Source organism: Melopsittacus undulatus, chromosome 10 (genome assembly GCF_012275295.1).
Source record: "Melopsittacus undulatus isolate bMelUnd1 chromosome 10, bMelUnd1.mat.Z, whole genome shotgun sequence".
NCBI classification, from domain to species: domain Eukaryota; kingdom Metazoa; phylum Chordata; class Aves; order Psittaciformes; family Psittaculidae; genus Melopsittacus; species Melopsittacus undulatus.
Window position 1 is genome coordinate 19,861,497 of NC_047536.1, and position 143,699 is coordinate 20,005,195.

Below are 143,699 nucleotides of genomic sequence, written 5' to 3' on the forward strand. Positions count from 1 at the left end.
GGTGTCCTGTCTCTCCTTCCTCCCGGACTCCCCTCCTCCACCTGGCTGGAAAAAAACCTTGAACAAAAAACACCCTCAAAACATGCTCAAACCATGACAATGTGTTAGTGGTAAAGGTTCATTTTAATTCCGGATGTATAACCTGAAAAATAAACTGATTGCTGCTTCCTAAGATTGCTAATGCTCTGGCTTTATGTTCATTTGGCAAAACCGCAGTCAGATGGGTCCTGCTTGGGGGAAGATTCAGTGACATCAATGTATACTCTTTTTTTTTTTGTTCTTAATATTGGCTTTTTTTCCTATTTTATCTTCAGCATGAGGGGAAACAACCTTTATGAAGAGCCATAAAGCTGATTTTATTCTGACTTCTGCAATATATACATTACTCGTTGTGAGAAACTATAGACTAGGGTATTGTTTATTTATGTTAAGTCCAATTTAAAGAACAGCCAACAGACATTGATAAGATTGTGAAAAACTAAAGAATAAGGTATTGTTTATTAAGATATATGTTAGGTATATATATGTTAAGCCCAATATAAAGGTTAGACAACAAAAGATATGAAATTGCTTATGCACACAGTTAACGGACACAGTTTTTGCAAGATAAGATAACCGCAATCGCTTACACCAATTAAACCACAATCGCTTACACCAATTAAACCAGAAACCGTTTATGCAAACATAAGATGACCACAAGGTGTTACAGAAACTGGCTTGCAAGATGTTCCAGGAACTGGCAGAAATAAGACAAACCACTCCATATAAGGACATAAATGAAGGGTCAACTACGGAACAAAGGAGGAAGACTTCTTACTTCGGCCTCACCGAACACCGGGAGGCAGAAGTCGACCCCCTAGCAACAACTGAAGCATGCGCAGAGTACCTCAACTACGTCATGAACACGGAAGTAAAAGATGTATAAGGGAGGGCTTTTTGAACTGCTCAGCACGGCAGTTGGTGGAGCGCAGACTCCCCTGCCGTCCAGCGCTGTCTTTGCTCATATTCTACTTGCTATAATTAATAAAATTCTAATTGGATTATGATCCGTTGTGGTCTCAATTTATAACAAGATCACCGCCAGATGCCCAGGAAATCGCTTATGCAAACAGCCACCTAACACCCTTGTGCAAGATAAGATAACCAGAGGCCCAGGAACCGACAGAAAAAAGAAGTAAAGATGTATAAAAAGGGGCTGTTTGAACTGCTCAGCACGGCAGTTGGTGGAGCGCAGACTCCCCTGTCGTCCAGCGCTGTTTTTGCTCATATTCTACTTGCTATAATTAATAAAATTTTAATTGGATTATGATCCGTTGTGGTCTCAATTTATAACAATTTCTGGTGCCGTGACTCGGATAAGGAACGGTGGGCTTTGGTCCTCGGGGGAGGCGCCCCGCGACATTTCGCGGCCCCGCGACCAACAGCCTACCTCAACCTTACCGACGAACCTAAATTCTAGAATAGTGAGCAAAGGAAAAACCGGTAAAATCCCATAAAAATTCTGTGCATGGGAGTCCGGACGAAGACGCAGGATGCGTAAGTATATTGCGAAATTCGCAGAGCGAAATTGTTCGCGAGTTTACCGTTCGGGCGGGATTGGGTTTCCTGGAATATAACGAATGAGAGTTTCGATATACTGAACCAAGCAAGTGTGGACCCTTAAGTACTGCGTTTTCCATCTCCCGCGAGGGACTGGGCCAGGAACAAGGGGGAGCGAGTGAGTGTATATTTGTGGATATTCCAGAAGATGGGGGGCGAAGGGAAGCAAGCCTTCGACTCACATGAATACCCCTCTGGCATATATCTTAGATAATTGGAGAGATTTCCCTGGAACCCTAGGGAAAGATAAGCAAAAAATGATAGAATATTGTACTAAGATATGGGGAGGGAAGACGGGTCCCAGTAGAGGTCCCAGTCCCGGGGGCCCAGGCAGAGGTCCCCGGAGTAAGACAATGGGTCAGAATAAGAGTCGTAATTATAACCCAGGAAAGGATCCAAGGAGAGATCCTAAGAATAAAGCAGGGAGCAACCTACCAGATATACCACCGGACAGTCCCCTGGGGTTAATGATAAAGTACTGGGACATTCAGCCGTCCCAGGAAGGAAAAAAAAAAAAAAAAGTAAGGAAAAAATGGTCCATTACTGTATGGAAGTATGGGGAAAAGAAAAAAATTCGACCCGATATTTGGGTCCGCAAGACACAGTGGGTGTCTTGTAGAACAGGTTTTGAGGATTTCAAAGGTATGTGCTGCATGAACGTAATCTGACCATTCTGAATCCATCCATACTAAGCTGGGAAAACTGCAGGAGAATATGCAAAAGCTTAAAATTGTTGGAAGTGGATTGGATGAGGAGTTACTGGATGGTTCAGAGATATACTTAACCAAGGCCTTCTCCAGGTAACATGGATAGGTCTGTCAAATAATAGAGTAAAAGAATTTACTCACTTTATAGAAAAAGGGGGAACTTATACATGGGTAACCAATGTACAGGGGGGTAATACAGAGAAATTGTACAAGGGAGTTAAAGGAATTCCTTTGCTTAAACAAAAGTATTGTCTGTCCTAAGTACCTGCCATTGCCACCTTGCCAAGGCATTGATTACTGCTGGAGGGGAAGAAGCAGATGCTAATTCTTCTGACAAAAGCAGATGAAAGGTTCTGCTGATAAGCCGGGGAGAGGCAGACTGGGCGATCAAGCCTTAAGACCATGACAAAAACACAGGTGTTTGGTCCTATTAATAAGCGGCAGGAGAAGCAGACTGGGCGCCGACTAACCCTAAATCCATGTCTGGAGATTAAAAGGTGTAAAGGTTAAGAAGAGGGAGACTCATTTACTTCATCCTGAAACCCTTGCCCATGATCAGAAGGGGCACTGCGCAAGTGCAAAGGACCTTCTGGCTCATTATAATACGAAGCGGGGATAGATAATACATATGTATAGGCGGATCGGGTGAGCCCGGGTTTTCGCTGTATCCCAAGTTTTGGGAGCCAGGACGGACCTGCTAGGGGGGGCAGGTGAAGGGTAAGCGAACCCACCAGGTTTCTGCTGTATCTCAAATTCTGAGAACCGTGAGGAGAGTAAGCGGAACCATAGTCTGAGTGGGGGATCCCATGTGTAACTTTGTGTTTCTGTGTGACTGAGACGTAGCATAGCTACGAAGCGAGTGTGGAGTCCCAATCCGCGGTTCCGTGTCTCCGCGAGGAGAGCGGCCGGAGACGGACGAAGCGTCTATATTTTTTTTTTGGACCTGTGTGTCCTGTCTGTGAGCGGGGGGCCTGGCTGCCCTCCCGCTGTCCTTTCCGTGTAACCCTGTGTGTGTCCTGTCTGTGAGCGGGGGGCCTGGCTGCCCTCCCGCTGTCCTTTCTGTGTAACCCTGTGTGTGTCCTGTCTGTGAGCAGCTTAGAAAAGGGCGGAGGGGGAGTGTCCGGCTGCCCCTCTCGCTGCTTTTTTTTTTTTTTCTGTCCTGTGTATCCTCTTGTGTGTGTACAGCCATTAAATTATAGATACCCAATCGGTAATTCTCTGAGAACAGAAATAAAATGATTATTTTGTGGAAAAAGCCACAAAAGTTCTGGAGGATCTCTGGGAGGTTAAAAAGAAAAACTGGGAAAGGGTTTGTAAAACAAAAAAAAGTATCAAATTTTGAAGAGGCATGATTGTAAAGGAAATTTTGCTGTAACCGAAACTATGATCTAACTACAGGGGAGCTGATCTTCAGAACCCAGAGATATTATTGTACTGACCCCCTTAAGAATATCATACAACTTGTGTGTAGGTGCTCTCATTTTCATAAGTGCATTTGCAGAGCACTGGGAAAGAGAAGCTATAGAGATCTGTAAAAGATTGGCTGAAATGGGAGCCGGTCAAGACAAGGAAATTCTGAAAAAAAGCCCATTGGGTTACATTTTGGCACATTGGAAAGAACTGATGATACACGGGTAACCAATGTACAGGGGGGGTAATACAGAAAAATTGTACAAGGGAGTTAAAGGAATTCCTTTGCTTAAACAAAAGTGTTGTCTGTCTTAAGTACCTGCCATTGCCATCTTGCCAAGGCAGTGATTACTGCTGGAGGGGAAGAAACAGATGCTAATTCTACTGACAAAAGCAGATGAAAGGTCCTGCTGATAGGCGGCAGGAGAGGCAGACTGGGTGACCAAGCCTTAAGACCATGACAAAAACACAGATGTTTGTTCCTACTGATAAGCGGCAGGAGAAGCAGACTGGGCGCCAACTAACCCTAAGTCCATGTCGGAAGATTAAAAGGTGTAAAGGTTAAGAAGAGGAAGACTCATTTACTTCATCTTGAAGACCCCTGCCCACAGGAGGAAGACTCATTTACTTCATCCTGAGACCCCTGCCCATGACCAGAAGGGGCACTGCGCAAGTGCAAAGGACCTTATGGCTCATTATAATACGAAGCGGGGGTAGATAATACATATGTATAGGCGGATTGAGCAACCTCATGTCTATGTATACCTTAAAAGAATAAATGTAAAGGGACAACAACCCTGAGGCGTGCATGCTTTGCAGGAGCTATCCCCATGCACCTCAGCGCTGAATAAAAGCATACCTACTTTACAACTTTAACTAGTTGTGGAGTCTATCCGCGCATCAATTTGGCGAGCCAGGCAGGAGGCCTCTGTCCGGCTGCAGGATCGGCCAAGGGGTGGACATCCTCGGCGCCACAGGCTGTTTGCCTGGAGGACCTCCACTTCTCGTCTGCTCACTGCGGGGACAGACAACAACCTGTGCCGGCTGCGGAGAAACGGTATGTTTGGGGTTTTGGTGATTTGGGTTTTGGTAATTTAGGTTTTGGTAATTTAGGTGGCCTGTAAGGCGTACGCGTGGCCCGGGGCGCGCAGAGACGTCTGGCGCACAGCGAAGTTCCCCTTGGTTGGTATGGCTTGCAAGCGGGGGGCTCGCCGACCGATAGAGCGGCTGCTAGCGATCCTGGGAGCGGATCGGGTGAGCCCGGGTTTTCGCTGTATCCCAAGTTTTGGGAGCCAGGACGGACCTGCTAGGGGGGCAGGTGAAGGGTAAGCGAACCCACCAGGTTTCTGCTGTATCTCAAATTCTGAGAACCGTGAGGAGGGTAAGCGGAACCATAGTGTGAGTGGGGGATCCCATGTGTAACTTTGTGTTTCTGTGTGACTGAGACGTAGCATAGCTACGAAGCGAGTGTGGAGTCCCAATCCGCGGTTCCGTGTCTCCGCGAGGAGAGCGGCCGGAGACGGACGAAGTGTCTATGTTTTGTGGTCCTGTCTCTGTCCTGTGTATAAGATTAAAAGAAAAAAAAAAAGAAGGAAAAAACACAAACTGGAAAAAAAAATTGTAAAAATGTCAAAAAAAAAAAAATAAATGTAAGAGGCATGATTGCAAAGGAAATTTTGCTGTAACTGAAACTATGATCTAACAACAGGGGAGCTGATCTGCAGAACTCAGAGATATTGTACTGATCCCCTTAATATCGTAAAACTTATGTGTAGGTGCTCTCATATTTTCATAAGTGCATTTGCAGAGCACTGAGAAAGAAGCTATAGAGATCTGTAAAATATTGGCTGAAATGGGAGCCGGTCAAAACAAGGAAATTCTGAAGAAAAGCCCATTGGGTTACATTTTGGCACATTGGAAAGAACTGAGAGGGTCTTCTGGGGCCTCTGTAAACAAGAAAACGTTGGTAAAATATTGTAACCAATGCTGACCTTCATATACTTTGGAAGATCAAGGAAAATGGCCCAAAAATGGAACTTTGAATTATGATACATTGTTATAATTAATGTTGTTTTGAGGTGACAAGGAAAATGGAATGTATGCAGATGTGACAGTGCAAAATTAATATACCTCTTCCTGATCCCTTAATTTTTGCTTTGGAAAAGAACAGGAAAAACTAAAAGCTAAAGGAATGTTGTTCAGATTGTGATACTGGGGAAAGATGTTTAAAGTTAAGGAGGGAGCTCGAGCAGCTCCTGTGTTTGAGTATGGGATGGGTGCCGGGATTGACAAACAAGTGGAAACAGACATGTTGATAAATGCGGACTGGGAGTAAAGGAGGAAACATGGAAAGTGGATAAAAAGAAAGCGGTTGCTTTGAAACTGGTGGAGAAGGAATGTTGAGCAGACGTGGGGGAGTAGGCTCTTCTGTGGAACCAGATTGGTGTGTGTGCTATGGGGAGTCTGGACCCTGGAAGTGAGACTGCCTGGAGGGGAGTGCCATGGGGCGGCTGCAGTGAATGAATTAGAACTAAAATGGCATAAAAGCTGAAAAAGAAGAGAGTTTTCCCCTCGTTGGGAGGGACCATTTCTTGTTCTTTTAACTACAGAAACGGCGATAAGAACTGCTGAAAAAGGTGGACACATGCGTCATGGATAAAAGGATCCATAAAAGAATGGAAAGTTGTGACTGAACCCGGAGACACCAAGCTGACCCTCAAGAGGACTTGGATAAGTAACTGAGAGAATTCATATTGACTCCTGTAAATTTGATATGGGAAATGCAGATATAGTTGAAATTATTTTAAGAGCCAAGTGTCCCAGTTGTTTGAAGTATATTATTACTGGTAGGGGAGACCACGAATAGTTTTTGAGAAATCAATTACAGTTCTTTTTGCATTCGGTGTGAAATTACCACCTCGTTGGAATAGTTGTTGTGGGGTATACCTTTAACCTACCAGAGAGGGCAAGACCGGAGGGAGTCGGTGCTGCAGCTGAAAAGGTCTGCCAAGGGCTGCAACCCCTGGGGCTGTGACCGCTGAGCACTATGATCCTGACTGGACCTCTTTTGGTGTCGGTTCTGATAGGAACCATATGGGAAAATGCCGTGGCTTTTAAAAACATTCACAACAACTGTAGTTGAATGCATTACCACAACTAGAAGAAGGAGGATAACCTCTAAAACCTTGGTCTATCACACTGTTTATTGAATGCAAAGGAACAAAGACAGGCAGTTGCATATATAATCAAACTCAGTGAGGACAAATTCAGAAGGAAGATTAATTGGAATAAGTTACAATGAAGTTATAACCAATTCGAGTACCTCACTGTCAATAATTTTTGATGCATGTGATATTATAGATGATAATTTAGATACTAATTGTGGAAGTTTAGAGTGGAGGTGGTACTATAGTAGCCAACCAAAATATATTTGCCCAGGTGGATACATCTCTGTGGAAGAAAAGGATGGTCTTGTGTATGCTGGAATACTGCAGGCTGGAGATATGACTATCAATGTAAGACTCTATGAGGTTTAATAGCAGGAATAGCTGTACAACCCGTGCCTGCAAGCCAGTAAATTTAACTGAAATTTAACTGAAAAATTGGAAACAGAAAAAAGTAACTAAAATTGGACTTAAAATATATGGAACTGGAGAAGACCCAAATGTGATTATTAGTATTAAGATCAAAGAAAAATATAAAGAGTCAATACAACATCATGTATTATCATGAAATGGAAACTGGAGTCCAATATGAAATTCCCACAGTTGCTAAAAAATCTCTTTGTAAATCTTGCTGAAAATATAGCTAAAGCATTGAATGTAACTAAATGCTGTGTTTGTGGGGGAAATAACCGGGGAGAGAGATGGCCCTGGGAGGCAATGGAGAGTAATATAAGTGACCCTGCAGTCTGGAAAATCTAAAAGGGAACAAATGGACCAGGCCAACAATGGCAGATTGACTTTACAGAACTGCCAAGGAAGGGGGGTATAGGCATTTGTTACTAAATTGAATAATAATCAAATGATTTGCTGTCTTGGATTTAAAGGACTCTTTCTTTGCTTAATATTGGCCAAAGAAAACCAGAATTTATTGGCTTTTGAATAAGGAAAATCCTGGCACTGTAAGGAAAACTCAACTAATTTGGACAGTATTACCTGAAGGGTTTAAAACCAGTCCGACGAGTTTTGAAATCAGTTAACACTGGAACTAGAAACATGGAATCCACCCAATCAGAGGGACTCTTACAATATGTGAATGACCTATTAATTGCTACAGGAACAAAGGAAGAATATGTCTCGTTAATGGTGGGATTGTTGAATTTTCTGGGACTGAATGATTATCAGGTATCCAGACAAAAGGCCAAACTAATTCAAACCTGAGTTTCCTACCTAGGGTATGAAACAACAGGAGAACAGAGAAGTTGGAACTGCTAGAAAAGAAGCCATTTATCAAACGCCACGACCATCAACCATCAAGGAGTTCTGTACGTTCCTGGGAATGACTGCATGATGCAGACATGGATGGTGTTCTGAAACCTGGAACATGCTGAACAAGAGCCCTGGAACTGTCTAAAGACAAAAGGATAAATATTTGGACTGATTCTAAATATGCATTTGTGGTCCATGGACATGGTGATGGCTGAAAAGAATGAAAACTTAAAAAAAATATATATATAAATACTCTGATCAGGAAACTGGAAATTATTTGGCCAATATTGAAGCCAAACAAGAAGCTGAATCCCTGATGGCAAACTAACAATTGAGAAATCTAAACCTAGATATTCAAAGGAGGATAGAAAATTGATTGAAGATCTCAAAGGACAGGAAAAAAGGGGGTTGGGTTCAGATACATGATGGGTGAATTTTAATTCCGTGTAATCAATTCTGGAAGATACTTCAGGAGGGCAAATAAATTTTCCTGAGTTACCGAGAACAGGTTACCAATATTTGTTGGTGTTAACCGATACTTTTTCAGGGTGGTCAGAAGCATTCCCTTGTAGAATAAATAATGTAAGACAAGTAATTGGAACATCGTTGTATGATATACCTTGTTTTGGAGTACCAGAGGCAATTTCTTCCGACCGAGGCTCGCACTTTAGAGCAAAATAGTTACAAGAAACTAGCAAAAATTAGAAGCTGATTGGCAACTACATGTACCATACAGGCCCCAGGTCAGTGGGCAAGTAGAAAAGATGATTCATCTGATCAAAACATCAGACTGGTAAAATATGTCAGGAAATAAATTAATATTGGTACCAAGCCTTACCACTGGCTCTATTTAGGCTTTGAACTAAACCTCGGTCGAAAGAAAAGGCTAGACCATGTAAAATTTTATATGGAAGACCATATGGGGTCCAACAGGGAGTGCCTCTCCAAGTGGGAGAAGAAAACCATGTGGCTGGAACTCGAAGCAGAGGACTGGAGAGTCCAGTACATAATATACAACCTGGAGATTATGTATACATAAAATCTTTCAGACCACAGAGGAAGAAGATCTCGAACCAAGGTAGAAGGGGCCGTTCCAAGTATTACTCACAACTTTAACTACTATCAAAATTAGAGAACAAAGCGTCTGGATTCAAAAAGGCTCCAAAAGCTCCCTGGAAAATCACATCGAGCGGTAATAACAGACAAATTTGTGAAAGATAGAGTGATCCATGAGTGTTAACACAATGTTGCAATTGTATTCAGAATATAAATCCAGGTATCACTACCTGAATGAGATAAGGGCAGTACAAGTGCTGCACATACTACATGAAGCTTGGCCTAATTAGGTGTATACTCGACTGCTAGTGTCCGTTTAGTGTACACCCACAAGAGGCAATGGGCATCCTGTGGTTTACAGTCACAGGGGACAGTGAGCATCTTGTGGTTTGGGTCCGCAAGACATAGTGGATGTCTTGTACAAAAGGTTTTACGCATGAGAGGCAGCGGGCGTCCTGTGGTTTACAGACACAGGAGGCAGTGGGCATCTTGTGGTTAGGGTCCTGCAAGACACTGTGGGTGTCTTGTACAAAAAGGTTTTAGGTATAAAACAAGAGGCAGCGGGCGTCCTATGGTTTACAATCACAGGAGGCAGTGGGCATCTTGTGGTTAGGGTCCTACAAGACACAGTGGGTGTCTTGTAGAAAAAGTTTTGGGTTTTAGGCAGCAGGCATCTGGTGGTTTGAGTCCTGCAAGATACAGTGGGTGTCTTGTAGAAAAGGTTTTGAGGATTTCAAAGGTATGTGCTGCATGAACGTAATCTGACCATTCTGAATCAATCCATGCTAAGCTGGGAAAACTGCAGGAAAATATGCAAAAGCTTAAAATTGTTGGAAGTGGATTGGATGAGGAGTTACTGGATGGTTCAGAGATATACTTAACCAAGGCCTTCTCCAGGTATAATTTTAACATGGATAGGTCTGTCATAAATAATAGAGTAAAAGAATTTACTCACTTTATAGAAAAAGGGGGGACTGATACACGGGTAACCAATGTACAGGGGGGGTAATACAGAAAAATTGTACAAGGGAGTTAAAGGAATTCCTTTGCTTAAACAAAAGTGTTGTCTGTCTTAAGTACCTGCCATTGCCATCTTGCCAAGGCAGTGATTACTGCTGGAGGGGAAGAAACAGATGCTAATTCTACTGACAAAAGCAGATGAAAGGTCCTGCTGATAGGCGGCAGGAGAGGCAGACTGGGTGACCAAGCCTTAAGACCATGACAAAAACACAGATGTTTGTTCCTACTGATAAGCGGCAGGAGAAGCAGACTGGGCGCCAACTAACCCTAAGTCCATGTCTGAAGATTAAAAGGTGTAAAGGTTAAGAAGAGGAAGACTCATTTACTTCATCTTGAAGACCCCTGCCCACAGGAGGAAGACTCATTTACTTCATCCTGAGACCCCTGCCCATGACCAGAAGGGGCACTGCGCAAGTGCAAAGGACCTTATGGCTCATTATAATACGAAGCGGGGGTAGATAATACATATGTATAGGCGGATTGAGCAACCTCATGTCTATGTATACCTTAAAAGAATAAATGTAAAGGGACAACAACCCTGAGGCGTGCATGCTTTGCAGGAGCTATCCCCATGCACCTCAGCGCTGAATAAAAGCATACCTACTTTACAACTTTAACTAGTTGTGGAGTCTATCCGCGCATCAATTTGGCGAGCCAGGCAGGAGGCCTCTGTCCGGCTGCAGGATCGGCCAAGGGGTGGACATCCTCGGCGCCACAGGCTGTTTGCCTGGAGGACCTCCACTTCTCGTCTGCTCACTGCGGGGACAGACAACAACCTGTGCCGGCTGCGGAGAAACGGTATGTTTGGGGTTTTGGTGATTTGGGTTTTGGTAATTTAGGTTTTGGTAATTTAGGTGGCCTGTAAGGCGTACGCGTGGCCCGGGGCGCGCAGAGACGTCTGGCGCACAGCGAAGTTCCCCTTGGTTGGTATGGCTTGCAAGCGGGGGGCTCGCCGACCGATAGAGCGGCTGCTAGCGATCCTGGGAGCGGATCGGGTGAGCCCGGGTTTTCGCTGTATCCCAAGTTTTGGGAGCCAGGACGGACCTGCTAGGGGGGCAGGTGAAGGGTAAGCGAACCCACCAGGTTTCTGCTGTATCTCAAATTCTGAGAACCGTGAGGAGGGTAAGCGGAACCATAGTGTGAGTGGGGGATCCCATGTGTAACTTTGTGTTTCTGTGTGACTGAGACGTAGCATAGCTACGAAGCGAGTGTGGAGTCCCAATCCGCGGTTCCGTGTCTCCGCGAGGAGAGCGGCCGGAGACGGACGAAGTGTCTATGTTTTGTGGTCCTGTCTCTGTCCTGTGTATAAGATTAAAAGAAAAAAAAAAAGAAGGAAAAAACACAAACTGGAAAAAAAAATTGTAAAAATGTCAAAAAAAAAAAATAAATGTAAGAGGCATGATTGCAAAGGAAATTTTGCTGTAACTGAAACTATGATCTAACAACAGGGGAGCTGATCTGCAGAACTCAGAGATATTGTACTGATCCCCTTAATATCGTAAAACTTATGTGTAGGTGCTCTCATATTTTCATAAGTGCATTTGCAGAGCACTGAGAAAGAAGCTATAGAGATCTGTAAAATATTGGCTGAAATGGGAGCCGGTCAAAACAAGGAAATTCTGAAGAAAAGCCCATTGGGTTACATTTTGGCACATTGGAAAGAACTGAGAGGGTCTTCTGGGGCCTCTGTAAACAAGAAAACGTTGGTAAAATATTGTAACCAATGCTGACCTTCATATACTTTGGAAGATCAAGGAAAATGGCCCAAAAATGGAACTTTGAATTATGATACATTGTTATAATTAATGTTGTTTTGAGGTGACAAGGAAAATGGAATGTATGCAGATGTGACAGTGCAAAATTAATATACCTCTTCCTGATCCCTTAATTTTTGCTTTGGAAAAGAACAGGAAAAACTAAAAGCTAAAGGAATGTTGTTCAGATTGTGATACTGGGGAAAGATGTTTAAAGTTAAGGAGGGAGCTCGAGCAGCTCCTGTGTTTGAGTATGGGATGGGTGCCGGGATTGACAAACAAGTGGAAACAGACATGTTGATAAATGCGGACTGGGAGTAAAGGAGGAAACATGGAAAGTGGATAAAAAGAAAGCGGTTGCTTTGAAACTGGTGGAGAAGGAATGTTGAGCAGACGTGGGGGAGTAGGCTCTTCTGTGGAACCAGATTGGTGTGTGTGCTATGGGGAGTCTGGACCCTGGAAGTGAGACTGCCTGGAGGGGAGTGCCATGGGGCGGCTGCAGTGAATGAATTAGAACTAAAATGGCATAAAAGCTGAAAAAGAAGAGAGTTTTCCCCTCGTTGGGAGGGACCATTTCTTGTTCTTTTAACTACAGAAACGGCGATAAGAACTGCTGAAAAAGGTGGACACATGCGTCATGGATAAAAGGATCCATAAAAGAATGGAAAGTTGTGACTGAACCCGGAGACACCAAGCTGACCCTCAAGAGGACTTGGATAAGTAACTGAGAGAATTCATATTGACTCCTGTAAATTTGATATGGGAAATGCAGATATAGTTGAAATTATTTTAAGAGCCAAGTGTCCCAGTTGTTTGAAGTATATTATTACTGGTAGGGGAGACCACGAATAGTTTTTGAGAAATCAATTACAGTTCTTTTTGCATTCGGTGTGAAATTACCACCTCGTTGGAATAGTTGTTGTGGGGTATACCTTTAACCTACCAGAGAGGGCAAGACCGGAGGGAGTCGGTGCTGCAGCTGAAAAGGTCTGCCAAGGGCTGCAACCCCTGGGGCTGTGACCGCTGAGCACTATGATCCTGACTGGACCTCTTTTGGTGTCGGTTCTGATAGGAACCATATGGGAAAATGCCGTGGCTTTTAAAAACATTCACAACAACTGTAGTTGAATGCATTACCACAACTAGAAGAAGGAGGATAACCTCTAAAACCTTGGTCTATCACACTGTTTATTGAATGCAAAGGAACAAAGACAGGCAGTTGCATATATAATCAAACTCAGTGAGGACAAATTCAGAAGGAAGATTAATTGGAATAAGTTACAATGAAGTTATAACCAATTCGAGTACCTCACTGTCAATAATTTTTGATGCATGTGATATTATAGATGATAATTTAGATACTAATTGTGGAAGTTTAGAGTGGAGGTGGTACTATAGTAGCCAACCAAAATATATTTGCCCAGGTGGATACATCTCTGTGGAAGAAAAGGATGGTCTTGTGTATGCTGGAATACTGCAGGCTGGAGATATGACTATCAATGTAAGACTCTATGAGGTTTAATAGCAGGAATAGCTGTACAACCCGTGCCTGCAAGCCAGTAAATTTAACTGAAATTTAACTGAAAAATTGGAAACAGAAAAAAGTAACTAAAATTGGACTTAAAATATATGGAACTGGAGAAGACCCAAATGTGATTATTAGTATTAAGATCAAAGAAAAATATAAAGAGTCAATACAACATCATGTATTATCATGAAATGGAAACTGGAGTCCAATATGAAATTCCCACAGTTGCTAAAAAATCTCTTTGTAAATCTTGCTGAAAATATAGCTAAAGCATTGAATGTAACTAAATGCTGTGTTTGTGGGGGAAATAACCGGGGAGAGAGATGGCCCTGGGAGGCAATGGAGAGTAATATAAGTGACCCTGCAGTCTGGAAAATCTAAAAGGGAACAAATGGACCAGGCCAACAATGGCAGATTGACTTTACAGAACTGCCAAGGAAGGGGGGTATAGGCATTTGTTACTAAATTGAATAATAATCAAATGATTTGCTGTCTTGGATTTAAAGGACTCTTTCTTTGCTTAATATTGGCCAAAGAAAACCAGAATTTATTGGCTTTTGAATAAGGAAAATCCTGGCACTGTAAGGAAAACTCAACTAATTTGGACAGTATTACCTGAAGGGTTTAAAACCAGTCCGACGAGTTTTGAAATCAGTTAACACTGGAACTAGAAACATGGAATCCACCCAATCAGAGGGACTCTTACAATATGTGAATGACCTATTAATTGCTACAGGAACAAAGGAAGAATATGTCTCGTTAATGGTGGGATTGTTGAATTTTCTGGGACTGAATGATTATCAGGTATCCAGACAAAAGGCCAAACTAATTCAAACCTGAGTTTCCTACCTAGGGTATGAAACAACAGGAGAACAGAGAAGTTGGAACTGCTAGAAAAGAAGCCATTTATCAAACGCCACGACCATCAACCATCAAGGAGTTCTGTACGTTCCTGGGAATGACTGCATGATGCAGACATGGATGGTGTTCTGAAACCTGGAACATGCTGAACAAGAGCCCTGGAACTGTCTAAAGACAAAAGGATAAATATTTGGACTGATTCTAAATATGCATTTGTGGTCCATGGACATGGTGATGGCTGAAAAGAATGAAAACTTAAAAAAAATATATATATAAATACTCTGATCAGGAAACTGGAAATTATTTGGCCAATATTGAAGCCAAACAAGAAGCTGAATCCCTGATGGCAAACTAACAATTGAGAAATCTAAACCTAGATATTCAAAGGAGGATAGAAAATTGATTGAAGATCTCAAAGGACAGGAAAAAAGGGGGTTGGGTTCAGATACATGATGGGTGAATTTTAATTCCGTGTAATCAATTCTGGAAGATACTTCAGGAGGGCAAATAAATTTTCCTGAGTTACCGAGAACAGGTTACCAATATTTGTTGGTGTTAACCGATACTTTTTCAGGGTGGTCAGAAGCATTCCCTTGTAGAATAAATAATGTAAGACAAGTAATTGGAACATCGTTGTATGATATACCTTGTTTTGGAGTACCAGAGGCAATTTCTTCCGACCGAGGCTCGCACTTTAGAGCAAAATAGTTACAAGAAACTAGCAAAAATTAGAAGCTGATTGGCAACTACATGTACCATACAGGCCCCAGGTCAGTGGGCAAGTAGAAAAGATGATTCATCTGATCAAAACATCAGACTGGTAAAATATGTCAGGAAATAAATTAATATTGGTACCAAGCCTTACCACTGGCTCTATTTAGGCTTTGAACTAAACCTCGGTCGAAAGAAAAGGCTAGACCATGTAAAATTTTATATGGAAGACCATATGGGGTCCAACAGGGAGTGCCTCTCCAAGTGGGAGAAGAAAACCATGTGGCTGGAACTCGAAGCAGAGGACTGGAGAGTCCAGTACATAATATACAACCTGGAGATTATGTATACATAAAATCTTTCAGACCACAGAGGAAGAAGATCTCGAACCAAGGTAGAAGGGGCCGTTCCAAGTATTACTCACAACTTTAACTACTATCAAAATTAGAGAACAAAGCGTCTGGATTCAAAAAGGCTCCAAAAGCTCCCTGGAAAATCACATCGAGCGGTAATAACAGACAAATTTGTGAAAGATAGAGTGATCCATGAGTGTTAACACAATGTTGCAATTGTATTCAGAATATAAATCCAGGTATCACTACCTGAATGAGATAAGGGCAGTACAAGTGCTGCACATACTACATGAAGCTTGGCCTAATTAGGTGTATACTCGACTGCTAGTGTCCGTTTAGTGTACACCCACAAGAGGCAATGGGCATCCTGTGGTTTACAGTCACAGGGGACAGTGAGCATCTTGTGGTTTGGGTCCGCAAGACATAGTGGATGTCTTGTACAAAAGGTTTTACGCATGAGAGGCAGCGGGCGTCCTGTGGTTTACAGACACAGGAGGCAGTGGGCATCTTGTGGTTAGGGTCCTGCAAGACACTGTGGGTGTCTTGTACAAAAAGGTTTTAGGTATAAAACAAGAGGCAGCGGGCGTCCTATGGTTTACAATCACAGGAGGCAGTGGGCATCTTGTGGTTAGGGTCCTACAAGACACAGTGGGTGTCTTGTAGAAAAAGTTTTGGGTTTTAGGCAGCAGGCATCTGGTGGTTTGAGTCCTGCAAGATACAGTGGGTGTCTTGTAGAAAAGGTTTTGAGGATTTCAAAGGTATGTGCTGCATGAACGTAATCTGACCATTCTGAATCAATCCATGCTAAGCTGGGAAAACTGCAGGAAAATATGCAAAAGCTTAAAATTGTTGGAAGTGGATTGGATGAGGAGTTACTGGATGGTTCAGAGATATACTTAACCAAGGCCTTCTCCAGGTATAATTTTAACATGGATAGGTCTGTCATAAATAATAGAGTAAAAGAATTTACTCACTTTATAGAAAAAGGGGGGACTGATACACGGGTAACCAATGTACAGGGGGGGTAATACAGAAAAATTGTACAAGGGAGTTAAAGGAATTCCTTTGCTTAAACAAAAGTGTTGTCTGTCTTAAGTACCTGCCATTGCCATCTTGCCAAGGCAGTGATTACTGCTGGAGGGGAAGAAACAGATGCTAATTCTACTGACAAAAGCAGATGAAAGGTCCTGCTGATAGGCGGCAGGAGAGGCAGACTGGGTGACCAAGCCTTAAGACCATGACAAAAACACAGATGTTTGTTCCTACTGATAAGCGGCAGGAGAAGCAGACTGGGCGCCAACTAACCCTAAGTCCATGTCTGAAGATTAAAAGGTGTAAAGGTTAAGAAGAGGAAGACTCATTTACTTCATCTTGAAGACCCCTGCCCACAGGAGGAAGACTCATTTACTTCATCCTGAGACCCCTGCCCATGACCAGAAGGGGCACTGCGCAAGTGCAAAGGACCTTATGGCTCATTATAATACGAAGCGGGGGTAGATAATACATATGTATAGGCGGATTGAGCAACCTCATGTCTATGTATACCTTAAAAGAATAAATGTAAAGGGACAACAACCCTGAGGCGTGCATGCTTTGCAGGAGCTATCCCCATGCACCTCAGCGCTGAATAAAAGCATACCTACTTTACAACTTTAACTAGTTGTGGAGTCTATCCGCGCATCACTGAGAGGGTCTTTTGGGGCCTCTGTAAACAAGAAAACGTTGGTAAAATATTGTAACCAATGCTGACCTTCATATACTTTGGAAGATCAAGGAAAAATGACCTAAAATGGAACTTTGAATTATTATACATTGTTATAATTAATGTTGTTTTTGAGGTGACAAGGAAAATGGAATGAAGTAATGTATGCAGATATGACATAGTGCAAAATTAATATACCTCTTCCTGATCCCTTAATTTTGGCTTTGGAAAAGGACAGGAAAAACTAAAAAGCTAAAGAGATGTTGTTCAGATTGTGATTGGGGAAAGATGTTAAGAAGTTAAGATGTTAAAAGGAGGGAGCTCGAGCAGCTCCTGTGTTTGAGCATGGGATGGGTGCCGGGATAGGCAAACAAATGGAAACAGACATGTTGATAGATGGGACTGAAGAGTTGTTGGATAAATGTGGACTGGGAGTAAAGGAGGAAACATGGAAAGTGGATAAAAAGAAAGCGGTTGCTTTAAAACTGGTGGAGAAGGAATGTTGAGCAGAGGTGGGGGAGTAGGCTCTTCTGTGGAACCAGATTGGTGTGTGTGCTATGGGGAGTCTGGACCCTGGAAGTGAGACTGCCCTGGAGGGGAGTGCCATGGGGCGGCTGCAGTGAATGAATTAGAACTAGAATGACATAAAAGCTGAAAAGAAGAGAGTTTATCCCCTCGTTGGGAGGGACCATTTCTTGTTCTTTTAACTACAGAAACGGCGATAAGAGCTGCTGAAAAAAGGTGGACACACGCGTCTCGAGTAAAAGGACCCATAAAAGAATGGAAAGTTGTGACTGAACCCAGAGACGCCAAGCTGACCCTCTAGAGGACTTGGATAAGTAACTGAGAGAATTCATATTGACTCCTGTAAATCTGATATGGGAAATGAAGATATAGTTGAAATTATTTTAAGAAACCATAGGATAAGGGCCAGTATTAGTCCATGTCCTCCTATATGCAACCACTGCAATTTGTATATTAGAGCCAAGTGTTCCAATTGTTTGAAGCATATTATTACTCATAGGAGAGACCATGAACAATTTTTGAGAAATCAATTACAGTTCTTTTTGCATTCAGTGTGAAATTACCACTTCGTTGGAACAGTTGTTGTGGGTCAATACTACTGCCATAGTAGCCGACGGGGAATATACCTTTAACCTACCAGAGAGGGCAAGACCGGAGGGAATCGGTGCTGCAGCTGAAAAGGTCTGCCGAGGGCTGCAACCCCTGGGGCTGTGACCGCTGAGCACTATAATCCTGACCGGACCTCTTTTGGTGTCGGTTCTGATAGGAACCATATGGGAAAGTGCCGTGGCTTCTAAAAACATTCACAACAACTGTAGTTGAATTTATTACCACAACTAGATGAGGGAGAATAACCTCTAAAACCTTGGTATATCACACTGTTTATGAATGCAAAGGAACAAAGATAGGCAGTTGCATATATAATCAAACCCAGTATGAATTGTGTCAGGAAAAACAAGCAAAACTGTGTGTTATGATCCAAAGGAACTTCCAACCTTGTACTGGGTAGAAATGAGAACAAATTCAGAAGAAGGGAGATTAATTGGAATAAGTGAAGTTATAACCAATTTGAGTATGCATGTGATATTATAGGTGAGGATTTAGATACTAATTGTGGAAGTTCAGAGTGGAGGCGGTACTACAGTAGCCAACCAAAATATATTTGCCCAGGTGGATACCAATGTCACATAAATCCTGATGATGTTCCTAGTCAAACGGCTAGGTATCAGTTATCACACCTGTGGAAGAAAAGGATGGTCTTGTGTATGCTGGAATATTGCAGGCTGGGGATATGACTATCAATGTAAGACTCTATGAGGTTTAATAGCAGGAATAGCTGTACAACCCTTGGCTGCAAGCCAGTAAATTTAACTGAATTTTAACTGAAAAATTGGAAACAGAAAAAAAAAAAAAGTAACTAAAATTGGACTTAAAATATATGGAACTGGAGAAGACCCAAATGTGATTATTAGTATTAAGATCAAAGAAAATAGAGAGTCAACACAATTTCATTTATTATTCAATTCCTTCTATAATGAAATGGAAACTGGAGTCCAATATGAAATTCTCACAGTTGCTAAAAATCTCTTTGTAAATCTTGCTGAAAATATAGCTAAAGCATTGAATGTAACTAACTGCTATATTTGTGGGGGAACTAACCAGGGAAAGAGATGGGCCTAGGAGGCAATGGAGAGTAATATAAGCGACCCTACAATCTGGAAAAATCGAAAAGGAAACAAAAGGAGACAACAATGGATCTTGCAAACGGGTATAATCTGAAAAAGTTGTTGGCAAAATTTAGAAAATGGTGTAAAACCAATAGGAAATTTACTTTGTGAAGGGGGTTATATGTGGAAGAGAGTAAGGAAAGACTGGGAAAAATGGGGAAATCCCATAGAAATAAATCAACAATTCAGTAACTGGACTAATGGAACTAACATACCAAACAGTTGGCCTACTCCAAATGGATATTATTGAATCTGTGGTAAAATAACCTTTGCATTTTTACCCCAAAATTGGACAGGTTCATGTATATTAAGAACGGTCAGACCTAGTTTCTTCTTATTAAGGAGAAAACGATATAAAAGAGAGTTACAAAATGGAAAGACAATGAATAATCTCTTATTGGCAACTTGGGCTGAAGATGCATCCTGGGGATACAGGACTCCTATATGTATGTTGAATAGAATTATAAGGTCACAAGCTGTGGTAGAAATAGTAGTAAATAAAACAGAAAATGCATTAGGATTAATTGCAAAGCAAAATACTAAAATGAAAACTGCAATATATCAGAATCGTGTGGTTTTAGATGACCTGTTGGCTCAAGAAGGAGTGGTCTGTGGAAAATTTAATCTTAGTGATTGCTGTTTAGGATTAGATCTATTGTTCTTAAAAGAAGGAGGGTTATGTGTAGCTCTCAATGAAGAATGTTGTTCTTTTGCTGACCATACGGGAGTAGTCCAGGACACCATGTCTGAACTCCAGAAAAGGTTAGATCAACGTAAGAAAGATCGTGAGGCGGGCAGGTCATGGTATGAAAACTGATTTAATGTTTCACCTTGGCTAACCACTTTGTTGTCCACTTTAACAGGACCGCTTATTATGTTGATTTTGGGACTTATATTTGGGCCTTGTATATTATGCTATGTTTTACACTTTATTAGAGAACGGTTTGACATAGCTAAACTGCTCATTTTAACCATGGAAGCTGAAACAAAATATGAAAAGGTATCTACCAGTGAAAATGAGAGCTGTAATGAAGAAGAGGATTGTGACTGTATTAATCATGAATGTATTTGTAAGAAAACATCTTGTGAGTGTTGGGAACCATGTAATCAATGTTTAAATACGAAGTAGTATAAAAATAAACAATAATAGGATAAAAAGAAAAGGGGGGATTGTGAGAAACTATAGACTAGGGTATTGTTTATTTATGTTAAGTCCAATTTAAAGAACAGCCAACAGACACTGATAAGATCACCGCCAGATGCCCAGGAAATCGCTTATGCAAACAGCCACCTAACACCCTTGTGCAAGATAAGATAACCAGAGGCCCAGGAACCGACAGAAAAAAGAAGTAAAGATGTATAAAAAGGGGCTGTTTGAACTGCTCAGCACGGCAGTTGGTGGAGCGCAGACTCCCCTGTCGTCCAGCGCTGTTTTTGCTCATATTCTACTTGCTATAATTAATAAAATTTTAATTGGATTATGATCCGTTGTGGTCTCAATTTATAACACTCGTCCCTTAAAGTTGTGAAGTGTCTAATGGAGCTGCTGCAGGTTCTTACCTTCAACTGTTTCCTTTGTCCATAGTTCAAACCTTCCGAAATAGCCAGAACTAATTTAGCTCTTCAGTTTGATCATTGCCTCAGGCTTTTGTGTAGGTATACACACACTTTTGTGTGTGTATATATATGTGTGTGTGTGCTTATGTATGTGTGTGTGTATATATACACGCACACATTCTCAGAAGAGCATAATTTTAAAACCAGGACTGGGAAGTAGCAATTTAGCACTTTGTTGTAGCTGTACTCATGTTAGAGACAGTTCTGATGTAAATGTTTTCAGTATTTGGAGCCAAAAGCTGTATCTATTGGACCTATGTGACTACTGATGGGAAGGTGTTGCTGAAGTGTTGGGTTTTGTGCCCCTGAGCAGAGCTGAGATGGTATCTCAGCTGTATCCTTATTGTATCTTACTGTACCTTGCTGTTCCATACCTGCGGGACTCGTCTTTTGGAATGACTTCAAGGAACTTTGTCTCTTGTGCAGCTTGTTACACAGAGTTAACAGTTTCAGTTGTAGCACTGTAAAATGAGTTTCCAGCTCTGGCTCAGTCTAGGAGCATGAGCCATCTTGTTTCTATTTAAGAGACCTGTACAAAATGTAGAGGTGAGACAATCACTGAAGGCACATGACAAAGCCCCTGCTTAAAAGCAAACTGACATGCACTACAAAATGTTATGGGTTATGTTTGGCAATGTTGTACAAATGTGAGAGGGGAAAAAAACAACCCCAAACCCACCTTTTATCTGTCCTACCTGAAATATCCTTGGTTTCCTGCAATGCTTATACTTTCTCCACTACTAACTTGGGTTAAGGAGCTGCACTGTTGCTCTAGTTTTTCAATGTATTATGTTTTCAGTATTAAATGCATCCTAGGTTAAGTTGCTTTGCGGAGACACAATGTGGCTCTGCCAGCAGCAGGGTTTGCATGTGTCTGCACTTGCTGGATTACTGGTCTGAGCAGTGTGGAGGTTCTTTAAGACCTCTGACCTGTGTTCTCCACTGGCCCTGCATGTGAGTGACCAACCAGCCTCTTCAGACAGGTCAAACCAGAGTCTGGGTGGTGTATTTTCCTATTTATCCACATATGTATCCAGTAGATGGCACATTTAAGCTGTTGTCTTTAATATTCCCATAAACAGCAAAGAATAGGAGAATAAAGAAAAATATCCAAAACACAGAAAAGCTGCAACTCCAGTGTACAGAGCAATGCTTTTTTCTACTCACTTAAGTGTTCCCACCTCTGAAATCATACAGATACCTATGTAGGATAGAGAGGTTTAGCTACTTTTATTGCTTGAATTTCAAAGCAGCCACTCCTGTGAGGAAGGAGGCAGATGTACAGGGAGGTGCAGGCTGGGGAAGAAAGGGTCTGTCTATGCTCAAAGAGGTAAAGAAACAGGTCACACGAGCTGGAACACGGTGAGTGAAGAAAGTAGCAGGAAGGGGGCTGAGATACACTGTAAAATCATTTTCGAGTGCCTGTGCTCAGCAGTGCTTCTATGTATGTAAAACCAACTTGCAGGTTATGTATCTTTATTACATTGTGCAGCTGTTACGGTGCTCTCACAAGAACAAGCAGCAGTTTAAAATAAACTCATTTTGCCGTGGGGGTTTTCACCTGATCGTTGCAGAGCTTTGTTTTCTGTTTGGTGTGTTGGACCCAGGTGTCTCTTAAGCACGTCCGTCTGCTTGGAGCTCTCCTGCCACCCTGGGCTTGCAGAGCAAGCTGTGCGGGGCACCTGCCCGGGGCGGGGCCTTGGCCCTCCTTAACCTCGGGACCAGGTCTTAGATCACCGGGGCAGGAGCGCCAGGGCTGTACTTACCCTCCCCGCTTAATGCGAAGTCCGTGTGTCTGCGGATGCTTCTCCCTGGGCGGCTGATCCCAGCCGCCGGGCGGAGCGGAGCCTGCTCCACCGCCCGCCGCTGCCGCGGGGTCGGGCGGGGAGCGGAGAAGAGCCAAGGAGCTTGGGCCCGCCCGCGGAGCCGCTATAAAGTGGCGGCCGGGGCCGAGCTGAGCCGGTCCGCGCCCCGCGCGATGGCGAACCCGTCGCAGTGGCTGGAGGAGGGCGCCGGGCGCTGGCCGCCGCGGCCGCCCGGGCCGTACAGCGAGGCGCAGCGGCTGGCGCTGGAGGAGCTGGTGGCGGGCGGCCCCGAGGCGCTGCGCGCCTTCCTGCGGCGGGAGCAGCTGCCGCCGTTCCTCTCGGAGCCCGAGGTGCAGGCGATCGCGCGGGGCGCGCTGCCGCCCGCCGCGGCCCCGGAGCCGGCGGCCGAGCCCTTCGCCGGCGCCTCTCTCGACGCCTCGTCGCTCACCTACTTCCCCGAGCGCTCGGACCTGGAGCCGCCGGCGCTGGAGCTGGGCTGGCCGGGCTTCGCCAGCGGCGCCTTCCGCGGGCTCACGCGGGTCGAGGCGCACTTCCAGCCCGGCTGCGGGGACAGCATCTACGGCTGCAAGGAAGCGGTGCGGCGCCAGATCCGCTCCGCGCGGCAGGTCAGTGCGGCCGCGGCCCTGCTCCAGCGGGGCTGCGACCCGAGACGGGGATCGGCGACGGCATCGACTGGCGTCCCCTTCGGGTGGCGCTCAGCGAGGCGGAGCGGCTTTAAAACCCCCGTCGGGCAAAGAACGCTTGGTTGGAGCAGCTCTGCTCTGGAGCCAGGCTGAGAGAGCTGGGCTGGGGCAGCCTGGACAAGAGAAGGCTCCTGAAGGGGAGACCTCAGAGCAGCTCCAGTGCCTAAAGGAGCTGCAGGAAACCTGGAGAGGGGCTTGGGACAAGGGCCTGTGGGGACAGGCCAAGGGAAATGGTTTTAACCTGCCAGAATAGGGGAGACTGAGATGAGCTCTTAGGCAGAAGCTCTTCTCTGTGAGGGTGCTGAGGCACTGGCACAGGGTGCCCAGAGAAACTGTGGCTGCCCTATCCCTGGCAGTGTCCAAGGCTAGGTTGGACACAGGGGCTTGGAGCAAGCTGCTCTAGTGGAAGGTGTTCCTGCGCCGTGGCAGGGGTTGGAACTGGACGAGCTTTAAGGTCCCTTAAACCCAAACCATTCCAGGATTCTATGATTCTTTTCAAGGTTTTCTCCCACACTGATGAAAATACAGGCATTATAAAGGTCATTCAAGGAGTTGGCACCTGTGAGTGGCTCCTTTAATCAGTTGTTGCTTCCACATCCTGCACTGGGTACAGGGAAACCTTTGTGTTCGGTTTATGTGTTTTGTTGTTGGTTTAGGTTTTTCTTATACTGTTTCTTTTCACACTTGAAAAATTTGATAGGCTCTGGCGAACGTACACTTTGAAAATCAGCTCATCATTTTCTTCTGGCAGTGCTTTCAAGGAAAAGACATCTGTTCCCATGGAAAGAACTCTCTTGCCAAGGAATCAGAGACCAAATTTGCCTCGCACAGAAGTGGACCCCTGGTTTTGCCATAAGTCGGGGTTAGGAAGAAACTTGTAGCAATGGTGCACTTATTTTGTTACTGTTCCAGTTCTTCTGATATATTCCAGCACCCCAAACATATCCACGTTGAACTCGGTGCTCCTGTTACACCCAAGTTACTGATGCAAATGAAGAAGACTGGCAGCAAAATGTCTTTCTTTTCCTCATGTGAAATACATGTTTATGAGCTCACTTAAGGTTTTGGAGAGGTGTCAAGTCTCTCTCTCTGCCTGTGTAAGTCTTGGCAGTGCTCTGGGGTTGGGGGGAAAGGAGCAAACAGTTTTCTGTAATTTTTCCTGGAAGGTGAAATTATGTAGTAGAGAATGGAATGCTTTAGAATGACTTTAATTAAAACCCATGAGCAACTGACTAGATGCAGGAGCTCTGATTGCTGCTAATTAGTGATGAACTCTGATTTTTAAAAACAGAAAGGGTGTCTTTCCACAATAGGCTTTCAGTGTAGATTATCCGTAAGTATGGTACCAAAAAAGATACAGATCCTAACAAAAGAAGCTTCAATGTCCACTGTTGAAATTACAGGATAATCTTCAGGTCCTTTCAAACCCAAACCATTCTATGATTCTACAATAAATCAGTCGAATGATAGCAAAATTGAGGCAAAGAATCTTTAACAACAATTTCTGCCCATAAGCTCAATTTATTTTTTCCGATTTGTACAGGGACAGGATCATAGTGAAGGGCAATGTATATTGTATCTCCTGTACCTCATTGTACTGTACTCGGTAATCACCTTCACTAAAACATCCTTCTCTTTGCAGAAATTTATTCTAATCAATTTTTTTCCTTTCTCTTTCTATTACAACTGCAAATGTTCCAGCAGTCCTGTGAACAACAAATGGATATATCGTCTGTCCCATGTTTCATAACCACCAATTAAAAAAAAAGGGTGAAGAAAGAGATAGGGGGATATTTAATTTGAAGGTCAAATTTCTCCTGTGCCATCTGCCTTGGGTTGCTGTGGAATCAGCCTAATGATTTCTTCTGGAACTTGTTGCAGATGATTGCCCTGGTGATGGATTCCTTCACAGACACCGATATCTTCAAAGATCTCTTGGAAGCTTGTAGCCAGCGGCAAGTTAAAGCCTATATCCTTCTAGATCAGTCTTCATTTTCCCACTTTCTAAAAATGTGCAAGGATCTGGGAGTTGACCTTGAACAGGAAAAGGTGAGCCTTTTATTCATAGGGACAGACTTGATCCTCTTATGGCTGTGATCTTTGAGCTATCAGAAGAAGAAACTGTTGTATCTGCTGCCACAATTTAAATGGGGTTTATGTAGCTATAGTTCTTGATGATTTAAGCATAAAAAGGAAATCAATAGAGAAACTGAAATCTTTGTAAGTGGATGTTACAGGTGCTTGCTGATCACAAATACTAATTGAATATTACAGGCAATGCAGAGGGAATGTCCACTTCCTAAATCATGAGTGGAGTTGTTCAGACTCGCTGAGACTTTGTAGGCTGGTGGAGAAGCAGGTTCTTGGGGCTCTATGGAACTTGTGTCCCTCTGAGGTTAAGTGACAGGAATTTTTACAGTCAGATTTTGCACAATCAGCTTATGGGTTTGCCCCTTAATGCCACCTCTTTGCCTACTAAAGACAAAATTACCATTTGGTTCATAAAGGGTGGATCTTGTGCTGTTGTGAGCAGCTTTTGCTAGTTCTTCAGTGATCATTGTTGTGTGTTTCTCCTTTAAACACAATCGTTTACCTTTGAAATCCACATGACACTGTATCTTTAACAGTTGATGAGAATTCGAAATATCACAGGGAATACATACTACATGAGGTCGGGTGCCAAAATTGTTGGAAAAGTCCGTGAGAAGTTCATGTTAATTGATGGCATTAGAGTGACAACAGGCTCCTACAGGCAAGTGCCAATTTCTTTATGTTGCTTAGCATGATTTCTTTACATGGAAAGCAGAATGAGCCATGTTGCAAAACTGCTTTCCTCATCAGAGTAAATGTGTAATGTTTGTCCTAAAAAGTGCACAGTGCCTATCATTTGGATTATAGGAATGATTTAACTTAATATGATGAAAGAGAATTTTCAATTAATACTGCCATTTATTTTGAATTAACTCAAAATTTTCTCATCCTTCCTTTGCTAGTTTCACGTGGACAGATGGGAAGCTGAACAGCAGTAACATTTTGATCCTGTCAGGTCCTGCAGTTGCACACTTTGACCTGGAATTTCGGATTCTTTATGCACAGTCAAAGCCCATCAACCTCAAAGAGTTATCCAGCTGCAGAAAGAATAAGGTGTTGGACCAGGTGGTCAGTATAACAGTGGCTTCCAGAGACTTGACCAGGGAAAACTTCCTGAGAATGGAGTTTTTGTATCTTAGAGCATTTGTAGGAAATCTCAAAAGGAAACGAAGCTGGCTGCATGCCTCGAGGGAGGCCGTCTACGTGTCAAATAATGCAATGCATGCCTCTCCTCCACTGACTAAGAGGAATGGTTCCCTAGTTATGAGGCCACACTGGATCATAGAGAGATGAATTGCACATTCACTCAGAGCGAGAAGCAGAACTTCAAGAACCACATCCACTTGTCTATGTCTAGTGCTGTCTTGCAGAATGTCCGTGAGAGCAGCTAGGAAACAAACCTTGAACTGAGAGAATACTGGCATTGTGGGTTCATTCAAAGACCACTATAATGCAGATCAACACATGCAGTTAGGTTATTGTCTTCAGCTCAGATGTGTTTTTAGGAAAAAAAAACCAAAACCCCTCTTAGCACTTGGAAAGCCATTATTGACTTTTAGTATCTGTCTTCTGTCAGATTTTCATGTTTCAACCATTCTCACATGTATTCAGCTGATGGGTTACCAGTGGCTTAGCTTGGTAACACATCTTTTTTAAAACTAATTTAGGTGTAGGAAATACGTTCCTTAAAAGTCTCCCCAAGATAAATAGCAGGACTGCTGCATGGTTCTAAAATCAGTCCTGTGTGGCACGAGCTCCCTATGAATGTTTTAATGGCACAGAACTGAAGTAGAGTGACTATAGCCTAGAAACTGGTAGATCAGTACCATGCTACTGGTCCTCAAATGTTGCATTATCTTTATGTGAAGCTGTGCTGCCTGACGGGATGAGGTAACACATCAGCAAACAAGGGTTTTGATTGAATTTCAAATGTCCTTTTCTTAATTATAAGAATGCGTGGCTTGCTGGACATCATGCAATAATTATCTACCTAAATAGACACATATTTTTAGAAAAAAAAACCCTGAACCATTTCTTAACACCTGGAAAGCCATTATTGACTTCTAGTCAATACCTAGTCTATCTCAATAGATATTTAGAAAAATTTAGATAAAAATCAATGAATATCTAAAATATTTATTAGTTGAGTAGATCTGAAATTTATGAAGCTGCTGCTACTTCTCAGAAGCCTTACTTCAACCAGACATGCAATAATGTAAAAATCAGCAATAGAACCATTTATTCTCAAGGTTTCATGCAAGTTTGATTGTTTTTTTTTAATCTGTCAGTTTGTAGAGAAAACCAAAAATCCCAAGTGAATAGGCTATCTGTATCCTCCCAGGCAGCTGTGTGTGGAGGCACTGAAGTCCCAGCAGCCTGCTAGCACAGAAACTTGTCAGTCCAACTAATGAGTGGCAGCTGTAGCAAAAGCAAAGGCACCCCATTCCTCAGGTTGCTCTTGAGGCTCTTGCTACTGCAAAAAACTCGGGTATATGCTTGCATAAATGTTGTGTGTGTTCTGAGCTTCAAAGGGAAGGTTAAAATTTAGCTGGGACATTTCATAGGCATCTCTGCTAAATCTCACCAGAATAACGTTAAACTGGACACATGGAGCTCACAGAAATGGTTTTTTGGACACTGCAATGATGTAATAGTTAGGGTATGACTAATCTGCACCCCTTTTCTTCTGCACTTAATGCTCGTGGAAATGTAATAGTTCTGACTCTCCTAATTTGTAAATGTTCAATAGTTTATAGTTCAGTAGTCTTAACTTTCATCCAGATGTAAAGAAGTTTGACATATATGTATTTTTATTCTTAAACGTGTTTTTCACAAACCAAACCCATACAATGTTGTACTCTATGCAGAATATTGTTTGTGCAATCCTATTTTCACAATAATTATCTGTATATGTTTTCTCAACTGTAAGTTTTTATCGTTCATCTCATCATTTAACAGGTAACTCCATGTGCCATTAGTAGGACTTTTTGTCAATAGTTGCTTAATATCTTGATGATACGAAATAGTGTGATAAGTTGTGTTTATTTCTGATAGAGTGGACTTAATTTAGCTATATATTTCAATGTGGTTTTCAGAATTTTAAGAATGTCTTTAATTCTAACTGAATAACCTCTTTCTCAAGTGATACCTAGACTTGACTTAAAAAGTGGCTGTGGAGGTACAGCGTTGGGAAGTGTGGTTTTGTGTTAATCCACAACGGCACTGCTACCGTGTCCAGTCATTCATGAAGAAGGCGAGTGATTAATAAGTATATAAAATGTGTTTATTTTCCATAAGCTTTAATTTTGACAGCATTACTAAACTTACTGGAAGCTGTTTGTTTCTTTTTTTTTTTTTTTTACTCCAGCCTATACTTAATTAACTAAAAATCTACATTAAATTTGATTCACCAGCCACTGTCATGGGCTGTAATGAGCCTGGGGTAGAGCACCACTGGATCTATTAATATGACTGTAATTGTATTCTTTCTAGTCCTTCAGCTTCCTGGTGTAACGTGCTACAGCTGTGGTGCACGTAGTGTGGAGGCATCCTTCATGTGGAGCAGGGAGGTGATTAGTTTTTCTTGATCAGCGAAACAAGGACTTTTTGGAGGCAGTCTTTCAGTTCTGTTAAATCCTAGCTTCTCCCCCAGGTTATACATTGCAGTCACATCTGGAGGGCTTGGCTCGAACTTGCCCTGGGCCTGCAGTGTTTTTTTTACTGTTTGCCTCTGGGCTTGAAGGGAAGGGGTGGTCCTCAGCAACATCCCTTCTGTGTGTGGAACTACCAGCATGGCGCTTACACATGGTGCTACAAACCTGGAGCCCTTCTTGCCGTTAAAACAGGGAAATGCCCAAAGCATTTCATGGTTTCCCCATCACATGCAGGGTTGGCAGCTGACAGGGCCTTTTGCCCATCTGCAGAGAGCTGGGGCAGTGCTCCACTCCCTGCCTGCACCTGCGGGGCTCCCACTGTAGCTGGCTTTCATATCCTTGCCTGCATCAGCAGGAGATGAGCTGTAGGTCATGGGGGTGATCCTACCCCTCTGCTCTGGTGAGACCCCACTTGCAGCACTGTGTGCAGTTCTGGTGTCCCCAGAGTAAGGACATAGAGCTGTTGGAGCAAGTCCAGTGGAGGCCACGAGGATGATCAGGGGCTAAGAACACACGGGCTGTTGAGCATGGTGAAGAGAAGCTGTGTGGAGACCTCAGAGCAGCTTCCAGTGTCTGAAGGGGGCTACAAGGATGTTGGAGAGCAACTCTTCATCAGGGACCAGAGTGGCAGGATAAGGGGTGATGGGTTCAAACTGAAACAGGGGAAGTTTAGGTTAGATATAAGGAAGAAGTTCTTCCCTGTGAGGGTGCTGAGGCGCTGGCACAGGGTGCCCAGAGAAGCTGTGGCTGCCCCATCCCTGGCAGTGTTCAAGGCCAGGTTGGACACAGGGGCTCGGAGCAAGCTGCTCTAGTGGAAGGTGTCCCTGCCTGGGGCACGGGTTGGCATTGGAGGAGCTTTAAGGACCCTTCCAACACAAACCAGGCTGGGGTTCTGTGATTTGCCTCAGCAAAAACAATTGGCTCCTGAGGCCCCGGGGCCGCCTCGGGCCGCGGACAAGCCCCCGCGGGTAGACCGCACCATGGCAACGCACGGCGCGTCACGTAAGCACCGCACAGCCGCTTCCGGTTGCTCTCTTGCCGCAAGATGGCGGCCCCCGTGGGACTCATGAAGTTTTGGAAGCCGGGTGAGGGTCTGTGGTGGGGCTGTGCGGGCGGGTTCTCCCCCCGGCCCGATTCGAGGTCGCAACGAGAGCGGCAGCGCTTCCCCCGGCGGCTTCTGAGGGTCGCACGGCGTTTAGGCCCCGAGGGCAGCGGAGAAACGTGCTGCCTCTCCGCCGCCGGGGCTGCAGAGCGACGGGGCCTGTGTGGCTCCAGCCGGGCGTTCCCCTTCCCCGGGGGGTCGCGAGATGCAGCCCCACTTCAGCCCGGTGGGGTGGTTGATTCGGTGGTGTCTCTCCCCTTTGGGGGTTCGGGGAAGCGCACAGGGGAACCCCAGGAATTTCAAGGAAGGAGCGAGGTCCTGCGAGTTGTCACAGGCAGGGAGAGCCCCTCAGCAGGAAGGAACTCACGGAGCCCTGTGGGCTGTGAGCTGAGCGCGGGCCATTAGTGATCCCTGACAGCAGAGAAGGTGACCTGCATCCCGGGCTGGGTGAGGAAAAGCATTGCTGTTGGCTTGAGAGAGGTGATCTGTGAGCTCCCCAGCACCACGACATGGACTTGCTGAAGGAGGTCCACAAAGTGAAGGGACATGAGTATGGGTGAGAGATTGGAGCATGTGATGTGATGGGAGGTGCTGAGAGAGCTGGGACTGTGCAGCTTGTAGGGGTCTCAGGAGGATCTTTTTGATGTATGTAAGTACCTCATAGGGGAGTGTAAAGAAAATGGAGCCAAACTCTTCTTGGTAGTGCCTGGTAGAGGCAATGGGCACAAGCTGAAATGTGATTAAGTCAGCTTAAACACAGGAAAACCCTTTTCTGCTCTGCAGATGGTCAGGCTGTGGAACAAGCAGTCAGGCAGGTTGTGGGGTCTCCATCCAACTGACTGAGGACCTGAGCAGCCCCTGTAAGTGACTCTGTAGTAAGCAGAGTGTTGGTCTAGAAGGTCTCCAGAGGTCCCTGCCAGACTCTGGCTTGGTGATCGTTCCCCTGTGGTCTGGGCAGTTTGGTACCTTCCCATTTGCTTACCCCAAGGGGAGCTTGGTGAGTGTGAATTTGGCAGTTTTAAAACATTGCCCACTGTGTTGTGGTATGCTGTGACTTGCAAAGCTATTTCATAGTCAAGGTTAGTTTAGCAGAGAGCTTCTTTATCATTTGAATATTATAGTAATATGTTGAAGATACAACATGTGTATGTGTGGCAATATGATGGCAATAGTGTATTAAAAAATCCCATAGAAAATGCTGTGAAAGAAAATTGGTACATGATGAGCAGCAATGTCATTAATTCTGCTGATTTGTCAAGATTCAGATATCCAAGTCCCTGATTCTGAACTTCTCCATCTGTAAGCTACTAGGGAGTAAATTAACTATCCTAGTGGAAACCAGGATGCCTGGGGAGTGCATAGTTCCTGGAATCATTGCTAATCACTCTTCTAATTCAATCAGTTTTCTATAAAACTTGAATAAGGACTAACTGATTTTAAGCTGTGGGAGAAATAGGAAAAGCCCAAACAAGCAAATCCTGAAAAACACGGTAATCTTTTCTTTGCCGTCACACTTTCCCAGTTGCATCTGTAGCTAGAGATGTGATACATTCTGTTATTGAGAAGAGGTTTTGTTTCCAGTTCATTTGCATGATTCAGTATTTTTGATTGTTGGTAGTTTTATGGGCACTTCCCGCAGGAATAAATTAAGCTTAATTTACTGAGGTAAATTCAGGTGTGAAACAACTGGTGTATCTCATAAGTGTGCAAGGTTGAAAGTTTATATGGTTGTTATTAGTTAGGGGAAGTTCTGTTACCTATTTGAATGGGTGGCTTAAAATTCATGGACATACTTCTGGGAAGGGTATTGAAGTTGTATCTGAACTGTTGCACAGAAAAAGAAGAAAGTTCCCAAGGTCTTGCTGTGTATTTTTCCTATATTTTTTTCCCCTCAATTATCATATTTTTAAAATCCAAATACTTATTCACATTAGATTTCTATTTAACCAGCAGAAGACACAGATTTCATTTGAAAGCATTTGTTTACTGTAGTTTATATTTTGATTATTTTAATAGGAAAGTTAGTCTTTTGATATATGCTGCTACCCATGATTCCTACTCATCAGGAATATATTTATTTTGGTTGTACTGTGGTGCACAGAAGTGTGTTCTTCCAGTTAAAATTGACTTGTGTTATCTAGGCACGGAGGGTCCTGGTGTCAGTGTCTCAGAGGAGAGGCAGAGTCCTGCTGAGAGCAGTAGCATATCTGTCATCTATAATCCTTATGCTTCGCTTTCTATTGAACAACAAAGACAAAAGCTGCCTATTTTTAAGGTAAAGAAGTTCTTTTGGGTATATTAAATCTGTTGTATGATGTCTGTCTCTTATGCCTTTTTTGAAAGAGCAATATAGAATCACAACATAAAGTAACAATTTTATTGCCTTGATCTCTTTATTTATTGGAATTGATTGTCCTGGTTGAGAGCTGTTACTGACAGCTTAACAGGCTGTTATTTACTGTATGTTCTATATGTCACTTATGGATTTCTAAAGGGCTGTTTAGCTTTTGGCAGTAAATTCATGTGAAATGAATTTACTGTCTCTGCCTGATATGTAAATATTGTCATTAATTAGTTTCTTATTTTTGTACACATCCGGTTTTGATACTTGAATGTCATCTTCTGTTTCAGCTAAGAAATCACATCCTTTATCTAGTGGAGAACTATCAAACTCTGGTGCTTGTTGGGGAAACAGGTTGTGGGAAATCAACCCAGATTCCACAAGTAAGTGTCTGTCTAACTTGGTAAAATCAGGTATTCCCTTGGGGAATTTTACATTAAATGTTAAACCAGCAATCCAGAACTGCACTGTGGGAAGGGAAGTCCCCTGTACTTGTGTGTGTGACCAAGAGGAGAGAAATAGAAGCAGCTGGTATGTCTGTAACGTAAAACCTTCTTCCACTACAGGAAAGGATCGGAGACAACACATAGTTTATTCTGGTACAAATAGCAGTCACTGTGCTGCAGTAGGTATTGATAATCAGTAATGTTTAAAATTTTGTTGAAAATATATCTTTAAGTAGGGAAATAAAGTACACTTTTTTTAGGAGTTTTCCTGTTGGAAATTTTTGGAATGTTGTATTTTTCATGGGTTTGCAAAATTTTTTCGTTTGTGAAGGGAATGTAGAAAGTCTGAGAATGTTTCAAAGTTGGTTGTTGAGTAACTTGAAAAATTGCAGACCAGTGATGAATGATATTTGCATCAGTGTGACTGCAGGGCTTGTGCTGCTTAGCTTTTTTTCTTCAAGGGGTTATAAAATAAAGAAGAGAAAAATAAAGAAGTTAAAACATGCTTAAGACTGAAAGAACTGCTCTTAGGTGCTTTCTGAAAGTATATGTGTTTAGGAGAGATTGTATTATACTGTATTCATAGAATCATAGAATCATAGAATAGTTAGGGTTGGAAAGGACCTTAAGATCATCTAGTTCCAACCCCCTTGCCATGAGCAGGGACACCTCAAACTAACACATATCACCCAAGGCTTCATCCAACCTGGCCTTGAACACTGACAGGGATGGAGCATTCACAACCTCTCTAGGCAACCCATTGCAGTACCTCACCACCCTAACAGTAAAGAATTTCTTCCTTATATCCAATCTAAATCTAATGGTGTGATTAATAACGCACCAAATCTCTTAAGTAACTGATTTGCCTGAGGATGTGCATCAGATGGTGTCAGAACCAGTAAAAAGGACATAGTGAGGAGATCTAACACCTCACTGCAATCACAGCATGACCAGTTCATTTCTTACCCTCAATATTTGTTTGCAGTACCTAGCAGAAGCTGGCTGGGCAGCTGAAGGAAGAGTTGTTGGAGTGACGCAGCCTCGTCGGGTTGCTGCTGTTTCAGTGAGTTTCTCCATGTCCTTATTTTCCAGTTTAATGTCATTATAACTTCCAGTTTATTAGCAGGAATGGTGTTGGCATGTGCTCCTGAATGAATAAATATTTGCTTCCTCACAGAATTGCTGGTACTATATGCTGAATTCAACTAGATTAGTAGGTCGTGCCAAAAATTCCATGTCCAGAATTGCAGATGTAGAAGCTTTGAAAAAATATTGGGTGGCATCAGCAGAACTGTGTATGAAAGTTAGACCTGTGCAGGGCTGTGATTGATTCTGGACTAGAACTGTGTGTGAACCTTAACTTTTTCACAAAGTGAAGTAGTGATGTAAATCTGTGTACAGTAACGTAGCTGTTGAAAGAGGAGGTTGTCTACCTCTTTCTAGCAATTCACACCAAAGTTTTTTGAATCTCTTTTCTGTATTATTTTTTTTTGTTGTAGGTTTTTCTTTGTATGTTTGGTTTGCTTTGTTTTTTTCCTTGTAAGAATGTCATGGAAAAGAAACAATTTTATTGTGATAATTCTTTTACTGTATAAATAGATATATATATATCTTTTCCTATATAGACATATATACATAGGATGTCTAGGAAAGCATAATGTCATCTTGTAGATGTACTACAAGAAGAGGGGATGCCGAGGGAAACAACTTGTATTCTCTGGTAATAAAGAATAAGTATAAAAAGTCTGTATGGAAAACATCCAATACTCCTTGTTTTCATAACTGCTGCCAAACACTGACTCGGTGGGCTGAAGTTTCTGCTGCAGCATTCCTTTTACAGAAAACTGTGGTGCAGTTTTGTAACCCTCATTTTGCTTGTTCTTTATAATGTGTTAAAGTGTACCTGCAGCAAATCAGCTTATGCCTCCTGTGAAAATGTAGTAGACTGAGCAGCTGTACAGCTTGCCCTTTCATCTCATCCAGTATTCTTTGATCACATCCAACAGGGAGAGGGAAACAGCAGTGATCTGCATCTTGTGCTTTCGGCAGTCTGCCTGCAGTGTCCTCCCTTTTCTCCTTCACAGAACATCCAGCTGACAGTGCATAGTTCTACAGGAGATGTTGTGCATGCTGCAATGTTTTCTCTCAAGAAACTTAGTTCTTTTTTCTCTTTCATGTCATAACACATTATTTTTAAGCCTAAAATTATTACTTAATCAGGGCTTAGTATATAGACACAGTAGGATTTTCCTTTGAAATGCTGTGGCAAACTGTGTGGACTGTATGGCTCTTACAGGGAGATGAGAGATATAGTTGATTGCTTTGTCTTGAATCGAGAGTGATCTTTTATTTTAAGAAGTGAGCTAATCTGCTTTCTCATCTAGAGTATGTGGGATAGTGTAAGAAGTAAAGACAAGTTGTTGCAGAGGCATAAGGCACTGTTTAGAAATTCCTGAACTTCTGCTTGGATTACCCAAGCTGATAATTATCTTGAATGCTTGGGCTGAAAGTGACGGAGTGATAAGATTCTAAGTGAAATAATGAATTCACTGCCTGTGGGTATGGTTTAGAATGTCACTCAAATGACTGAAAGTAGCTTGCCCTTGGAATTCTACTAGGACTAATGTATGCATTGTGGGGTTTTATTGTGCTGTTAGGTATTAAATGTCTTTGTAGCTTGCTGAAGCCATGGCCTGATAATATCTAATATTCCGTAGAATAAGTCTAAATAACTCAAGACTTTTAGCTAAAGGAGCTATTGGCCTAAAACTGGTCCAGGGTAGTGCTGTCACTTCTTTTAATTATTTTGCCAGCTCTCTATCTGTTTTCTGCATGGAAGGTTCTCTATTATTAAAAGTACAGTAGCATCTTTATTAAAAAAAAAACAATCAAAAAGGATGTCTGAACAAGTTCAGAGACAGATCAGCTTACCTGGTAACTTCTTTCTGTATGCCAAATCCCTGCATTCATTCCCTTTTTGCATGCCGACTGTGTTTTTAAATTGCACTCCCACAACTGCTGCTATGTGGTCCTTTCTCAGCGTTGTGACTGGTGGAGTAGCTGCCTTTGTAGGTCTGTCAGAGTGCTTATCACAGAAAGGTATCTCTATGGCTTTCCTGATTAGAAGCAGCTTAAAACATTTACTAAGTTACACCAAAATATTTTAAAGCATTTACCAATTGTATGTTCAGTATGCACTGTTTATGTCAAACAGAATTTTGTGTTAGAATGAGAACAAATAATTCTTTGGAAGCATCAGCTCTATTTCATGTTTAGATGCCAATTCTCTAAAAAGAATGATACAGTGGAGAAATGTGCTGTGAGCTGTCTGTTGGTTGTAAGAATCTATTTTTTTTCTCAGATTGCAGGCAGAGTTGCTGATGAAAGAGGTGCAGTGTTGGGGCATGAAGTTGGATATTGTATTCGGTTTGATGACTGCACGGATCCACAAGCTACAAGAATTAAGGTGAAACATGAGCAGTGTGTGGTTACTCTGAAAGGGCTAGCTGAAACTCTCCAAGTACTTTTACAAAATTAATTAGAACCTTATGATGCCCAGTAAAGAGAATACATACATTGCAGTTTTCCAGGTGGGCATCCCTAAAGTGTGCTTGGAAAGGCTGTGGCTATCCAAACCTTACTAAAGCCTGTATGTGTTCTTTTCTGCTAGACTGGCAGCCACCCCTGTGAAATTAAAGGGGATTTTCAAGGGAGATGTGACCAGATATTGGTACAGTGCTAGTGTGATCTGATGCGTCACACAGAGTCATAGAGAAAGGCTGCAGTGGATCACAGCTGAAGTATCCTCACCACCCTAAAAATAGATTTTGGTTAAAAGCGCAGATAAAACATGAGATGAGTAGGCTGAGTGCAATGTGATGTGGATTCAATAGTAAGCTTTGCAGCTGTTCTTCAGTACTGTGAACAATATTAATGTTGCTTGTGTTGGTACAGATGAGAGTTTGCATATGCTGGAACAGCAATGAGGATGAATGAGACAATTTAGATTTTTGATTTCTGAGGCTAGTAGCCCTTTTAAAAGCAGAAGAACTGGAGATGCTTGTTCATTAAATGCAGCTGAAATCTTCAGGTCTTTTTTTGGGATTTGGGTTTGTGGTTTGTTTGGTTTTTTTTTTGTTTTTTTTTTTTTTAATGTGATGATTAATCATTTGGAGTTGGAAATCTGGAGGTTTTCACCTTGCACACCAGTTCTTGCCTAGTTCAAGGCCACATTTGGAATCCCAGGTCAAACTATTGATGACTACATAGAGCTGTTTGGGTTTCCATGAGCTAGTAGGAAGCATTAAATTTAAATATTGCATTTTGTTGACATGTGAAGGTTTGTGTACTGGTCAGATATTATGTGGTCTACTCTGAGAGGGTCAATATTGCATTGACATGCAGGATGTTACTGGTAGAGCTGATTTAGCTATGTTACAGACAACGGTGAAGAAACTTCTCTTGCCATGTTCCAGTGCTGCCAACCTGTTATTTTATTTTATTTTTTAATACAAAAATAGCTTAAAATACTGATTAGAAACCAGTCAGTCTGATCACCTCTGGGTTAGCATTCAGAAATACAGGCAGCCGGAAGGAAGCAGAGACAGGACACCTGACCCAAACTAACCAAAAGGGTATTCCATACCACAGCACATCATGCCCAGTATAGAAACTGGGGGGAGTCACCCTGAAGGCCCAGATCACTGCTCAGGTTGGGCTGGGTATCGGTCGGTGTGTGTTGAGCAGTTATATTGGGCATCACTTGTGTTTACCGTTTTTTTTTTCTTTTCCCCTTTTAGTTTCATATTCTCTCCCCTTGTTTTTTTCTCTTATCACTATTATTACTAGTGTTAATAGTAATATTTTTGCATTATACTTTAGTTACTGGACTGTTCTTATCTCAACCTGTGGGGTTTACATTCTTTGGATTCTCCTCCCCATTCCTCAGGAGTGTGAAGGGAACAAGAGGGGAAGTGAGCGCATGGCTGTGTGGTTCTGAGTTACCAGCTGGGCTTAAACCATGACAATAATCTATAGAAATCACATGGCTAATTAAGACTACTTGGTGGGTTTTGTTTACATTTTTCTTTGCATTCACTTTTAGTTTCTAACTGATGGTATGCTGGTGAGGGAGATGATGGCTGATCCTTTATTAACAAGATACAGGTAAGGAACCATGGAGTGAATGCTTGCTGAAGTGTAATTTGATAAACAACTGACTGTTTTTGTTGTTTTTTTTTTTTTTTAGGCTGAGGTATGCTTATTATAAATTAAATACCGAAAGATGTGAAAATTACGTTAGGCATTTGACAACTTGATGTTGTAAAGACTTAGGAAATCAGTTGATCATTGCAACACCAAGCTCATCAAGATTTGCTGCTATGGTTTTGGAGCAAAAGCTAAATGGGCTTTAGAAGAATTGTTTCATTTACTAGTTTTAAATTAACTTTCCTTCTGATGCCAATCAAATTAAAAATAAAAAATCACCAAAAAAGCAGGCCTATTCCAGTATGCAGACAAGCTGTGCAGTGCAGTAAAGCCAGACCCTTTCTTTCCACTCTTTCCCAAAAGCTAGCCTGAATAAAGAACAGTGTGTATGGGCCATGTTACCTACATTTTTCTCCCTACCTTGTTTTGTGATTTTTTTCAAACTTCCACAGTTTTCTAAGTGGATGTGCACAGTAATAGTCCAGTAGCAGATTTCAAATGATGATATTTCTGGAAGATGGGAAGACACTGATTCTAGTGTTAATCATCAAGCCATTTCTGAAATCTTAATCTTTCTGCTTTGTTCACAGTGTCCTCATGCTGGATGAAGCCCATGAAAGGACTCTTTATACAGATATTGCCATTGGCTTACTGAGAAAGGTTATTTATTTTAATGCTCTCTGTAAGCATTTTCATTTTCATCCTTTTTGTTAAACCTCTGATCCTGATGGCTGATTAGTGAATCTATTTGAGAGAGGGTGATTTTTGATTCCGTATTTTCCTACAGTCTGTTTTATATGCCCAGCTATTTACTCTAGACATCTGTCACTCAGGATCCTCGTGTTTCCTCCCCCCATTGCTGAAATGTCTCCTTATTAGCAAAAAGGAGGTCTTCATTCTGATGATGCTGGTCATGTGAAATGATCTCATAGGGGGTTATTGTTGACTTTCAGCGTGATGAAGATCTGGCTCCTACCAGAAATTAAGAGTAAACAATAATGATTACAGGCTGAATGCCCTTAAAATGAATATATAAACCTCCAGCCATCAGGCTGTTAGATCTGTGGAGCGATGAGTGTGCTTCAGTTCCTCAGCTGTTTTGTATTGTCAAAGTATTTTTAGAGAGAAGTTTTTGGTAATCTTGGTTTTAGTTTTATATCTCAGAAAACAGTTTTTACTCTGGATGTTCTTGGTCTCTATCCTAGATTCAGAAGAAGCGTGGAGATCTTCGACTTCTTGTGGCTTCAGCCACCTTGGATGCAGAGGTATAGCTCCAATTGTGGTTTGAAATGAAGTGACCTTAAGTGGCAACTCCACTTATATATATATATATATATGTGTATGTATATATACATATATTCTCTGTGGGGCTTGCTTCTTGTGAAACATTACTGCTGTTCGAGTGGTGAAGAAGAGAGGAAAGAATGCAGGAAAAAGATCTGCATTAGTTAGGTTGCTGCATTTGGTTTTAATTTTGTATTGGCAAACTTTTTTGGAAGTGAATTTAAATATGAATCTGCTTCTCATATATTGATCTCTCTGTTTTTCTTCCCCCTCCTTCCCCCACTCCTTCCAGCCCCCAATTGGTATTGTTGTATGAAAAGATGTTCCCTTGGCTTAATCTAGTCTAGTAAGAGATGTTGGTTTAGCTCTGTTTTGTGATGGCAGTAATATGAGACAACCACAGGCCAGTAAAAATGAGTAGATTCAATGTCAGTGAGATCCTACTAGTTCCTTTCATTGACTTATGGCCTGCGGAAGCTTATGTAACTTACTAAAAATGTTGTTAATTTAATTTTGAGTAGGAACAGAAAACATGCTCTTCTAGATCAGAGCAGTATTTCATCCAGCCCAGTATTCTTTCTGGAACAGCAGCAGCAGTAGGAGATGCTGGTTAGGGAGAGTGTGGGAGCCCGTCCAGCTACTGTGGGTCTGTTCTCTGTGAGCTGCCTCAGCAGCTGCAATGGTTGCAGTAGAGACATTACACAGTGCATTCCTGCAGTTTCCTTCTAGTATGTGTTTATGGACCTGCTGTTTGTTAATTTGTCTTCAAATCTGCTTGATGAAGCTGTAAGTCTTCAGGACATCATGTGAGAGCAATTTTCAGAAGTTTGCCGCCTGCTGTGTAATGAAGTACTGTATTTAATTTCTTCCTTTTCTGTTCATTTCATCAAGGATTTGCATCTTTTTTTTTAACACAATAACCAGCACCAGTTTTACATTTACTTTATTTGCTTTTCCTAACTCCCCTGTGTCATAAGATGTGGTGTTGAGAGCCTGTGTGCAGCACTGAAAGCATAGGTGTACTGAGATTTCCTTTAGTGGCAAATATCATATACTGTAAATTTTTGATTGTAAGCTCTGGTATTACTTGCACTGCTGTGTATTCTGTACATTAGATAATGTTACAGTACTCTGCCTTTGCAAAATTTTAACTGCCAAAAATAGCATGTTTCAGATAGCTTACAGGTAATGTAAAAATAATAAGAGCAAAATGATTGGTATGACTATATTAACATTTGTTTAAATACAGAAAGTTTATGGTGTCTCTATAATGGTCATGAAAGTCAAGATGGATTATTTGGGTTCTTAACTTTCGTTCTTTTGCTTTTGTGCATTTAAAATACTTTGTGGCAATAAAACTGAATTTGTCAAGGTGTCTTGCAATGCAGAAGACAAAAACCTGAATCAGCCTAAGTGTTTTTACCAGGTGAGATGGTAGCATTCAGTAAGAGCTGTAAAATATACTTGCTCATCCAGAAATGGATGAGAATATGCAAGCCCTACCCAAAACTTTGAGGACCAATAATTTCTAAGTTCTTCTTAGCTTTGACTTTGCTGCTGTTATAGATCCAATAAGAAGTTTATATATCTGCTTTGTCCAGCATTATCAATTCTTCTAATTAACTTTATTACCTCTTTTTGATCTTTGCTTCTCAAAAGCAATAAACATGCAAGACTCCGTGTGTGTCAAGTGCCTTACGCCAGACAGGAGAGAAGGCAACAAACCCCAAATCTAAAATTTTTAAATTGGCACTGTCAAATTTACTAATAAAACACCCAAATTGCAGTGGTTGAACTTCTTCATGTCCTGAGGTTTCTCCCTTCATTCTTTGAAATATCAAACCAAAAGTGTTTCTTTTTATTTTAATGTAGAAATTCAAGAATTTCTTTAATCAAAATGATACCGGTGACCCCAGCAAAGATACCAGCGTGATCCTTACTGTGGAGGGGAGAACATTTCCAGTGGACATCTTTTACATACAGAGGTGTGTTTGATCTTGTCAATGGTTCTTAGGAGAGTATGCAACTGTGGTATCATTTGGTCTATGTTAGAGCTTAGATGTTCCCACAAGGTGTAACCTTCAATCTGCAAACATTTGGGTATTGCTTATAGCAGCTGACATGTTTTTAGGCTTGCTGTAGTGGAAAGGAAACAAATGAATTGCTGATTCCCAAGGATGCATCATGAACTAAATGTGGTATGGCTGTTGTGTAGTTTCCAAAAGCTAGCTTGCTTTTTGTTCCTTATGGAAATGAGGAGGCTGTACCTGTTTTTCTGCTAATGTCTCTCCTATTTTCTCCCTATAGTCCTGTTCCAGACTATGTAAAATCAACTGTGGAAACTGCAATGAAAATTCACCAGATGGAGAATGATGGTGATATACTGGCATTTTTAACTGGCCAGGTACAGACATAAGCAATATTTTTGATTTACAACACTGAATTTTTGGTTTACAACACTAAATTGTTGACTTTGCTACGTGGCCTGAGTCTCCTGCTTTCCTTAGCTGTGCTTCTTTTAGTCCCATTAAAGATGACAGACATTTTTGCATTGATGAGAGCAGAATTAGGCCAGTCACAAAGACTTGTAGAAAATGTATGGCCTGGATTTATCAAAGCTAGTGATGAATAGTTTTTCCCATTTAATACTTTCAGCCTTGTTAATAAATGGAATAACTTGGGGGGTTTTGGTGCTAGTCACACCTGCAAAGTTTTTAAATTGACAGTGAGTCATTGCTAAGGCAAATGGAATTTACATTTGTTGGGCTTAATGTCATTAACATGACAGACAGATTTCTGTGAGATACAAATTTGCTTGCCTTTTCCTCACTATTTATGCACTTTGCAGCTGAGGAGTAGCATATAATTTTTCCAGTAAAGAGCTACCTTGAAGAGCTTCAACAACATCTTGCATATTTTCAAAAGAAAGTTCTTCATCCTCACTATTGATGTAATTTTTGGAAGAGTGAATTGGGTATCTCAGGAGGCAATGTCTGATCCTTTTGTTGTCTGTGTTTAAGAGTGAGATGCCACAGCTGATCTCTGAGATTAAGTGTGAGGTTGAGCAATAGGTGCTAATGAAGTTACTGTGTCATTCCTGATCAAGACCTACAGCATTCTGCACTGTCAAAATAGATTGGCCTCCCATTTTGCTCTCACAAGCTGAGATGGAGAGGAAAATATGCCTGCTTCCTCCTGAGCTTTGTTCAGTTCTTTCCTGGTGATTTTGCTCATGTATTTGTGGTGTGACATTGTCTTAAATAACATTGAACAAAAATACTAATATGAACACATATTTATTATGAATAGCACTTTATGTAAGAATATTACAAAATAGAGCTAGTCAAAGATCCCAGGGTTTGAACAATTTGAACTATGGTATTTGGTGTGTTTCTTATATGTAGGTGACAGCTATGTGGTATGAAAGTGAAACCTCTCACATTCTGTCCCCTGTTGTGGTCTGGCTCTAGGAGGAAGTGGAGACTGTTGTTTCTATGCTCATAGAGCAGGCTCGGGCCCTCTCTCGCACTGGAATGAAAAGACACCTCCGTGTTCTCCCCATGTATGCTGGGCTGCCTTCTCCTGAGCAGATGAAAGTGTTTGAGAGAGTTTCTCACAATGTCAGGAAGGTAAGGCTTTCATGTATGTCTCAATTTCTACCACCCAGAGGTGTATCTGCAGTACACAGATTGCATATATCTGGCTCACATCATGAGACTATTGCAAACACTTATCGAAGGAGTCTTTCTGCATCTCCTAACACTGCCTCTCAGTTCTCAAACTGTGAACCAAGAGCATGTTCTCTGGCTTCCCTTACCACCTTTGATCAGTCCTAGACATGTTAATTCTAACTTTCCTGTAAACCTCATCAACTTTCAATTTTCAAGAGTCTTTATACAACCTCGTATTTGTCTATGTCCAGTTGCAGCTTCTTAAAACTCTTAAGTCTTTTACCTGGTTTTATTTCTTTTTGTGGTCTAAGTGTCTATGGCTGTTTTCTACCTGTAATGGAAAAATTAATGTCAGAGTGGGTAAGTAAGTGCTATATTTTCGTCTAAGAAACAAGTTAAAACTTGCCTGGTTTTTTTTCTTTTTTTTTGACTTCTAACAGTCTGGTTCAGTTATTTAGTGTCACAGAACTATATAATTAGTCATGATTAATGCTTTCTGCTTAGGCAGAGCCTGTGCTGGGGCTGAGATAGGCCCACAGAATTACACAGTGGTGACTTGTTATAATTTTGTTCATACTGCAGACTAAAAAGTAGAGTTGTTTATCTGGTGTTGGAGAGCATTGAGTATAAATAAACCACAGAACCACAGCATACTTCTTTTCTCTCCAGGCTATATGACATTAGCTAATTAACTTCCAAGATTTACTTTTTTAATGTCAGGTGATATAAGGACTAGGTTTCTCTCTGTCATCTGGGAATCATTAATTTCTAATATTTTAGGACATAAGTGTGTCTCTTCAGGGATACTGAAGGTGGGACACTTAACTCTGTTCTCCTCCTATCCCCTCCCTTGTTCCAGTGTGACAGGGTTCTCAATAGAACTGAGAAGAAAGAGAATACTTGTTCTTACATAGTTTGCTAAATAAGAACCTCTGATTTACAGTCAATTTTCTCTGCAAACACTGCCAAGCTCTTCTTCTACGAAGAGAGATAAATTTGGGTAAGAAAATGATTATGAAGCTGTAAAAACTGGGGTATTTCAAGCTGAGAGCTCTGTCTGCTGCATTACTGTATCCTTTTGTACTCCAGAGTGTGTTTACTGGAACTGTCTGTTACTGAGATCTTTCACGTGGCTTGTATTTGAGTCCTGATTCACTGATGCAAGGCCTCCATGTTGTAATTGACACCAGGGAGTTCACCATATCCTCACTGTGTCTGTCTGTAGGTGGTAGTTGCCACCAACGTTGCAGAGACCTCCATCACGGTTCGCGGAATCGTATTCGTAATTGATTGTGGGTTTGTGAAGCTTCGTGCCTATAACCCCAAAACAGCCATTGAATGCCTTGTGGTGGTTCCAGTCTCTAAGGCTTCAGCTAATCAGAGAGCAGGACGTGCAGGACGGAACCGCTCTGGTAAATGTTACAGGCTTTATACAGGTTAGTAATCTGATATGTAGGGAAGGTGAACTGGCTGATGTGACTTCCATTTTGCTTTACAGTAGTTTTAGTGTTAAAGAACTGTGTTTTTTCTTCCAGCAATAGATAGGAGAATGATTAAAGATGCACAAGCAAGTCCAGAGGAGGCCACAAAGCTCTGCTCTGGAGCCAGGCTGAGAGAGCTGGGCTGGTACAGCCTGGAGAAAAGAAGGCTTCTTAAAGGCTTCTTAGAGCAGCTCCATTGCCTAAGGGGGCACTGGTACAGGGTGCCCAGAGAAGCTATGGCTGCCCCATCCTTGGCAGTATTCAAGGCCAGCTTGGACACAGGGGCTTGGAGCAAGCTGCTCTAGTGGGAGGTGTCCTTGCCTGTGGCAGGGGGTTGGAACTGGATGGACTTTAAGGTAGGTCCCTTCCACTCCAAACCAGCCTGTGATTCTATGTTTCTAATATAAGGACTGCTGGAGCTGCTTGCTGCAGTTTTCTGTGAAGAACATTTCAAGTAGAAGTACAGGTGGGGCAACTGCAGAATCAGCGGTGTAGCCAAAACTATTGAATATTTTGTTTAAAAGCAATCATCTTTAAAATGAAGTAATTTGAGGAAGATCATCTTTGAGTTATAGTTCTTTCAACACCTGCTAATTCATACTTGATAATTTTAACTTGAAACGGGTATGATTCTGTCTTCTTGACTGTACAGGGTGGGAGTTGAAACTCAGTCCCAAATGGCTTTGTTTTCTCCTACTACAGAGGAGGACTTTGAAAAGTTGCCCAAGTCCACTGTTCCCGAGATGCAGCGCAGTAACCTTGCACCCGTCATCTTGCAGCTAAAGGCTTTGGGAATTGACAATGTGCTCAGGTTCCCCTTTCTTTCGGTGAGTCCTAGCCTGTAAAGTCTGTCATCTTTCCTTACTTGGAAGGAAAATCAGTAGATGACTTGTTGGTAACGCACAGAAGAACCATTGCCCTGTTAATTTGGAAAGCATAACTTGTCAGCTTTGGGCATTGGGAATCAACTAGTGCAAGTAATGTGTGTGACAACTTAGAAACAACAACTGTTTGTATTCTAGAGATTGCTATTCAAAGTACTGGCAAGTCAAGAAAAACCTAGAAAGGCAAACTGAGATTCTGCAAACTTTGCATTGAATTTATGAAGAAAAAGGGAGAAAGGGAAAAGATACCTAGAGAACTAAACCAGAGGTTGTCTGTTTTGTTAAAAAGAGCAGTATCATGTTTTAGATTTGCTTTCTGTAAAGTTTCTAACTAGTCTGTATTGATGTGGAAAACTCACATGGTGGCATTAGAAGAGAAAGTTAAGCAATTGTTCTGATCTGATGGTGGTGAGCCTGTTGAGATGATTTCGACTCGTAGCATTGCAGTCAGTGGAAGGGTGAAAGGAGAGTCTGATACCTCTTTCCTCACTACACAGGAGCAGAAAGATAAGTAATTAGAACTTCAGGGTTTTGTAGAAGAGGAAGGCCTAAGAATTTATGTGATAACTCATGTGTTCTGTGATGATAACTTTAAATAATGAGCTTTTTTTTTTTTTCTCTACAGCCACCTCCTGCCCAGTCAATGGTGCAAGCTTTAGAACTGCTGTATGCTTTAGGAGGTGAGAATATTATGCTTTGCTTTATTTATAGTTAAGTTATATGAGTTTTGAAAAAAACCTGTTAATTTGGATTTGGTGATTGTATGGACATTAATCAAACTTGCATTTGAGAACTGTGCTTTGAGAAAGAGATAATGCAGCCTTGACTGGTGGAAGCTTTCTGTTGGCATGTTTTTAAAGTGTACCTCAGTCTCCTCTGAACTTACTTTCTTTTCCTCCAGTTGTTTCAGACAGGTAAGCAAGCAAAAGGCTGCAGTAACTTTCTGGGAGCAACTATAAATCTATTTCATAGAATATAAACTACAAATTAAGTGTTTAGATTGGGCAGACATATTTTATAGCTATTATCTGTGTATTTCCTTGCACCTTCATGGGAGGAACCAGCTATTTATCTTTGGTAGGAACAGGGCTCTGAGCTGATGAAGGTGTTGGTGTGATTCTCTTAGGCAGATCCTCTGCGTTTCTTCAGAACTTACAGAGGGTTGGAACTGGATGAGCTTTAGGGTCCCTTCCAACCCAAACTGTTCTAGGATTCTATGAATTACTAATCACAGCTTGTTCTCAAATTCAGTAGAGAGTCTGAACCACATTCTTAGTCATATGGTTTGGTGTTAGGTAGTCCTTTGAGCAGCAGGGAGCACAACTCAGTGGTTCTTAAGGTTGAGTCTCTTCCAACTGGAGGTGTTCTAAGACTGTAAAAATGTTAATTTCTGTTTATTCATTATGCTGCTGTTAGATACCTGTAACACTAAAGTCACACTGTAGTAATATTTTTATACACAGTTTTTGATTCCTTTTTGTTGTGAGTAGAATGAATGCTGCCTGATTTTGTTTATAGGAAGGGCTGTTATATTGTTGGGGTATTTGAAAGCTATTTAATCTTTTTGAGTGCAGCAAACTTAAACAAAACAACTTGACATGAGAAGAAGTAATCAAAATGAAACAATTTAACTCAATGTTTGTGGTTAATTCAAACTTAACAATATTTGCTCCATAATATAAACATGAAGAAAAATGTAGTGTGAAGGAGACTGTATAAACATTGGCGGCATTCAGAGGTTTGTGACTATTTTGACATCAGTTAGAAATGCTGTGTTGTAATTTGTGGCAGTCTGTCTTATTCTCATGGAGCTGTTATTCTCTGTTTGGCCATGATTTTGATCTGTGCTGATTCAGTTCCATCTTGCAAAGGAGGGTTTTGCTTCAGGCACTTGGTTCTTGGCAACCTTTCCAAGCTTGGAACAAGGACCTTCACAGTGGCTCAGAAACATGTTGTAAGGATGAATTCACAGCCAAAACCACCTGGGGAGATGGAGAGGGAAGGTCAGAAAACTTACTGATTAGCTGTTTGATGTTTTGGCAAGTGTTACTATGCTGCTCATGGTAACTTCACAGAGCAGTACAGAGCTGTTACTCTCTTGGCTGACCAGCTTTTGTAGCAAAGCAGAGGAGTGCTGATGTCGATGAAGATGTAAAGAAATGTGTGTGGTGTTCAGATTCACTCTTAAACATTGCTGAAGTTTAAAGTGTTAGATGGTTTATTATGGAGATTGTCTATAAGTTGCAAAGGTGAAGATGCCCAAGTGTTTGCAGCTGCAGTAAGGATTACGTGTCTCATATGCAAGTGTGAACCTGTATTTCAACACTTGCATTGTAATTGCATGCAAATGTGCAGTTTAGGGTCAGGACCCTACTGTGCCAGTGCAGTGCCAACAGAAAAGCATGTTTTTCAGTTTGAGATAGTTCTGTTGAATAAATACATCACCGTTTTTAGACTCATTCTTTTTACAGTGGTACAAACTGATTACATCAGGAGTATCTCTTCTCAGTCTTCTCCTTTGATGCTTTGAAAGTCTGAATTGTCAGTTGGAATTTATTGTTTTTAAGCATCATTTAGGAAGTAAATAAGGAGGTAGAAAATTGATTTATTTTTAGTTTTGCTTCAGATCCAAGGTTTTGTTGAAGATTCATTTGTAAATTGTCACCTATCAGAAACAACTACTCTGCCTAAAAATGGAGTGCTTTAATTCCTCAGCCTGTAACATACTAGTGCCACAGTACGTGAATAGTTTCTTCTGAGCATCTTCAGTAAGAATCTTTGCCGTATCTTTCCAATTTCCCATACAGATACAATATGGTGGTTGCCTCTAGCATGATTTCAAGGCAACTTTTACCTGTTTGGAACTAGTATCCAATGCAGGCTTACTTCTGCAAAGACATCTGTGCATGAGCAAAGCTGCATTGAGATTTGTAAGATTAAGCAGAAGCCAAAGGATTTTGGCTTGTTGCACATGTAGAAAGTTAAAAAGATGGTAATTTATCCTTTTTGCTAGTAGTAATGCAGTTACCCTTCTGTAGATGAAAGACTTCATATTCTAAGGTATTAATTGTAGTAGCACTTAAATCTCTCATATTGCACTGGTTAAGTGAAAGCTATCAGACCTTCATTTTTGCAGTGTCTGTGACTTGGTGTTTATATCACTTCATCATTTCACACAAGCTGCCTTTTGTACCTGCTTCTGAGGAAAGTATTGTGACATCTGAAAGGCCTATTATGTTTGGTTGGACAGTGTAAGGGTGTGGCAAATGAATTACTATGTTGCCATAATAAGTATGATGATAGCATATCAAATAAACACTTGATAGAGATATCTGTGGTTTCAGATATGCTGACGTGAGTTACAAAAGATCGCATTCCTTGACTTGATTTGTGGTTTTTGCTTTTCTCTGGGAAGCAGAGCTGAAGTACAGCTATGGAGGTTTTGGTATCACAGTTTGACAAATAATGTTTATATAATGCATGGGCCATGGTTGTGTTTCCTCAGTCCTCTCTGCTGAGGTAACTTATGCAATCGGCAGTGCCCCAAAGTCCTGTTCATGGGCTCTCGTTCATCCCAACTGTAGCTTTTCTCTTGTGCTCTGCCTTCTTGTTGTACTTCAGTTGACTTGCAGTTTTCTTTTGCAATTTTTACTCTTTGCTGCCTTTTGTAGTGAGCTCTTTTCTTCTTGCTGTTTTTATTCTATTTCCTATGTCCTCTTGCAAAGGAAACATTTTTCCATTTAAATCATTCCCTGAAATTTCAGCATAGTGCTCTGGGTTGGAATAGGACCTAGTGGCTTGTGTGGGTAAACCTTACTGCAGGTGTTTGACTGTAGGAAGCTGCACAACTAAAATGTGCAGGGTTGCTCAGTGATAGCTGGGAATCAAAAAGCAAGCTGTCATGCCTATCTCCTGTCCCAACTCCAGTAAAAAGCTTACAGTTGGAACATGGCTGACAGTTCAGTTACTGATGCATGAGGCAGACTAAACTGTAGGCAGTCTTCGCCAGCTGCACATCTCTAGTTTAGATTATATTGAAGTAAAAATAATTTTTTCCATGAGCTCAGCAGATGTGACTCAGAAAAATGGATGCCCTACCCCAACCACCTCATCAGTGCTTCCTCTTTCTACAGCTGTGCCTGTTCCATAACTGTTCCTTTTTTTATTCTCATGAGGACTCCTTCCCATCTGCATGAACAAAGCTGTTGCTAAATACTTAAATAGGAGATGCGTAAGTCTAACAGGTAATAGGCACTCTGGAGATTGCATTGACTTTGATACGTACTGACTGCAGATTTGCTAAGTCTTTGACAGTAGCAATGGAACTTGATCAAAATGAAGAAACCTGTGTGTTTACATATGTTTGAAAAAAGCCAAAACAATCCACTGACCCACGGCAGAGTAAATGGGTATTAAGGAGTGCCTTAAAGCTTAGTTTAATATACATTCAGCACCTCTTTGGTGCATTTGGTATATTTTAGCTTGTAATTTTTGCTTTTTAATACTTATTAAATCCTTAAAGAAGACTTTCTGTGTTCTTTCGCCTGTATCATTGCTACATTGATTAATATGCTGCAGGTTTGGATATGCACTGCCGTTTAACAGAGCCTCTTGGAATGAGAATAGCAGAGTTTCCTTTGAATCCTATGTTTGCAAAGATGCTTCTGGAGTCAGGTAGGAGAAAAAAAATCAGATTTTATTCTTAGTCTTATGATGAGGAGAGCACACTGCCACTTGTAATGGTAGTGTAGTACTAGACATTTGCCAAATTTGAAACAAACTGTATGCTTCATTTTGGTATGGTGTTTAGTGATAAAAAATTGGTTAAACTTGTGTCTGCCTGATAAATCTAACGCATTTGTCTTTAAAGTTTCCCTTTAAAACATTCACTGTTATACTAACAAAATTCAGCAGTTCAGGTATTTTGGTTTTATGTATTATAAAATATATTATTCCTCTTTTCCTTTTTTTTCTGTATGTGGCTAAGTTGAATGAAAGGTGATTTCTTTTACTGAATTTCTCCTCAGGAAATTTTGGCTGCTCTCAGGAGATTTTGACAATTGCTGCCATGATGCAGATTCAGAACATCTTTGTGATCCCTCCAAATCAAAAGTCTCAGGCTGTAAGTTCAGTTGTGTCTCATTTTCTTTTGGTTAGTTCCATGTTTCTGGAATTCTGCCAAGTATTTTATTGAAACCTGTTACAGATTGCAAGTTTGTAAAAAAATAAAACAAGATCTTGAACTATGCCTGTTGGTTATAGGTAAAAGAAGAAGTTGAGTAACAGTGGGAACGTCAGAGATCTTTGCTGGTGTTAAAAGCCTCCTACTGAAGACTAGAAATACGAATGTTTATAAGCCAATATTGCTCAGTATATGAGTTTGCTAAAAATACCCAAACCTCCATAAACACCACTTCCTTTTAAGAACAAAGAAGAAAGTATTAGGATGTAGCAGGAGCCTCACTGTAATGCATCCTTCTCTTGGATTTTGGGGGTTCATTTTCAGTTCATTTTTCTAATTTCAGTTTTAGAAATGCTCCTGAATATAGGTGGGCTAGTAAAATATTGCTGTTGCCTAGAGGAACTACCCTGTATGGGAAGAACTGCAACAGTCACCAGAAAGTATGGATGTGAAGGGACCTGAATTTTGCTTATTAAAAACTATTTCCTCTTCTGTAGGCCAGACGACACAGAAAGTTTGCTGTGGAAGAAGGTGATCATCTCACTATGCTTAATGTGTATGAAGCTTTTGTCAAAGTAAGTCAGTTCAGGCATATGTGGACTTGCAGGAATGGGAAGAACTTGAAGTGTTCAAGTTGAATTCAGTTCTGATTCTGGAAGTTCTGGATACAGCTTCCTCAAAGCTGAGGACTTACCATGTTTATTAAATGATAATTCTGCTTTAAAAGATATTCTGGTCATATTTTGTCACAGACCTTCTGTAGTTCCTCTGAACAGGGAATAGAAACAATATGGTTTGGATACACCACAGAAGTCTCATGGGTAGACAGCTATTTCTTCAAGTAGACTGGAATTTTTGAAAGGGCTTGGAAAAACAGGTATTCAGATTCCTCATGAAGTTCATATTCTTTTCTTTGGATATATCTGAGTTTTACTGATTATAAACTACATCTAAATCTAGCAGTCTTTTGTAAAAAAAGTGCCTCATAGATAATCGTGTCCTCTTCTTTATTGACCTTATGGATTTACACAAAGGCTTGACACCATCTCAATACTTCTCTATAAGCTCAGGTTTTACTTAACTGTTGTAAAGTGCTAGACCTGTTTGGAAGAAGTATATTTTGCTGGTATAAAGCACTTCTGTATTAACATATTTGCAGTATATTTGCAGTATTATTAATATATTTGCAGTATATTTGCAGTCAAACACAGGTGTTTGACTTCTCTCTCCCCAGGCCCAAAGCAATCAGTCAGGCACCAACTAATTTTTTGCCCTTTAAATTTTATATCTCCATAATTCTCTTAGAAATAGCCAAATGCAGAGAGAGGCTCTTGAAGTAAGTGATGGCTTCTGGAGAAATAGTTCTTTGCATAGAGAAGACCAGTGAAAACTGTGTACTGAAAAGGTTGTTTACATTTTGAGGTTCAAAACAGACTAGTTTGATATGGTGCATTTGTGTGTGAGAAAGGAATGACTGATGCTGTTCTTTCACCACATATGAAGAAACAAAGCACATCTGTTTGAAAATACCCCATAGTATTTGTTCTGCTACTATTTAGAAGTTGTTTGAAATATGTTTTGAAGTTATTAGAGCTAGGTATCCTTGTTAGTTTCTATGTAAATAGGTACTTTTCAGGGAAAACAATAAATATGTTGTAGGAGTCAGAAGAAAGGCAGAACAAGGCTATGTGATCCAAAGAGATTGGCTTTTGTTTTGCTTATTGTATCTCATTGTAATTTTTTTATTCTTCTTACTGTACAGCACAGCAAGAGCTCTCAGTGGTGTCAGGAGCACTTTCTGAACTACAAAGGGCTTGTAAGAGCTTCTGTTGTAAGAGAGCAGCTGAAAAAGCTTCTTGTCCACTTTAAAGTGCCAAAGAAGTCCAGTGAAGGTGAACATTGTTTTTAACCTGTTGTCCAGTACATAGTGATCATAGTCTCTCAAACTGACGGTCTCTTTGTGCTTTTCTTGTAACCTTTGAATTTTTCCTGGCCAAAGAGTAAGGTTAACTAAAACCAGATTTTTCTCCTAACAATGAGCACAGAAGAGCATTTTAGCCAATTTTTGCAATTAACATTTAGTCCTGTCTTTATTAGTTACATTTTCCAGCAAGAGATTATAGCCACAGATTATATTTACCAAAAGAGTCATAAAAAGATCACCCCGTTCCCTCTTTTGGGTTTCCAATAAGCCATATTTCTAGCATGTTCAAAATGATGTACAATCACTGGGATCTGATTGCTGGCTGCGCTGTACATGCAGGGGAGCCACGAGTAGTTCTCAGCACTTGTCTTTAACTGCTCTGAAAAATCAGAGGTTGATTTTTAGGTATCACACAAGGTTGCTCTTAGGACTATGAAACTATCTACAGGGAGACACCAGTGGCAACAGTAGAATTTTACATGGTAATCTTGATTTGCTGTGAAATTAAAGTCAAAAGAGATTGCAGGGCTTGTCTTCCTTCCAGCCTTTGTTATTAAAGCATGACGCATTGTAAGAAGTTGTTTGAGATGATTAAGTGGAATGTTAGGTATTTTTGCCATTCCATTGACTCATTTTAGAGGAAAACTTTTCTTTTCAGGTGATCCAGATCCTGTTTTGAGATGCATAGTTTCTGGATTCTTTGCAAACGCAGCTAAATTCCACTCTACTGGAGCTTACAGGTAAATATATAGAGTTTCATTACAACTGTTGCTTAGTTGCAAAGCTCCCTTGACTGGATAGGTCTAAGTATAATCAACACACAGATACTTCTTTAGACAATTTCAATAAGAAACACGTGACAATTGATTTACTAAATATGTGAAGTTTTGTATTTTCAAACTGCTTTAGTGTTTATCTCTTTGGCAAATGTAAATAAAGTTGCTGATAGTGGGAAGCTGTTTCTAAGAGTAATTAGTTTGTGTTAATGTAAGAAAGTACAGTTGTAGTGCAGCAGTGTTGTAAGCACTTCAAGGGCCCTCAGTAAAAGCCTGAAAACGCTGCCTTTTCATTTTAATACAGGTAGAACTCCTAGGACATTAAAGTGTCAGTTGCTCGCAGGATTTAAGCTTGGTTTCATCTGTTCATTAAACACAAATGGTTTTAATTTGATCCAGCTCTTTTGTTGTTGCCTTTTATTAACATTCTTACTGGGGATGAAAGGAACCATCTGTTAAACAATGAATATATGTACAGTCTGAAATGCTGTTTTGCTTTCCAGGACTATCCGTGATGACCAGGAGCTTCATATCCACCCCACTTCGGTGTTGTATGCAGAGAAACCTCCACGCTGGTAAGTTAAACCTGCTTGCACTTGTTTTGTGATCTTGGAAAGACAATTTCAGCATTCAGACATTTTCATGAATGACCGTTCCCCTTAAGTGGAGGAATAGATGTAGAAGGTCGGGGTTCCCTCAGTGAGAATTCAATTGCTATTTCCTTCGCAACTTTTTGTATAGGCAGTGTCCAAATATATCACGGAGATAGAGTGACATTTAGCTGCCAAAAAAACCTGCAGAGGCTTCGAAGCAGAGTCAGGTAACCCTGCTTTAACGGGCACCGTATCTTGCACTGCAGATTGCTCTTTGAGTGGTCTCTGTACCTATATAAAACTAGGATTAATTTACTTTTATTAAACCTATTAGGGGTATGATTCTATGAAATATCCTGCCAAATAGCTGCTGAAGTAATTGCAAATGGCTGATGCAACAAGTTCTGGCTGCTTAGCAAGTTGAGGAAAGAAATGGTTGTACCTTTGTGTTAGTGAGGATTTTACAGTTTCATTTTGTATGTCAGAGGTGCTCAGATGACAAATAGATGCATTCCTAACAATCAGGCAGCACGATCAATCTGAAGTGTTTGGACTTCTGTCCTTCTTTGCCTCTTGCTGAGACTTTGAAGGATAAACTTCACCGATACCATCTGTTGTCTTTGAATTGGACTCCTCCACCTGGTGCATTGGATTTACAGAAGTATAACTGGTTGGAACTTGGCCACCAATTACTGCAGCGGAAAGGACTCAGTCAGAGATCAATATGATCAGACAAAAAGCCATTTATTGCAAAGCATTAACTCCTTATATACTATTGCTTACACACACCTACAGCAATTTGGCATATCATGATTGGATACTTGTCTTGAAGACCCTTAATGACTAGCATATAATTGGTTAAGCACAGGTGTGAGAACTTGACCTCGAACACTTGCCAACAGTCCACAGTTCTCATCACTCAGTGAATTCCAGCTTCTTCTTATCTTGCTTGCTTAAGCTTCCTCGGGCCTCCCATGGCCTTGCTTTATCCCTCAGAGTTATTCAGAGCTCATGTACCAAATATCCATTCTCCTGTGAGAACACTGTCTCCACAAATTACATTGGCTCACAAAGCAGAAATGAGTTCAGCACATTGTACCAATTCTTCAGGGCTGAGTTAAGCAGTGTGTAGCTCTGTAGGTCTTGTGATAATGCTACAACCAGCTGAAAGACACTACTGGCTACAGGGGTTGTGTAAGAGTTTAACTTACTCAGGAACTCTGATTTCTGTGCTACTGCTGCCTGGGCAACCATTCTCTACTAAAGGCTTCAATTGTCTGTCACAGGTGTATATTGAATGTGTTCTTGTTTGTGTTTGTTTTCCTCAGGTTTCTCTTAAGTTGTATTAATTTGTGTGTCTTGGCTGCATTTGGCAGAGCAGAGAATTTTGGACTTATTCCTTCTTGCTTTTGGGAGCAAAACATCAATTAATGAGAGGCCATAAACCTTGTGGGTTTGCAGCTCTACTGTGTGTAGAGGGCAGATAATGTGGCTTTGCACTTCCTTGGTAAAAATTTCTTTTCCTGCTGAAGGGTGACTTCAGAAATAGGTTGTCCATACTGGCAAGCTGTTCATGCTGGCAGCAGTGATTGAGTCCACAGGGGTTTCTGTTTCTGAATTTCTTACAGGAAATGTTCTGGTAGTAGTTAAAGGTGTTTTGTACCTCTAATCCTTATCTTGACTGTCTGCAGACAGGCACCAGAGATAGTCATGCTGTCGTTTGTGCCCTACTTGTTACAGGTCCAGGGTTTTCATGCTTTTGAATCCTTATTCATGGTATCACAGAGTAACTAATATTCTCTCTTCCAAAGCATCTGTTAAGAGTCCCCCTTGGCTCCAGTGTAAGAAATATTCTTTCTTCTGTACCTTGCAATCCAGATGTCCTAATAGTAAGTCAGGGTGTTTTTAATGGTACTCTAAAGGTTGTATTAATATGAAGTACTCTGAAAACCAGAGGGAAGGAGGTATAACATAAAGACTTTCTTGTCATTCAGATATCAGTACTATATCTTGTCATTCAGATATCAGTACTATATCTTGTCATTCAGATATCAGTACTATATCTGTCAGTTTATATGTGAAACTACATACTAGAGATATGTATAAATACCGAGTCTAAATATAGAATCAGAGACAGGTTTGGGTGGAAGAGACCTGAAAGCCCACCCAGTTCCAGCCCCTTGCCACAGGCAGGGACACTTTCCACTAGAGCAGCTTGCTCCGAACCCCTGTGTCCAACCTGGCCTTGAACACTGCCAGGGATGGGGCAGCCACAGCTTCTCTGGGCACCCTGTGCCAGCGACTCAGCACCCTCCCAGGGAAGAGCTTCTGCCTAAGAGCTCATCTCAATCTCTCCTCTGGCAGTTTAAAGCCATTCCCCATGGCCTGTCCTTCCAGGCCCTTGTCCCAAGCCCCTCTCCAGGTTTCCTGCAGCCCCTTTAGACTTCAGGAGCCTTCTCTTGTCCAGGCTGCCCCAGCCCAGCTCTCTCAGCCTGGCTTCAAAGCAGAGCTGCTCCAGCCCTCCCAGTATCTCCATGGCTTCCTCTGGACACGATCTGGCAGCTCCATGTCCCTCTTGTGCTGTTGTCACCAACATAATGCTGTTCACATCTCTCTCCCTCATTGCTATAAAGCAAACACTTTTAAAATTTTTCTTCTCCAGGGTTGTCTACAATGAAGTCATACAGACTGCGAAATATTACATGAGAGATGTGACTGCTGTCGAATCTGCGTGGCTCTTGGAACTGGCACCTCATTTTTACCAGCAAGTAGTGGTACAGGATCAGCATAAAGCCCAAGCGGTACCATTGCTATATTAGCAGCTCTTGCATCTGAACATCTAATGTGTTCATATTTTGTTGTTGTCTATTTAATGGTACAAAAATAATTCAGTTTTGTTCATTTTAGTGGTTATAATATAAAAAAAGAATATACTGAATTGATTCATTAAAGCTTTTTCCTTAAAATCCAGCCAACAGATGTTATCTCAAACTTACAAAATAGAGTATCACTAGTAAACAAAGCCTTCAACCATTTTACACTTGTATATATGCACTTGGTAGCACTTTTCTGATGAGCACTATGGGTAGGCAGTGGTTATAGGTTGCATAATAATTTAGGAGAGTCTTTACATACTTTGCAAATTTGAGTGGATTTAGAGCCTTTTTTGAGCATTAATTATATTTAATAACAATACATAAAAATCTGCTCTTTTCAAACTTGAAATGGCAAAGGAAAGCTGCTATGTGTGCAAGGTTTTATTACAAATTCTGTTGCGTGTACATAACTTTTAGAATCCCAGACTGCTTTGTGTTGGAAGGGTTCTTAAAGCTCCTCCATTTCCAACCCCTGCCACGGACAGGGACACCTTCCACTGGAGCAGCTTGCTCCAAGCCCCTGTGTCCAACCTGGCCTTGAACACTGCCAGGGATGGGGCAGCCACAGGTTTTCTGGGCACCCTGTGCCAGCGCCTCAGCAGCCTCACAGAGAAGAGCTTCTGCCTAAGAGCTCATCTCAGTCTCCCCTGTTCTGGCAGGTTAAAGCCATTCCCCTTTGTCCTATCGCATTCTGCAAGTGTGGTGTAAAAAGGAGATGAACTCATACTCCAGTTATATCAGATCTGTTCCCTTTTGACTCATGTATTTACATGTTGTAACATCCCATACACAACATAATGTCCCCTTATGATATGACCTCTTCATGGGCTAAGTTTGGGGTGACTTCCTTCATGCTTTCATTCCACACTTCAGTAGGCCTTTAAGAGCCTGGAGGTTCAACAGTCCAGTGCAACTATGGCTGCAGTGTTAATACATTATTTAAAGTCTTGTACTTCATGCACCTACTCCTAGTGTGTGTGCAGCTGTGTTGTTTGGAGCACGCATACCTTTATCTGCATTTTTACAGAAATACTAGAAGGTCGTATTTTATACCAAGCCAGAATCACACTGTGGATTTTCGATTTCATAGGTTTATTTTAGCTCTATCAGTAACAAGCAGAGCTTGGGAAGTGTTGTCTTTGATACTTGTATAAGAATTTCTTTAACTTGAAATGACTGAACACATTCTAGTTGAACTTTAGTCCAGTTGTGCTGTATATGCTATTCAGTTTTGTTTTCTTTTCTTGCAGCATCTTTCCTCGACAGCAAAGCGGGCTAAAGTAGGAGACCAGTGATTTGACATGACTTAAGTCTCGTGTCATCAGATGCAGAGCCTACCAGTGATGTGAAGCTGGCTACAGTCCCTTCAGGAGTCAGTCCATTAGCAATTTGATCTTCCATCAACTTAAATGTTTAAATGCCTGCCAGGATTTGTAGGGGTTTATGCATGACCAGTACCTTGTAAACCTATATAGAGCTTGCATTATGGACATTTTATTCTTTGCCTACTTGACCACCGTTGTTAATCTGGGCATGTTGCTCCTCCTAAATAGGTAGAAAAATAATTTAAAAAGTAAGAGGACATGCAAGACCACAAAAACCTGAAACCTTCAAGAAGGAAACTGATTTCCTAGAGTGGTATATGGCTGCCTGATGAGATGTGGAACAGGTACCCTGCCTCCTATTACCTAGAGCACTGTGACTACTACCGGCCAAACTGAGCCTGGCTCCTGACAGCAGGAGCTCAGGGCAATGAACTAGCCCTTGAAATACAAGGTGCTGTCAGCAAAACATTGATTCCACGTTGGACCATCCCAGACTGGTGCAGCAAAAGTCTCCTGCTTGTGGTCAAGCTGCCCCTGGATCCCTGTGCTGTGACAGTCCTTCTGTAGGACAGTGTCTTGTTTCAATACACAAGAATTCAGCTTGGGGAGAGGGAGAAGGACCAGCTCAGTATTTCTTTTAGAAAGATAAAGTTTTTGCTCAGTCTGGGGATACTCACATGTGTTGCTTTGCTTTGCTTTTTTTTTTAACTATTTTTTCCTAACAAGTGAAAAGATGGAGCTTCACTGCTTGGAAATCCCAGAAGATTTGAGCAGGGGTTTATCATGCAACACTGTTTTTTTAGCAAAGAGGAAAATGCTCTGTCCTTTCCTATAAAGAACACAATCCTATATGTTTCTTTTATTAAGGATCTGTTCTTTGTTGCTTGGGACTGTCCTTCATGTGTTATTGAAGATAAAGATGTTCTGAACAGTTGCTGCTTTAATCAGACTCTATGGCTGCTTTTCAGTAAGGAACTGCACATTTTGGATACATATATTTATTTTAGAAACACATTGTTTGAAAATGTTCTTTTTATGAGGCACCTGATATGATGGATGGGTTTGGGCATCTCAACTAGAATTTTATTTTCTTTTTTTTTAAAAAGGATGTAAATAGGCAAAAATTTCTACATAGAACAAATGCCTTCCTCATCATAGGGCTACCTTGAAAACATTCTTGAGAGCTTCTTTACCCTCTCCCTTCCAAACACCTGCAGAGGGAAGATGTTGTGTCATGTGCAGTATGTGTCTGCTCAGTGTCTGTGTACTGTCTGCCAGCACAAAAAGTTGTACCAGTCTCCATGTATAGCACCAGCAGGATGACAAACCACATCACCTTCCTTCTTGTTTCCCTGTGAAACCTCGTCTTTGGATTTCTTTCTCTTAGAGTGGAAGCTCTTTGGGGCAGGGACTGTCTCTTAGCCAGAGCCCAGAACAGTGTTGGCACTTACTAAAAAGATTGAATTTGTAGGTGTTTTTTTTCCTCTTAAAGGACTGGGGAAAGAGCTGAAAATGAAAACATGTAAAATGTGTGTGTCTCTGTCTTCTGGAAGTATTCTGAAGAAAAATAAAACCGTTGAATTAAGGAAGCTTGAGAGTGCATCACTTCTGCCTGAGTAGTGGGCGATTCCTCAGCATACAGGACAGTTGTAGTGAGCTGGTCTGACCTGGGCTGGGATGGCAGTGGATGACCACTTCACTGCTGGTTCTGGGCATTTCTGGTGGTTCTGGAAAACTCTCGTCTCTGGGTGCCCTCTTCCCTGGCTGTGCAGCTGCCAGATTTTCTCTTGGAATGATTGTAACTCCTGCTGAGTTCAGACCCAAGGAGGTACAGGCTTCGGACATGCTGCAAGCAATTGTGCTTTTAGAACAAGTGCAATAGGTCTTTGTAAACAAAACCAGAAACTGAGCCTTAGGTCTTTAGCAGTTTTACAAACTGCTGAGGCTTTGCCAGAGGTGCAAACACAGAACAGGCAGACTTTATACTGGCGAGGCAGACTAAAGAGAGTACCTTTGGGGAGAAAGCACTCTGCATCAGAAATGTGGACTCTTTGAACGTGTTTGAAGACAGAGACCCAAAACTTAGAAGACCTGAAAATCTCTTTACTTTGTAAAATGCTGGCCTGCATCTCTCAGTTAAATTTATACATAACATTAGGCTTTAAATAACTTTGATTGAGATGAGTAACTGTGCCTTGTTCTTGGCTCTTTGCTGCATAAAGAATCTGTGCTGTTGTGAGGGAGGCCAGAGTCATTTGAAGATGGTTGTGAGGAGTTTATAAAACAGATTATGGATTTTAAACCTGGCTTTTAAAGACTGAGGTTAAAATACAAGGCTCTTGAATCAAAAGCCTTATGTGGGCATGAAATAGAAGTCATGCCACCACTGGCAAAGATATACATTGTTTTGAAGAGTGAATTTACAATCCATTAATGTCAAATTACCATAGAGGAAAAAAAGAAACTATACTCCACAAATCCATCAGGAAGCACTCTCAGTGCTCCTAGTCATGACCTTAGTATTGTCTGTTATAAGATGTAGTTAAATCAGAATAAAATTCGGCTGAGACAGTATTAATTGAACTGTATTTCGCATCTTGTAGATTAAAAATAATTCTGATATACTGATGGGAAAAGAGACACAAATCTCCCTGCTTCCTCTGGAGGCAGAGACAATTAATTAAAGACTAAAATGAAAAAAAGGAAATAAGGGAGAGGTGCTATTTCTTCTTGGTGCATGATGGTAAAAGTGCCTGTATAATGCAATGCCAGGTTGGATTGGGTTTGGAGCAAGCTGCTCTAATGGAAGATGTCCCTGCCTGTGGCAAAGGGTTGGAACTGGGTGAGCTTTAATGTCCCTTCCAACCCTGAGGTCCCTTCCCCAACCCAAACCAGGCTGTGACTCCATGATATGTAATTGAGTGATCACCCAACAATGTTCTCTAAAGGTACATCAAGGTAATGTGATGTAACTTATTTTAAGCTGAGTTCATTTTATATATGTGTTATGAGAAGCACAGATAGGCATTGGGAAAAGAGGTAAGCATGTATCTTTTACCAACCCCCCCCTAGTTTAGCAGAACCAGGTACCTGTGTAACTCATTCTAGATCTGGTGGTTCAGATCCCTTCTGGCTCGTGGGCAAGGGCAAACAGTTAATAGTTTCCTGACCCAGCAAATGTTAAAACAGGACAGAGATGCTGAGGTGGAAGTGCTGGAACAGCATTTCTGCATGGGGAATGTGAGGCCTTAGGAATGTTCTTTAAAATCAGCTGTATTGTTCACAAACTTTCTGATTATGAGGGAGGGATGGGCTGCGCTGGTTCTGCTGGGAGCCTTGGTGGTAGGAAAGGAGGGGAAGGAAGAGCAGAGCAGCAGAGCAGTGTCTGCAGGGAAGGGGGAGGATTTCTTCACCATGGGTTCACCTTGTGACTCACACAGGGCATTGCCTGATGACTGCTCTGGGTGCTCCTGAGCAGGTAGTTACTGAACTGCTGGCTTGGCCAGTGTGAAACTGAACTTCCAGGAGCTGATTGGGAATGAATTAGCAGAGCCAATACTGCTGTGCTTGTGCCCTTTGTATGACTGTGGTAATAGAACCCCCAACCACCAGGAAAGTCTGTCCTTGTATCCAGTTTCTGAATGTTCTCAGACTTGCAGAGCTTTTGTCCCTGCGAGATTGGACGGGGTTTTTCTCCTGTCAGTTTAAACTTCATCTTTCTCTGGAAGCTTTCTCAGGGATAAGCATTTTTGGCTCGAACCTGCCTGCACTTTGAGCAAGGTGCCGGTAGGTGGCAGGCGGCGGTTTCGAGTGGTTCTATTTTGGAGAACAAAAAATGACCCATTCATCTTACAGGTTTTCCTCCTCCTTCAGTTCTAACATTTAGCTGGTTTAGTGATAAGTGGGATGAGAAAGGGTAAAGGAAAAAGCTGTCCTTAGTATGGGATAAAGTATAATGTAGAGTGTGGTGATCAGTGGAGAAGCTCATATCGCTGTGTGTCCCTCCGGTTTCTCTGCAGTGCAGAAGCATGAGTTCCCTGCTTTGCTTGTACAGCCTCTGCCTGCAAGGGTCCTTGTGAAGTCAGTGGGTCTCAGACCTGACCAAAAGGTCGCCCACTGGCTCCCTGTACACCCCATCCCGTGCTACGTTGCTGGGCAAAGTCAAAACTTCCAGGAGAAAGAGCAGGACATAGATCAAAAACTTGCAATGGCTTCTTGGCTCCCTTCAGGCCAAAAAATAGGTTGTTCATTGCAGGTGACTTTTGGCACAAGGATGATCCTTCTGGACAGGGCATGTTTTGATGCCCTGAAACACCTTCCATGGAACTTGTGCTGTTTCTCTTTTCAGGATCTGGTGAGATAATCAGCATTTCATAGAACCACAGACTGGGAAGGGACCTTAACACTCATCCAGTTCTAACCCCCTGCCACAGGCAAGGACACCTTGCCCTAGAGCAGGTTGCTCAAACAGGTTGTTCATAAATGACCCATGAGCTGTGCAACAGCCAGGCTGAAGCGAGAGCAGCGAAGGAACCTTTTCAGATGAGCTAGGTCCTGAAAGAGCCAGGCTTGTGTTCAGTCCTACTGCTAAGAGCAGGATGTTTGTAAGGCAGAGCTGATCCCCTCTTCTTCCTGTTCTTCCCCTTGCCTATTAATGCTCCGGGAGGCCAAAGACTGTTTCCAAGTGTGTGGATATGCACGTGAGAGTTTGGTATCTGGGACAACAAGGCACAGATGTGGCCATGGTGAAGGCATGCTTATGCCCCAGCCTTGAGAGCACAGGGAGCCTCTAGGATGGCACTATTCAAAATGTCCCCACTGGTGCTGTTCTGCAAGCAGGATTTGTGGCATATGAGCATGTCTGCCACACACACTGTGGGTAGATCTGTGTATCATTAGTGTAATTCATCTTTGCACCCTTCTGTTTAAGTGCCATTTGGAGGCCTCCTGAGGATGTGCTGGACCACAAGGAAGACTTGTGAAGATGAGGGAGGAAGTCCAAGTGGAAAACACTTGTCATTAAATGAAGAATGAAGGGAGCAGTGGTGAAAGGAGGGCTGCAGATATATGCCTGGTAAGAATAGCTGCTACTCTGGACCTGCTCTACATCATCCTGCTGTTCTCCATATGTGAAAGCTGTTTATAGATGCCTCCTAATTCTTGTCCTTTTGTCACCAAATCCTTTTGAGTATATTTAAGGGTCTTCTTGTCAGTGTGAGGAGTGGAATACAGAGGGGAGATGCATTGTAAGAGGAGATCCCAGGGACCAGTAAAGCTGGGATGTACGGAAACCCACTACTCGATTCTTACTGATTTGAGTGAAGTTCTCATTAGGATTTGGAAGCTTTCCAGGAACCTTTGTACCTCAGCAAAGCAAGAATTTCTGGCAAGATGAGTATTTTAGGTTTTGCCAGAATTCCCGCATCAGGTGCAATGAGAGAAGAGTTGAGCTGAGCCTAACGGAGCTTTGAGCAGGGCAGAGCCATGCTGACAGCACCCAGTGGAACCGTGGTGGAAGGTACAGCGCCAGTGCTCAGCACCAGCACAGGACTCTTGAGGTGGGTTCTCCAGGGAGAAACACATTCGTGGATCTCAGGGGTAAACCAGACTGCTCTGGGGCGGCTCAATTGTGTGTGTATTTGTGCTTTGGGTTTACAGAAGTTAGAAGATGAACATTGTGTATCTGCCTCCTCCTCTGGCGTTTTATTGTGGAATGGGTTTTCTATTGGAGACAGAAAGAACTGGAACATCTGAATTTTGCTGCTGACTTTGTTTCTCACTGGGTAAATCTACTTGTAGTTCATTTGACTGTATTGTAAACACAGTGAAATTGTACCTCGTACAGCAGTAGGAGAATAACGTCTGTCAAATACATTGACACCCACAAACACAATGCTTTCTGGGAGGCAGAAATGATTTTGGCAAGTGTGTTTGTGTGTTTGGAGTTTTGTCACCAAAACTGACTGAAATGTTTTGAGAGAAAACTCCTTCTAAAGCCAGCCATTAGCAGATTGCTGACGTCTGATGTTTCCCTGTGCTCACTGCTCTTCCAGTGCTTCATTTGAATTGCACGGTTTTCCTTGCTTCTATTTCTCTTTTATGTGTTTGGGTTTATTTATGTCACTTGTCTCCCTTTAATTCCTCCTTTATGGTCACTAAAGGAAAAGTAGTAAAGAAAGTGAGTCTCCTCTTTTCTCCTGACATAGTCGAGTGGCAGGAAGCAGCCTGCCATGTCTCTCTCCTCCCCATGCTTTTCTTCTGCAGAAAGGTGCAGCCTCGCAAGTGTGTGTTGCTTTCCCTTTCTTTCTATTTGAGGAAAAAAGGAAACAGAAACAGAGAAACTTCAAAGCATAAATAAAGTTTTAGAATCTTCCTTAGAAAAAAGATAAAAACCTTTTTAATGAAAAGTTTTCCAGGAGGTGGGGGAAAGAAGAAAGGTTCTGGGCCCCTCTGCAACTGCCCAGCCACTTGGGCTTTGTCTCTCCAAGCTGTGCTCTGCACAATCACAGTCTCAGCTCTCCAACTCATGGGGCCTTTATAATGAAATAAAAGGTCAGTTCTTTAGACCCCCGACCTTCCTCGTTTGCTGCTTCATGTCCGAGTTGTGTTGGCTGAAGTGCTGATGTGGTGCAATGGAGGTGGGAAGAATCAGAAAGCTCCTGCTGCCCACAGGCTGTTGCTCAAATCTTGGTGCTTATGTGATGCTGAATAGGCAATATGGGACTCCTAAATGGAGCAACATGTGGTAAGTATCTAAGGAAAAATGGGAAGTGGATCAAATTAATGATTACGAGGAGCAGCTTTTCCAAGCAGCTTCTTGTCTGAATAGCAGGTATGGATCAGTGGTTTGGAAGGTCTTTTAACATCTTTAAAGATTAAAGCCTGCAATCACTGTAGTGTAAACTTGCATTAGTTATTTACAGTTACATGCATGAAAGGGCTTTGGGTGTGAGTCAGAGATCTGCAAGGTCTAACTCCTGGACATCTGGCTCCAGCAGTGGACACCGCAGGCTTGTGTAGGTGTCTCATCTTCAACTCAATGCAAAGGAACTGTTGATGCTAAAGGATAAGTTTCAGTTTGCTGGATAGGACACCCACATAAGGTAGCCAGGGAAAGGTGAGTTTGAGGTGGTGGTACCAGTGGGAGCTCAGCTCTTTGGGGTATTGTAAAAAATCCCATGGAACTGGGATTCTAAAAGCCTCCCATAGATGATGTAGACATAGGTGAACCAGTTCTGAAACTGGAAACCCAGAACTCAGACATCAGTGGGATGCTGATGGCCACCAGTGATTCAGCTGTGCTTGAGTTGCATGAGGGAGATGGACTGAGTTCCCCATTTCTTTGACCTTTGCTAGTAAGTGCAAAGCTGTAAGGATGGCGAGTTCCTGGCTTTAGCTCTTGGTACCTCAGCACTGTTCTGCTGCAAAACAGTTAAAATTAGGATTTTGATATTTATAGGATGAGATGGATTAATGGTAAAATCCTACCCCCTGTGATGCCTCAATGCTTGGCTTAGGAGAACACAGTGGGGCTTCTAAGGCCTCTTCAGTTGAGGGTGGTAAAACTCCCCACCACCATGAGAGAGTCTGGGGGTGCACCCTCTGAGTACAGGCCAGATACCTCCTGTAAAATGTAACTAGCATTTCATTGGCCTGGGGGAAGGAGTGTGGCTGCAGCTCTGCAACAGCAGCTCCCCAGGGAGCAGGGACGTCCAAATCCCTGTATCTGCACGAGAGGGACACAGGACAAAACACTTTGCTGGGGCTCTGGGGCACAGCAATAGCTGGGACCACACAGCCCAACCCCACTGAGCTGAGCCAGGGGAGTTGGGCACAAGCACTCGGGTCCATAGTGAAGGCTGGAGAGTTGATGATGCTGACAGCAGGGACAGCCAGGCTCAGAGGCACGCAAGTAACAAATTGAACAGTGAATATCTTAAGATGACTTTGGTTTATTGTCCAGATCGGGTCAGTGGAAAAAAATATTGGGAGACTGAGCAAAGAGACAGGCTGCTTTAGCAGATAAATGGACTGATCATTTCATATTGAGGAACAATCTCTAAAACATAGTTTACTGCGCAGCTGAGGGCTGAAGCATTTGCTGATGCCAAGAGCTCCTTCTTTGACCCTAGGCACACATGGAATTAAATGGCGCGGTGTTTTTTGATGGTTAAACTCCCCGAAGAAGACACTTCATTTGTTACTGGTGCTCTGATGAAGTAAAGTGTGGTTTATATGTACAAGGCCAGCCTTCAACTCATCTCAGAATGAATGGAGAGGTAAAATTGAATTTTACACTCCTGCTGCTATGATTAATGTAGGGGCTTTCGGATCCGGTGGCTGGCCGCAGGAGGGCAATGCAGGCTCATTCTGCAGGAGCCTGCCTGCCTGCACTTATGCAAAGGGATGCCAAAGAGAGGGATTCTGCATAAATGAATAGCTATTGTAAGAATAAACCTGTTATAGCAATAAATTCCCCCTGTACCCATCTCAGCGCAGCCCTCTGATATGAAGCTGCACCTGACAAAGGAATAAACTTGTTAGATGAATGAAAGAGCTTATGTGCATTAAATCAGAGAGTCTAATGCCAGGAGACTAAGAGAGGGCTCTGAAGAACTGGTCATGAAGCTTCCCCGCTGTACCTCACTGAGGAATGGAAACACAATAAAGCTGCTTGAGGGAAATGCTCAGTGTTGGTCGGGATGTGCGGGGCTGGATTGCTTTGGACCTTCAGCTGTCTTGCTCTGTCCTCTAGGATGGCTTGGAGGAAGGCACAGTGAGATCCTAGGGGTTTTGAAAGCTTCTCACAGGCAGGAGAGGGACAAACTGCCCAGAAGCCCTAGAAATGTGTATTGTCCTCATCCACTTAAGGAGCAAAGGAGCGGGTGAGACCTTTCACCATCTCTGCAGCTCAGGACTTCAAAAGGCTAAATATCAGAGTTTGCAACAGGAAAAGAATATGGAAACCTGTCAGTTCTGCTCTGGTGAAGTCAATGGACACCCACCTCTGTGGCTTTAATGGGACTGAAAATAGAACTATGTAAATCATTGATTTTTAAAAAATTTTAAGCATCAAAGTGAAGCATCTTTTACTTTGTATTTATTATTGGAATGCAAAACTGGAAATACTGGGTTTGGTCTTGCCAAGGTTCTTATTCCAGGTTAGTTATTTCCAAATTTAAATACAATTGTAGGTTTCCTTCACTAGAAACACTTCCCAGCTCAAGATGTGAACAGATCCCACTGCTGGTGGAGTTTGCAGGAGTGCTGGGAAAGCCAAAGCTCTGGAAGGGAGCCTGGGTGGAGGAGCAGCTCTTTCTGTACCTGGGAATATTTCTCAGATGTTGAGCATGGAATGAGCTGACTCCTGTTGGGCAGCAGTTTGTTAGTCTGGAAGTTAGCAACCTCCTGCCAGTGGTGTGGCTGGAACGGCTTCTCCATCCTCTAGGCTGGTACAGGGTGATTAAACACCCTGTGCCTGCAGGAGGGCTGCCTTTTGCAGTGTTCCCCAAAACACCTCTGGTGTTTGGTATCATTTAAACAGAGACCTTTGGAAGCTGTGGCAGCACTGCTCATTTTTCTGTGCCACACAAATGTCATTTTATTATGCTTTCTGAGCTACAGAGATAGGAGGAAAAGTTTTACTTTTGGGGATAAAAGTGCTTACGATCCTCTTAGCTCAATAGTGAGAATGTGTGACTTGAGGGGTTCAGAGTTTGTATAGAGGGATCTTTTGAAAAAGCTTTGATGTCAGGAAAAATCCACAGGGAAACCACATCTTCTTTTTGGTACTCTGAAGCTGCAGCACTCATTTCCCTGCTTTTCCAGCCAGCCCAGTGTAAGCCCACGGGTCATATGTCTGCTCCAGAGGAGGCCACAGAGCTGCTGGGAGGGCTGGAGCAGCTCTGCTCTAGAGCCAGGCTGAGAGAGCTGGGCTGGGACAGCCTGGACAAGAGAAGGCTCCTGAAGGGGAACCTCAGAGCAGCTCCAGTGCCTAAAGGGGCTGCAGGAAACCTGGAGAGGGGCTTGGGACAAGGGCCTGTAGGGACAGGCCAAGGGGAATGGCTTGAACCTGCCAGAACAGGGGAGACTGAGATGAGCTCTTAGGCAGAAGCTCTTCCCTGTGAAGGTGCTGAGACGCTGGCACAGGGTGCCCAGAGAAGCTGTGGCTGCCCCATCCCTGGCAGTGTTCAAGGCCAGGTTGGACACAGGGGCTTGGAGCAAGCTGCTCCAGTGGAAGATGTTCCTGTCTGTGGCAGGGGTTGGAGCTGGATGAGCTTTAAGGTCCCTTCAACCCAAACCAGCCTGGTATTGTGTGATTTGTGACCCTTTCCACTAGCAAAGGCACCTGTATCAGGTATAGAATCATAGAATCATAGAATAGTTAGGGTTGGAAAGGACCTTAAGATCATCTAGTTCCAACCCTCCTGCCATTATGATTATGGCCAGCAGTATTAAAATCATCACTGTTATAAATGGAACTTTGACAGCTGTTGGCCACTTCTCTGGTATCAAGAGGTGCAAAGTGTGACAAGCTGCTTTCTGGAGCCTACAATAGATGTCACTCACTCCAGATTTAGGCTGGGATGAAACACGTGGCAGTGGTGGAGGGGTCCCTGTTACTTCCCACAGTGACCCTGAGCCCATCCGTCCTGTGCAGGGTGATGTGACAGGAGGTGGTGCTTTGGTAGGTGCTGTGCAGTGGTGGGCAGTGGGTGCTGGCTGACAAACAGCAAATGACAAACGGCTGAAGGCAAACAATGAGTGAGGTGGGAAAAGGAAATAGTGTTTTCGACAATCTGCTGCTGCGGGGTGGGGGAGAAGGACCAAAGACCCCTAAAGGACGATGAGCCAGGGAGAAAGGGATAAGTTAACATTAAATGGGCATGTGGTGACAGAGGGGGAGATGGTGGGACAGCGGGAAATGCAGCAGGAGTCTGGAGAAAATCGATATGAGATAAGCGTTGCGGGGTAGCGCTGTTCATCAGGTGACAAAGTTAAAGGCAGGAAGACATTAAAAGTGAGAAAATATCACTGACCCCCTGCAGTATTGATCAAACAGCTGAGACACTCAAGGCCAAAGTCACTAATAAAGTGAGATGTATCAGCAAGAAGCCCATAAGAGCAGCTGAGTTGGCTTCCGAAGGTCTTAAAAATAAAATGTATCTGCAAAAGTTCTTGTTAACCATCTTCTTTGTCTTGTTAGGTGCAAAGAAGACAAAACAGCTTTGTGGAGAGGCACAGCCAGCGAGCCGAGATACATGAAGGTTTGCTGTGTTATTAAAAGGGATTTGAAACCTGGGTGGATTTTGCAGTGGAGAGAAGAGTTGGTAATGCTGGGGATGGACAGCAGTTCTGCAAGCTGCTGCTGCCAGCTCTGCCAGGACACCTGCAGGAGCCAACGGGCTCTGCTCAGCAATCATACGTGGAGTCATGCCCCAAAATTCTGGCTGCACAACTAAATGGGTGCTGCTGTCTCAGCCTGTCTGCCTGAACTCCTGAGATGATAACATTGCACATCTGCTAGCGATGTCCCAGGAGCCTTAAATGTGGCCTTAAATCAGTTTACAGTGGGAAGCTGGGGCTATTTGTATTGAAGTGCCTGAAATCATGGCAGGAGGGTTTGATGCCCTCATTTCTTTTGCTTTTTGAAATAGGTTCAGTTCAGCTTGTGTTGGTGCAAACACAACCCTCAATATCCTCTTTTACAATTACCCTAACACATCGTCATCTGTTCAAAATGTTTTCTTCATGCACCTTCTGTTACCTGCCTTGTGGTTGTTGAGATCCTGAGAACTGCGAAAGCGGAGTTGGGTGGGATGGGGGGGTTGGCTCAGAAACAAAAGTTAAAAACAAAAAACTCACTCTTTTGTTTGGTTTTTTTGGTTGTTTTTCATTTGTTTTTTTTGTTTGTTTGTTTGGTTGGTTGGTTTGGTTTTTTTCCTTTTTTGAGAGAGAGGAATTTTGCTCCCACTGGTTCCTGTCTTTCCTCTGTTTTTTGCCCACCTTCCTTATGGAACAAGAAGATAAAAGTAAATACGAACTTACCTACTGAAAGTACACATGAGATCCCTGTTAGAACAATGCTAAGGTGTCCTTAAAGTAGATGGACCATGAATAATTTTAGCATAAGGACTAACAGCTCCTCACAGGGAGTTTTCTTTGGGTAAGAGTGTTCAAAGGGCAATGACAGAGGAGAAGGGATTTGTGAAGCTCAGCTATAAGGAAAAGAGATGAAAGGAACTGCTGCTTCATCAGGTTTCTATATGATAGTAGAAACAGCTGCACCTGAAATTCATAGCTGAAGATGTTAAAACCAGAAGACTTTGCTCTGTTGAATGGGGTTACCATTGGAAATGTATTGCAAATTTTAACCAGTCTGTTTTACATGCAGCAAAGATGGATCAGCGAGCAGAGATTAATTTAATTAAATCAATATGATCACTAAGCCTCATAATAAAACCTTAAATAAAAACTTTGGGGAGAAAAATTGATCACCATTGCTGGGTATGAGCTGGAACAACTGTTTGTTCATTAAACACTTGTTCCAGCAGTTTAGAACTTGACTGACATCTCCCTCTCCCCATTTCCCCATCTTGTCACATGAGAATAAAACTGGTAACTGATCCTGAGGACTTTTGTTTTAATTTTGCTGTTAGCTCTTCCTGTATTGAAGGTTTGAACACATTGTGGCAGAAGGAAACCCCACTGCAACCCTTTGCACCTCTGTCCCTTCAGAAGGGCGCAGTTGTGCCTCTGTTGCTGTTTCCAGGCATTTTCTTTCGAGCATATTTTGTTAACTAAGCAGGAGCAATGAGTGAGATTTTTAAATGGTCAGTGATCTTGGGCATGCAGCTACTGGGTGACCAAGTGCTTCTTGCATACCCTGTTGGTTTTATTCTCTGCTGAGCCTGTTCTGTTTTATACTCTTACGTCCTAGGGAAACATCAGCTGAGATACCTCGGCAGATAGGAAAAGTAATGAAGGAGATGGAACATCTGCCGTGATCACACGTGTGATGAGGTGTGTGCGGCTGCCTTCACAGAATATCACACCTCTGAAATAGGCTTTTCCCAAAAATATCTGAATCTGTCTTGTTAATGTTGCTGGCAGGTTCACAGAGGGGATTTGTTATGTCCATTCTTAAAACAGCACTGTTTTCCTTTCAAGCACACATGTATTCATGCAGCTGGGTAGTTGCTGTAAGCATGCTGCATCAGGAGACTATTCACAGTTATAAGGACTCAGAGCATCACCTGACTGGTGATTCCTCTTTAAGTGATTGCTGTGTCCTGTGACAAAGCAGAGCATTTTAGCCTTTCAGCAAGATCACCTTGCTGGACCTGTGTCACTGGACACATGAGTAATCCAGTAGATTGCTGCTGCAAGTATCAGTGCCATCAGACCCTCTTCATCTCTCCCCCTTCCAATTCATCAGTGTTCTTCCTGTAATTTCTGACTTTTTATAGAAGACACATCAATTAGACAGTTTGTCTATAGCTGTTGAGCAGTGCAAGTGAGTGTGTGGATGTTGCATGTGCCCTTCTGGACCTGTCTCCATAACTGCTTACTCCATCCCTGTCCTTCCAAAGCAAAGCTGAGCCACAGTGGAGTTTGCTGCTAACACAGAGGCTTTTCCCATGCTGCCTCATAAGAAACACTGGTGCCCCTGACTTCAACTGATGGGGTGTAAGGACCTGGGCAGAGCCTGCTGCCTTGATGAGGCCAGCCCGAGTAGTGGGATTAACAGATGATGTGCCAGTGCTGGGGTGCCTGCACGCACCATCAGTGTGGTGCTCGTCCTGCCTGTTGGTATGGTAACAACCTGTTATTTAGTGGAAGGCACCATCCATAGCACCGTCCAGCTATTTGTACTTGTCTAATTATTGTTACTCTTTGCATTTGCTTCCAGTGTATGAGTAATGGAAGAGGGTTAGAGGGAAGGGAAGGTGCAGGGGGAAGAGAGCAGTGATTTGTGGGAGAGGTATCTCATCTCGGAGAGGAGGACATTCATCTTGCTGAGCATCCACATGCAGACCCAGCAGTGACTGACAGGGCTTGGGTGGGCACTGTGGTGACATTTAAGGTTGTTTTGATCTGTGAGCACTGGTTACTCATGTTTTGATTTCTAAATTTTCACCAACAAGCCAGTTGTTCTGAAAGTGAGCCATCTGCTAGGAGACCTGAAGAGATGAGGAAAGACTTCTCAGAACCTGATCCAAGCTATTGGGCTCATCCTTGGTAACTAAAATCTCTCACTTTGTGTAAGAGCTAGTTTTAATTAATTAAACTAGATTAAACAGGTGCTTTCTCCTCCAACACCCAAAGGTAATTCTAGGTTTTTCAGTGCAGAAATCTTTATTCAAACTGGGACAGCAGACATAGCTTTATAACAAGCCTTCCTTCAGTCCAGCATGTTTATGACTGCAGTAAAGCACAGTTGCCCCTCAGGGCACGATGGTTTTGTTGGGAGATTTGTCTTGTCGTGGCTGGGTGTAATGGTGGGTGGGAAATAGACCCCTGATGCATCTTTATTTGTATGTGTGTGTATGTGTTCACCTGCCTCCTGGGAGAAGTTCCCAGAATAATGCTGCTCGCCTACCAGAGGGATTCTCTGTGTTTTATTACAGTCTAATTTAGAGTCAGTTAGCCTGCTTTAGTGGAGTACAAAGTAGTTTGCCCTTCTGGAGATTTATAGGAGAGAACAGAATATTTTGTAAGGGTGGAGAATGAGATGTTTAATTCCTGCTTCATTGAGAGATGTATAAATTGGAAATCTGGATGTGTCAAAATAGAAGATAAAGCCCAGTATCAACTTAAATAAACTTTTGTTAACTGAGCATTTTGTGTTTCACACAGCTTATCTGTGATATATTTAAGCACTGCACACTTCCAGCAAGTAGACACTTGTAGCACACTTCCAATCAGCCTGTCAATAAGGATTCCTTTGGCCACTGCCGTCTAGCAAAGATCAGCTTGTACCTTCTGTAGTAGAGCTTGTATTTGATGCAACAAATCTTCCCCTTGGTTTAGTGATACTTAAACATCTAGAACCAAGAAAGCTCAACAACATGCTGTCTGGCTCCTGTTGTTTCACAGGTGTATGTTACACATGGGGTGTTTATAGGTGCAATGCAGGAATTCTCTCCAGGATCACCTTTATTGCACACTTTGATGCCGCTCTGAAGAGGGATCTATGCTGATAGTTCTGTTTTGTTTTTATTTTTATATTTGTTTTTTGGGATTTTTTCCAACTGATTCCTGAGAGGAGGTTTCTTGAAGTCTGCATAAGTTCATATTATGCCCTGATCCATGATTATAGAGAATTTCATGCTTATATTGCTCTTTAGGCTGTTCTGTTAGCAGAGGCTTCCACTGTTGATGCAGAACCATATTTAGCAGCATGAGGCCTTTGCAAGGCGATCAAACAGTTCTTACTCTGCTCCAGAGAGGGCAGCGGGTAAATCCAGCAGCTGATGTCTTCTCCTTCAGCATGCTCTTGGTTTCTAGGAAAAAACTGTAAGTATGTGCTTCAGTAAATAAATGGTTGTATGAGAAGGAAGATGCTGGGCCTGGACTAGAACTAGAGGGGTTGCTACCAGGGGTAACACAGGCTTTCTGTTTGTACTGATGGTATTGCACTTTGGAGGATGTTTGGGAACCAGTACAGCCAAAACCCAGAATGGTCAAATACAGGTTTTCCACAGTAGAAGCAAAACTCCTCAAAGACCTTTTCCTGCCTCCCCTGAATTCTGGAGGCATGCACCGTATTCCCAGTAACATCCTGATATCTCAGGACCCTAAGTCCACTGTGGGGAAGGCCACTGAGGTGAAGTGTTGGGAGTTTGCTGTGGTAGGGATGGGAAGCAGTTTTGTTCTTTGTTCCCTTTGCAATCCACAGTGGCTGGGCACCAAATTAGTGTTTCTTTCCCCTGAGCAGTTGGTTCTGTTTATTGCTAATAGACTTGCAAACCAAAGCCATTCTTTCTTCTGGGGACAGGAACAGTTTTGAAGCTCCCCAAGAGTAAAGGTATATTGTCTCGATCAAAAAATCAATGTGCTTAACCATAAGATCTGCTCATACTTGAATGTTTCTTGGTAAGTAAATTAGAAGACGTTTCTTGGCTGAATTTCCCTGCTGTCCCAGCTCATGGCCAAGCATCTCTGTTCTCCCCTTGCCCTGGTGTGCAGGCAGGCCCTGATTATAGGGGAACGCTGGGGCTGCATTTAGCCTGCCTGTTCAGTAATCTGATCTGGGAAGGGAAGAAACAAAAGACCTCAGCTATAAAAGGCGCCCACACAAGCCAATCCAAGGGCATGTGGTGGTAACAGCCAATTATGATGGTATTATAAAAGACGGTATTACAGCACTGAGAGTATTGACTGAACCTTTAGCCATTGCAGACACTGAAAGAGAGAGAAAGAATGAGTGTGAGGTCAATATATGCATCTTTAGACCTATTTATCTCTGGGTGCTTTTTCCATTCCCCTTCCTGTTCAATATGGCATAATTTACCTTCATAAAGTGTTCGGCGTCAGGGGTCCATTATCAGAGTAATCAGTTTTGATTAGTAGAGAAAGGGTACAAAATTGTTTAGCCTCTAGATAGAACTGTGAAGAGTGAGTAAACTATGCTTGACAGCACCTAATGCAGTTAGAATGTAGACTTAATTTGATTCCAATTCGTTATGGCTTTCCGTGATTTCAAGCATCTATTGGTTTGTTAGAAAAATATAATAGGAAATGGGCCGTGGCAGGTGGGAGGGGAGAGGGAGGAGAGAGATAATTTAAGTTTGCAGGATGCAATTTTCCTCAATATAAACATTCTAATGCAATTTGATGCCCGCTGTGTTTTGGTGCGCCAGGCGGGAGCTTCTATTCTGTAGCTTTATTGTTGGCACTTGGAGTATATTGGGGGTAACCCAGGCTGGAGGTTGGTGGCTTATTCCCAATGCCATGAGCTGAGCTTCAGAAATTCTGTCTTGCACTACAGAGCTGGGAGTCAAGGATCTTGTCTTTCCTTCCCAGCTCTTCCCCTCGTGCAATATTACAGCACTAGCATCCTCCTAACTTGTGCTTGCTCTTTTTGAAATGCAGTGGAGAATCATGTAAAATCCATTAATGATGGCAGAGGTCTTGGAGATCCTCCAGTGAAACATGTCTCCTGCTTTGAAGTCAAACATTAATCAGGATGTGATTAATGCTACTGAATATACCATCAGTGTAGGAAAAGTCAATTATGATTTTACTAAGCAATGACTTCACCCTGCTCTGATTCTCAGGACAGCTCACAGAACAGCAATACATAATGCTGGAAAGGATTAGCTGGTTTCCCAATCTGCTGTAATTAGTTGGTTTGAATCCTTAGCCCTATCTTAGTTATGCCTAAGGCAGCTGCTTTACAAGTGATGTCTCTGCCTCTCCCACCTGAAAGCAGAGGATAGTCAGTTAAAACCATGACTCAGTTTTTTCCATCTCTAATTTAGCTTAATGATGTTTGGGGAAGAATTGTGAATCTGAAGCCTGTGTTGCTTCTTTTGAACCTGGGAGACTGATGTGGCAACTTAGATTAACCCCACTGCAAACACGAGCATCGTTGCTTAAGGACTTTGCTTAAAGACCCGATGTGCCTTGGAGTTAAAGTTTGTAAACTTACCCAGTATTCTGGTTGTTGAATGGAATAGTTCTGTGTATCAGTGTAAGGTGAGAAAGGGAACTCTGATCAGCACTGCAGATTTGGGACCATGGAGCCAAAAAGTTTGTTTTCTTTTGAGGGGCTGAAGGCAAAAGACTAGACTATGGACACACCTTTGACAGACTGAAATAAAAGGACTTTACCCTGCATTTATCCATGATGAATTCTACAGGAACATCTCTTACCTCCTGCTTGTTTTGTTTGCTTTTGTAGCAAAATTTGTCTTTACTAGAAAATTTAAGTCATGTGTTATTTAAATGCAGGAAGAGATGAAATGAAAGGAGAAAAGGCTCTATATTTGTACGATGTGTTTCTTCATCTACCTCACTTCAAAGACTTATGGAGTTCCTGGTCAGAACCCTTCTCCCACCTTCGCAGCTGCAGGAGGTGGATATCACCTCAGTGCCACCACCCTGCCCAGGGTACCCTGCCACATGCTCTATCATCCTCTGTTTTCCTAGACATAGAATGGTTTGTGTTGGAAGGGATCTTAAAGCTCATCAGTTCCAACCCCTTCCATGGGCAGGGACACCTTCCACTGGAGCAGCTTGCTCCAAGCCCCTGTGTCCAACCTGGCCTTGAACACTGCCAGGGATGGAGCGTTTACCACTTCTTTGGGCAACCGGTACCAGCACCTCACCAACCTCACAGGGAAGAGCTTTTTCCTTATCTTTAACCTGAGCTTCCCCTGTTTCAGTTTGAACCCATTACCCCTTGTCCTATCGCTACAGTCCCTGATGAAGAGTCCCTCTCCTCCATCCTTGTATTCTGGTTCTGAGGTGGTGGAGTGGGACTGGCCCCTGCACACATCTGCCTCCCATTACATCCCTGATTGTGATGGGAAGTGATGCACAGGGGCAGTTGTCATTCAGGTCAGGGTTCAGGGATTAGTCCTACAGCATGTGCAAATGGGGAAATCCACACTTTGTTAGATGTGTTCCAATCCCCCCACCCCCTGCTTTGCCCTTACAGTAAAGTGGCACCAAGATTTCATTTTAGCCTGGCACTGGATAAATGATCAGCCAGAGAGAGGCAAGGAGATGAGGGCACAGAGCAGGGCTGGCCAGAGGTCACCAGCAGCACACCTGTGGTGAGAGGTGCAGTGAGGCACACGGCAGCACCTGGGGCATCTGCAGCTATAAAAAGTTATGCAGATATAAAGTTGATGGTAAAACCTGAGTCTGCCAACTCCCACTGTATTTAACTGAAGCTTTTAAACCCTTCTCAGATACCCACTGTGTTCTAAATTTCCCTTTTTCTGTCTCCCTCCATTTTCGTATTCCAAGAGAAGTCAAAGAATTAGTAGAAAACCAGACAGATTTCTGTGTGTTGGCCAGTGAAGTCCAACAAGGGATCAGCCTGGATCTTGCATCCACCAAGCCAAGCTGAAGTGCTGGAGCTCGCACTGAGTCACACACAGCTGCTGGTATCATGTTTGCTTCTGCCATTGATGCTAATGTTACTTGTCCTGGGTGAATTGATCAATAACCTTTTACATGGCATATTCTTTTTCTTTGAGCTTTATCTATAAAGTTAGAGCTGGGCAAATCAATTTGCGTAATAGGATCTCTAGTCACAGATCCTTCAGTATTTGGTCCCTCTAGTGACCAGAGCTTTTAGTATGTTTTAATGCTTGGAAACAGAGACAGTGCTGCCTGCTCTTGTGCTTTTACTGAGTCTGAAGATATTCGGTCTTGTGTTTATAGTTTCAGCTCTTAGAAGCAAATGACTGCAGGAGAATCTTGGCTTTTGTTTTAAAGCATTTTTAGTAATTGTGGTTTGAAAGAATGGCTTTAAAATGTGATCTGGCTCTACTGTAAAGACTCAGGAACTAGAAAGCAAATAAAAACTTCAGTTAAAATACCATAACCCCTATTATTTTTTTAGCTACTTGTGCTTTTCTTTGAGGGGTGGATAACTTATACTCATAAAATATGTCTATCTATCTAAATCTACCTGTTTGGAGATGTTCAGTTGCAATTTTATCATTTGGAAGCTTAGGTTTAAGTAAGGAATTGACAAGCAGTTACCATCAATTACAACAAAAATATGTGAAACTGCTCTCCTCCTGTGTTGCTTCACTTACTGCAAATCCAATGCAAGCCAAAAAGGCAGAATGCTGGGCTGTGGAAATAGCTTTTCATGGTGAATTTATTTCCACTTTGAAAAGCTGGAAGTGCCTGTAGGAATTTCTGCAACTGAAATCAAGGAAATGCACTTCAGGCTCTAAAAGGATGGGCAAGAGGTGATGTGACACTGAGTGGTTTGACTGACGGTGGTGGTTTGTTGGTCAAAAAAGGTGAGGAAATGACTGTCCATATTTAAAAGGTCTTAATTGTCTCCTGTTTTGTTTTTTTAATAATTTACATAGATTTATTCTTATTTCTATATATTTTTATTTAAGCCAATGTGTTACACTTGTACAGCCCATCTGAGCTAGCTGAAGTTTTGCTGTGTGTCAGTACCTGCAGGAGTGTATATATTTGTGGAAAAAAATGGAATTGGTGCAATTAAGTGTTCACAGAAATGTTTCTGTGAACAGAATCACAGAATCCCAAGGGTTGGAAGGGACCTCGAAAGATCATCTAGTCCAACCCCCCTGCAAGAGCAGGGTAACCTAGAGTACATCACACAGGAACTTGTCCAGGCGGGCCTTGAATATCTCCAATGTAGGAGACTCCACAACCCCCCTGGGCAACCTGTTCCAGTGCTCTGTCACTCTTACAGTAAAGAAGTTCTTCCTGATGTTAACGTGGAACCTCCTATGCTCCAGTTTACACCCATTGCCCCTTGTCCTATCACTGGATATCACTGAAAAAAGCCTAGCTCCATCATCCTGACACCCACCCTTTACATACTTGTAAACACTGATGAGGTCACCCCTCAGTCTCCTCCAAGCTAAAGAGACCCAGCTCCCTCAGCCCCTCCTCATCAGGGAGGTGTTCCACTCCCTTAATCATCTTTGTGGCTCTGCGCTGGACTCTTTCAAGCAATTCCCTGTCCTTCTTGAACTGAGGGGCCCAGAACTGGACGCAATATTCCAGATGCGGCCTCACGGAGGCAGAGTAGAGGGGGAGGAGAACCTCTCTTGCCCTACTAACCACACCCTTTCTAATGCACCCTAGGATGCCATTTGCCTTCTTGGCCACAAGGGCACACTGCTGGCTCATGGTCATCCTCCTATCCACCAGGACCCCCAGGTCCCTTTCCCCTTCACTCCTTTCCAGCAGGTCAACCCCCAACCTGTACTGGTACATGGGGTTGTTCTTCCCCAGATGCAAGACTCTACACTTGCTCTTGTTGAATTTCATCAAGTTTCTCCCCGCCCAACTCTCCAGACTGTCCAGGTCTCGCTGAATGGCAACACAGCCTTCTGGTGTGTCAGCCACTCCTCCCAGTTCAGTGTCATCAGTGAACTTGCTGAGGGTACACTTAGTTCCCTCATCCAGGTCGTTGATGAAAATATTAAACAGCACTGGTCCCAGCACCGACCCCTGAAGGACTCCACTAGTCACAGACCTCCAGCTAGATTCTGTGCCATTGACCACAACTCTCTGCCTTCTTCCTTTTAACCAGTTCTTGATCCACCTCACTACCTGATCGTCAAGCCCACACTTCCTTAGCTTATCTATGAGAATGCTGTGGGAGACAGTATCAAATGCCTTACTGAAATCAAGAAAAAACACACCTACCGCTCTACCATCATCCCTCCACCTAGTCACTTCCTCATAGAAGGCTATAAGGTTGGTCAAACATGACTTCCCCCTCATAAAACCATGTTGGCTCTTCTTAATAACCCCCTCATCCTTGATATGCCTAGAGATGGAGTCAAGAATAAGTTGTTCCATCACCTTTCCAGGGACGGAGGTAAGGCTGACTGGTCTATAATTACCCGGGTCCTCCTTCTTGCCCTTCTTATAGACTGGTGTGACATTTGCCATCTCCCAGTCCTCAGGCACCTCTCCCGTTTCCCATGATTTACCAAAGATGATGGAGAGTGGCCTAGCAATGACCTCCGCCAGCTCCCTCAGCACCCGTGGGTACATTCCATCCAAACCCATCGATTTATAGATGTCCAGATTGCATAGCTGATCCCTAACACAATCCTCATCTACCAAAGCAAACTCCTCCTTTGTCCTGACTCCTTCTGGGGCTATAGGAATCTGGGGTGCCCATGGAGAGTCTGCAGGAGTAAAGACAGAGGCAAAGAAAGCATTCAGCACCTCTGCCTTCTTTATATCCTCTGTCTCCAGGGCACCCACCTTGTTCAACAGTGGGCCTATATTGCCTCTTGTTTTAGTTTTATTTTCTATGTATTTGAAGAAGCACTTTCTATTGTCCTTAATCCGACTAGCAAGATTAATTTCCAAGTGTCATGGGTTCAGCAGTAGCTCATGCTCTGCCAGGGAGGAGGGAGAGATAGGGCGCCTGGTCTGGCCTAGTCGGGGAGGTATTCCATACCACAGCACGTCCTGCTCGGGGAGGGGACTGGAAGCTGGCCGGAAGGGAAGGGGTTAACACGCCGGGCTGGGCTCGGGGAGGCAACTGGAAGCTGGCCAGGAGGGGAGGGGGGAAGCTCTCTCGCTCTTCCGGGCTGGCCTCGTGGCGGCGGGTGGTATCGTATTCTCTCTCCCTGTTTGTCTCCTCTAACATTGATTTGTTATTGGTACCGGTAGTTATTTCTGTTATACCTTGATTGCTGGACTGATTTTACCTCAGTCCGTGGGAGTTGTATTTCTCCGGCTCTCCTTCCCATCCCTCCGGGAGTGGGAAGGTGAGGGGGGGAGGGGAAACAAAGGGGGAACTGTGCAGATTTAGTTTAAACCATGACACCAAGGAGGCCTTAGCTGTCCTAATTGCCTCCCTACATCCTCAAACAACTGTCCTATATTCCTCCCAAGTGGCTAGCCCCTCTTTCCATAATCCATAGATTCTCCTTTTCCACTTGAGTTTGCCCAGCAGCTCCTTGTTTAACCACGCTGGTCTCCTAGATCCCTTACTTGATTTCCTAATAACTGGGACACTCTGATCCTGAGCTTGGAAGAAGTAGTTTTTGAATGCTGACCAACTATCATGAACCCCTTTACCGCCTAGTACCCTTTCCCATGGGACTTCCCTTAGCAGTTGATTGAACAGGCCAAAGTTGGCCCTTTGGAAATCCAGAACTGTGGCCTTGCTAGGTATTCTGTTCCTCCCACACAGGATCCTAAACTCCACCATCTCATGGTCACTGCAGCCAAGGCTGCCATTGACCATCACCACTTCAACCAAACCCTCCTTGTTGGTGAGTACTAAATCTAGCAGCGCCCCTCTCCTAGTTGGTTTCTCCACCATTTGCATTAAGAAGTTATCATCAATGCACTGGAGGAACCTCCTAGACAGTGAATGATTGGCTGTGTGAGTCTTCCAGCAAATATCAGGGTAGTTAAAATCCCCCATGAGGACTAAGGCATGTAGTCATGAGGCTACTTTCAGTTGCCTGTAGAAAGCCTCATCAACTCCTTCATCCTGATCAGGAGGTCTATAATAGACTCCCACAACTGTATCACCCATACCAGTCTGTCCCTTAATTCGTACCCACAGACATTCCACTTTTTCCTCATCTGCCCCTGGACAGAACTCTATACATTCTAGTCGCTCTTTCACATAAAGAGCAACTCCACCACCTCACCTTGCTGACCTATCTTTCTTAAAAAGGACATAGCCATCCATGACCACATTCCAGTCATGTGAGCAGTCCCACCATGTCTCTGTAATTGCCACTAGATCACAACCTTTAGACCACACACAGACTTCTAACTCCTCCTGTTTATTCCCCATGCTGCGTGCATTGGTGTACAGGCATTTCAGGGAGCGAGCAAAGCACGCTGATAGCACTCTCAGGAGGCAGGAGGCCTTCTGGTCTTCATTAATAGCAGAACAATGCCTCACTATTTCAGCTACAACCCTCTCGCACTTTGAATCTAACCTGAAGCTCTGTGAGTGAGCTCTGCAAACTCTTGTCCTAGTACCCTTTTTCCCCTGCGGGACAGGGTCTAAACTATCTTTTCCCACAAATGAAACAATAGATTGATAGTCCTCCCTAGTCCGCCATCCTTCAAGCCCTAGCATGTTTGTCTTGGGCTTGTCCCTAACAGGCCCAGTTAAATCCCCTCTCCCCTTCATATCTAGTTTAAAGCCCTGTCAATAAGCCCTGCTAACCCCTGCTCCAAAACCCTTTCCCTCTCTGGGATTGGTGTGTCCCACCTGCCACCAGCAAACCAGGTGTCTCATACAGCAGCCCATGATTGAAAAACCCAAAACCCTGCCTTTGGCACCAGTCACGTAGCCATACATTAATCTGCACACTCTTCCTATTTATCTCTTCACCCTTGCTTGTAACAGGTATGGAGGCAAACACCACTTGGGCTCCAGACCCTTTAACCAGCTGTCCCAGGGCCCTGAAGTCTCTCTTCATTGCCCTTGCCCTCCTTGTAATAATTTAATCACTGCCAACCTGAAAAACCAGCAGCGGATGGTAGTCAGAGGGCTGCACCAGATCAGAGAGTTTCTTTTTAACATCTCTAATCTGAGCCCCAGGCAGGCAGCAGACTTCCCTGTGGGATGGATCCGATCGACAAATGGGCCCTTCTGTTCCTCTCAGAAGGGAGCCACCCACCACAATTACTCTTCTTCTTGGTTGGGGAAGCTCTAAGGCATGGGGGTGAGTGACAAGCCCTAGGTGACTCACTAGATAGATTTACCTCTCCATCTTCATTTACCTGGCCCTCTAGTTCCAAGACCTCATACCCGTTATTCAAGGGCAACTGGGAGGGAGGAAGGGATTGCGAGGGTTTTCACTTACCTCTTGGAGGAGGGACCTCCCTCCATACATAATTGTCCCTTAAGTTCTCTCCTTCTGTCTGATGGTAAGAGGGAAGGGGATCCATCACTTGTTCAACCACTTCCCTCTGCCCTTGCCTTAGGGTGTGGCTCCACCAATCTATTTCACTTTCGCATTCTCTGATGGCTCTCAACCTTTCTACCTCCTCCCTCAGTTCAACCACCTGCCTGAGCAGATCATTTATTTGCTCACAGCGAACACAAGCAGTGTCACTGGCTCCCTCCAATACAAGTGCCGGGCTCAGGCATTCACTGCAGCCAGAGATCTGCACGGCTGCATGTCTGCAGGAAGGCTCAGTCTGGATACCCACATTATTACTCACTAATACTTTTGACCGTGTTGTAACCATGATCTATCTGGTTGATCAATCCATCTACGTCTCTCCACACAAACAAGCACTCCTTCCCCTCCTGAGCTCCAGGCGAGTCCTCTTGATGAGGCAGTTAGCCCGCTTGCCAGCCCGCTTGCCAGCCCGCGTGAACTGCCGTGCAAACTGCCTTAACCCGCTCTGTTTGCCCGCTCTGTTCACCGCACTCCTCTTCGCCGCGCTCCCTGGGCAGGTTTTTAACCACTCACAGTTGGTGCCACTCCTCCTGGCTCCGCCCCCAGTGAGTCAGCCCCTTGGTGTAGGCTGAGCTGCCGGCTCCTGGGCAAGTCCTGTTGAGGACCTGCGGCTCCCTTCTCAGTGGCTCTTGTCACTCTGAGGTGATGCTCCTGGATGCTTATCTCTCCCCGCTCCGCTCCGGTGTTGAAGGCGTCCTCTCTTAAGCTACTCACCTCAGCAACTTTTAATGTTCACAGAAATGCCATTGTCCTCTTCACTCCCTGGGAAAGCTGCAGTGTCCATGTTCCTGTTCCCTATGCCTGTGAGCATCACCGCTGCTCTTGGGCCGCTTCAGGAGCCTGAGCTGCATGTACATTAGAGCTGCCTGTTTGAAAAAATATGTTGAAAACAGATTTTGACCTTTAAAGTGCAGGTTTTGAGTTCTGAGGAGAGAAACAGGCTGAATTGGTGAGGTATTGCTGAAATGGGATATGTCACACCACTTGTCATCTCTGACAGCGACTGGCCTTGCCTGACCATGTAAATGGAAGGGGAGAGTTTTGTGGTGGACATCACTTCTGTTACTGCAGATCCCTGTTCGAAACTTCAGCCTGCGTGTGGATGGGCCAGAGGTATTAAAACAAGATTGCAGAGTGAGTAAGAAGGATTTCTGGGGCTGTGTTTTTGGTGCACAGCCCAGCAGAACTCTGCAACACGTGTGCAATCTTAAGGAAGTCTGTAACATCTTAAGTGAATTTGTTTCAGCTGTGTTCACACCTTTTTGTCAAGTACTTCCCATGAAAATTTGGACTACAAAATCCTGCTGGTATGAAAGATTTTCTTTCTCTGTAAAATTTAAAGTTGTGTGCAGCAGTTTTCCATCTCCCAAGCTAGGAGTCTGCATGTGTGAATTCAAGTGTGTCATTTAACAGTTTAATTGCAGAGTTGCTACATCTGTTGTGGAACTTCCATCTGTGGAGAAGCAAGAAAACAGGTTGCACTAATGCCATAGTTTTTCTGTGGTAAATGATACTGATCAAAATATATGATTTATTTTTGTAGCAAAATGGAGCTCTAAAAGGTGATGCTTATCTCAATGCCCACACGTATGTGTGTACTCCAGTGTAAAAATTCACAGATTTCCTTTCTTTAGTCTGGGATAACTCAGATTTCTGGACACAAAAGCAATTGCAGGCAAAGTCCAAGAAAATGAATCTTGTTTAGTATCTGAAGGTCATTTGCTGTGTTAGGGAAGGGTCACTACATCTGTCAGCAGAGTTACCAGGCTTTAAGCATATCTGGGGCTACATGATTTAAAGAGGTAACATTTTTCAGTAGTTAAAGGATGCCAGTGATTAAATAAACCCAGACTATCGCATAGGAGTTCTCCTGCTTCTCAAAGTTCATTAGCAATAACAAGACTCCTGGCATTTCAATAATAAATTTGTGATCTAAGAGCTCTTGTAAGCAGGCTGAGGAACTCAGGTGGTGACATTAACAGTGCAAACACAACAGCCTTTGAAAAGAAACTTCTTGGATAGCAGAAGAGGAAAAAAGGGCAGCCAAATGTGGGAGCACGGAAAGAGAACTTGATCATTGCATCCCCCTGTGCAGAATGCATCCACCCATCACATGCTGCATCTATATTCTGTCATTTCTTTGAAATAGCTCTTTTGAAATAGTTCTTCAAAATAGCACTGTGAAGAGCATATACGAGATAGGAACAGGTAAGTTACTTTTGACAAGAGCAAGCCATGTTAAATGTGAACTGCTCTCTGATCAGGTTGCAGGCTGGGAAGAAGCCTGAATTAACTTTTTCTCTCATAAGACTATGGCGGGAGATAGAATCAAAATTAGCAGATAAATGAATAAAATCTCAAGGACAATAATGGAATAAACATGTCTGATAAGCAATTTTCTAATAGGAAAATCTGATCTCTCTTACTTAAAGAGAAATAGTGAGGAAGAAGGCATGTGTGGAGTTCTTAACTGCTGAGACTGAACAAGCAGAGTGATAGAAGCTGGTCTGCAATGTCAAACACCAGGTTCTTGTTGTAAGTAATCTAAACCTTTGCACACCACAATGTATTTCCTTAAGTCAGTGTGACTGATATATCTGTCTCGGCCAGGCTGACCCCAGTGGAGTTTGCTGCAATGCTCTGCTGCTCATGGCAACGTTGAAACTACCAACCTGAGCCAAAATCACACATCTTAGAAGACAAGGTGAGTGGGTGCAGGGCACCAGCTTTCTTGATGAGGTTCCAGAAAATGTATTCCTTTCCCTGTCCTCAGTGTTTTGAAATGGAAATTGGAATAGTATTAAAAAAACATGCAATGCTGCTTGAAGTTGCAGAATAATGTATATATGGGCTGAGAGAGCTGGGCTGGGGCAGCCTGGAGAAGAGAAAGCTCCTGAAGGGGAGACCTCAGAGCAGCTCCAGTGCCTAAAGGGGCTGCAGGAAAACCTGGAGAGCGGCTTGGGACAAGGGCCTGTAGGGACAGGCCAAGGGGAATGGCTTGAACCTGCCAGAACAGGGGAGACTGAGATGAGCTCTTAGGCAGAAGCTCTTCCCTGTGAGGGTGCTGAGGCACTGGCACAGGGTGCCCAGAGAAGCTGTGGCTGCCCCATCTGTGGCAGTGTTCAAGGCCAGGTTGGACACAGGGGCTTGAAGCAAGCAGCTGTAGTGGAAGGTGTCCCTGCCCGTGGCAAGGGTTGGAGCTGGGTGAGCTTTAAGGTTCCTTCCAACTCAAACGGGGCTGGGATTCTATAATTTGATGATATAGACTGGTGTGGGGGCCATTTCCAAAGGCAGTGCTGTTGCAAGTCAGTTACTATATTTCCTTAGGTTATGATCCCACATTCAGAGTTATCCCCAGACCAGCCCATGTCCAGCTGGTCCAGAGCCCTTTATAGCAAGAGCTCTCATCAGGCTCTGGTGGGGCTCAGGAGAATATATGGTATTATGGGCCAGGAGCAAGTGGCAGGATGTGTCCTGTATTTTTGGGAACTGAGGAGAGTAAGGGGGCTCATAAAAATAAATATATTTACTAGCACAGAATGAAACAACAAATTAGAATTGTGCTGAACTCCAGTTCCAGGTTTTTATAAGCCACAGAAACTTATCAACTTCAGAGACCTGTGCAAGCTGGGAAAAAAGTATGCTTTTCATTCCATCCCCAAAACACAGAGAATTTAGAACATTTTTTTATGGTGCGTTTTAGGACAATGACCTGGGCAATGTGTTTAGCTGCTTCACTTGCCTCGTAAAACCCAGTTTATACAGTCCTGGAATCAATCCTGTTCTGTTTCAGGGTTTCCAGAGCAGGGACTGCCAGTAGAAGCATTTTATGATCTAGAGCTAATGTGTCAAAGGGACATACACCACAACTACTGCCTTCACCTCCATGGTCAATAGGAAATAGATATTTAGACATAAATAAGCTTTGCTGTGGGGTGGGGAGAACATCTCTTTGCCATACAAGGTTTGAGGACACTTCTCTCTTTTCCAGGATCTGATCTTTGGAGTTTATTCACACTGCATAGCACAAGCTGAGCAAGAAAGATACCCTGGTGCTGAATTTTACATAGTAGTGTTTGAATATTGTTGGGTTCTTATTCTTCTCCCCCCAAAAAAGAAAAAAAAATAAAAGTATTTGGAAATACCCGATGCACCTTTTCATTGCTTTAGAGCTTGCAACAGCTTCAGTTGCATAACTTTATTTGTCAGGGAATACCACTACCACCACCTCCCCGTTTCAGCATCTAATTCTGAATTGTGTTTTAACTATGTTTTCCAGCTCCCCATGCTGAAGGTGCAGCTGGAGCAAAAAAGAGCCAGACTGTCTGAAGGATGAAGTGTGGGAATGAGCCGTGTCGTGGTTTAAACCAAGTCCCCCAACTCCCGGAGAGTTAGGAAGGAGAATCCAAAGAATGTAGCCCCCACGGATTGAGATAAGAACGGTTCAATTGCTAAGGCATAACACAAAACCCCTACTGCCATTTACTACTACAAATAATAATGATACAGCAAACAGCAAGTGAAGAGAATACAACACCCCACCAGCCACCGACCCGTAACTCACTCCACCCTGCCTGGCCGAGCACCATGTGCTCCCTCCTCCATTTTTCTCCAGAGCTCTCCCCTCCAGCCTTCTCTTTCCCAGTATGCATCCTGGGCATCACGTGCTATGGTATGGAATACCTCATTGGCTAGCCTGGGTCAGGTGTCCTGTCTCTCCTTCCTCCCGGCCTCCCCCTGGCTGGAAAAAACCTTGAACAAAAACACCCTCAAAACATGCTCAAACCATGACATTATCCACCCCTTATTCCATACCATTCACGTCATGCCCAGATCTCACATTTCCAATACACAATCACTCTTAAGTCCACCCCTCGATCATGAGACATCTCTATGTTGCATCTCTGGACTGATGGCCTGAAGTATCTGGGCCCACCAGGCTCAAAATCATTCACCGTCCCCTTCAGCAGTTCTACAGCTTGCTGCTGGGGACTCCATACAGCTGCCTTCCACCTCCAATGCTTCCAAAGCACTGGAGGGGCCCAGTGGATCAGATACCTGGCCATACTGTCCCACATGCCCTGCCACTCATGACTGTCCAGCCTTGGGAACAGTCTACTGGTGCTCCTATGTACTTGTCTAAACTTAGACAAGACCCAGACCTGACTCTGCTTAACTTTTGGGATCAGACAAAATGGTTGTGGATGGAACACACTCTGTGTGTGTGCCACCATGCCGAAAACCATCACAATCAGCAGGCAGGTCCCAAGGGCACCCAAAAGCCATTCATAACCGTCAGAACTCTCAAATGATGCTGCTGCACTTGTCACTGGGGCTGATGTAGCTGCCGTGCTTGCCAGCTCTCCCACTATCAGCTTCTCTTCTCCCGAGTCCAGATCTTCCTCCTCTGCCTTGCTGGGAAGTGCTGCCTGGTCTCCTGTATCCTGCTGGGGCTCGGCGGGTGACTTCCGGGGAATATTCTCGGATGCTGCGGGGTTCGGAACGGCGGCAGGACTCGGTTCCTCCACTGCCTTGCTGGGAAGTGCTGCGTAGTCTCCTGCATCCTGCTGGGGGTTGGCGGGCGACTTCCGGGGGACACTCTCGGCCGTCGGAGGGTCGGGAACGGCCGCAGGACTCACCCCCCCTACTGCCTGATCCTGCTGCTCAGCTACCGCCCTGCTCCGCTCCTCCCCCGCCTGCTCCCGCTGCTCTGCCACAGCCGTTTGGCTCCCTGTGCCGCTCTCCCTGGCAGCCTCAGCTGCCGGCAGCTCCCGGGGCCGCTCCTTCCTGGCTTCACATAGCTCCATGCAGACGACGACGAGGATAAGGACAAGGACAGCGAAGAGCAGCGGGATGGCCTGGTACAAGTCCAAGTCCACGGCCACGTCCATCCCCCCCTGCTGCCGGAGCCCCACCGTATTACAAGCCTCCGACACAAACACATCCAATCCATACACCAAGTACCCGGTAAAATCCCGAAACAGCGAGATCCAGAGAAAAACCTCTAAGAGCCAATAAATCAGCATTGTGACAAGAGACCATAAATCTGCTCAGATCTGTTCTTATCTCAATCCCTCGGGCCCCACGTTGGGCGCCAAAAATGTCGTGGTTTAAACCAAGTCCCCCAACTCCCGGAGAGTTAGGAAGGAGAATCCAAAGAATGTAGCCCCCACGGATTGAGATAAGAATGGTTTAATTGCTAAGGCATAACACAAAACCCCTACTGCCATTTACTACTACAAATAATAATGATACAGCAAACAGCAAGTGAAAAGAATACAACACCCCACCAGCCACCGACCCATAACTCACTCCACCCTGCCTGGCCGAGCACCATGTGCTCCCTCCTCCATTTTTCTCCAGAGCTCTCCCCTCCAGCCTTCTCTTTCCCAGTATGCATCCTGGGCATCACGTGCTATGGTATGGAATACCTCATTGGCTAGCCTGGGTCAGGTGTCCTGTCTCTCCTTCCTCCCGGCCTCCCCCTGGCTGGAAAAAACCTTGAACAAAAACACCCTCAAAACATGCTCAAACCATGACAAGCCGAATATTGCATGCTTAGAGGTGAGCAAAATCATGTGTCCTCAAGCCAGATCTCTCACTTACTGCTTCTATCTTTACTCTGGACCTTTGCTTTCTTAGAAGGCTGGTTTATTTTCCTGTGACCTTCTGCAGAAGCCCAGAAATGAAAATGTCCGTGTCATGGAAGTGCATGGCTTGATCTCAAGAAGAAAAGAAGGTTTGGGAGAGTTAGATCTTCTTCACCCACCCAAATAGACATATTTCTAAATTAATATTTGAATGCCTACTTGTTTAAGACAAAGGTTTCTGTTTGTAGTTAATATTTCTGCATCTTTTGCAAGTATTTAGCTCTATGGAGAGCAAGTATTATTGCTACTTCTTCTTGCACTGATAGGATAAATGACACTGGGGCCATAGCTGTGCCTGCAGTCACACACTGCAGAGTGCACATCACTGCCCTGCCACAGACCAGGCAAAGGAGAAAAATCAGAATTCAGACCCTGTCTGAAAAGTAAAAGGGACAAATTAGTTTCTTGTCACTGCGCTGCAATAAATACATTGTCATTTTTATACCCCAGTGAATCATATTCTCCATTTCCCCCGTAACTATTATACAGTCTGCTGGCAGTACATCATTTTTTGGTAATTTTATTTTCACCAATTGTTTTATGAAATTTTTGAGTTTTATGGACACTAAAACAAATCTAGCCTGCGAGTATTATAGCCCTTTAAATCACCAGCAGGAAATCTCAAGGTTCCTCCAGACTGTGAGAGAAGGAAGCTTTAGGAAAGAAAGATTGCTCCTAGCTTATAAACTGAGCAAAACCCCAGAGATAAGTTTGTAAAAGGGACATACATCATCACTGGCAAAAGTAGGACGTAAAACAACATCTCTGTGCTCAGCTCCCTTAAGAATAAAAATGGATTTTTATTTAGCAGAACACTAAAGTAGTTGGGGAAAGGAACACACAAGCTTTTCCATGCTTTCTTAACCATAACAATCCTTATTTCCTACAGAGCCACTGTGTCAGGCACCGCTTTGCTAAATTGCAGTTATTTGTAGTCCCAAACTAGTGGAAACCTGGCAGAAATCCCTAATTCCAGCCTGAATGCACAGTGCTTGGCTGAATTTGGTCCTCATGATGCTGAAGAAGTGGTGGCACCTGGGCACAGGGGAAAGGGAACACCCAAGTTCTCTCGTCTTATCTGTACCCTTTGCTAATCTAATCCATCTGGACTGGGTTTTCTTGAGAAGGTTTTGCCAGGTGCACAGGATTTCAGATAGTGAAGGGAGGCAGAGACCTGCAGAACTGCTCTGCACACAGGCAGCTTGCTAGGGACCCCCAGGGCCTAGGATAGCAGATAGAGACCTAGGGAAGTTGCCGTGGCCCAGCATCTACCTGATATCTCTGTCCTTACCAAACAAGCTACTCAGCTTTGGCTTTCTGAGGACTAGCAGGTTATGGTTTCCAAAAATATATCAAAATTGAGTTATGGTATGATCTAAGCTGATGATTTAAGTGTTTTCTAAGTAAGGTCTGCTCTTGATAGATTGCTTGATGCACTTTGCATATCTCTGAATATAAGAAAGTAAAAGCAGGTGAAATGGTCTTGCTTAGGTGGAAACATCGAGCAAGGACTTTTCTAACTGGAAACCTGAGAGGTGCAGACGGATGATCTCTCATCCCAGTTCTGACGTGAGCTTTGCAGTCTTGAAGGAAGTACTCTTTTTACTTTTCACTTTTAATTTGCCTCTAAATATTGTTAAAGACTGAAGATCCTGATGTTAAATATTTGTTCTGGAAATTGGATGAAACAGTTTTTTTAATCATTCTTGTTTCTAAGATTTATTTTTTTAAAGGTAATAGAAATAAGAAATTTAAAGAATAATATAAACATGGCTGCTCTGTCTCAGACCTGTGGTCCACTGTGGCCAGAAGTGGAACCCTATAACTGTGTTGCATTATCATATTTTTCTTGGTATATCCTTCCAGCAATCTATTATGTAGGAACTTATGAGCCACAGGGAACACATTTGTTAATGGCCCTCAATGGATTTTTCCTCTGTGAATTTATTGAGTTGAACATATGTACGCTTATGACTTCCACAGTATAATGTTGGAATGACTTCCACTCTGTAATATGTGGTGTGACAGAAACAGAAAGTCTCATTTGTTCTACCCTTAAACTTTGCTTTGCTCTTTTTCCATCTGACCCCCTACTTTTTGCTCCACAAGAAGCTGTGAGTTATCACTGCCCATTTACCTGCCTGTGATGCCCATGAACTTAAAAATTCCTTCTCTCATCTTAATCTGGACACCCATTTCCCATTCAGAGAAGCCCAGGTTGACTTCTAATTTTTGGTCAAAAAATAAACCTTCCAAAGGGCATGCAATGCTGCTCCAGAGCAGGGCTGGGTTTACATGGTGTGGTTTTGGGAGGCTGTAACAGTAACTTGGCTAAAAATCAAGAGTGAGTTGAGGCCCTGAAGAAATTCTATCAGTAAAGGTAAGTCCCTGAGTAAATGGTGTTCTGGTTGCAAAATAAACCTTTCTGAAAAGTAAGTGCAAAGTAAAAACCTCTATTTGTTAAGTTTATATTCCCAGACTATGACCTTCAGATTGTGCATTCTGAATATATCAGCAAAAATAAATACTTTTCCAGTTCTATTTTTATATTACTTGAAGAGAAAGACATGCAGCTAATAGAAACCAAACTGACTTTGTTTGCAGTCCTGGTTTTAGGCTCTGCCATGCATTTTGGCCGTTCAGAACATGGCAGTGCTTCCTCGTGTCTCTGTTAGGGTGTTTCAGGAGAAGATCTCTTTAGCAACCTGAGGATCACCCCCTGCCCATGTGGTTGGTGATTTTCCTCCTGACTCCAACATGAGAGCATCTTCCATCCTGAGGATTTGTAACTGGTTTCTAATCTAGTAGCAGCCAGGCAGATGTTAGGAATGAAGCACTTCTAATGGTTGTGAAGAAAAGGAGAGGACACCACAGTACAGTCAAGTGAAGAGTGAGTGAGTAGATGTGCTTAGCATGTCTTGATCTCCTCAGGAGTGCCTGTTGAAAAACAGGGCATGGCTGGAAAACAGTAATGACATTTGCCTCGAGGTGTTGTGTAGTGCTGATGGATATTTGCAAGGAAGAAAACTTCTGTGAAAGAGGGGTTTGAGCTCTATTGGCAGCACTTGGGACAGAAAAGGAAGCAACAGGAAGAAGCCCCAAACCTGCTGCAGTAGCTGGTGTGTGTGGAGGGGCCATGCCCCAGCCTGTGCTGTCTGATGGCTGCCGGGGTCCCCCTGCAGATCTGAGCACCCCGTTCACATCAGGAATGTTCAGCTGAGCCAGAGAGCAAATGCATATCTTGTTCTCTCTAACACCTCCTTGAAAACAAACCCATGCCACTGCCTCCTCACCGCCCTCTTTGCTGTTTTCTGCTTTCTCCTCCCTCCCTCTCCCATTTGCACAAAGAGCAGTTCTTACTGATTGATTTCACTATGTAGATAAATTTGATTCTTTTTTTCCCTTTTTCTTTTATTTCTCCTGCCGTGCTGTTTAATCTCAACTCGGAGCCCCAGAGCTGGTGCAATGTTACAGCAGTTTTGTCATGTTGGCTGTCACCATGCTGACAGCCCTGTGACAGCTGGCAGATGTACAGATGATGGATGTTTTCTCCCTTGTGCAAGGACGATGGGATAAAAGTGCAAACAAACCGGGTAATAGATGGGAAAAGCAGAGCAACGTTGATAAGGCCTGGTCCTCACTCTGTGATGTATGGGAAAGCAAGCTGTGGGCAATTTGTTTCAGAGAAATGAGGGGCTCTTTGTAGAAAGGGACACAAGGAAAAGAAGAAAAAAAGGAGAGAAAACAAAGAAATAATAATAAGGTGAGGGGGAAGGTGGGGGTGATGGGGAGGAATACCCGAAGCTTGTCTTTATTGTGGCAGCACCAGCCAGTTGTTATGGCAATAGGCAAATCTCATTTCAAGGCCAGGCCTGGGGTCCCTGGCTCATTCCTGTGCCTGGCATACAATGAGGGACCCCAAAGGAGGTGTCTGGGCTGGGAAAACTGTGTTTCTCTCCACTTGTTTCTGCTGCTTTACTCATCTCTCCTCTGGCATGCCAGTAGCACCTCCTGTCATTTATGGTACTGATGCACTGTCTGAAAGAGCTAACGAATGGCTGCACTGGACAGAGAAACCTTTCAAGCTTCTTGCTTAAACTGGGTACTTGGGAAGTTCATACACATGTCCGGATGCACATGACAAGTCTGCTGATCTCTAAAAGCCCATGGAGGTCCCATGCTGGGCTTGGCTCTGGTGCTTCTGTATCCAGGGAAGGGGGTGATGCTGCAAATGGGGCACTGGTGCAGATGGGCTTGAACAGAGGTTGATGTTCACCTTGTCTCTGAAAGCAGAGAGCTCTAGGCTGGGTCACAGTAAATGCAGGGGCTGGGGCTGTCAAGAAGCTGCGCCTGCAGCCCAGTGTGTGAATCTGGCTGGCGAAGGACAGACATCCTCCAGCAAGTGTGCAAGGCAAGAAGCAGGGCGCGTGTGTTGCCGCCACTGCTGTGTCTCTCTTTAGAAGAAACTAAACCCTGAGGAGCAGTTTAAAATCCAAATAGTGTCTTCCAGGGATCCCATGTATATCCTGGATATTAATACCGTGGTGCCATTAGTGCTAACATGGATGTACATTCCCTCACACCACCCCATACCAGCATGTACATTGTAGGATGCCATTGTCTCCCCTTGCTTCACTTCCACCTTCGGTTCTGTCACTGTCAGGGACTTATTTAGGCCCATAATAGTGATAATTTATTACAGCATACTTCCTACAGTGAGTAAATAAGTCTGTCTCCTTTAAACTCCCTTGGTAATTAGAAGAATGAAAGACTGTACCATGTATTAGCATTTATTTTCTCCTAACATTTATACAAGGCCATTTTCTTGCTGACAAACTGTCGGGCAAATTGTTCTAGAGAAAGTCTGTCAGATGAAAAGGTGTTATGATTAAACTGTTGGCATAAATGTGGGTGACAATAAATCCTTTTATTGCATTAACTGGATTTATTTGCCTGCAACTACCGTTAAGGTTTTGAAGAAACAATAATAAACAGGTTGAATTTGCACCTGCTTAAGGGTAATTAATATGCTCTCTAAAAATAGAGAGTCTGCTTTAAAATAAAATCCTTTTAGTGATGTAGAGGCTGCTGATCAGGAAATGGGTTTAGTATTAGCTGTATGTGTATGTTAGCTCTGCATTAACGAATATCCTCAAGAGCAGTGATGATGCAGTGAATCTGGGAAGGGCTCTGTTCAAGTACAGGCTGGAGGGGCCTGATTCTTCAAACCCTTTCATGGGCAAAGACTGTCTTATATGAGCAACCCTTTCTGGTGTAAGAGGCCAGCAACCCAGTGGGTTTAGGCTGTATGAGTGTGCACCAGTTATATGTGTATAGAGAGGACACAGAGGTGATAGCATCAGATCTGCTTCATGGACGTGCTCTGGGAACAGTGCAGGGGACTAGGCTTTGGCTTAGGGCTGCTTTGGTATGGCTCAGCTCAGCTGCCGTGGTCCTATGCTTAGATCCAGCTGAGGGTAAATTTTGCAGGGCTTATGGACACTTCACTGTTGACCTGTCTGCTTTTGCTCCAGCCCTGTATCAGTTCAAGAGCTTGTGGACCCTTCTGAAGGGGCTCAGACTGGGAGGCTGTGTGCCCTTGCAGTGTACCCAAATTAAATCCATCACCCTTGGTTTGTTTTTCTCCACTTTTGTTTTCCAGCTGTTGTGGTTCTGAGAATAAAATGAGAACAGATTCCTTAGCTGAAGAAGAGAAAATTCAGCTCATGCCTCTGTTACTGCATCCCAGTGTCTACATGGAGTCATTCGTTTCCTGGCTGGGTAACTTGAATATGCAGATAGTCTAAGTTTCTGCCAGTGCTTTTACTACCCATTTTCATTCTCCTGTTCCCTAGTTTGCTGGCTGGAGGCTGGTGAGGTAATGTAAATACTTTTGTATGTATTAAACCAGCCATTGTAGAGGGAAGTTGTGGATGGTTTTTATTCTTTTGATAGAAGTATTTCTAGCAGAGGGATGTGAGGGGTATTAGTGAATTCCAAACACCATGGCTTGCAAGTTAGTTGCTGTGCTACAACTCACATCTTATTATGGTGTTTTTCTGGCTGTAAGGCTAAAGTGCATTTCATGTAGAATTGTTTTTCTTTAATGTTTTAAATATTTTTCCACATCTTTAATGTTCTCCTACACTCTAAACAAGAGGACCAGTATGTTTGGTGCTACACTAATGACTCGTGTACACGTGTCATTGATTTTAAATTTATGCATTTAAGGGAGTGATTTGATGGAGCAGTTAGTATGCAGAGAAGGGATGAGATGATTTCATAGCCACTTTCCAAGTCAGAGAAGCTCCATTCTATCTGTGTTTGGCTTAGATGTTTTGTGTAACTTGTCCCTCTCTCTATAGTGAGCCATCAGGTTTGCATTAGCATTAGTGCACATCTAACTAGTGCACCCAGCTCTGCTGGTGTGATCTACAGAGCTATTAGGGCAGAAGAAGGAGAAGACCTTGGCCACTGATCTCCAGGTTGCCTACAGGTCTCCCACTGTACCCATCCCAGCTGTTGGGTTGCTCACTGCCACCCTGACAGCCCATCAGCCTCCCTCATGCCCAGAGCTAGGCGGAAATATTTTAGTCAAAACAGGTTTAAGGAAAAAAGCTGACAATTTGTAACAAGGTTTTTATCCAGGAATGTATTCATTGGAGTAATGCCTTCAGTTAGAAGCTTTCTTAGATACAGGATTGCATTGATCTAGGTTCTGCCTTCACCGCCTGGGGCAGGAGGTCTGGCTATCTGAAATGCTCAAATGGGGTGAGGACAGGCTGAGTTCAGAGTCATGCTGTCAGAGGCTGGTGACCATTTTGGGCCAACGGCACTGGTTTTTACTTCTGGTAAGTAGTTTATAATTTAAAATCCAGAGCTTATCTATTACTCAGGAATGAGTAGAGCTGAGACCCAGGGGAAGGCTCTCTGGACTGTGCTGGTAGAGCAGCAGCAGGTTGCACCATTCTTGTGTCCTGCCATTCCTGCTGGAATGGGAAGCTGTGACACATGGCTTTTTCTTTCTTTTTAAAGGTTTCTGACCAAGACGCAGAAAAGATTCCTTCTTTAAACTGTGAACATTCTCACAGGGCAAGGGCACACATTTCTACACTGTTCCACTCCAATCATTGACTCGTTGTGCAAAATTGCTGCATGTTAATTTGGCTCAGAAGTTTTCAGAGGGGGATGTGTGGAGAAAGTGGCTCCTGTTTCAGCTGGACAAGGTAATGTGGTAAATATTTTCCATCCATTAGCAGATGACAAAAAAGGTGCATCACACTGCTGCTTGGCATTGAGGGGAGTGGAGAGCAGGAGCATGGTTTTTAAGAGAGGGTAATGTATCATCATTCATTGGGCTGATCTGGGCTCACAATAACATCTGACTTGTGCACAGACAAACTATTCAGAACAAAAAAAGCAGCAGTTCTCTTTGAATTTTCCATATATGATGTTTTTTCTTTTGTTTTCTCTTTCTGTTTCTGATTCTCTCATGCTGAGGGTTTCCCTTAAATTTTTATTTATTCCAGCTCCATAAAACCAACACAAAACATTAGAAGCACCATGGACTGCATCACTGAATCAGTTCCCTTCTCTCCTGCCATGCAGCCTGACCTGCCTGTTGAGACCAAAAAGGATATTTTTGCTGTAAAGGGCCTCAATCTGCATTGACCCCTCATCATTACTGTAATAAAAAGATTAATAATACAAATAAACTATTTACTACAGTGTTAAATATAGAGTGCAGTTTTTCTGTGCTTTTCTTACAAAAAAGCAGGGTTCATCCTCTTGATGTGAAATGATGCCAAACTATAAGTACCTTATGCTACATTATTCTATAGTTATAGTCCCAAATCCCACAGCTTTTGTCAGTTTTACTGGGTAGGTTTCATTATTGCCATAAAGAAACCACAGTAATTTTTAATACAGGTAGGTGGTGGCAGAAGAAAATTACTTATAAAACACTTCTGATGGATTCGGCTGTACAAGCCTGGGGCCCAAGTCTTCCTTGCCTGTCTTCTGAAGGACATTAAATGCTCCATCTCTCTGTGCTCCCAGTAATCTCTCATTTGTGTGCACTGTCCCAGAGATGTTGGCAGCCAGGGGCTTTCTGGGTACACCTAGAGTTGGGGTGTACTTTGGATCAGGAAGGCAAACCTGAAGCAGATCTCTTGTCTGTCTCTTACTGCATTTCGGTTTGCTTTCATGTCTTGGAGTGTCTAACCTGAATTCCTTTAAAACTAAGTGAAATGGAAAACACTCTTCAAGCATGTGACTGCAGCCACTAAGGGGCATTTAGGCCATGGGAGCAGGCTGGGAATAATCTGCAGCAAAGAAGCTCTGAGCTGCAGTGATTGTGGATGTCACTTCCCTGGGAGTCTGGCTGTGCAGCTCCTCTTGGTCTGGCAATGCAAACGGGATGGGAACATCACTTGCTGAGTGCAGACCTAGACAGGAGACCTGATGGGACCATCCAGTTGATTCTGGGAGTCACTTGTGCCTTGATTTGGTGCATATTGGGGTGCAGGCTTCCATTCCAAAGGACATGTTTAAACAGAAGACATTTATAGCTTCCTTCTGTGGACTGGTTTGGAAAGCACAAGAAGTCGCTGGCAAGGAGCTTTCTCAGCAGACAGACATGTGCATAGCATTACAGTAGGCTAAAGCCATCGAGCACACAGGCAAGTCCTTTGCCTTTGCCAGGGTTTTGGGACTTTTTGCAAGGTTTGGCTCACTTATCCATAACACATGTAAAAGTTTTGATTGTTGTTTCTCTTCTGCTTCCATCCCCTTGCTCACCCTCTGCTCCCTTTAACACTTTCTTCCCCTTCCAAACCACAGTGATCTATGGATGATAGGAGCCATAGCTACATTAATGGTGAAGACCCTGCAGCAATGAAGCTCTAGTTTGTTGGAACTTCTGTCAGTTTAATTAAGAAACACTACTCATACAGAACTGAATGCACTAACATAATTTACTGCCATGTCTGTCTGTCTGTCTAGCCTTTTGTCTCTCTCTGCATCTTATGCAATGAAGTTGTATCTTATTACTTGAGGTAGGTAGATTCTTGCTTGGCTGAGCTGAGATCAAAAAGTAATTTTTCTTTTTGCAACAGCTGATTAGAAATTCATTTATTTTCACATTAGACGTTTGACCAGTATCTCCCTCCCCCAAGTAAATAGATCCCCCCCCAGTTCAGCAATTTAGCTCCATTTGTATAGTCTGCATAATGGAAGACAGTGAGCCTGTTAGAAAAACATGGCCCAGGGCAAAAATTAAATGCAGAATCATGTATCAGAAATGAGATGTATTTACTATTGTTTTTGAAAATTAATGGTGCATTTTTAGTTTTTATAATGTAATTTAATGATGCAATTCATCTAATAAAACCCACATTTGAACTCAGTCACACGGGCCCACTGGGGCAGGACAAGATGTACCTTTCAGATGTAAGATCTTAAAAATGCTTCAGGCTCTATTTTTGAATGCAGAAAAAGGGAGCTCTCTGCATGCTTTGGCTTACAGCTGGGCTGTCAGTGGGAGCCCAATAAAAAGGACATTTTTCTTTCTAAATATTGGTGTTTGTGCAGCATACAATAATATTATAAATGCAGCAGTGGGCTTGAAGTACAATGCTGCAGCTGATTATAGAATGCCATATGGTGCTGGCATGTTAAACTGATACAGATTGAACATGGACTGTAGCTTTAAATGCTGTGGACCAGCAACTGTGCTAAACGAGAGTAAGTATACTATAGAGTGTCAGTGTATGGAGCGGTCATGTTAGGCAGCAAAAAGCAAACTGTGTCAAAGCAATAAGAACTGATTTAAGAAAATCCCATGAAAGTCAGCCCCAAGCACACACTCCTTTGCGAGAGCAGCTCTTGCTGGGTCACGAGTAGGGGAAAGTCCTTACCCACCTTCTCAAAGCACTGTTTGGGCTCAGGAACTGAGGAGCAGGGGCTGGGAGGTGCCCCGGTGATGTGCTTTACTGAGCACTGAGCACAGCTTCTGCTATGGCTCTGTTGCAGGCAAATGCCCATTCCTCCAGGTTTTTGCATTTTGAGCAATAAACCCATCATTGTCCATTTTGCACCATGATTTTCATCTGCTTTGTGATGTTCCTGTACTATGGTGCTCTTGTAAAGGGAAAATTTGTCTCAGATTTTAAAACCTAAAAGCGCAGTTCTGCAATAGAACAGAGCAGCTGAAGGGGTGCTCCCAGTCTCCCCACTGCTGGCCACACGCTCTCACCAGCACTGCTGGCTGCCCTGGCACTGGTGTGGTGCTGGAAGTGGGCCTGGCCAGGACACAGAAAGTGAGATTTCACCTTAGCACTGAGCTGGAGGTGAGGGGAGTGCAGAGGCCAGAGGATGGGGCTGGAACAGCAGCAACAGAGGTCTGTGATCTACTCCAACTGATCACAGTAATTCCTACTTACTTTTCTAAAAGTGCTCCTAGAAAATAAATTCAGATTTGATTTCCAGCTTTAAAATATGCCCCCATCTCCTTTTGCAAAAAAAACTTCTTTACAAGCAAAACTTGAAGTTGTAGCTAACATATTATCTAGCATAAGATAACCTCCTTCCTATAGATATTAAAAGTGTACGTTTTCCAGGAAGGGATGAGCTTAACACCAAAACTACCAGTTTGACACCACAGTGAATTTTGGTACAGAGCTGCGTAAGAAGTCTATTTATTTGTGGATAACTTAAATACCATTTTCCTTTGTTTCCTAACTCTGGTGCATGATTTCCCAGAGGGCACAAGGAGATGGCTCCCAAGACAAGTAAGAGAGCAGCTCTTATAAACTCTGGCATGGTGCTTCTTGCAGGAGGCGCTTTACTGTTTTCATGAGGTCTACTAAGGTATCACAGATTTTTTTTCCCTTCCCCTTCTGGCTCACCTACATTCCCCCAAGTTATTCAGCCTGAGCTTTAGGCCCAGTGGATGGAGTTTTGAATGGTTCCAAGCAGCACATCCTCATCCTCAGTCCTGCTCAGTCTCAAGCAGACAATCTCTGTGTTGTTCTTATCCTTCCCAGTTTACAGGCACAAGATGCAACTTCAGAGAGAGAGCACAGCAGGAGCAAAGTATCAAGCCAAAGATCAAACTGTCTACATGGTTTCTGCTGGCTTATTGCAAGCTGAAACTTAACCTACAGTTCAGGCAAGTGAGCAAAAGATGAGGATTATGATGCCTTTTCAGTGCTAAGACTGTGTCTGAGCAGTGGGACAGGTGAGAAGATTTGCCCTTGTGCATGGTTTTCCTGGGCCCCATAATTAAAAAAAAAAAACGTAAAGAAATATGCCCAGGCGAGAAATGTAAGGGATTTTTTTAAATAATGCTTTAAATGGAGCTATCCAGATCACTCTGTGACCATCACCATGTTTATAGCTTGATGTATGTGGGGCTGGGTTGATCCCAGCACTGGACTTAAAACTGGACAACGAGGTCCCTGGCTCCTCAGCACTGGTGTCCTGTGCTGTCTGGTGGCTTTACAGTACTTGGATTTAGCTCTGCCTCCTTGATGGTAGGTGCCAGATGCAATTGGGATCAATCCAATCTCAGCTGGCTGGCAGCAGAGCCTTGGCTTCGAAGGTCTTTTGAGTATTGTGGATTTATTTGTTTGTTGCTACCTGTATTAGATTTATAATTGGTGAGACAGAAGTGTGACTTGATGTGGCAAATGCTATATAGGTCTTGATACTGGCAAATCAGAAGTGTTTATGAACTTAAGCTGGGAATAACACTTGCATTTTACAAATTAATGGTCCCTGACTAAAAAAAGCTGCAGATTAGGTAAAGTAAAAACATTTGAAGTAAGGGGTATCTTGATCTATACTATAAAGAGGTAGGTTACTGCTAGGCTCTGACCTCTAGGTGTATTTTATATTGTGAACGAAACTGAAAAGAGTTTATTGAGTGTTAGTTTTTCTTCACTAAGTCTTGGTGTAGGGTTTAGCAAATAAAACTGCTCAGGATAGAGATCTGAAAGTGAGCAGGCTATAGAGTCATGAGAACGATGCACATAGGGCAACTTACATGGGGAGACAGAGGTAGATGGTAAAATAAACACATTTCTTGCAGCTGAAGAATTCCTTGACCTTTAACATGCTGTCCTAGTTTTGGCAGTTCCTAGTAGCTGGTACAGTGCTGTGTTTTGGTGTTAGGATGAGAACAAGGTTGACAGCACAGGGATGTTCCAGTTGTTGCTGAGCAGCGCTCACACCAAGTCAAGGACTTTCCAGCTCCTCATGCTCCACCAGAGAGCAGGAGGGGGGGACACAAAGCAGGGATGGCTGGCTCTGACCAACCCCAGGGTATTCCATACCCTGTGGGTACTGCTGAACAGTCAGACCGGCGAGTTGGCTGGGGACTGGCTGGGCATCACCCAGAGAATGGTGAGCAATTGTATTGCACATCACTTGTTCTGCAGGTCCTTTTATCATCATTATTATTATTACTTTCCCTTCCTTTTCTGTCATATTGAACTGTCTTTAACTTAACCTGCAAATTTTCCTTTTTTTTCTGATTCTATTCCCCATGCCATTGGGGTGGTGAGCAAATGGCTGCCTGCCAGATCAAACCATGACTCGTGGTGAAGGAAGGAATAGACACACACCTTTCATGATGAAAAAATCAGAAATGAAGCTGATTTTGTGGAGGCCTCACGATTTGGTGAAGACTGTGCATCCGTACACTGGCACTGGATTGGCAGAAAAGCATCACATCATTTTTCAGTGAGAAATCAGAGTGCCTGGGAGATGATGTTATGGTGTGAATTACACTGTAGAGCGGTTGTCAGCTGTCCCTGTCAGCACTTTCACAGATGCCATAACGTGCAGTAAATGCTGTGGCTGCAGCTATTTAGGTTTATTGTGGTGGCAGTTTTAGGGGAAGCACCACAAATAAACAGCTACAGAAAAACACCCCTTTTTCTTGAGCTGCCCTTTCCCTAAAGAACACCTTATGTGCTGAAGCTGCCACTGCTGTACCTGTGGCTATTTCTTCTCACCTTTTAAAATAAAGTATGCACATCCTTTTCTGTTGTTGCAGGCTTATCAGAAGAGCAGTGCTTGAGCTGACTCTCCTGTTGGTGTGCTGATAGTAGCACAAAGGATCGTGAAAATATCACCCTTCTTGAGGTTACAATTACAGGCTCTGATTGTTATCTAACTGCATGCAGCCTGCTCCCAGACCCCACCTGTGCTCTGGGCGCTGTTATCGCGAACTGCAAGAGATAGTGTCCCTGCTGGACAAACTGCAGGTTAAATCAGCAGGGCAAAAGAAACAAAGTGTTTATGCTGTTTTTCAGGTCAGGAACTGAGATGCAGGAGGACTGAAGGACTTGACATAGGGATCCTTGCAGGGCTGTTTTCACAGTGACTTATACAGCAGTTTCTTGGTGTACCAAATAGCACCAATAGCAAACATCCCAGGTGGGATCCAGGATAAATTACCCGGGTTCCCTGGGTACCTGACAACCATTCAGTAAGTGACCCTGCTATTAAAATGTTAGTTAGAGGTAGTCTCTTTTGCTAAAATATGGAAAAGCTGACAATGCCCAGTGTTCCCCCTCCTGGAATGAACCTTTCCTGCTCTCTTGTAGATGTTGTACACACCAGGCAGAGTGTCTGTGGCCTTAAAAATGGGATTGCCCTGAAACCTGCCATGACCATGTGTGCACCATCAGTGGGATGTCAGTATTGCTTGTGGTTTTCTGAGGTTACTGAGGAGTCCCGTCCTGCCTCATCCAGACCCTTGATAAGTGGGGGAGCTGATCTTACTGCCAATGGGTTTGGCTCTGCTTACTTCCTGCTTCTTCTTACGTATTATTCCATGAGAGGAAATGAACCAGGTGAGCAACTTATTCATCTTTGGGGTGACCTGTGGTGACCCTGCCACAATTGAGTTTCATGAAAATGCCTTGATGTCTTAGTGCAGCTTTCAAACACATTTCATTTGTGGTTCTGAAATAGTTTATTGATGGCACAAATCTCCTCGTTTGTAATGAACTATTTTGCTACGGCTGTTTCAATATTACAGAGAAATTCTCTATCCAGGTTACATCATTTACCGGGAAATACATAAATAGGTAGCAAACAAATCTAAGAGACGTTTGCCACTGGTCTGCAGCCCAGTTGAACAGGTCACAGTTATTAGTCTTCCAATACTTAAGAGGCCTACAGGAAACCTGGAAAGGGGCTTTGAACAAGTGCCTGTAGGGACAGGCCAAGGGCAATGGCTTGAACCTGCCAGAACATGGGAGACTGAGATGAGCTTTTAGGCAGAAGCTCTTCCCTGTGAGGGTGCTGAGGCACTGGCACAGGGTGCCCAGAGAAGCTGTGGCTGCCCCATCTGTGGCAGTGTTCAAGGCCAGATTGGACACAGGGCCTTGGAGCAAGCTGCTCCAGTGGAAGGTGTCCCTGCCCGTGGCAGGGGTTGGAGCTGGATGAGCTTTAAGGTCCCTTCCAATACAAACCATTCTGTGATAATGTGAAAGCTCTCTTTTCTCACAGTCAGCAATGGAACGAGGCTCGATCCTGTGCTTGTGTCCACTTAGTCCTCCTGTTCTGAGTTCCTTCCACTGAGTCCCTGCCCAGCTTTATTCTTGCCTGTGTCTCCCAAGAGCACACTGGGCATCTGTGGGACTCTGGGTTGAGGTTTGCAGGTCGAGCTCTCAGCTAGTGACAACCTGCTCACCACCCTGCTGCATACATCTGGGCTTCCCATCCTCGGGGAGAGCTAAAGACTGCTTTGTCGCTGTATTTCTTCTTAGAAGTGCTCTCATTAACCTCTTTTCAAGTGAGCAAAGGCAGTTGGTGACTCAGCCGTGTGAGCTGGAGCCCACTCCATCTTTAGCAACAGTGCTTCGGCCACCAGGTACCTGGTGCAACTTCTCCTCTCCCCTGCAGATGCTACTGTTCGACCATCCTGCAGCCACCCAGGTCAGGGAGCAGCAGGTACTGAGGTGCAGTTTACAGGCCTGTGCAGGCACATGGACAGGCCCAGCAGCAGCATCGCAGCGCTCAGCATTTGCCTGCTCCCGGGTGGGTGCAAGGGCAAAAACCTTGCCTTTACCCGAGGGATACCCAGTTTCTGGGTGGGTTTGGGAAGGTCAGGCACCTGCATGTGGGTGGGAGCCCAGAACCCTCCTGAGACAGTGCCAGGGTGTTGTGTAAGAGAGACTTTGCAGGTAGAACCCTCAGCAGTACAGTGATGCCCAGCATTAGGGCAGGCAGTGTGGGGTGGTGGGCAGTAACTTGAAGATGGAATTTAAGAGCTTTATCTAGGCCAGAGTTTGTGTGGACTACAAGGGTGTTGGAGAGGGACTCTTCATCCTGGACTGTAGTGATAGGAAAAGGGGTGATGGGTTCAAACTGAAACAGGGGAAGTTCAGGTTAGATATAAGGAAGAAGTTCTTCTCTGTGGGGGTGCTGAGGTGCTGGCACAGGGTGCCCAGAGAAGCTGTGGCTGCCCCATCCCTGGCAGTGTTCAAGGCCAGGTTGGACACAGGAGCTTGGACCAAGCTGCTCCAGTAGAAGGTGCTCCTGCCTGTGGCAGGGGTTGGAGCTGGGTGATCTTAAAGTTCTTTCCAACCCAAACCATTCTGATATAATTCTATGATTCTGATTAGGTTTTTGTGATAAGTAACTTGATGTTTTGCTTGTTCACAAGCCTGCATTTGAGGCCCTGTTCTAGCCCTGGTGTCACTCCTGCCTTACAAAGCTGTGGGAAGAACATATTTTCTTTCCTATGTTTAAATACCCGTATATCCCTATCAGCATTCTTCTGTGTCCTCTGCAGTTTGCCTCTGCTCTTGGAATGATGCTGTACGGAGTCAGCAATGCTTAGCTCTGCTGGAGACACTCAGTTGTGTTTCCTCTTTTCTCTGCAAATACCCATGTTTTAGTCCTGAAATCACAGTGCTCCTTTAAAGTCAATAATGTGAGAAGTCACAATGATGTGTGACAGCATCAAGTACAGCTGTTTGCCCTGTGCTGTAGTGACAGGGCAGTGAGCACTGGTGGAACAATGTGTGTAGTACATGTGTACAGAGTGTGCATGTTCATAAGGAGATGCCTTTGTGAAAAGGGTCAGAGACAGGCACCACTGTACCTGGCTGAGATTCATTTGAAGGCTTGCCCTGTGGATGAGGTGTCAGGAGCTTTGAACTTCTCCAAGCTGGAGGCTTTGGGCCTTTGTTAGTGGCTGTGCCACTTGTCACACTTCAACTGCACCTCTGAGAGTAGCTCCCATATGGCTGCATGGAGCAAAGCAGTGATTTCTGGCTGGATTCTCAGAATCATCTCCTGGTAGACCTATTGCTATTTCTGTCTTGTTGCCAGGCACTTCATGCTTCAGCTTTCATCAGATCAATTTTCTTCTTTTGAGAGAAAAGTAGCAAGTTAACCTGTGTGTGAGGGAAACAGAAACCACTCCTCTGCCTCTCCCCAATGTGCTGTGCAGGTGTACAGGGGCTTAAAAAAAGGGGTAAAAGCAATTAGTCATCTATGGAACTGGGGGAGAAATAGCATCCAGGTCAGAGATTTGTCTGGGTTCACTGCAAGCCTGTTAAGGTTGGCGCAGTTGTTGGATGGAGGCTTGTGAAGGGTGGACAGACAATGCAGTATTGTTTTCTTGTGGGTGGATTTTACATTTCCAGTTTTCTAGAACTTTGTGTCTTCTATATGTACTTCTATCCTCAATCCCCCTGCTTCAGTGAGGTGAAGATAGGGAAGGTGGGGTAGAGAAATGAGTATTGATCTTTTTGTCTGTGGGAATTCACTGGGTCTTTGGAATCTGGAAAAGGAAACTGTTGGGCACGGCTCTGGAAGAACCAGAGGGTGTGTTCTCCCCCAGCACTGCTCTTGCAGCATTTTGCAAGTTTGAGTCCACAGCTCCAAAGCCCTCCCTGCCCATAGGTCTCAATTTCTCTCTTCTGATCACTCACTGCTCTGAGATCTCAATGGTATAGAGCACCTCAAAGACAAGGGAGGCACCAGATAAATAATTTCTTCCCTTTTCCCTCATTCCCCCAACCCAAACAGCTAAAGTGTCTTTATTATTTAACACCCCCCCCACCCTGCAAGCAGATCCCTAGTGAGAGAGACAGACACAAAGCAAAGGAAAAGGAGAGGTTTAGGCAGCAAGCCACAAATAAGCACCATCAATCATAGTGCAGTCAAAAATATACATGTGTTGGTACCTGCGAGTTATTGGCAGTGTTCAGGAAGTCTCCTGAGTACAATCTTCAGGGCTCCTTAGATAAATAAATAAATAAAATTCCATGTTCCTCTGAAAAACTGCTTGTCAGCACTGCAATGGCAGGTGCATTCACCGCCTAAGAACCAGATTATGCCCTGCACGGCAAAAAAATGCAAACACAGAGAAATAAGATGTCAGTCAACACCTGTATCTTCTCAAGTTCTTCTGATGGGAAGTATTTTGAAATATACAGCCTGTTTTATAAATTGAGAAGGAGGATGTGAATATATGTGTGGTTTAGTTATCCTATTTGCATGTTTGCCCCAGATTTGCATGTCTGACATCGGATGTTTCCTTCTCTTCGTGCTCCACAGGGGTAGCTGAAACATTCAGCTTTCTTTAGTACCACAGCCCTTGCTGCGGTTGTTCCCTCTTTGCACTGAGGCAGATGCCTTGACAAGTCAGCCCAGCACTACCCAACCTCCCTGCAGCTGTGGGGCACCCACCACAGGTCTGCCCCCACCTTCTTCCTCCTGCTGTTCCCACCCTGAGTCCCTCCTGCAGGGCCTCCTCTCCCTCTGAACATTCCCAAGCCTTGGCAGATGCCATCCTGGTGGTACCAGGCTGCCTGCTCCCCCCTGCTGCTCTGCATTGCCCCTCTGAAATGTGTCCTCTGAAAAGAAAATCCTTCTCTGAGCGCTGCTGTCCTTTCCCTTAGGTCCGTACTGCACTCTCCCTTCTCTTGGCTCTGCTTTAATTCTCCTTAATTGGGACTTCAAGGTGCTGATGATGTGGCCTTGGCTATTGGCTATTCTGCAGAAGTCCTCTCAGCTCTCTGGAGCTGCATCCCCTCCTTCTGCTCCTCCCTGCTCCTTTTCATACTTTCTTTTCTTTCCAGTTCAGGAGAATGACATTATTGCCAGTGGAAGTCCTGAAGGAGCAGAGTCCTGTCCCAGGATGAGTAAAGGTTGCATGATGCAGTGCCAGAAGATGAATGGATCTGGGGAAATGGCCATTAACCCTTCCCTGAACCTGGCAATGTGTTTCCTAAGATTCCCATCACACAGAGGAAGACGCTGGTTATATTTAGCCGTGGGTGAGCCGGTTCCTGGGCTGACCTCCAGCCCTCCCAAGGACAGCAGAGATGTCTACCTTGCTCTGTGCAGCCCTTGGGATTGCAGCAGGTGACAGCCGGGCTCTGCTGGGTGTAGGAGTGGAGAAAGTGAGCTCCTGCTGTGCCTGCCTGCAGGGAAGTGCTGCTCATCCCTGCGCTGCTCTGCTCCAGACCCCACAGGATGGCTTCTTCTGCTCCAGCACCTTGATCTTGAGGGACTGCAATCTCAAACTTGAGGGATGGAGAGTAGCCCTGAGGAGAGAAACTGGGGGTACTGGTGGATGAAAGATGGGATGTGAGCCAGCAGTGTGCTTGCAGCCCAGAATGTATCATGGGCTTCATCAAAAGGTCAAGGGAGATGATTCTGCCCCTCTATTCTGCTCTGGTGAGACCACCCCCCAGCAGTCATGCATCCAGCTCTGAAATCATCAGTACAGGAAAGACATGGACCTGTTGGAGAGGGTCCAGAGGAGGGCCACAGAAATGATCAGGGGGCTGGAGCACCTCTCCTGTGAGGAAGGGCTGAGAGTGTTGGAGTTGTTCAGCCTGGAGAAGATGGTGAGAGGCTTTTCAGCAGGGCCTGTTGCAACAGGAAGAGGGGTGATGGTTTTAAACTAAAAGAGAAAGATTCAGGCTGGGTGTAAGGAAGAAGTTCTCTACAATGAGGGTGGTAAAACTGGCACAGGGTGCCCAGAGAGGTGGTGGATGCACTATCCCTGGAGACATTCCAGGTCAGGTTGGATGTGGGTCTGGGCAACCTGATCTAGTTGAAGATGTGTCTGTGCTCAATGCAGGGGGTTGGACAAGATGGGCTTTGAAGGTTCCTTCCAACCCAAACAATTCCATGATTCTGTGATCTTACTCAGCAGACCCTCATATAAGATATGTCTGATTGTCAGGTTGTTGGTTTCAGGATAACCAGTGCAAGCAACAAAGTGTTAGGGAAGAGGTTTCACTGCTGAGTGACTCCTTGCAGTTCATTACTACCTCTCATCCCTTAGGCTCACTGCGGCCAGTCCTCTGTTTAGCGCAATTCAGATCAGATTCAGATCCATGCCTGACACAGCCCTGTCCTGGTGTGTGAATGAGCTGTGGCTGGAGTGGGGCTGGCTTTGCACCTCTTGCCCATGACACTAACTCTTGGTGGCAATCAGGCCAGTCAAACGGGTCACCTAGAGCCAACAGACACTTTGCTTCATTGCAAATTCATAGAGCCATTTCTTTCTCTGCAGGGGGGGAGGTATTTTGATAAGATGCACAGTGCTTTACAGGCCTGATGCTGCCTGTTCTGTCACATCATGCGGATGTTTCCTAAAGAATTCACTTTTTTTTTCCTGGCTTGGTTTTGAATTAAAGAGGCTCAAATATTTATGAGATTCCCCAAAATATATCTTCGAGGATGCCCTTGGTTGGACTTAACACAGTATGGAGAGCTGAATTTTGAGCATGTTTTACTGTGGGAAACAGATCAGTAACCTCCTAAGGAGGATCCCATTTCATAGTGGGGCAACAGCAATTAAGTTGGGATTTATCTGTTATTGATTCAGGATTAAAAAAACCCCATACCTGTTCCAAAGCCTACAGGATCAGACCTGTGTGCTTTGTCTGTGTTTGAGTGAAGTCTGAGCAGAGTCTTGCTCCTCCAAATGCAGCAAAACTGGATGTCACAATGTTGAAACAGCACCATTTTATGGCAGAGCGAGAAGCTTTTCTCCATCAGATAAGCAAGTTGTGCCTTCTTAATTTTTATTTATCTTTTATCATCTCTCCTCTCCCCCATATCACCCACAGACTCACCCTTGAGCTCATGGGCAGCAGAGCATAACTCTGTGCAGATTGCAGGTTGGAGGTAGAGGAGCAAGCAGAGCTGGAGTCATTCTTGTTGCTGGTGCAGCTCTCTTGCAAGGCAAGAACACTGAGTTCAGAAACTCTCTGGTAAATAACAAAAGCAGAACGTAACTGTCACGGAGGTGTCTGTCCTAATATCTCTCTTTCTGGGGGGATTAAGGAGAGCACTTGTGGGAAGAGAAGAGTTACTCCACACAGCTGCAACCTGGTTTCAGCTGGGAGCTGTGTGGCTGCTCTTCTCCATACTGTGCCCTTCTCCAGCCCAGCAACTTTCTCTTCCAGATCACAGATTTATTGAATTTAGGTCCTGCTGTTGGCAATGGTTTTGCAATGGGCTGTGGATTAGGAAAAGCAGAGAATTTTTCCTTAAGCAAAAAAGGAGATGACATTGCACAGAAAAATAGGGCAAAAAATAGTTTGTTGGCTGTTTTCCTTCTCTGCCTTGCTTCTACGTGTGATGCCAGCAAAAGAAATTGCATTTTAGAGTGATTTAATAACAAAATTACTTTTCTTTTTAATTCTTCTTCTTTCCCCCAAACAGAAAAGCCACAAGATGGAGCTCTGGGGCTTTCCACTGGAGCGGGGCTCGATTCACAAGGAAAAAGCCGTTCCGAGACCTTGAAATTATGGTTTTATTAATTTTTCAGTCAGTTTAATTTTTACATTCATTCTTAAACTGTAAACGTTATAGATGTTGTAATTATACAGTGTGATCTATCGTTGCTAGTCGAAGGTGTTTACTTTTCCTTTTTAAGCTCAGAACTTTTCTTTTTACATTTATGATGGTAAGAGGGTAACATTTTCCAATCTTCTGGGGGGCTGCATCCCAGGGATGGTGTGAGACCGTATCGCTCTTCTAATTGACACCTAACTATGTTGCAGAAGCTCTCGACCCTACCCAGGCCTATATGCAAATATTAAGCACTGGCATTCCTGTGTGTATAAAGGATTAAATGATGTTTTGAAGTGCCCCTCTTCCCTTGTAATCAATGAACACTTGGCTGGTAAAATTTAAACCAGAGCAGTGAATTAGAAGTAGATTCTTGAATTAAAACAAAAGCATTTTACATCCTAAATTATATAGAAATTATAAAGATATTAAAGAATTCAATATTTTGCTGCACAAAATAACAGCTTTTCTTCCCTCATTTTTTCTCTCCTTTTTCTTTCTGTCTTTCTTTTTCTCTTCAAAGGGGGTGCGCTCTCTTCTGCAAAGTGCTTCTTTTCCAAGCGAACTGGTGCTAAGGATGTCAGATCTTTTCAGCTCTGACTGCTGTTATGACAGGTCTTGAGTGTTTAATTATGATTGTATTGCATAGACAGGGTGATTCTTTTGACTCACCGGAGGTTGGATGTAATAGCTGTGCTCACATGCAGCTTCAAGTGACAAGAAATGCATTTTTATATACATTCATACACTCAGCTCACATGCAGAGGGGACAATGAGGTTCTGGTGGCTGAATCTGCAATATTGTGAGTATTGTGTATAAGTTAGTTAAGTGAAACGAGCAAACGTTTTATCAAAGGTGTATGACATTCATCGGGGCTGGGTGCACAATCCTGGTTGCTGAAAATGTACTTTCCTCCTTTATGGAAGTTAACATTGTTATTAGGAATTTGAACCACTAGACAGAGGCTTCCAGGGAAATTAGTCTCCAGTGTAATGCTCAGTGTAAAATAGCTGAGGAGCGCCGCAGTAAACCTCCTCTTACAAGTGCCGTGAACTTTATCAGGAGTTGCATTTGCTTGCATGGAAGATAAACCCAAGGTAGAGCTGACCACATCCTGAATAATGCATCAAGAGAATTTATTCCCTTTCTGTTCACAAATTGCCTGAGCATTCTGGGTTTTGTATGTTCCTCTGCTTACTTGCTGGGTGTCTAGTGATTAACCCTTTTTCTGTGAGTTTCTGACCTGTTCCTCCGGTCTGACTGAGGGATAGATCACCCCATGTTCCTTTTCTGCCTTGACAAGACAGAAGCAATGTGGATTTTTATGTTCAAATCCAGATTCCTCAAACTGGTGATTCTTGTAAATATTCATGCCTGGAGGCTCCTGTTCTAGAAGTTGTCACAAACAGCAAAAAGAAAGAGCGAGAGCACTGCTTGTTTCACTTCAATTTGCTAACTCAAGGAAATGGTGGATTTATTTTTTACTGGGCATTTAGCTGTGGGCACTATTTATTTTGTAACTCCAATAGTGTCTGAAAGGACTTGGAAACACACCAAAATCCCCTTTCTCCTTTTGTTCTTTGAAATGTTAGGAAAAGAACAATTTGAAGGTCTGACTGTGCTTTGGGTTGTTAATAGATAATTGCCTGAGGTGGAAAAGGCTACAGATTCCTGAGTGGTGGTGACCAAAAGAAAAACGAGGTGATACTTTATTCAAACCTTTCCAGTTCCTTTGTAAAACATCACTTCTTCTTAGCAGAACTGAACTGCTCTTACACCTTCCTCTGCTTCCATTGCAACCTGTTTATAAGAAACTTCAATGTGGCCACATGCACGAAGTACAGTAGGGGCAACTCCTGAATTGCCCAGCGCATCCTCGGTGGTGCCCAGGTCCCCCTTAAACAACTTCTTTTAAGACTGTCAGTGTAATTCTGACTCACGGCGTCTGTTCTTTGACTTCCGCCCGTTGGATCAGAGCTTCTTTCTCTCTCTCCCCCATCCCTGCAGTGCCACCGGAACCCGTTTCTCACCGTGGTGCTCCCCGGCTGCTGCTGCTGCTGCCGGCAGCCGGAACTGCGCCATCCCCTGGTTCTCCTGCATCCGCAGTGGATGCTTTCCGGTGGGCGCAAGGGCTGACACGACCGACGCACATAACTCCTGAGTCCTTGAGCAACAGCAGGAAGCGCGGTGGGACTCAGCCCAGCCCCGGGGATGGGAATAACAGACGCGTTCCAACTTTACAGAAAGTGTCAGTGCGGACAGAAAACTGATGGATGTCTTAATACATTTATTTGTGGCATTTTGATCAAGTGCCGTGCTGATGGGAAGGGATATGTTTGCAATTAAAGGAATGAGCTAACCATAATATCCCTCCCATCTTTTAGAAGAATACATGAGTTTAAAAGGAATTAAAGAAAAAAGAACTTTGGCTTTTTCAATTATTTTGGAAAGGAAAATCTGTCAAACCAAGAGCAGCTACTTTGCAAGTTGCTGCAAGGAAATAAGGAAATTCAGAGATCCACATTCTTTTTCTTCTCTCAGTCATCAAACAATTTGATTAAAAAAATAAATTTAGAATTATTAAAATCCAGTGGAAAAATCTTACTAAATGTAGGAATTATAATGTAGAATTTTTCATCTGCTCTCAGGAATAGTTCTCTCTTCTTTCTACTTATTCTACTTATTTCTCTTATTCAGAAGTCTTAGTAAAGCTTTAAGTTAATATTTCCTAATAGGCATTTAATTCTGATTTAATAAGATGATTATTGTATTATAAACAAATAGCAATTGATTATTAAGCACATTTATTTTGGATTAACAGCAGTTCCATTAAACATCAATGAAGATTTCATTAACAAACTGATTTATTTACTGTGGCATAAGTGTCCTGTTCAATCTAAATTAAACATCTCTTTGGACTTCTCAGCCTGTAGTGTTACCAAAGGCATCTTCATGTTTGAACACTGCATAAAAAGCATTTCTGGTTCAGATTTGCAAGATGCAATCTCAGAAATGATCAGTCTGTGGAAAAAAGACTTTGGTTACTGCTAGATAAGTAATTATACAGAGACAGCCTTAGTGCACATCTGTATGAGAGATTTGTTGTTATTCTCTTTCTTCTGAACTTTGATGCTATGTAAAAATAAATTTAATTACTCAGTGATTATTTACACTGAATTTATTTCTTCCATCTCTTTTATTTAAATTTTAAACCTGAAGGTCACTATCATTTTTGAGCAGTTTATTATTCATGGATATTGCAATATTTCCAGGGAGAAAAATGGTTGTATTTTAAAATTGGAATGTGAGAAAAGAATTGTGAGATTGGCTGCCGCGTGCATTGTCCTGCGCTGTGTTATAGCAGCTGGGTTGCTACATAAAAACTGCAATGTTTTTCTCCATTAATAACAGTAATATAAATACTACCTTTAAAAGAATGTGTGTAGGTATTTATGAGAAGATGACAGGGAATCTGTCTTCTTCTAAGGGTTTCCCCACAGGATTTTATGGGCCTTATCTGGGAAATTCGCATGAGTACATTTACCATGTGTACAAGTGTTAGCAGGGATGAGCTTTGTGTCTGTTTTTCTTCATTTATTTTCTTAAAGGCCAGATGTTGCATGAAGCTGCAGACCTCCTTAACCTAATAAAGCAATTTCTAGGAGCTTATATTTGCCACATCACTGAGGTTTTTTTTAAATAAGGTATTTTTTAAAGAAGGTTTAAAGGTTTTTGTCTATTGCAATAACCCAGTTGGATGCACAAATGACTTCAGAAAGAGCAACTAGGTTTTGCTGTGCAGGAGTCCCCAGACAAGGTTGTTGAGGCCAGAACCTTGCTGCCACAATCAGTTTCAGGTGTTTAAAGAGAGATGGGAGAAACTGGGCATTTGCCTGCTGTAGAGGACACTTAATTTATTGGTTGGAAGTCTCCTCCACACTGAAATACAGGAGTGGAGGGATGGGGGAAATGTTGTAAGGTGTTGAAGGGCAGCAGAGGAATGAGTTCCTCCTGGTGCAGGACAGAGGTGTAAGCAGCATTGCTGAGCATTAAAATGAGAGCAGCAGAAGGAAATGCTCCCATGAGCAAGTGTAGCTGCCTCGTAAACCTCACTGCTGGGGCTGAGAGAGGGGCTGCTGGGGCTCAGCAAAGAGCAGGGAAGGTGATGGTGGTGGATAATGTGGAGTCAAATAAAGGGTGATCTTGGTCCTGCTTTATAAGGGACAGATTTATCACTCTCTGGGTCAGGAAGAAATGCTCTGCCAATGCAGAATGCCTGGTTCATGGTCTTGTGCTCAGAACCCAGCAGAGCACTCGGGTGTTTTGGGATGAGTGGACATCAGAAATGATGCACTCCAGCTGTCCCTACTGGTCATCTTATCTTCAGGTTGCACAGCTTTCATGTCCAGCTGCTGGCACTTCCAGAGGTGGCAGCAGAGGGCAGACCTATCTGGGTGATGTGGAGATCTCTGTCCCAGCTGAATGAAAATGCAGTAAAGGTGGCTGAGACTGGAAAGTAGCAGAGGTTAAATGAGCTGTGCTAGGATTTGTTTACTATGTTTTTTTTTTTTTTTTTTCCTGAGTTCACATATGAACATTGTGGTTCCTATCTCTGGTCTCCTTCTCCTAGAGCACTGAAAAAAACTACTCTGGAAAAAAGACATGGTCAAAGGATGCTCATGTGGGGATTCTGCTGGCCTGCACTGGGGCTGAGGGACAGCAGACAATGAAAGAAGTGGGATATTTTATCTGGGACAGGACAGAATCTGACAAAGATGAAATCAAACATGTGAAGGGGTGTTAGTGTTACGTTACTCCTCTGTTTCTCGTTTGTGCCAAGATGCAGCCAACCTATGTGCTCAAGAGCAGAAAGCAGAGCTGAGTTCCTGATTTAATTATTTCTCCTCCCTTCCCTGGATATTTACATTTTTTTTGTGCATTAATTTTTGCTGAGTGTGTTTGAATCAAACTGCACTATTTGTAACAGTGCTTTACATGGGATTTCTTAGGGGTAATGACTTGAGACCCCAACAGCAACAAGTCTTGGGGTCTCAAGTCATTACCCCAAGAAATCAAATCTGACCTACAGCCACAGGTTTGGCAGACTGCTGTTTGCTAGGTGAGATATCTCCTCCTGTAACTGTCCAATGACAGGCCTCCTCTGCCTTCAATAATAAGAGATGTTAAGATGTTCTTAAAATTGAGAGAGAGGTGATGGAATTAAAATGAGAATTAAGATGCAAGCTCCCTTTCTTCTCCAAAGTTGCTGAAGATACATGGTACGTAGAGCTCCTTGCTCTATTTGTCTCTGCTTTTAGTTAAGATTTAATTTTAAGTCAGATGATCAACTTAGAAATGAGGCCAAAAAGTAGTTAAACCTAAGTTGTGATGGGAAACACTGATTTGGAGAAGTTGCTGTGGATGGTGTAATCAGGGCTGGATTTTCAGAGATTTCCATTTGTATAGAAAAGCTGGAATTAGCCAGAAACACTTTCCTTGCATGATGGCTCTGCAGTGTGACTCCTACATGGCTGTGACTTGTTACTGACAGGGATTTTGTGCTGACAGCATCATTTGAGAGCTCTGCTTTTTGTGGGGCATCTGAATTTCATTCCCACACATTTCCCATGTCTATTCCCATGTACTATTGTTTTTAAATCACTCTTCCTCTAATTGGCTCAGGAGAAAAGGCTCATTCCTTTGCCTCTAACTTTCCTTTTTGCCATGAAGTATTTAGTAAAAAGATTTGCCGAGTGTGTGGAGCAGGGATCATTAGAGGCTGCGGGGTTTGTTGCTGCTCTATATTTTTAATTTTCTTTTAAGACTAGAATCAGCAAAATATTATTTCCTCACAGGCTCCAGGTCTCTGTTTCGATGATTTTTAGCTCTGTTTTTTATTTATATATTTATTCATTAGATAGGTGCACAGTCAAGGAGAAGGGGAACTCGGGGTTATTAATCTTTCCTGTCATCCATTCACAGATGTGAAGTTCACACCACAGCAAATGTGAAGTCAGCAGTACGCACCCACAAGGTGGAAACTTCAAGCAAAGCAGGCAGGGAAGAACAGGGCTGGGAGAAGGAGAACAGAGGGGATGGGGAGGGGGAAAGGGAGATGGGAAAAAAAAAGGACAAGGGAGTGATGAATGACAAAAGGAAGGGCAGAAAGATGGATGAACAGGGGAAATGGAAAGAGAAATGAGATGGATGGAAAAGGCTAAAGAGGAAAGGCAGATAAGAGAGAAGAAAGTCAGAGAAAGACTAGGGAAAAAATGAGAGATACTGAGCCAGAATATTTCACATAGGCCTGTCTGGGTGCTTGGATATCCTGAAGATGTAAAGTGTAATCACTGGCTCAGCATGTATATGCTATTGATATGTTAATATCATTTTCTTTTTCATCTGAAAGCAACTAAGTTTTCAAACTGGCTGATTAACTGGGTCTGGCTGGTGCTGGGTATGTACATGTACATGTATTCACATAATGGATAAATATTTATACTCTACACACAATAGTGTCTGAAAATTCCCATGAAACAGCAGCCAGCATTAGAAGTCCTATTAGTATTTATGTGACATCGGACAGACGTGTTTGTGCTGATACAACCTAAAGCAGTATCAATCCTAATCGAGCTTTTTGGGAACAGAAAATGTAAACAGGCAATGTCTGTAGAAACATGGAGTATATTATCAAGAACAAGCCTGTGATAATGCATATGCGGGCTCCCAGATCACATTTGGCTACAGGTCATAGAATATGGACAGTCTCAGTCATCCTTACAAACACATAGTTCATATCATAGGGGTTTTAAATGTGAGTAATTTCTCTGTTGTGTTGTGAGGCTTAACTCCTAATACATGCTTATATATTCACATGTCCTGCAAATTACTCATTAAATCATTGTTTTAGTGCATTTACAGAGAGAGCCATCGAGAAATGCCTGGGTAAGGAAGTTAAATGATCGTGTTAGCTCAGGAGCTGCAGTGACAGGTGCCCCAGCTCTGCACCCGGGCTGGCTCTTCCACCTCTGGTTCTTTCAGGAGCTCTGCAAGTTCATCAGCGGTTTTAGACCAGTTTAGGGGGGGGGCTCCAGCTGCAGAGCGAGGGTCTGTGCAGCCGGGAAGAGATGAGGAGGGGCAGGAAGAAGAGTCTCACATTCTCTGTGGAAGTGAGCAGAAGCAGTCTGGCAATAGGGCTTGCTTTTTATCCTTGAAGAGATGTAAGAGCTCCTCTTGCTTCTGCTGGACACAGAGCTTGGGTCTGGCTGACTCTAAAGTGAAAATCTACCCCTAAAAAGTACCTTCAGTGTATTTACCCCTTGACTGAAGGTAGGGAAAAACATTTAGTGTAGTTTAGAGAGACCTCACTGATGATCCCTGGAACGTTGCTGTGAAGCATCACTGAGAGGGTAATTTTATTTATTATTAATGAATTAATTTCTACCTAACTAGGCTGCATCCTACACCCAGATACTCATGGCATAACTTGTATGTGTGACTTGTATTTCTGCTGGTGTATCTGCTCACCTACTGTATACACTGGTTTACTGGACGGACTTCATGTGAGCTACCGTGTATCTGTTATTTTTGTACAATGTGTCTGGATCAGTGGCTTCAGGACTTCAATGTATCTGCTTTGTTCTTGTATCAGTTCATATCATTAGCATGCTTGGGCAAACCAAGGAAATAACTATGTAAATTATACCTTATGTTAATATTTACTGTATGGGCCCCTGCTACAAAGTGAGGAACTCTTTCTGCTGCTGAGCTCACACTGGTATTTGGGCTGTGTAATTGGACTTTTGATTTGCTTTATGCACAACGGGCAAGTATGGAAGCTGTGCCTGTGGGACTATGTGGGTTAGAGCCTGTTTTACTGTCTATTAAAAATCTATGTAGTATTAACATTGCTCATTAGGAACTGAGGAATGTCAGCTCTCTTCTGCTGGGATTCTTACAAAATGGGAATTTCATAGAATCATAGAATGGGTTCAGTTGGGTTCCAACCCCTGCCACGGGCAGGGACACCTTCCACTGGAGCAGCTTCCTCCAAGCCCCTCTGTCCAACCTGGCCTTGAACTAGGGATGGGGCAGCCACAGGTTTTCTGGGCACCATGTGCCAGTGCCTCAGCATCCTCCCAGGGAAGAGCTTCTGCCTAAGAGCTCATCTCAGTCTCCCCTGTTCTGGCAGGTTAAAGCCATTCCCCTTGGCCTGTCCCTACAGGCCCTTGTCCCAAGCCCCTCTCCAGGTTTCCTGCAGCCCCTTTAGGCACTGGAGCTGCTCTCAGGTCTCCCCTTCAGGAGCCTTCTCTTGTCCAGGCTGCTCCAGCCCAGCTCTCTCAGCCTGAATTTGTTGCTCCTACTTACAGTTATGCACTCAGAATGGGTGTGCTCAGTGCTGCTGGTTGTGAATGGGCCAGAAATAAGCAGAGATTTGGGGGTAAATTAGTGAAATTAATTTGCCTTTGGTTATTTTGCTTTCATTTACAGAACCTGGGAAGTTGGCCCTTTTCACTTGAATACTGAGTTTCAGCAGATTAATTCAGAAGCCCCCACAACCCAGAACTTTCATCTCCAACTCTTCATTGCCTAATTCTCAAATTCCTGATTGAATGCCACTTTCTTGTGAATTTCTGGCTTTGGTATGTGTATGCCATGAAATTGATTTTCTTTTTTCCAAGCAGGGAAAAACATCACCCCTCCCCCTCCCCCCTCCCCCCACTTTGCCTTTGGAAGGACCTCCCACTGGCTATATCATTATCCGTCTCATGTAGGATATTGGATTCTGGATCTACAGCAGTGCACTCTCTTAGTATTGAATCTCATTTGATTTAATAAACCTCCCTTCTCCCTTTCCTGCTCAGCCTTTCCAAACTTTTTCAGGCATTAGCAGCTCCCCTATAGTTTTGGCCATACAGGGACACGTAACCCATTGCTCTCTTTATACAACAGTGAGGGGACTTTCATCCTCTATTAGAAATGAAGATTCTTGTTTTGCAAATGTAGCCCCTTCCTCTTTCTCTCCCTTCATGCATACCTGGCATGTGGCTCACCCTATATATATGCTGTTTAGTTGTTTTTATTTTCTACAGTTCACCCATTATCAGTGCACTTGGTCATAATGAAATATTCATATTTAGCAGACTGAGGATCTGGAATTATTTTATGTTTCTCCAGTGTATGAAGTATAGGTCTGGAGATAGAGCATTTTGAGGGAGGGAAGAGAACAAGGAACAAGATTCAATATAAAGTGAAAAGGAACATCAAAGATGTTGTCTATGGACATTTTCAGTGTATTAGAAAAAGTAGGATATAAAGAATATAAGTTCAAACCTTACAAAATAAACTGCATAGCAAAATCTGTGTTTCAGGAAGAGAGAGTTTTGGAACCTGTCTTTAATTTTCAAATGGGAGTTCTTTTGCTGGATGTGATGAGGCTTGGCATTTCTTTTGGCATCTATATGGATATGCAAGCTCTGTGTCTATGGGCTCTAATTTCCCTAGAAGAATTTAAGTAAACTTTTCTCAAGCCAATAGGAGTTAAATGTATAGTGAGAAATTGTTCTCTATGTCTATATTAAACTTGGAAAAAATGAAATGCTGTTCTCTGCTTTAGTATGTCAGGCAAAGCTGGCTTCAGAGAATATGCAGAGGCAAGATTTCATTTTGAGAACTGGAGAAGGCAGAAGCTTGATTACAGGGGGAAAACTGGCAATTCTTTTTAGCTTGTTTTGAGCATATATTGAGAGTCGGTCTGAAAGAGATCATTTCAATGAGTTTCACTAAAATAAGGTGCCCACCATTAGAGAATTCTATTTACAGAAAAAAAAAACCTGTATGTATGAGTACAAAACCTTACTAGACTCCAGAGAATCCACAAGAGCTAGTGCATATCAAAACCTAATTAGAGATTCATCACATCCATAAAAAAAGTCCCATTTTAAAATACTTAAATATAATATTTAAGTTAATATTTAATATTTAAATTTTAAAATTACAGGGGTAATTCAAGATGAGCTGTTAATATGTAGGGTATGATGATGGATGGAATATCTTGCTTTCAAGATAGGATGCTGTGGCCTTGGGAGTCAAAGAAATCCTGTACGTCCTTGCTGGATCACCAGGTGGATTTTTAAGATTTACCTGTTTCTCTTGTAGATTACTAACTCAGAATAAGCAGTGAAACCTTGGGTCCCAGTGATTTCCAACATACATTTTTAGACCACTCAAATACTAGAAGTGATTCTTGGACAAGAGGCCCAAATCCTTGCCCTAAACATATTAAGGGTGCCTTGAACAGACTCATCAGTTCTTTTGCCTCCATAAGGAATGGTGTGTTTGTCAATCTCAAAAGCTGCTGCACCTCCTAAAATATCACCCAGCCATGCCAGGCAATGGGAAAGGTGAGAACTGTTGCTTTGCATTGTAATATCACGGCATCCATAAAACATGAAGGGACCTATGCCATAGCATGAGGTTTTAGTCCTCCTGCAGCTCTGGAAAATTGAACAACTTTATAGTCTTTTATGAAAATATAATGTACCTTTGCTGCCCTTTGAGTAGTAAATTATGAATTTGAAAGTGACAAATATTAGGAACCTGCCTTTATTGATAACAAAACTTGGCAGGAGAGGAAGGGAGTCTGCAGAGCCTTTGACAGAATGTTTAATAACTTTAATGATTACTGTTTCCCAGAGGTGATGTCTTTAATGTGTATTTTCCCTTTTTCATTTTATCATAACACTTACACTGGAGACTGTTGTTTTGTCCCTGCATTCATGAACTTTTTCCTCAGTCAAAGGTTAGAGTGATTTGAGCAACCACAGTCAAAGCAAAGTTGTGAATCTTTCTGCTTGCTTTAGTGGTAAAATTGCACTACTTTAGCCTGGTGCAACAGCATGAAAATGAACCATATCCATATGATAAACAGGCAGTGAAGTATTACAAGTCTGCAGTACTGGGGCAGCTGAGACTGAAACTTTGGCAGTCCTTCTGCAGGTGGATGGAGACAAAGCACAAAAAAATTAACAAATGGACAAAAGTAGACACTACCCTGGGTGCATTCTGCTAGAAGGGGTTTAATTTTCATTGTGGGGCTCTCCCTGTTCCAGAAACTGAACATTTCAGATGTCTGTGGTACCTCAACATAGAAATGTTCACAAATTCGTATGTGAAAACTGATCACAAGAGGGAACATTCTTGACTTCTGTTGAAAACTGGTATTTGGACGTGGCAGCTAGAGCACACTTTATGTTAGTGTGAAGGAAGAGCAGAAGGTGACAAAGGCATATGTGCCCCTCAAGAGAGATACAGCTCAGTAGGTGCAGTGACAGGGAAGATTCCAAGGGTACAGTTCGAGAATTAGGTGCCAACAGGCTGAGGTGGCAAGGGATGTTGAGGAAGATTTTATGAATAATGGGTGGCACTTCTTCTGAATGAAAACACAGGAGACGTAGTGAAGGCTGAGTTCCCACTGCACTATGAGAATTGTTTCCACAGCTTCTAGACTGGGAGGGAGGATCTCATCTGTTCCTTTGCCTCTGTTTTTGTAAGTGCAGAAGGGACTTCTTAGACCGGTTTAATTTCAAGTGAACCATGCTTGGATGAAAGCTGGTTATCAGCAACAGGGCAAGGCTGTAGTCTAAACCATCAAGAACCATCTCTCGTGTAAGGCCAAAGCACTGGAGAGCCAACCATAAAGACTAGTCATGTTACAGGAAAAGTTTTCATCATTTCACTGATCTATCAGCTGTAGAACACAAGGGCATTTCCATCAAGTATGAGTGCATGGGTGAATACCCTGTTAAAGTAGTGCACATCTGCTGCTGTTCCCTCTGTCTTTTGCTGGGTGGCTTCCAAATAGAAGCTGGATCTAAAGCTGAACTCTCCCTCTAAAATCATGGCTGGTTTCTTGTAACAAGCTCAAGCTACAGCTAGACAAATATGCTGATAGTTACTATGAGCTTTTACTGCCTCCAGTTTGGACTGGGCTGTTTTTAGCTTCACTTCACTATAGAAAACTACTCAAAACCTGACTGGTGCCTTGAGTGTGATCTTTATCATTTTTACAGAGTTCTCAAGCAGACTGATGTGTGCTCTCTTACTGCTCTTCAACTTGTTCTCTGTTTACCCTCAGTTTCTTTCCAGACATGGCTTTGCAGTGTACTTCATGCCACCTTCAGGTGAGAAAAGTTATTCTAGATTCTATCCCCAAGTGTTTCATTTCCTTCAAACTTGACTTCAGCACCTTTTCTGCTAATCTTCTGTATCTTGCCCTTTGATTTTTTTTTTTTTTGCTTCCTTTAAGTGGTCACTGAGATTAGGGGAATGTGGTGTTATCACAAATGTTTTCTGGTTTCAGGTAGAGTGGGATGATAATTTGTTGATAATCTCATACTCAATATTATCAGAAAGCAAATCATTTGTAAGTTTCATTGCTTCAAAAATGAGAAAAAGTCACAGAAAGGGTGATGGTGTCTTGAACTGTAATTGTTGCTGGCTGTAAAAAGTAAAAGAAGTGTCCACATTTGGAGATGACCTAAGTATGGGCAGTGAGAGCACAGGATGATATTTTTGTTTGGCTGCTGTCCTGAGAAAGGAGCAACCAATGTAGAAATGTTCTTATGTCACTGGAATTTACTGAAGCCCAGTCAGTCCTTAAATAAGCTTGAAAATAGGATTATGGGCTCAAAATTGCCATCTGAAAAGTTTACTTTGAGGGAACTCCTTGGGATTTTCTCCCAGGAAGCAGCCCCAAAAACTTCTCCTAGGTTAAGGGTGAGGAATCATCATAGTTCCCAACAGCACAGGTTGGAGCTAGTTATAAAATACAAATAGCTTTTTCACTGTGAAATATTTGATATTTTAAAAATTGAGACAGGTTATTTACTCTCTTCCATTGTCCACCCCCCATGGCTGGTGTTGCTTATATGCTGTTGGCAGATGGGATGTGTATCATTTTAATTAGTTTTTATTGGACTGTTATACAGCCCATAATTGTGATCATTACTCATTTTCACTGTGGTTCAGACAGGTCCTCTATTTAGACATGATGATATTTTGATGAGACAAGTCCCATGTAACTTGTTATGTTAGGGGCCAGTAGCCAAAGAAGTGGAATTAGGTCTTTTACAGCATAAAAACTGGAGCATATTAATAAAGGATGTAATGGTCGATTTGTGTTCCTAATTGTACCCAGACTGTGGATGCTATGGGCAGAATGTCTCTTTAGGCTGCTAGGTCCTGCTGAAAGACACAGAAAACAGAGTCCCTTGCTGCTGAAGCCCAGGTAGAAAGACATGGCATGGAGATGGAGCACTCCCCTATTTCACCTATGGGAAGAGGGGCAAACCCATTGCGGGTATCAACAAGTGACCTTTTGCCAAATTAAAGCTCTTGTGTCATTCACACCAGCAGTGTGCTCTGTCCCACATGGATTTAGGGCTGCTCAATCAAAATCAATGCAGGAGACTGGGAGTGGAGGATGAATCAGAACTGAGAATGGGTCTGTTATAACTCTACAATTGCAGGCATCATTTCTGCTGATGGTCCTGCTTTTTGAGCAGCTATGCTCAAGCACTCAAATGTACCCTTTAATTCTTACACAGCATGATATTGGGAGGATGTGGCATCCAGTCATGTAACAGTAATGACAGCATTCTGGCAATGCCTTTCCTAGGAGTTGTGTTCTGTTGTCAGACAGAACTATCTCTAACCTGTACCTCCTTATTGTTTAGTGATTCAGTGATGATGTGTTTGAGAGCTCTGGGGGAGAGTCTCTGTGCTGCCTTTCAGCCCCTCTTTTCATGTGTGTCTGTCCCCACCTGGCCCCAAGCTCTGTCCTTGTGCCAGGGTCTCTGTGCTGCCCCTGCATGGGTCTGTGCCCATTAAGTCCTGCAGGGACCCGTCTGTCCTGGCTCCCTGCGGAAGGGGACAGGAGGATCATCCTGCCACTGCTACCCCGCTGCCGATGACTCTGCTCTGGGGCCAGCTCCATGCCCCTTGGGGCTGAGCAGCTCTGATGTGAAGCTCAGTGGTGCCGTTTCCCAGTGCCCCCCCGTGCTCCCTCCCCTCCCACACAGGCATGGAGCAGTGCTGGAGAAATGAATTTTAATGGAAAGATAAGAGAAAAAGACCCATTAAGTCAACCAGCAAGTGCTGCACTTGCTGTGTTGCTTGGGCGAGGTTCTCAGCCCCTACTTTGTCTCCCACTGTTGTGCACTGTCAGGCTGGGATGGTTCCAGGTCCATGCCCACATCAGCCCAGAACTCATTGGGGTACACTCCAGTGTCGATGGTGTCTTCAAGGCTCTGGATGACTTTGGCTATCTCATTGACATCGTAGTCACAGGTGAGCAGCTCATCTGGCAGTGAGAGTGAGCTGAAGTCGTAGAGGGGGATGTCTGTGTCTGTGCCACCAGGGTCCTCAGGCATGCAACTGCTGCTGGAACCCTCCTGGATGACCCTCTCAGTGTCCTCATAGCAACCAAAGAACCTCAGGGCCTCCTCAAGGGGCACCTCTTTGTCACGTGCAAGGCTGTCATTCAGGTCTCCAAAGCCTTGGTGGTGGGGGTCAGAAGAGGGTCTTGGAGGGACATTGTTTCCTGGGGGGATGTTAATTCCCAGGGTTGTCCCCACGGAGGTGGCTGTGCTGGGGATGTTGGGCCGTGCAGACACCCCCTCGATGTTTTTGTTGCTGGGGATGGAATTCAGCAAGTGTGGGGCAGCTGGGGCCAGTGTTCTGCCCTTTCTGATGGTGTCCCCATGGTCCTCAGGCATGATGACGCTGTTAGAACCATGCTGGATGACTGCCTCCATCTCCTCAGACAAACCAAAGAGCCTTAGAGCCTCTTTGAGGAGCATCTCCTCAGTGACTTCAATGTCTCTGTCTGGCTCCCCAAGACCTTGATTCTGGTGGTTAGAAGAGGGGTTGAGGAGGATGGTGCTGCCCGTGGGGATGTGGTTAGCAGGGGTTATCCCCATGGAGGTGTTTGTGCTGGCGATGTTGTTCCCTGCAGGCACCCCGTTGATGTGGTGGTTCAGAGGGCTTTGCTCTGGCAGCGCTGGGGCTCCTGTCCCCTGACGGTTCTGGGGTGCAAGGTGTTGTGCTGGGCCCTGGGGGGTCCCGGGGGCTGCCCAGGCCGGGAGGGCAGCGCAGTCCCCAGTCCCCAACAGGGCAGCACCTGGCAGAGTGGCAGCACTGAAACCCATTGTGGAGGTGTCTGCTGGAGTTGGGTTGGGCACGGTCCACTGCATAGAGAAGAGCTGGGGGTTGAAGAAGCAGCCACATGGAGCCCTCTGCAGCCCTGTGAGGGAGAGTGGGAGCCGTGCTGAGCCGTGGGGACGCGCAGGGCCACCCGCCGTGCCGGCCCCATTGCCTGCAGCCCCCAGCTCTGCGCCAGGCACGGGGCGAGCTGGTGGCCAGGGCGCTCCCTACAGGTGAGCTGCTGTGCTGGCAGGACGGGCTGGGAAACGAGGAGGAGACTGGCTTCTGGGAGGTGGAAAGGGAGAGATGGCCCTGAGCCTGTGGGAGCATCCCTGGGGATGGGATTGACCGGGCACACCCCAGCCAGGTGTGCGAAGGGATGCTCGGCCGGGCTTGCAGAGCCCCTGTGCCGTATCTGCCTGGGGCAGGGGTGGGATCCCGCAGCACCCGGCCTTGGCGATGTTGAGGGTGTAGAAGTGGCTGGGGTGCCAGAGCAGACAGGGGTACCAGACCTGCTGGTGGTGCTCGCGGGGCCGGGGGTCCCCATGCTGTCCAGGACATCCATGATGCAGGGAAGGGCTGCTCCTGGCTGGGCAGTTGGCACAGGTTGGCTGAGCCTGAAAGAGAGACAGGAGCCATAGCTGCGGTCACCTCCGCTCTTGCCCCCATCAGCATCTGCGGCTGCTCGCTCGGTTCCCACCTTGAGGGTAGAAGCCTTTGGGGAGCACAGAGTTTGGAAGGAGCTGGAGCACGAGTGGGGCCTGTGGGCCATGCGGTGGGAGCTGCTGTCGTGGCAGCGCCATGGTCTGTACTGACTGGTGGCTGTTGCTAAGGACTCTTTGACATCTCCCCAATGGAATGTTGGGGCTCCCCGTGTTCCACCACTCTGTTTTTATGGGGGGCATCAATTTCCCGGGCACCAGCTGGGAATACTTTACTGCAGTTCTGGGCAATTCCTCAGGTTTGTGGGAAAAGATGTTATTTTCCCAAGTTTTGAGGGAGTCATGTGTGTTCACCATCTGCATAGGCTGTGATGTTTTTTTCTTCTTAAGTGCATTTTTTAATAGAAAATGTTTAATAAATGGCAGTAAAGGTGATCAAATATATAATATAATTATTCACATTGCATTCTTCAGCTATAAGAAAGAAACCTGTCTGTTGACACAGCTGTCACAGAAATGCACAAAAACTTGAACTTCCAGGAGAAAGTCAGTAGAGAATGGCTGATCTGTGTTTCTCTTAAGATAAAATAAGGGATGTCAAAACGATTTATCAAGTCACAGATTCAATGTACACAAAAGAATTAACTTTATCATATTATACATAGTTATACTGTGGGATAAAGGGATATGTGAAATTCAGATAGCCTAATTCATGGAAAAAACCCAAACCACTATATACTGCATATATTTTTATATATTCCTCATTGCTAAGTCTACTCATGCCCACGTTTTATTTCTCAAAGCAGGAGGTTTACAGGAGCAGATGGACTTTTAACCTGCTCCTGTTCTGTCATTATGTTGTAATGATTTCAGGAAGGATGTGAAAAGGTTCCCAAAGTCCTGACATCTCAATTAATTCCCTTCAGGATATCAAAAGCAGGTCAGAGCAGCAGTTAACTTGTAAGCTAACATTTTTAGGCCTCTACTGGTTCTCACCTGGTTGACTTTATTTCAGCAAAACCCTGCTGACATCTCTCAGAAATACTTGCATGTAAGTAGCTGCAAAATCTGAGTCTATCTCTGTGCTGCCCTGGACAGGAATGAAATGAGGAGTATAACATTAGGATGGCAGAAAGGTGAGGAAGAAGGAAGGGAAAATCAAAGGAAGGAAGCAAAAAGAAAAGACCAGTTTTAGCTACTGAGGGTGAATGGGATAAGGAAATATCTGGCAATATTCACAATAATTCAGACATTGTTCCAGATCTTAATTACTTGCATAGGTAACTGTGGACCTGGTAGGAAGTTTGCAGATCATGTGTGTGTGCTCCATCTGCTGCCTGCAGAGATGGGAATGTTCCAGACCAGGTGTTGCTGAGCATTGCTCTTGTCTAGCAGCAATATAACTTTAATTAAAGGGCTAATTATTCCCACTCTGGAGCAGACCTATCATACATGCAATCACATTCGAAGTATTTTCCTCTGGTGTTCATGCCTTATACATTTATCTTCCATTATCATGTTATTGACTTGTTTTGCTTAAGTGAGGATAAGTCTTTGGTGCATGTGTAACTGGAAAAAAGGGGAATTGGCCAAGCTTGAGTCTAGGCAATACTTCATTGTAATGGTGTTTGTCAGCACAAAAAGACATTTCATTCTGGCTTTCTAACTTTCTTGTGAAATAGGTATTTTACAGCTGTGGTAACTAAGGGATCTGATCAGTGGGAATTGGACCCAGATGTTTGTGTTCTGCTACAACTATAAAGAGCATCAGACAAAATTTGTCTTTCAGTTAAACCAGGAGTAACAAGTTCCTGATTTCCAAAGAGCTGCTGAATTTACTTCAACATAACAGACAATGGGATTATGTCTATTAAAGTTTTATCCTTTTTTGCATTCAGTTTGAAAGCTGCGGTTTAACCTGTGCTTTCTTTCTCTGGAAAGAACTATGGACAATTCTGTACCTTCTCACTGTTAACAGTATTAGCAGTAAGAGCTTTCAGTATTAGCAACCTAATAGCAACCTATTTAGGTAAAACCTTAGTTTTGAGCCAGCTTTTTTTTCCTCAAGCTGCTTGAATTTACTGTCCTTTCATAGTGTCCTGGGTTCAGCAGAAGCAGTAATTTTTCTCCTTCTTAGTAGCTGGTGCAGTGCTGTGGTTTTGACTTTCAGCCTGAGAACAGTGTTGATAACACCGCTGTTTTTATTTGTTGCTCAGTGATGTTTTCTCTGACCAAGGACTTTCTGAGTCTCATGCTCTGCCAGAGAGGAGGGGAAGCTGGGAGGAAGCAGAGACAGCACACCTGATCCAAACTAGCCAAAGAGGTATTCCATACCACAGCACATCATGCCCACTATATAAACTGGGAGCAGTTACCCAGGAGGGCTAGATCACTGCTCTGGTCGGGCTGGGTATCGGTTGGCAGGTGGTGAGTGGTTGGATTCTCTTCCCTTGTTACTTGGTGGTAGCAGCAGTGATTTCTGTTATACCTTAGTCACTGGACTGTTCTTATCTCAACCTGTGGGAGTTACATTCTCTCCATTCTTGTCCCCATCCCTCCGGGAGCTGGGGGAGGAAGAAAGGGGGGAGTAAATGAGGGGCTATGTGGTTCTGAGTTACCAGGTGGGCTTAAACCACAACCCATAGACCAAAGGCTGATGCCCTATTTTTATAGGGTCCACAGAACAGAGAGACATGGATCACCCCACTGTCAGGCAGTAGAGAGCTACCTGTTGAAACAAGAGCACTTCAAGGAAATGCTATATTTAAAAAGAAACAGCTTAATTGTATTTTTATTCCGCTGGTTTCTACAATGCAGTGAGGACTTAGGCTCTGCATATGTCCTCGTAGAGTGGGAAGAGAGAGGGAATGCTCCTTTGCCTAGTTTTGTGCCTATCAGGTTTTAAACATGAGTGACCATATTCTTCAGGCTAAGGCCTTTATTTTATGCCATTTCAGACCTTTTGTTAGTTAAATTTGACCTTGAGATTTCCCCCAGCTACTCCTCCTCTTGTGGGCAATCTTCTAAAGACCACCCCACTTTAACATCTAAGACTTGCATTAATTACCCACCAATGGCTTCATTTTTTTGCAGGAAGTGCTTTATATTTTACTCATGGAGCCAGGAGAACAATCAGCAGGATGCACCACAACATACACATAGTTTTTGTAACTTTAATATAATCTCTGAATATTCCGTGATTCTGTAACGTCTGTCATGCTGCGCTTGAGCCCTGTTGCTGATGAACTGCCTGGGGCACTGTGTAGCAAATGCATTCTTTCACAGCCTAAAACAAAGCAGAGAAAACCATATAATGAATTCCAGTCATGTAACATTAGGGGCTAAGTAGAGGTGCCACTCCTTTACGATGATAGTTGTCAGAAGACATTTTTGAAACCAGATAGCTTAAGTGATAGCAGCCACCAGCCAAAACCCAAACATGTGTTTGTGTATGAAACAGGCACATGTGGAATACATGCTAAAGCTTTGGAGGTGTTTTTGTAAAACACATTCTTAGGGCATGAAACCTCAGAGATAGAAGTGCAAAGTACATGGTGAAAATAATCTCAGGAAAACCTAGAGAGAGATTTTTGGGCTGGGTGTTGGTCAGACAGGTGATGGTGTGCACAGCTCTGTAGAGCAGTTCTTTCTCATGATTTATGCCATAGAAGGATTAATGGGACTTTCAGTGTCCTTTGTAAACAGGATCTGCTCATTGACTCCACCTTCAGTTATTTTCCCTTACACTAAAACAACCATGCAAGTGTCAAAATTTTTGGGTGGTCAGGGTCAAAAAGGGATAATAATAATCTACAATCTCTTGAAGCCTATGCAAACTATATAGGATTTGTTATACTTTGATAGGGAATAATTAGGCTATGAGAGCTCTTGCCAAAGTTTCCAATATAAACATGTCTCAACTTGTATGCCATAAGCATGACTGAAGGACAGGGAGGGGAACGCCCCCAAACCACAATTAGGAACTTTCATTCCACAGGGAGACCTGAAAATGTAAACCAGTGGCAGTGGGACTCAGACTTGCCAACGTCCATCTAAGGGACGTTGTTCATTTGTTTTAACTTAAATCTTGAAAATATAGTGTTTTGGCAGGAGTATGTTGTGAAACCAAAGAAAAGGTACATGATGTTCTTGTCAAAATCAACATGGGAAGGAAAGGGGCAGCCAGCAGTGAAGCAACTACTTAGGGACTTCTCAGAGAAGCTGGATGTATTTGAATTTATGGGGTCAAATGGATTTCATCTGAAGGTGACAAAAAAGGTCAACCAACATGACTGCAAGGCTGATGTCTATGGAACATAATAGTGATCTAGGAAAGGTCCCTGATGACTGTAAAATGGCTGATGCTACTCCAGTCTGCTAGAAAGGCAATGAGCAGGACCTAGGCAGCAGTTTGCCCAGTCAGTCAGCCTACAGGTCATGGAGCATGTCTTCTTGCAACCCATTTTCAAACATGGGCTTGAAAGGAGAAGACAACCATCAGAAAGATCAGCATGAGTTTATGAAAGCAAATCATACTTGAGCAACATGATTGCCTTTGATTAAGGAATATCTGCTTGTATAGCACAGGACATTGAGTGTGGAACCACAGCCATGGCTGATCTGGACTAGGGCTGGCAACAGTTCTTCTCCAAGCAGGATGTGAGGTCTGGGATATCCAAAGGACATTTCCACCTACTGCTTCTATGATTTTGTGGACAGCAGTAAACCAGATGCTGGACTGAAGCAAGTGAGGAGCTGTCAAAACAGATGGAATACATTTGCTTACATTCAGAGCATAAGTCAACCTTCTCTAATTGACTGTGGTCAGAGAGAGAATTTACAGTCAATAAAAGGTGCCTGGTCTGTAATTGGTCAGCAATGTCCAAATCTGGGGACCTGAGAAAATTTTATATTTCCAATGTTTTAAAATAATTGAAACTTCAATCAGTTTTCAAAACCTCAAACAGCCACAGCAGTGCAGACATCAGAAAACATCCCACTGATTTTAACCTTCCTAGCCTGTGTTGCCCAGCCCGGAGCCTACCTTCTCTTGTGCTGAGCAGCTGCACCAGACCTGACCGTGGCTGTGTGCCGCACTGATGTGTTTTGCTTGTGGTGGATGACAGAAGACATCCGTTACTGTTCTGGCATTGTCTGATATGAGAGTCTGAAGCTGGGAAGCCCAGATCCTACACTGACGCTTTCAGACTGTAATTCAGGAAGGACTGACGCATCCAGCTGGCTACAGAGCAGACCAATTCTGCACTATGCCTGGACAACCCTTTCTTTGTTTCAAACTTTATCAGGTTATCAAAGAAACTTGCAGAGTACCATGAATTTTACAGCATCCAGGAAAGCCAAGCACCTTGCACCAGCTTCAAGGACTGAGGAGCCATTTAAACCAGGCTTGTGCTACCAGAGGGTTCGTCTGTGTCATTCTTAAAATGCTTTTCAGGTTGGACAGCTTTTCTGAACTGATAACATGTATACCTAAGTGAGTACTGCATAACAAATAAAACTGCAAAGGCCTTTAAAAGTGGCCTCTGGCACTGAGTAAATGCTGCCCTGATGGGTCTGTCAGATCCTGTATGTGGAAGTCTTTTGTGTTCATTATTAATGAATATAGTATGGAGTGAGGATCTGTGAGCTTTATGGACAATGAGTTCTAAACTCCCAAGAGACAATATTTGCTATAGAAACCTGAGGCCAGGAGCTGAATGCACCCAGTAAGGGAAAGCACACACAGAAATAGTCTCTCATTTCTGGCTGCAGCTTATACAGGCAGAGAGCTTGTTTACCTAATCTGAATATTTGACTTTTATGCTTTTTGGAAACAATATTTTTCTTCCTCTTAATTATGTGGCAGGAACACTTCCTTTCAGAGCACTGATGGACTTCTCTATAAATAGCTACTCACATCCCAGAACCTCAAACTGGAGCCTTAAGCAAAGTCAGCATCCCTAGGACTTTTTAAGCCTGAGGTAGGAACCACATGGAGTTTAATCATTAATCACCAGTCTTTAATTAACAGCTCTGGGCTTTGAACAAAAGGCACTTACTGTAAGGCTGCTGAGGGGCCCTGAGCTCTTCAGTGCACTTTCATTTGAGGGACCTAGTGGCCTTCCAAAGGGGGCTGGTGGAGCAACTTTCCCCTCGTGGGAAGGGTCATGCTTCCCAGGAAGAGCAGATGTTTGTAGCCTGTAGTTTTCACAACTGTCCTGTTGGCTGGCTGCAGGCTTGAGCTGTCTCAACACAGGGATGCTGCCAGCCTCCTGAGCTGGACAAAGAAGTAGAGCGCCTCCAGAGCCCTGTTGCCTCCATCAGGAGAGGTGAGCTTTTACAGTAAGAAGGAGGAAAGTTGCTCCAGGCTTGGAAAATTTTACAGGGGAGTGTTCAAAATTGAGCACTCAAGAGAGAAAGAAAACATTGCTATAAAAGTTGACTCAGCCAATATTTTTTTCTGCATTCCTGCTGCTGTGATTGAAGATACTTGTTTTTAATATAGGTTTCTCCTATTTGTAGTCTTGCTTTCCTGTAGTAAAAACTAAAGGGCAGATCCTCAGATGATATAAATTGGCTCCACTGAAGTTAATGGAGCCATACTGGTTTGTACCAGCTGAGGGATCTGGCTCATGCTGCAGCATTCAATACCCCCATTATACTGCCATGATTATGATACTAATTCAGAGTAATAAAACCATCCCAGAACATGGAAGATGAAAGGGCTTCCTCATGACCGACCTGGGCTTGTTCAACAAAATGTTTTATTTTATTTTCTCTTTTGTCAGAAAATGCTCTCAAACAGAACTTTTTACAGCAAATACACCCACTCTGCTAAAACTTTCCCTGGGAAACACTTCAGCGTCCTGCCTGTGGATACAGAAAACATGTATGGCAAACTCAGTGGCTGTGGATCAGGGCTTGTCAAGGCTTGTGCAAGAAAATGAATTGGATCTTTAAAGGGCAAGAGTGTTACTGCAGAGCAGTTAAGGCCCAGAGGTAACCTTGACTTCTGAAAAATAGGAGTTAGCATACTAGTGGGTAGAACATTGATCATTTTGCTCATGCTCTGCCCTGTCTGGTTTTTCTTGCTCCATCTGCACTGGGAGAATGAGACAGTGGAGTTGTATAAAGCTGTATCCTTTCCTGTAGCAGGGGAAAATGTCGTGTTGGTGGTTTTCCTCCTTGAGATTGCTTCTTCAGAAAGTGGCAGAGATGCTGGGCTTGAGGTGTGGGGAGTATGATAACCTGTGCTACCTTATTGCTTGGAGCTGTTGAGCACCGAAGGGAATAAAATAACACCAAAGACCTAAGTAAAGGCAGATAGATGCATAGCTAGATCCCTAGGATGAAATATTTTGTTTGCCATAGCACTACTGAACTGCACACAGCTTTGTTCTGTGCCAGAAGGGGTTTTTACAGGGACACTGCTAAATGGAGGCAGTAAATTTAACTTTAAAGGACCATGAATTGAAGCTTTTGGCAAAAATCTGAAATGCTGTTACTCTTTACTGGGCCCTTTTAACTTCACTTGGAACAAGACAGTATATTTTACTTCTAAGGCCCTTTAAAGTTGAAGGCCTTGCCTGTGGCAGGTCTCATTCTGTTCCTTGGAAGCTGGGGCCTTGTGGAGCAGTAGTCCAACACTGCAGTGGACCTCTCAAGGTGAATATGAACGAGCCCAGCTTTTCTGGGTAAAAGTGAAATACAAACAGATCCCACCAGGGGATTAAGGAGAGCTGTGTGTTACACTTGTACCAGCAGTGAGGAGCACTGTGCCATTGCAAAATTAAATATCAGTACAGTTTTAGGTGGCAGAAAAGCTAAGGGACACACGTGCATTTCAGAGCATAAAAGACATGTCCAGTGTCCTGAATTAGCAGGTTTGGTTGAATCCTGCTTCTACACCCGAGCTGGTCCCCTCGCAGCAATCATAAAAATGCTGATTCAAAGAAGTAGTTTTCCTACATACTCAACACTTTGAAACAACCTAAACTATTCCTGGTTTTGACCCTTCTGGTGACATGATCCAATTTTATCCTACTTATACTCTCTGCTTCTTTTCAGGAAAAAAACTTGGGTTTGCACTAAGCTCTGTCCAGAGTAAGCAAAATTTTCCTTGCTAATATTTAGTTACAACTTACTGCAACTGCTTCTAATATATGTCCCAGATGTTAGAGTTATTCCTGAGACTGGTATATTCAGTGTGTGGATGACAGCCTGCAAGCCCCCAGTAAAGGTGGAATTTGGCTGCCTTTGGCATCCACATTCTCCTCTTCCAGGTCTTGATGAAATACCAGAAATGTTTGCACTCGTTGCAGGCAGACAGTGGAAGCTATCCTGGCTGTCTGCTCAGAGGCAAGGCTCTGGGACCAAGAGAAGACTCTCTCTCATCATGAGCATTTTATGCTGGGGTCTGAGTGCCTTGGCAGTGGGAGGCTCTGGGTACCCGAAGGGACCAGGAATCTTGCACTAGCTGCTGGTATTTAAAAGAAGAGTTTGAAAGAAGGACACAGTCTGGCAGTCTGAGGAGTCAGGAGGATGAACATGGATCTTGCTTTTAGGATAGATGTGCCCATTTTTTCCATTAATTAGAGAAAAGGATGGTTGATCTGGAAACCTTTGCAGTACCCAGGTGTCTCTGCTTCCTTAGCCAGATGTTTATGGCCAAGTATCTACATGGAGCCCAAGGAGCCTCAGTGCTCCTGCTCCTGATAGGCAGAGCCTATCACCACAGCTGGAGAGGTGGGTGAAGGAAGTTGTTGCTAGATCTAATCAGGCAAAGAAAAGCTTTGGAGCATATGGACCCCAATGTGAGGTCCAAGTACAACAGCTTGGTGAGTGTCCTGCAGGGAGACTTTTACTAGAGCTGCAACAACAATTCATCATTGCCTGAAGGTTTGATGGGTCTGGTACTCCTTGTCTTAATTGACCTCGGCTGGAGACCTGCATTTCAGTCCAGCTTGGTCACAAAGGACTTGGTCTGTGCTTGGGCCTTAAAGAGGATATTTATCAGAAAATCACAAGATTAATGGAACTGAGTAATCTCTGTTTGAGAGTGGCCAGGAACTGAATTAACAGAGCAGGGATTTTGGCAGGTGTGGAGTACTGGCAAAGCTGAGACCTGAGTCTGGGCAGAAAAACCCCCTCTGGCCTTGGAGGGTGCAGCCACTGCTGGGGGTACAGAGTGGAGGTGATCTACTGGCTGAGACAGAGGCACAGAAGTCTGGGCTTGTGTTTGGATAAAAACACTGGTTGTGGATTATTAACCCTTCCCACAGCAGCACCAGAGCTAGGATTGCCCACAGTCCTCTGGCAGAAAGGGCAAAAGTAAACAGGACATTAACAGAAGTTGATATCCCCAGGTATATGGTGATAGAGAGTGAAGAATAAATGAACAAATAAGCAGAAATAATCAAATGCTTTCTTTCTTGCCTGCCTTTTTCCCCCACTCTTATTTCTTTTCCTTCCATGTCAACACCAAACAAGACAGACGAAAATTAATGGGGGAAGCAGCAATTAGCAAATTAGGTTAGCGGTGTGTTGCAGTGTGCCATGGCTGCCAGGTGTGAGGGGCTCTGGCAGTATATTTATTAATGGCTGTCAGAAAAGTGACACTTTGATGAATGAAGCTGGGTAATCAGCACCCTCCGACAGCGAGCACTGAGAGGCCTCAACATGCTAAACTGCAAAATCAAACCTTTTTTAACCCTCTTACAAAAATACAGCAACAAAGATTACTGCAGGAGGGTTGTGCTTTTCCATCAGGAATTGGAGTTCACACTCTCCTTTTAACACCCCTTTTTTTTTTCCCCTGTAACTTGCTGGGAAGGAGTTACCAGGTTTTAAGGTTTTTTCTTTCCTTGGAATATGAGACTCAAGAATTTACAAACGTAGGCAGCTTAGAACTGTATGGACTGCTCTGTGTTATGGGTAGATCCCATTAGCACTGTGAAAGCTACACTCTCACCTTCTGGGCTTTGACCTTTAAACTTAATGCATTAATAATCCATAAATCATAGAATCATAGAATAGTTAGGGTTGGAAAGGATCATAAGATCCATGTCACCAACAGAAATGTTGAACAAGATCTGTCTGAACACTGACCCCTGGGGGACACCACTGGTCTCCAACTGCATGTTGAGTCATTGACCACAACTCTTTGCATGCGACCATCCAGCCAGTTCTTTATCCACTGAGTGGTCCACCTGTCAAACTGATGTCTCTCCAATTTAGAGACAAGGGTGTCGTGTGCAACTGTCAAATGCTTTGCACAAGTCCAGGTAAATGACATCAGCTGCTCCACCCCTGTCCATCAGTTCCGTAGCCCCATCATAGAAGGCCACCAAATTGGTCAGGCAGGATTTCCCCCTAGTAAAGCCATGCTGACTGTCACCAAGCACCTTGTTTTTCATGTGCCCTAGCATGCCTTCCAGGAGAATCTGCTCCAAGATTTTGCCAGGCACAGAGATGAGACTGACTGGTCTGTAATTCCCTGGGTCATCCATTTTCCCCTTCTTGAAAATGGGGGTCATATTTCCCTTTTTCCAGTCATCGGGAGCTTCACCTGACTGCCATGATTTTTCAAATATGATGGTCAGTGGCTTTGCAACTTCATTCACCAGCTCCTTCAGGACCTGTGTATGGATTTCATCAGGTCCCATGGACTTGTGCACGTTCAGGTTCTTAAGATGGTCTCAAACCAGATCATCTCCTACAGTGGGCCCAAGGTCTTCATTCTCACAGTCCATGCGTCTGCCTTCCAAGACTTGGGTGGTGCGGTCAGAGCCTTTGCCAGTGAAGACTGAAGCAAATAATTTGTTAAGAACTTCAGCCTTCTCCAAATCCAGGGTAGCCAGTTCTCCTGATAGCTTCCTAATAGGAAAGGGAACAGGTAAACTGTAAGAATCTATCAGGTGAAACACCTCTGACACAAAGTTTTACCAGTGGTGTTGTGGCATCCTGATGTTTGCACTCTTGATAAGTTTAGCTCTGAATCTCTCTGATGAATATGTTGTTACTGTTGGAAATCAATTAGGTTAGTGACTGTTTAGGAGCATCGCTATAAGGTATTGTGACAGGCATTGGGCGCATGGTGGGGTGAGGATCTGCAGTGAAATGCAAGTGCTGCAGTTCCTGTGTGAGTTCACAGAACTGAAGCCCTGGCCAAGTGTTAAGGGTAAGTTTTCTTGTAAATTTTTATATTCTTTTTTTTCATAAAAAAACTCTTGATGAGGTTAGTCTTGCTGATGGGTAAAAGGCCACCCTGCAAAATGCTGGGACATGGAATATTTTCCCCAGGTTTTCAGACTTGGTGTTGCACAGTTGAGGTAGGATTTGTGCAGGACTTCAATAGCTCAGCACGGAGCTGCTCAAATCCCCCAGTTCTGAGGAGAAATTGAATACATTTTTATAAAACCTTGGTTCTAGTTTTGGCCAGCTAAAAAGACTGTAAGTTTTGATTAAAAACATGAGAATAAATGTAAATCATATTCCAGACATTCATCTGTTCTAGTTTGAAATGAAGCTGAGGGATCTTTCTGGAATTATCCATCAGGATCTGTGGGCTTGTTAAATTTGGATTGGCACTTGAAGCAACTCTGAAATTGTTCTCTTATGCTTTAATGATTGTATTTAGTTTTCTAATTTGGCTGGTAAGTTTATCAGAAAATAACTGAACTTTAAAAAACATAATCTGACCAGATGGTAGGAAGTACTTTGAAATAAACTTTATGAAACGCTCTATTTTTGTGTGCTCTCTCGGTCTGCAGAGCCCTGACCTGTGGAGGTGCACGTTCTTAAAGCAAAGAACTCCTGAACAAAATCAGGTTATTCCCTCAAAGTTGCAGAAGTCAACGTATCTCTGCCAGAGAAAAACTATTTGAGCCACCAAGTGCAGCTGGCTACCTGTACACCAGCCCGCTGCCCTGTGTGCGTGCAGCCATGCTTTGTTTGTGTGTTCTCATGGGTGCTGGACTCCACCAGTACCGTTGTTCCTGTTTGTGCCCACATGCAGCAGCAGCAGCTCTGTTGGCAGAAGCCCAGCTATACCCACCCTGTAAGGATGATGCTTCCTGAGCTCAGTACACCAAAAGTTGCTGGTGGGTTGTGCTTCTAGGTAAAGGGGCATCTGGTTTAAATAAGGTATTGCTCTGGATTGTTAAAAAAAAAAACCAAAAAAAAAACCCCAAAAAATAAACAAGAAGGAAAGAAGAGCAAAAAACCTTCCAAATGATTCCAGGGAACAGGAGAAACTGTTCCCAAGTTGCTTTTGTTTCTTAATGTAACTTTTATTTTCATTACTAAAGGACGCATGAAGGTCTCACACACAGGAGAACTGAACAGCCAGAAGCATATTTGTAGTTGGTTGTCACTGCATTACACAGCAGCATGCACAGCATGCTCCAGGCTCCACAGCAGCTCTGGTAGCTGCTCCCGGCCACAATTACTCATTCCTCTTCCTTGCAGGCAGATGAGCAGATGTAGCTTGTGCTCGAGCAGCACCTTGCCAGCTCCATCCACTGGGTATCTCATATTCCAAGCTGGTTCACAAACAGTGTTGATTCAGGTGATGGTTCCAACAAAGTGACTGCGTTTTCCCATTTCAATGAGATTTAATATGACTGCTCAAGTTCTTGTGATTCCTGAGTTTTGAGGTAAGGGCAGTTCTCTAGTGTCACTGGTGGTGTGTAGAAGTTTATAGGTACATTGCTGACCAGTAAACCCAGTCCTTCATTAGCATGTAAACTATCAAGCTGTTTTCCCATCCTGCCACTCATCCTAGCCAGTTTCTTTCCTTTTATAAGGAGTCAGCAAGGGGAAGACTCCTGACTTTACTCTTAGTCTGTGTCATGATGGGGAAGTCTCCCACCTTCAGTAATCAATCATACTATACCAATGGCAGCTTAGAGTAAGCAAAGATAAATGACTTGGCCAGGCTGAGCTTGTCTTACCTTTAAAAGGGGAAATGCTGGTGGAAATTCCCTCTGTGTGTCAGCAGAATGTGATGGGAGGATGCCTTTACCCATTGCTTGCTGTGGCTCCAGTGCAGAGATGGTCTGCTAACATCAGTGTTGCTCCTGCTCCTTGCCGAGCTCTGGCATCTTCACCTGCATGAAGACAAGTACTTTTTCACGACAGTGTGTTTGATATCCACCTGCCCAAGCTGTTTTTTGTTTTCTTGTTGCTATCTGCTTGGCAGTGCTGTCATTTTCTAGGTACATGGTGTGTAATTAATGAGAATGTCATTTCCAGGTTGTTTTCAAAGACTAATCTTGAGAGTCTGAGAAATTATTTTAGTCAATGCCTTGGGATGTTTTTAAATTATTTTTTTTAATTAAGAAACAAATCATCTTGGGTGCTTGGCTTGGGAGTACAACTGGAGGGAAATCACTATGCTTTTGTCTTCGAGGACAGCCAGACTTGACCTCTTAGTAAAGATGAAGAACTCTGGTTCACGTGCCACCGACCAGGGTGGCTGGGTGTACTGGATGCCTGGCTCTTCATCAAATTGTGGCAGCAGTGGCACTGCTAGCCTCCTTCCTATGTGCGCTATGGAGGGTGTTCTCCTTGTGACGATCTCAAGAGGTGGAGATTGGTTGTGTTATGGGTCAGATCCTGCCCTGAGGAGCTGGAGGCATAGAAGGAAGTGCTGTGAAGAAGATGATGCCTGTGTCCAGAGCTCCTCACTGCTCCTCAAGGCTGGACTGCGTAGAGGTGTTGGCCAGGATATAAGTATTTTATTATACCTGTTACTTCTTTCACAGGAGTAGTAAGTCTGCTTTATGGGAGACCCCAGGTGACTCCATAAGGAGCACAGAGATTGGTTTTAGCCACCTTTGCTCCCCAGGACATTTCTGTCCCAAAAACTGGATCAGAATGCCCAGGCACAGGCTCTGATGATGCACAGTGTATGTCCTAAAGCCCTGCCCTTTGTGCTCATTTGGGGATATCCTCTGCCACTATCCTCCTGAGCAACTACCCCCAAGAGTGTCTGCTGAGCCTTGTATTGCTGTATAATTTTAGTTTGTTATATGCAAAAGGAAGGAAGTGAAGGACTCCCAGGCAGCAGATGCTTCTCTTTGCCTCCTTTCTGCCTCAGTTTTCTGAAGAGAGGTTAGCCTGTTTCTCCTCACTGCTCATTCGTCCAAACCCTACTGCTAATTTGGAGTAAGGCTCCCTACAGAGCTTATGGGTTGGGCAAGGGAACGGGTGTTTTTTCTTCATGGCTGTGTCATGGTCCATGTTTCTAGGCTGCCCCTTTCACCAGAGACTGTGGTGCATTCTGCCTCCACACACTGGACAGGTTTCCATTTTGATTCTGTTGTGTGGTGGTGGTACTGGTGTTTTTTACAGGGTGACTATGTGAAAACATGAAGTTACTGTTCACCTCAGTGGATTTTCTGAGGGTTGTGAATGTTTTATTCCTGATATTCTTCAGGTGTCTTTTGGTGGCTGAGAAACAAGCAAAGCTTTGCATGTGCATGTGTATATGTCTCCTGTGATGTACGGAGATTCAGTGCTGCAGCTGCCATTAGTGTTAATGGGCTAAACCCCTTCACATCAAGCTGAGAATATACTCCTGCTAATTGTGTACCAGCTACCCCCAGGGACCATTGTGAGAATGATTCATCTGAGGAGAGATGCTTTCAGTGATACGATGCCTTGGGTTAAAAAAGTAAGGAGTTAAAGTTAGATGCTGGTTCAGGAAGGCTGACTCAGTGCCAGAACTATAGCATTGGGAAATCAGATAACAACTATGCCAACCTTTATCCTCTTGGTGCTGGCCTAGTCCATTGCTGCACGGTACCATGTTCGGAGCCATACATCACCATCCAGCCTCACCTTGATGATGTATGGTGCCCATAGATCCTTATTGCAGGAGTGCACTGTGATGTATTGCGCCAATACATCATGGACAGGGATCGCCTGGGTGATATATTAGTGCCCTGAGAATGTATTACTCAAATGTTGGTATTGTTCAGGGATAAAACCAAGTCAAGGAATGGATTCAATTTAATTACAGTGCAAATGATAGCCTGGTGCCAGCAGCACTTTGGTGCTGAGATGTTGGCACCCTGTGGAAATAGGAGCTGTGGCTGTGGTGCCATTGAGTCACGTCACAGTGTGCCTTGAGGAGAGGTGCCAGATTTTAAAGAAATGGTCTTTTTTTTTTTTCAGAGAAACATTGGAGGACAATTCTAAGAAGTCCACGGAAAGCAGTCGTGCAGTGTGCGGGAAGCTCTGGAGAGGCAGTGCTGGCACACTGGTCCCTCCAGCCCCCTGGGAGCTGGGACTTCTCAGGGCATCAACGGTGGCTCAGCATTTTGGAAAAGGGTGAGGCAAGGTGATTTTCAAATGTTTTTTGGTCTCCTGTGACAGTGACAAAGGCTGGACCTCTCTGAGCAGTGTGAAGCATGCACTGTCTTCCCCCGCAAGGAGATGGGGTTTGAATCCAAACTTGGTATTGGTAGAATCATAGAATAGTTAGGGTTGGAAAGGACCTTAAGATCATCTAGTTCCAACCCCACTGCCATGGGCAAGGACACCTCACACTAAAGCATGCCATGCAAGGCTTCATCTGACCTGGCCTTGAACACTGCCAGGGATGGAGCATTCACAACCTCCCTGAGCAACCCATTCCAGTGTCTCAGCACCCTCACAGTAAAGAATTTCTTCCTTATATCCAATCTAAACCTCCCCTGTTTAAGTTTCAACCTGTTACCCCTTGTCCTATCACTACAGTCCCTAATGAATAGTCCCTCCCCAGTGTCCCTATAGATCCCCCTTCAGATACTGGAAGGCTGCTATGAAAGATGCTTTGATAGCAAACTTGAGATGATTCTATAATTTTCTTGGTCTTGCTTATATAGGTGTCATCAAAAACCTGAGGAGAAAGCACTTAGATCATTAGAAGACACCCTTGACTATCATCAGTGAGGAACTGTCATGTGGTAGAGTCCAATGAAGAGCAGCTTTGTAAAAAAAACCAGAAATGACAAAGTAATTGCCATGACAACTTACATTGTACACTTGTCTCTGGTTAACTCTCCCTTCCTTTTTGCTTCTCTTTTTCACAACTCTGCTGCTCAGTATTGAAACAAAATTGTAGATGAATTTTACTTTAAAACCAGTTTTACTTCCAAATAAGCCCTTGTAAGGTTGTCTCATTGCCAGGGATATTTTGTTTTTCATAAGGAAAAGATTTTCACGTATGTGATCTGATTGTCAAAGGACGGCATGCCTCAAACCATCTGCTTTATGTGACATCTTTTTTGTAATGGGAGGAGGTCCTCTGGGAACACAGACGCTTGAGAATTAAGGTGAAATGTCAGAAATTATTGGCATTACATCCATTATGTTCTTCTGAAGGTGCAAAATACGTTATTTTAACTGCAGCAAGACATGACAATGCCTTGATTTTGGGTACGAAAGATAAAATCCTGCTTCTGCCAAAGTCAAGAGTGCCGTACTCTGTGTAGTCAGGACTTGACTTAGCCTCTTCTGTAAGAGTTTCTGACTATTAACTATCAGGGATATTTGATAATTCCTTTAGAGCGCTGTTTGTACTGAGCAAGGCTGTAGCAATGCTTAGTTCCTGTTCGGTGTTTTATATTTAGAAATGCAGGTGTTTTCCAAACAAGGTAAATAGAGGTTTGTAGATGATAAATTTGCAGCACAAACAAAGGGATGTGTGCAAGGTCACATAGTGAACTGATGGCTGGGACCAGAAGAGCAGCCTGCTGGTCTGACTCACTGCCTCTCTGACATCCCTGCCATTATCCCACTATTATTATCTTGACTAATTTGCTCCATTGTTTCAAATCAGATCTGCTCCTAGCTTCCTAGTGTTCATTTTTCTAAGGCTGCAATTTTTGGTGGCTCTATAATTATGAGAGGAAAAAATTTCTTATTCTTTTTCCCATTTATTTTGTTTTTATTCTATCAATTTCCCTGTTGATAACTTGGAAATTCTGCTTATTCTTTGAGTGAAGTATAAGGAGGGCTCAGTCTGATAGTCATGAACAGTGGAAGCTCCTGAGAAAATACCTCTTACAAAGGTTCCTTTCCTGCTCCTCCACTATTTTACCCATCACAGCCATGACAGCAAGCAGCATAACACAGATACACTTCTGTTCATTGTTGCTTAAAATGCAAGAAAGGTGGTGTGGCTGGGGACAGAGGGAATTTACACTGCCTCTTGCAGATCCTGGCTGTGCTGTCTTTGAAGAAGAGCATGCCATTCTCCCCAGTGTGCTCCTTCAGGTCTGGTCCTCTCCCATGCTACACAAAGCACACTGGTGTCACCATCTGTGCATGACCCTAGAAGCTGTTTGTCTCTCCTATGTTGC

General features: G+C 43.5%; 2 protein-coding genes across 5 annotated transcripts; both read left to right on the top strand.

Moving 5' to 3' along the window:
* The first annotated feature begins 22,716 nt into the window (after positions 1 to 22,716).
* Positions 22,717 to 29,016, top strand: LOC101874288 (protein FAM83D-B-like). 2 transcript variants are annotated; one of them, XM_034067108.1, is made up of 4 exons: positions 22,730 to 23,431; positions 25,391 to 25,558; positions 26,137 to 26,261; positions 26,503 to 29,016. In XM_034067108.1, the coding sequence occupies exons 1-4, from the start codon at positions 22,802 to 22,804 to the stop codon at positions 26,891 to 26,893; spliced, it is 1,314 nt and encodes a 437-aa protein (XP_033922999.1). In that variant the 5' UTR covers positions 22,730 to 22,801; the 3' UTR covers positions 26,894 to 29,016. The 2 variants fall into 2 exon arrangements, with proteins under 2 accessions (XP_033923000.1, XP_033922999.1); XM_034067109.1 differs by lacking the exon at positions 26,137 to 26,261 and having other exon boundaries at positions 22,717 to 23,431; positions 26,503 to 26,685.
* Positions 29,017 to 30,282: 1,266 nt separating this feature from the next.
* On the top strand, positions 30,283 to 59,935 carry DHX35 (DEAH-box helicase 35). 3 transcript variants are annotated; one of them, XM_031047653.2, is made up of 22 exons: positions 30,283 to 30,338; positions 32,497 to 32,630; positions 32,987 to 33,079; positions 34,128 to 34,205; positions 36,504 to 36,608; positions 38,247 to 38,308; positions 38,941 to 39,010; positions 39,556 to 39,615; positions 41,507 to 41,619; positions 41,942 to 42,038; positions 43,105 to 43,263; positions 44,531 to 44,741; positions 45,489 to 45,613; positions 46,296 to 46,350; positions 50,249 to 50,344; positions 50,698 to 50,792; positions 51,350 to 51,427; positions 52,615 to 52,744; positions 53,435 to 53,516; positions 54,056 to 54,127; positions 56,808 to 56,946; positions 58,272 to 59,935. In XM_031047653.2, exons 1-22 carry the CDS (start codon positions 30,299 to 30,301, stop codon positions 58,314 to 58,316), a joined length of 2,139 nt encoding a protein of 712 aa, XP_030903513.1. In that variant the 5' UTR covers positions 30,283 to 30,298; the 3' UTR covers positions 58,317 to 59,935. The 3 variants fall into 3 exon arrangements, 2 of the variants coding, with proteins under 2 accessions (XP_030903513.1, XP_030903514.1); XM_031047654.2 differs by having other exon boundaries at positions 44,531 to 44,717; XR_004080358.1 differs by lacking the exons at positions 56,808 to 56,946; positions 58,272 to 59,935 and having other exon boundaries at positions 51,350 to 51,383; positions 54,056 to 54,111.
* Positions 59,936 to 143,699: the final 83,764 nt, after the last annotated feature.

What these genes read in the sequence shown, in the direction of transcription:
- LOC101874288 (XM_034067108.1), top strand. Translation starts at nt 22,802, where the DNA reads ATGCTTCTCCCTGGGCGGCTGATCCCAGCCGCCGGGCGGAGCGGAGCC. An exon ending in TTGACCTTGAACAGGAAAAG is followed by an intron (nt 25,559 to 26,136) that starts GTGAGCCTTTTA and finishes TATCTTTAACAG; the next exon opens with TTGATGAGAATTCGAAATAT. An exon ending in GTGACAACAGGCTCCTACAG is followed by an intron (nt 26,262 to 26,502) that starts GCAAGTGCCAAT and finishes TTCCTTTGCTAG; the next exon opens with TTTCACGTGGACAGATGGGA.
- DHX35 (XM_031047653.2), top strand. Translation starts at nt 30,299, where the DNA reads ATGGCGGCCCCCGTGGGACTCATGAAGTTTTGGAAGCCGG. An exon ending in GACATCTTTTACATACAGAG is followed by an intron (nt 41,620 to 41,941) that starts GTGTGTTTGATC and finishes TTCTCCCTATAG; the next exon opens with TCCTGTTCCAGACTATGTAA. An exon ending in ACTGCTGTATGCTTTAGGAG is followed by an intron (nt 46,351 to 50,248) that starts GTGAGAATATTA and finishes AATATGCTGCAG; the next exon opens with GTTTGGATATGCACTGCCGT.